At 38.3% G+C, this 144,179-nt stretch overlaps 3 protein-coding genes and 1 pseudogene across 4 annotated transcripts; 3 read left to right on the plus strand and 1 right to left on the minus strand.

Annotated features, from left to right (window-relative positions):
* The first annotated feature begins 2,701 nt into the window (after window positions 1-2,701).
* Window positions 2,702-83,670, plus strand: PPP3R1 (protein phosphatase 3 regulatory subunit B, alpha). The gene is made up of 6 exons (XM_036908224.2): window positions 2,702-3,163; window positions 42,843-42,882; window positions 68,807-68,983; window positions 70,015-70,074; window positions 77,390-77,574; window positions 81,615-83,670. The coding sequence occupies exons 1-6, from the start codon at window positions 3,161-3,163 to the stop codon at window positions 81,660-81,662; spliced, it is 513 nt and encodes a 170-aa protein (XP_036764119.1). The 5' UTR covers window positions 2,702-3,160; the 3' UTR covers window positions 81,663-83,670.
* Window positions 36,634-38,836, plus strand: LOC130682578 (translationally-controlled tumor protein-like; annotated as a pseudogene).
* A 4,071-nt stretch (window positions 83,671-87,741) lies between the features above and the next one.
* PNO1 (partner of NOB1 homolog) lies at window positions 87,742-97,296 on the minus strand. The gene is made up of 7 exons (XM_036908223.2): window positions 97,019-97,296; window positions 96,632-96,781; window positions 94,366-94,449; window positions 94,128-94,188; window positions 93,783-93,900; window positions 88,994-89,064; window positions 87,742-88,307 (listed from the first exon to the last, which is right to left on the minus strand). The coding sequence occupies exons 1-7, from the start codon at window positions 97,223-97,225 to the stop codon at window positions 88,240-88,242; spliced, it is 759 nt and encodes a 252-aa protein (XP_036764118.1). The 5' UTR covers window positions 97,226-97,296; the 3' UTR covers window positions 87,742-88,239.
* Window positions 97,297-97,499: 203 nt separating this feature from the next.
* Window positions 97,500-118,808, plus strand: DNAAF10 (dynein axonemal assembly factor 10). Of its 2 annotated transcripts, XM_036908220.2 has the most exons (8): window positions 97,510-97,909; window positions 105,735-105,835; window positions 107,609-107,739; window positions 109,927-110,028; window positions 112,206-112,321; window positions 113,016-113,150; window positions 115,303-115,400; window positions 117,866-118,808. In XM_036908220.2, the coding sequence occupies exons 1-8, from the start codon at window positions 97,571-97,573 to the stop codon at window positions 118,071-118,073; spliced, it is 1,230 nt and encodes a 409-aa protein (XP_036764115.2). In that variant the 5' UTR covers window positions 97,510-97,570; the 3' UTR covers window positions 118,074-118,808. The 2 variants fall into 2 exon arrangements, with proteins under 2 accessions (XP_036764116.2, XP_036764115.2); XM_036908221.2 differs by lacking the exon at window positions 113,016-113,150 and having other exon boundaries at window positions 97,500-97,909.
* Window positions 118,809-144,179: the final 25,371 nt, after the last annotated feature.

Consider the following 144,179-nt stretch of genomic DNA (forward strand, 5'->3'; position numbering starts at 1 on the left):
TTTTTCTTTCTACTTAGCAGCTTTATTACTATCTTTGGGTCCTTCCTTTTTCCTATCTCTAAATAAGAGAAAAGATTTCACTTTCAAACTGTGTTTTTAGGTTGATTCCCCCATTTCTACTCCTTTCTAACTAGTACTTCCAGCTTCTACTTGGGGGCTTCCACTGGGATATCTCATCAGTAACTCAAACTTAGCATTTCAAAAACCAAACTCATCTCTTTTCACTCAGCAAACAAACTTCTGATTTCTCTATTTCTCTCAACAGCATCACTATTTGCTGTCATCCAAACTAAAACTGGTCATCTTTTATTTCTCCTTCTCCTTGTTCTTTATATCCACCAAATTGCATAGTCAGTCCCTTTATGTTCTGTGTCTTTTGTGTTTACCACATCATTTCTTCTGCCATTAGTACTTCTCATTACCTCATGCTTAGCTGTAACTGTTCTTTTAAATGGCATCTCTGTCTTAAGTGTGTCTCCCTCCAACCTATCTGATCCAACTTCAAAATCATCTTTTGGTTGCTAAGAATAATCCACCTATTAGTTATGTCATTTGCCTTTTCACTTAACCTATTTAAAAACGTATACTTTTAGCAGGACTATTTGGTACCTGTTCCCTTTCATATCAAGTTCTACATCAAAGCTTGATGGAAAGAGACAAAAACAAGAATGACCATCATATGTCCTTTTCTGATCTTAGCGCAAAAACCTGGGTAGTAAGGGTGCATTTTAGATTTACCTCTCTCAGTGGATTCAGAATTGACCAATTAGTTTCAGTGTCAGAGATGCAACCTGCTATACTGCTGTATTTTATGTGTATATGCAAAGCTGAGAGAATGTAGGTGGTGAACTCGGGGAGATTTGTAGGATGAGAAAGAGCAAGTGGACTGGCCTTGTGTCTTTTACTTTGGTCAGTAACAGAGGCTAACCAATCTTTCACAGTGGCTGGCTCTTGAATTTCTGATTTAGGTTCACAGTAGATATTTGTTGAATGACTGTAGTCTAAATTGGCTCAAATCATGACAAAATTATAGGTTGCTCTAAGTCTGCATTCCATATAATTCAAATTCCTTTTTAGTATTTAATCCTCAGATGATTATTTGATTTTCACTGAGTATGTGCAAGGGGCACACACAAATGCAGTTACAGTGATTCTCTCTCAGAAGTGGAGTTGCGGGGAAGAGTTTTCTCATATATTTTTTAATGAGCATGTCAATTTTAACGATGAAAACCTAATGAAAAATAAAATACCTAAAAAATCATAAATAACACAAATATCTTAAGGACTTTTCTGAAACTGTTTTGGAACATAGTCTAAGTCAAGAAACTTGGATTAAATGTTGGAAGCTGTCATTTGGTGGCCTTTCCTTGGTAAATTTACTGTGCGATACACCGTTATCAGTCTTAGTTACTTTTTCTTATTCATCCTGACGAAGAAACAAAATACAGTAGTTCTTTAAAACCAAAGGTGTGGTGGGGACCCAGGCTTGTCATTGAGCCTCTATTAGAAAGGACGTGTACTTTAAATAAAGAAAAATAATTACCACAGAAAAAGAGTAACACTCTAACGTAAGGAGGCTTAACAGACTGCCACTAAAAGCACTACGGCTTTTTATAAAACTACTCAAAATATTTGTCATTAAGGAGTTTCTGACCGCTCAGGAGAAATTCTTTCACATCCATGGGCACACGAAATTATCAAGATTTGAAAAGGAATAAATTGTTAAAATCGTTGCAAAATGTTTTCTTCATTATCCTATCACACCTTTCCTATCAGCTCTCTTTTCCCCCATGAGCATAACTTTCCTCCCTGTGCTTTTTTGGACTCCATTTCCCATTATGGTCTAATTTTCTGGGAACGTAAATTATCACCAAAGTGGATACAGCCCTACTAAAGGGTTAAGTGGGCAATCTGTCTTCGAATGTTTTTCTGACACAAACAGTGCTGCACCCGTCAAACAGCAGCCTGGAGGGTTAAAGAATACAAAGCTGGGTGAGGAAGTCTTTGCGGAGGGAGTGGGAAGCAGCCCCTCTACTAGGTTGTCCTGTGGCTCCCTACACCTCAAACTGCGGCCAGCCTTGGCTCTCCGGTCTTTCTTAACGGGCTGCTGTCTCTGTCCACTCATACTGGAGTGTGGGCCTACGGGTGCTGCACCAAGCAATTTTGTAGGTGGTCCAAGTCAGTGCAGAGATACCTGTCTTCGAGTGAACTGATTCTCTCTAGCCTCAGGGCTTGAGTTTTCCTCTTTTTATGGTGCGGTGTCTGGGTGGCTCTGACAGCCTTGAGGCCGCTCGTCCGCTCCTCCTCTCCAACGAGGCTCCCACTCCGAGGGCCAAGTCCTTCTTTTCCCGTTCCATGCGCACCCCTCACCCCTCGTATTTCCTTCTTCTCAGGGAACCCTCGCATTTCCTCGGTCCCCTCCCCGCCCCGTTTTCCCCCGACCGCCTCCAGCCACATGACCGGAAGGGCTCCGCCACGCGACGTCACTGTCGTCTGCACCCCCGCCCTTGTTCTCCCCCCGCACCGCACGCAAGGGGCGGGCGGCGGAGGGCAGAACGTGGTCCGCGCGCTCCGCTCTCCCCAACCAGAAATCGCCAGAGCGCTGCAGCGGCCGCAGCCGAGGCGGCGCGCGGGTTCCCGGATGTGCGCCGTTCGCCGAAGCCCCGCCCCCGCCGCCGGCTCCTCGCGCGCCCCCGCCCTCCGCCCCCGCTGCGCCCCGCTTTCCCCTCCCTCTCCTGCCCTCCCCCGTTTTCGTGCCTTGAGGTTGCGGGTCAGCGCGAGCCACCGCAGTGAGTCCGTCACGGCACCGGCGCGAGCGCGAGGCTGCAGCCACCGGAGCCGCCTGGCTCCCTTTCCCCCTTCTCCCCTTCTTGTGCTTCTCTGTCTCTCGCCTTTCTTGCCGTGTCTTCTCCCGCTCTGTCTCTGAATCTCGACCTTAATTTCTCTTCTGCCAGCCCGCTCCCGCTTGCCCAGTCAACCGGCCGGCGCGGGCCCCGTGGCGCCGCCTCCCTTCCCCCAGCCTGCACCCCCTCCCCCGCGGGCGTCCCGAGGGCCGCAGCCGCCCCAGCCGAGCGCAGCTGGGCCGCCGCCGCTTCCTGCGGGACCCGTTTGAGCGCCGACACTCTCCTCCGCCCGTGCGAGCCGCCGACCGCCCAGCAAAATGGTGAGACCTTTGCTTCCCCGATATACCATCCCTCCCCCGCCCGCCGCCTCCAAGGGCGGCGGGCGGGGGCGAACCCCGACGCCCCCGGTCGGCTTCCCCCGGTGGAAGATTCGAGAGACCCGGCCCGGCTGGTGCCGCGGCGGGTCCATAAGAGCCCTCGGCAGCCGGAGTGCGCCCGCGGCGGGCGGGGGCGGTGGGCCGACTGCTGGACAGGGCAGCGGGGCCCCGCGGCGGTACCCCGAGCCTCTGCGGGGCGCCCCTCGCCCCCTCCATCCACGGCCGCCGCGATTCCGTCCCTGCCTGGTCCCCCCTCTCCCTGGGCCATCGGCCTCGTACTGTCTCCCTCCCTCCGCCGTCGCCCTGCATTACTTCTCTCCGGACCCTCCACGTGGAGCCCCCTCTTTCACCCCTAGACTCATTCTTTCAAGTCCAGGCATATTCCGAAATCCTGTGAAAATGCTATGTAGCCAAAGGCTTTTCATATAAGACCTACTTTCTCTCCAGAGCTGCCCTTCTTTCTCCCATACCCACTCCATTTTCAAGCCCGGAGTCTGGGCAGGAATCCTGCCACTTACTTCCCCCCTCATCTGTTAGTGTTTATTTCGCTGCTGTTTGCAAGCTTTTTGCTGCTGCTTTTCTCTCTGCACTGGCTAACCGGAAAGTCCAAGGTGTATGTTTTCGTAAACAATCTCACTCGGTCTTTGGTAAAGCAGGATACTTGTTTTTTAATGATTCCTTACTACCCAGGGTTTTTCGTTTTCTTTGTTACCTTTGTAAATCTCTCTTGTGGTGGTGGTTTTTTGAATCATGGCGATTAAAATTTGTCTTTCCTTACCCTCACATTAATCCCTAGGTAGAATTCACTGCTGTAGTGTTTCAAACCGACGCTAGGGGTGTGTCTCCCGCGTCAGTCACTGTGGCCAAGAAATCAACGACGCCCTTTTAGCCTGTTACCTTACCGGTTCTCTTGCTCCGGGTAGCCAGGGGAGTTTCCTGTTTGTAATCAAGAACTGTATTTATTCATAGTAGAAAAAATTAGCAGTTTTCCATAAGTGTCAGATATTTTAACATGTGATGTGGTTGTTAACGCTTTTTCTGAAAGTTTAAACAGTTGTCCAAAGATTTTTAGACTAAACGACGTGAGATAATTTCTTGCACTTTTTAATTGTATTGTATTTCACCTTGTATGTACATTTTACGTATTTAAAAATAGAATGGTGGATTGGAGAACAAAGAATTTCTGTTGATTGCAATTTAAAATCAGTTTGGTGTGAGTGTAGGGGAAGAACGTGAAAATAGGATTTTTCAAGTAAGTTAGCTTTAAAATACAGGAAAAACGATTAAGTGCACTTCAGATTAGGAGCAGATTTAATGAATGATTAGTGATTTTGATGTGTAGAGAAAGTGTTTCCCTGTTAACGTGGTAGGCAGCTCAGAGACAACTTTGGCTCCCAAAGGCAAAAAAACTCAGGCTTTTCGACTATTACAGAAAACAACTTAGATCAGAGGCATTCGTATAGTACAGTCTTTTTGTTGGCGTGGTCTTTGGAGTTATGAATTGCAATTTTAAAACTTCTTTATATATGTATTTTACTCGAAAGCCAGGATCTTGAAGGTATTTGTCCATTGCAGCGAATGTTTTTACTTGTATTTATAAAACAGTACATCTTGAGGAACAGTCATATAGCCTTTTGTTTGTTATTATGTAGTAGAGTGATCTGGTTCAAAATAGTTTTTTCCCCCTGTAGTGCATCTCCCCAAGCCTCACTTCTATTTTGAGCATCAGACTGAATTTTGGAAATTCTCTTTTAGCTCTTAAATTTGTTTTCCTATGGTGCTCATTGTTGCCTTATCTTTTAAAAATATGATTTACCATACAATATTGTTTTCTTCCAGGTCATTATTTCCCTCTTCTTTCCATTTGCCTTTTCAGTCTTTGTTTTCTGATTCATTTTTGGCTCTTTTTTCTACCATCCTCTCAATGACATTTCAGGATCTACATACTTTGCCATGACGGTGGCACCCCAAATTTAGCATTATTTTGGTCTGCTGAGTATAGTGCTGGTTTGAAACTATCAAGATGATACCTCTAGCTTAGCTCTGCCATATGGGATATTGAATAACTCAAATAAATTGGGCTTTGGAGTGATGTGATTCATTTTTCTAGTTAATTGAGCATACAGTTTGGAAAATTTTCACTCTCTTTGGAAAAGGTTTATTATAACTCTGATTATCATGAAAATATTTACATTTTTGTCAACAGATTTTAATTTATAAATAACACTGATTAATTCAGATAAGGGAAAAATAAAAAGGCTTATTGGATTGAACCTATCCACTCTTTTCTGACAGGCATTTTACTTGCTACTTTAATAGTAGGTTTTTTCTTTTTTTTCCCCTGAGAGTTAAGTCTTTCCTGCTCTTCACCTCTATTTGAGTTTTAAACTTGAGCATTCAGGTGGGATGAAGACTGTATGTGTATAAAAATCTCAGTGCTGAGCTCCTAGAAGTTTTCCCTGAATCATTAATGGTCAGTTATCTGTGATAAGTAAATAGATGCTAATTTATTGAAATAAATAGGTATCTTCACAATATTTTCTGTAGGTAGGCATGTATAGTTTTAGGTAGAGTACTTCAGTGTTAGTGACATGCAAAGGAATGGAAAAAATAAAATGATCAAGTAGAAGAATGTTTAGGTCAGTGTGATTGAAAATACTCATTTTTGAAGGAGTAAATTTTGTAGGGGCATTTTTTAAAACAGTTAATTTTCATGTATGAAAAACAGTGTTTTTATCTTGGACTTAGTATAATTTAGGAATATGGCCATATTTTTTGTACTTGTTTTTGTTGGAATAACTAATAAAGGATTTTGTTCTGGAAGCATATAGTAACACAGTGCGTAAGTAATTAGCTATTCTTCTAAATTTTGTTTCTTAGGGCAACCTTAAGTTTTAAAAGTGACCTTCTTTGTGCCTCTGTGTTTTTAAACTTTTTATTAAAATTACCTCCATACTTTGTAAATAAAAGTTAATGCACATTTATTGCTGTCTGTGATAACTGCATTTAGAGTTGTATACAACGTATCCTACTTCAGATTCTGTAGCAAAGAAAGGCTACTTAAAAAAAAAAGCAACCCGTTGTATGGCAGGATTAAAATTGGTGTCAGTCATAAGGAAAAAGTTTCTCGACTCATTATGTCCTGTAGTGCATGAGAAAATTAAAAAAGCTCAAAGTACAAGGTAAAGAAGCTAAGAGTCAGTCAGCAAGGGGAAGGGACAGACAAGTGTGGGAGGATCAGGCATCTATCATAGGTAGTAAGGCAAGCAAAGTACCAGGCAGTATAAGGAAGTCAGCTTGGTTGAGCCAGGAAGATTAAGTGAGTCAGACAGACAGTGGGCCCAGTCTGGGCAAGCAACAGGGATTCATTCATATCAACAAATACTTACCGATTTTGCCTGCTGTTCACTGGTTGCTGTGCTGGGTTGTGAAGGATGTTAAAATAATTAAGGCAGGTTTTCTACCTTCATTTAAGTATAGAACATAAGATAAATGCCAGTGGGTGTGAAAAAGTGTGAGTTAAATGAATAATATACACAAAGCTTGATAGAAATTAAGGATAGAGCAAGATCAGTTTTACCTGGGATTAGGGAAAATTTTAAGAAGGAAGTGACAATTGAGGGGGGGGTTCTAAAAAGATTATTAGGATTGCACTAGTCAGAGTTGAAGGCAGCTAGGAAAAGACAAAATCCTGGAGATAGGAAGAAACATGTATTTGAAACACTCAAAATGTGGTTCTTGGACCAGAACGAAAAGCATCATCTGGGAACTTACTTGGTCCCACTCTGGACCACTCTGGAGATGGACCCAAGCAGTGCAGATTTATAAGTTTTCCAGGTAATTCTGATACAGGCTAAATTTTGAGAGCCAGTGTTTAGAGAATAGCAAGTAATGTATTTATTTAAATTTTAGTTGAGTGTCTATTATTATCCCTAGCACTGACTTTACAAACAAAACATAATTGTGATTTCCAAGGAACTTAAGTGGGGTAGAGAAGACAATTATGCAGTGGGATACGTTAAAGACAGAAGTATGAGATATGCCTCTCAGCCAGGTCGTCATGACTGGAGGGTAGGGAGTTAGGGTGGAAGGGAGAAGAGGGTGGTCTGGTAAATAGAGGCAGGATCATAGGGAGGGTTGTGTATCATGGGAAAGAGTTCACATTTTTTTCCTAAGGAAGTTGTTATCTTAAGTAGGATGATGAAATTGTCTCATTTACTTTTTTGGAGAGATCAGTCTGATGACCATGTGGAAAATTAAATAGGATAGATGAATCTAGACTTGGGGACCAAGTAAGAAATTATTATAGTAATTCATGTGAGAAATGTGGACCTGAAAGGGTGTAGTAACAGTGCATGTGGAGAGGAGGGACCAGGTATGAGACAGCGTTTAGGAGGTAGAAGATTGCACTTAGTGACAGTTGGATTGTGGGGGAGGAAAGGAGTAAATCCTGCCATGGTTTCTGGCTCGAGTGACTGGATAGGTGATAATGCCATCCATTCAGTAAATATTTATCGAGTGCCTGCTTGAGTAAGATTTGATTCTAGGGATACATGGGAAATGCAGTCCTGTCCTTAAGAAACTTCAACTTTGCTGGAATGACTTTGTTTCATCTCTAGTCCTCTCATCATTTGGTAATTCATGCTTGGAATTCTGTGTTGCAAGATTCTAAGTTCAATAGGTTGGAGTGTTGTGAAATATTACAATGCCTGCTGTGTAGATATCATGGTCTAGGAGGCAGCAGAAGGAACTTTGTAGCCTGGAGGTAGGAAGAGGTAGTAAGTGTTTGAGCAGTGATTCTCAAAAAGTGGATCATGAACTAGGAGCATCAGATCAGCATCATCTGTATCCTTGTTAGAAATGTGTATTCTTTGTCTAGGAGATACAGAAGATTTGGGGGAGTGATGATGATTTCTATTCGGGGCATGCTGATTTTAAACTAGTGGGGTATCTAGTGGAAATGGCCAATAGGTAATTGGCTATGTATATTTGGAGCTCAGATGAGAAATCTGCGTCTGGATTAAACATTTGAGCACTATCAGTATTTGTATTACCTAGTAGTGGAAGCCATTAAACTGGATGAAATCCTATAGAGAATATAAAATGAGAAAAGAGGGCAAACCCTTAAGAACACTGAATTTAAGAGGTAGGTCGAGGATGAGGAACCTGTGGAGGTTGAGAATAAAAAGCTAGAGAGAGAGTTGGAAAGTTAGCAGAGTGATACCACATTTGAAGGAGTCAGCAGTGTGTAGATATTAGAGATAGGGAAGAGACACTTAAAAGTGTCTTTTGGAGGGATCAGGAGAGTTCTGGTGGCTTTGGCAACAAGGACCAAAAACCCACCATTTTATTACTGGTAACAGGGAAAGCCAGGATGCAGTGAGTTGAGGAATAAGTGGGTGACCAGACTGTTCTTTAATTCTCACTAGAAGGAAAGAAGATGAAAGCTGGGGAATTTAAGTTTGAGAAAGAATATATTTTGGGGTTAAGGGAATAAGCCAACAAAGAGCCATTGAAGTTTTAAAGGGAGAAGGTGGAGTTAATAGATGGCAGTCCCCAAGGAGGTAGGAGGGAATATGACTGACTATCCTTAAACAAGAAGAAAGGTTTTTCTCATCTGTTAAACATGAGAGGGAAGGAGGTAAAAATGAAAACTTACAAAGGTCATAGTCTTTAAGACAGTAACTTTAAATCCTAGGTAATGAAAATAACATTGCAAGTAAATAAAAGCTCTGAGAATGCAGACTTGTCTTTGTCTTTTCATTGTTATGTTCCAAATACTTGACATATAATAAATAGATCCCAAGTAGTGTTTGAAAAAGAAGTGTATGAATAATAAGTGGACTAAAGGAGTAAGAGCTGATGAGACAGTGGAGGTGATGAGTGTCAGTTCATTTTTTGAGACGTTTATGAAAGAAAGGACAAAGAAAGGATTAGTGTTTTTCAGTTTGAAGTTCTTTTTTTAGGGTAGATGTTACTGTTTAGAATTAGAAGAGAAGCCAGAAGAGGGCGCTGTAAGAAAGGATGATTAGTGGAACGACTCCTATGGTAAGAACGAAGAGGGATAAAAGGAAAGCAGAGACATCGAAAGAGGGGGGAAAAAAATCAGGGTGGAGAGAGGTGGCTATGGTAACAGATATGTTTTAATATAATGGAGTTCATGCTATTGGTCTAAATCATCTCAGTAACATGAGATAGTTTGAGGTAAGATCAGTTCCTGAAGTTGAGATTGAGGTTTTGGGTAAATGTAGTAAGATTGAGGGTAAGAAGGAGTATGGAAAAAGATTATCATAGTGGGGGGTTGATAAGGAGGTAAGAGGGTATTAAGTAAATATCATTAAATAGTGATAAATAGTAGGCAGACCCAGGATGGGGCAACTGTGGGTGAGTGGCCTAAGAAATTAATCTAGGACAACACGATGTTACACAAGAAAAGAGCTTAATACTGTCTTGGTCTTTGCTTTAGTAACTCCTGATCAAGTGATGAAAGTCTAAAAGGAACCATTTTTTGAGACCAGCTTTTATGTAAGGGACCACTGAATTGTAGATTGGTAAAAATTCTTAAGTTCTTGTTCTGTTTTTGTTTTGTTTTTAAGTTCTAAAGACACTATTTGTACATTTGCTTAAAAAGTGAAATCATTCTGAAAGGTATGAAGTAGAAAGTAAATCTCCTGTCCATCTCTTTGCCTTGTATTGATCTCTGTTGAGTTTCTTATGTATTCTTTCAGAGGAAGTTTTTTTTTGTGTGAGTTCTTTTCTTCTTCTTTTAAACCTGTGCCAGTGTGGATATACTAATTTTTTTATAATTTAGTTTTTATCAAAAAGATTGCAGAGGTCAGACTTGAGGTTTTAATGATACCATCCTCTAAGTTACTCATTATAGTCCGTTTTTTTTGCAGGGTTTTAAACCGTATTTTGATGTAACATTGAATGAAAAACAATTCATAATTTTTCTAATCAGGTAGCAATTTCATAATGATTAAGGTTGGTACTTTAACAAGGGTCTGAATTATGACAGTATTCTTGTGAAAATACTCTTAGGGAAGATAATACTATAACTTCTTTTGTATTTTTTCCACTTATTACCTTAAGTATTAGCTCTATGGATAACAATTTCTTAAAAAGAGAAAATGAACTCCAACGTATAATGGATAAAGGATCTATTTTATTTCAAGCTTGCCAGACTAAAATTTCTTCCTCACTTTTAGCCTTCCAAATAAACCTTTTCTTCAACAGCCCACATCCACACTCTCCCTTTCTGAATTTTCTCCTTGTATTCCTTTACCCTCCTTGTGGTTGTGAGTTCACAGTATAATTATAGCTAATGTATAGATCTGGTGCAGGAATAAAATTTTGAAATGAGATGTGATTAATACATGTTTTTGGGTTTGTCTTCGGTTTTTATGGTCTTGTACTTTAAAAATATTTAAAACACTTGAAGATTTCTGTAGGATATCCTTTAAAATTTAGCACTGACAAATCAAGAAGTTACAAGTTCTTACAGGTTTCTTCCTCAGACAGTTTTTTTTTTATTGTTAATGTACAGTTACTTGAACAACATTATGGTTACTAGACTCCCCCTATTATCAAGTCCCCCCCACATACCCCATTACAGTCACTGTCCATCAGCGTAGTAAGATGCTATGGAATCATTACTTGTCTTCTCTGTATATACTGCCTTTTCTGTGTACCTCCCCCGCTACATTATGTGTGCTAATCGTAATGCCCCTTTTTCCCTCTTATCCCTCCCTTCCCACCCATCCTCCTCAGTCTCTTTCCCTTTGGTAACTGTTAGTCCATTCTTGGGTTCTGCGAGTCTGCTGCTGTTTTGTTCCTTCAGTATTTTCTTTGTTCTTATACTCCACAGATGAGTGAAATCATTTGATACTTGTCTTTCTCTGCCTGGCTTATTTCACTGAGCATAATACCCTCTAGCTCCCTCCATGTTGTTGCAAATGGTAGGATTTGTTTTCTTCTTATGGCTGAATAGTATTCCATTGTGTATATGTACCACATCTTCTTTATCCATTCATCTACTGATGGACACTTAGGTTGCTTCCATTTCTTGGCTATTGTAAACAGTGCTGCGATAAACACAGGGGTGCATATGTCTTTTTGAAACTGAGCTGCTGCATTCTTAGGGTAAATTCCTAGGAGTCAAATGGTATTTCTATTTTGAGTTTTTTGAGGAACCTCAATACTGATTTCCGCAATGGCTGAACTAGTTTACATTCCCACCAGCAAGTCTAGGAGGGTTCCCCTTTCTCCACATCCTCACCAACATTTGTTGTTTGTCTTTTGGATGTTTGCCATCCTAACTGGTGTGAGGTGATATCTCATTGTGGTTTTAATTTGTATTTCTCTGATGATTAGCGATGTGGAGCATCTTTTCATGTGCCTGTTGGCCATCTGAATTTCTTCTTTGAAGAAGTGTCTGTTCAGCTCCTCTGCCCATTTTTTAATTGGCTTATTTGCTTTTTGTTTGTTGAGGTGTGTGAGCTCTTATATAATTTGGATGTCAACCTTTTACCGGATCTGTCATTTATGAATATATTCTCCCATACTGTAGGATGTCTTTTTGTTCTACTGATGGTGTCCTTTGCTGTACAGAAGCTTTTTAGTTTGATGTAGTCCCATGTGTTCATTTTTGCTTTCGTTTCCCTTGCTCGAGGAGATGCATTCAGAAAAATGTTGCTCATGTTTGTATTCAGGAGAGTTTTGCCTATGTTGTCTTCTGAGAATTTTATGGTTTCATGACTTACATTCAGGTCTTTGATCCATTTTGAGTTTACTTTTGTATATGGGGTTAGACAATAATCCAGTTTCATTCTTGTACATGTAGCTGTCCAGTTTTGCCAACACCAGTTGTTGAAGAGACTGTCATTTCCCCATTGTATGTCCATGGCTCCTTTGCCATATATTAATTGACCATACATGCTTGGGTTTATATCTGGGCTCTCTATTTTGTTCCACTGGTCTATGGGTCTGTTCTTGTGCCAGTACCAAATTGTCTTGATTACTGTGGCTTTGTAGTAGAGCTTGAAGTCGGGGAGCTTAATTCCCCCTACTTTATTCTTCCTTCTCAGGATTGTTTTGGCTATTCGGGGTCTTTTGTTGTTCCATGTGAATTTTAGAACTTTTTGCTCTAGTTTATTGAAGAATGATGTAGGTATTTTGATAGGGATTGTATTGAATGTGTAGATTGCTTTAGGCAGGATGACCATTTTGACAATACCAATTCTTCCTAGCCAAGAGCATGGGGTGAATTTCCATTTATTAGTGTCCTCTTTAATTTCTTTTAAGAGTGTCTTGCAGTTTTCAGAGTATAGGTCTTTCACTTCCTTGGTTAGGTTTATTCCTAGGTATTTTATTCTTTTTGATGCAATTTTGAATGGAATTGTTTTCCTGATTTCTCTTTCTGCTAGTTCATCATTAGTGTATAGGAATGCAACAGATTTCTGTGTATTAATTTTGTATCCTGCAACTTTGTTGAATTCAGATACTAGATCTAGTAGTTTTGGAGTGGATTCTTTCTCAGACAGTTTTAAGTCCTTTCTTGTGAGTATCATGAGGGCCATGTTGATAGCCCTGTTGCTATTCCAAGAAACATTTTTGTAAATAAGATGTTATTTTGACTTGTTTTTCTCATAGCATTATTAAATTCATTTGTTGTCTAGACAAGTCTTTGTCTTTTGTGTAAATAGAGTATTCATTTTTATTTGTATGTTAGAACTAAGTATGGATTTTAAAACCGAGGTATAAGAGAGTGAAGTATAGCAACCTACAAAAAGGGATCCAACTGTTACCATTTGTCTTACTAGAGCTATCTATTAGCACTTTTATTTTTCCTTAATCTGTCTAGTTCAGGGATCATTTTCTTTCAAATACTCAAAGTATGCTGTCACAAGCAATCTGTTACAGGCATGTGATAATCTGGTATCCTCTAGTATTATTTGGGTATAGGGCAATATTTAATGAAAACTGGAATGTCAGGAAAAATAAGTGCTAATTAGGTAGTAAGGGAAATCTGTGATTTTATGTGTTTCTGTTCCAACAACTTACCTAACAAATAGAATTTTAGGAGTTGTATGCTAACATAGTGTTTCTCAAGTACATAGTGAATTTGTGAACATAAAGGTATGCTTCAGCTCTGCCTTCCTGTATGGCTGTCACTCTGTCTTTACCTTTACTATCATGTTTCTAGACTCATCTCTATTGGCTCATTTTCTTGTTTTTTCAGTCTACTATAGTCTAGATTTGTGATGTCCAGTTCAGTAGCCACTAGCTAAATGTGGCTATTTAAATTTTAATTAAGGTGAATTAAAATTAGAAATTCAGTAACAGTGCTTAGTAGCTACTTGTGGCTAGTGGTCACGACATTAGTGTCTCAATATAGCACATTTCTGTCATTGCAGAAATTTCTATTAGCGTTGGTCTAGAGAGATTGTACATCTGCATTTCACTGAAACTTACTATTCTGGCATTAATCTTCCAATTTGCATCATGAGATTTGGAGTTGGAAAGATTTGAATTTAGATTTTGGTTCTGCCATTTATAAACTGTGTGACCCTAAGCAAATACCATAAACTCTCTAGACCCTATTTAGTACATGTATAAAATGGAAATAACAACACCTCTGATTATGGTAACAATAGAGAGTGTCTGGAAATCTAGTAGGTACTCACTAAATATATTTGGTTCTTCATTCTTTCTTCTTTGTAATGTTGGATGTTGTAGGGAACTCTAAGTTCTCTTTGGCTTCTGTGCCATTTTCTGCTAGTTGATATTCATCCTCTCCAACCATTTTAAAGCTTTGTTATTGACAGTCATCTAGGTTTGTTCCAAGTCCCTCTTAAATATGATTGTATCACTTTCCCATTTAAAATCCCATATATATGAGACTAAAATACATAACATAGCCCATAGATTCCATAGGTTCTACCTGTTGTTTCCTTTTCTTTTAAAATTCAGGTATCATTGATATAAATCGTACATTGGTTTCTAGTATACAACACAGTCGTTCAGCAGTTACTCGTATTATTAAATCCTTATCCCCACTAGTGCAGTCAGTATCTGTCAACATAGAAAGATGTTACGCAATCATTGGCTGTATTCTCCATGCTCGGTTACAATCCCTGTGACCAACTTCTGATTGAGAATTTTTGTGCCCCTTTATATTCCTCATTGACTCTACCGCCCACCCCAATTCCTCCCCCATGGTAACCATCAGTCACTTCTCAGTGTCTATGAGTCTGCTACTGTTTTGTTCATTTTGCTTTGAGGTTCCACAAATAAGTGAAATCATATGGTATTTGTCTTTCTCTGCCTGGCTTATTTCACTTAGCATAATACCCTCTAGGTTCATCTGTGTTGTTGCAAATGGCAGGATTTCTTTTCTATGGCTGAATAATATTCCATTGTTTATGTGTACCATGTCTTCTTTATTCATTCGTCTGTTGATGGACACTTTGGTTGCTTCCATAACTTGGCTACTGTAAATAATGTGGCAATAAATATAGAGGTGCATCTATCTTTTCAAATTAGGGTTTTTATTTTCTAAAGGTGTATTCGCAGAAATGGAATTACTGGGTTGTATAGTATTTCCATTTTTAGTTTTTTGAGGAACCCCTATACTGCTCTCCACAGTGGCTGCACCAATTTACATTCCCACCAACAGTGTAGGAGAGTCCTGCTTACTATTGCTTCTACTTTACCTCTGCCTTCTCTCTTTGCTGTAGCCACATGACATTGTTACATTTTATTCAGTATTGTGTGCTGTGTTTATTCTTCTATTTATTCTACCATCAGAGCCTTTTGCATAGGCTATGGTTTGGAATGCCTCATAAGTCCCTCAAGTTAGTGACTGAGCCTCCCACCCCTCTACCCGGTCAGTCCATGTTCCTGTGTTACACTGTTTTTTGTACATCTTACATCTTATTGCAGCACATGATTCATTAGTTCTATAGATTTTTAGTTGCTTTTTGTCTTCCCATGATTAAATGTGAGTTCTGTGAGAGTGAACATCATCACTGTCTTATATACCCTTGCTGCCAGCATAGGTCCCTACATACAGGATTTCAGTAAATACTTGTTGAAGGAGTTAATTGAGTGAATGCATAAATTCTTTTTTTATTTTCAAAGTTTCTTCATCTTTTAAGTACCAGTGATTCATATTTTCAGCCTATATTATTATCTCATGCTGCAGTCTGTGGTTCTAACTGCTTACTGCATATTTATCTAAATAAATATGTCTATAAGATACCTCAGACTCAACTAAAACCACATCATTATCTTCTTCCTATTCATGCTTAATTATTTCTTAATTTTTCTTAATGGAAATAGTGTCTGTCCATTCATTCATTCATGTCTGGTATACCTTGTGCTTTCTAATTGTTTATTCATTTTTCTTCATTTTACTACAACCTAAGTCTTAAGCAGTTATTAGTTAGTCTGTACTAAAGGAATATAACCTAGGAATACCGCCTGACCTGGTGTGGGTGTGGAGACTCAGTCACTTACTTGAGGGACTGTAAGGCTTTCCAGTCTGGTTCACATACTACTGTTAAATAGGAAAATGTATTTATGACATGCCCAACATATTAATGTGTTGTGCCATAAAGTAGTGGCAGCTGAATCCAAAATATGCTAACACAGCTGAAAAGAAGTGAGCTGCTAAAGAATACAGTACTGTGTACTGTCCACTGCGTTCTTCCTCTTGACTCAGTTTGGCCATTTATCTGGAAGAATTTATTGCACAGTTCCCCTAGATGTTTGTGCATTTTCCTTTGTTTTTATAATTTGGCTTCTAATACCCTTACGCTTTTTTTCTTTTTTTTTATATTTTCTTTAAGGTATGATTGCTATACACTCTAATGAAGGTTTCACATGAAAAAACAATGTTGTTACTACATTTACCCATAATGCTTTTTTTCTATCACTTTAAATGTGTACCTTTAAAAAGTCTCATACTTGTTATTTAGCACATCTTTTAGTGTTAATATCCTTATTAGGGTTTTTGTTGGCTAACTGTGGTTACAGAGTTGCATAGGTTTTGAATTTCCTCTTCCAACCCTATTTTGTTACTGAGAAGGTGAAGATTTTCAGGAACATAACTATCGTGTCATAGCCAACATGTCCACTCATTTAGATTCCTCCAGAAGACTCTTAAATCAACTTCTTCATCCCCATTGCCACTGGCGTTGTTGCAGGTCCATTTATTTCTCGTGTGGACTGTTTCTCTAGCCTATTTAATGCTTTGCTCTTTTTGCCTCCAATTTCTTCACTCTGTCTTCCTTATCGGCACCAGAGTTGTTCTTATGGGGAAATTTGTTGTCACTGCCTTATTTAAAAGCCACTGGTACATCTTCAAGAATTAAAAATCTGAACTCCTTTGCATGGCACTCATGTTCTGATCCTTATTTCTAGCCATCCTTATGTTATAACCAAGTCAGAGTACTTTGTTCTTAAATACCTCCTTTTTTGCTTGTTGGTGCCTTTGTATGTACATTTTCTTGTATCTGCAGTGTCCTTCCCCTTTTTTTCTTTGGCAAACATCAAGATCTTGTTCTAGTGGCATTCTCTGAAATCTTCCTAATTTCTCCAGGCAATTAATGGTCATTTGTATTGTACTTAGCTTAATTGCTTCCCCTCCTAAACTGTGGGCTCCTCTAGAGCAGTAGATCCATTTTTTAAAATCTTTCTAAAGCCAGTTCCCATTGTGGTATATCTCTCCTGTGGTGAAAACAGAAATGATAGATGAATAAGTAGGCACGTGTCCTGTTGGCTTGGGAAGTCAGCCAGGGTGCAGCTTAGGTGATACTTAGCATGTAGGGCTAAGGAGGTCTTTAGAAGTTCTGTGAATAAACAGGTAGAAAACACAAGTGGGTTGGGCACAATGGGAAAGCTACAGGAAAGGAAAATGCTGTTGATTCTATGATTTTATGCTTTAAGATTCTTATTACATATCTGACTAAAGTGTCAGGGTTATGTTTGAGAGTGTTAGTTAAAATGGTAAGTAAAGTTTTTCATAATTAAGTGAAAGTAAAAGTTTATAAATAATGCTTAATGTTGCTTATATGTGCTGATATATCTTAAATTTTTGTTCTAGATATATTCTAGAACAGCTGATAAGGTGAGACTGCAACTCTAAATCTTTAATTTCCTTATTTAGCAACTGTTTATGTTCACCTACTAATATATTAAACATAGTGTATAGGCACAAAGGTGAAACAAAGACCAGATGTAGACCCAAAGGCATCACAGAGTAGATTAAGTCATGCATGGGATGCATATATAATACAATATAGTAAGTGTTTCAGTAGAGCTATTATATAGTGCTAGATTTCTTTTGGTCACTCTGCTCACCCTGTTTGAACTTAACACGTAGCAGCTACATGGACATTTTATTCATTCTAGTCACATTACTCATGGAATAGAGTTGTATAATGCCAAGCAGTTATTTAAATGCTGAAGAATAATGCAATCATTTTGTTGTTTATGTTCCTTTCATTGAATTTTGTTTGATAATAAGAGCCATAATATGATGTGGTGGAACAAGTATGAGATTCACAATTGGAAGAACTATATTGGAATGACCTGTATTTAAAATATATATATATATGTATGTAATATACTGGTAAAATGTCCCCAGACTGCCGTATTCTGAGTTCTTGTGAGTATTGGGTAAGATAATTACCTATGATGCATTATAAAGGGCAAAACTGATGTTTAAAGTTTAAAAAATTGAACTACTAAAAACTACTGTATCTAGGTTTCATAATTGCTTCATTCTAATTTATTTCCAGCTCTCTGTCTAGTAATGTACTTACTAACAAAGTAGAAAATGTTACCAGAGTGTTCGGGGCTACAAGTAACAGAATACCTACTACCCAACTAAAAGTGGCCTAAATAACAAGGAATGTATTATTTCACAAAATAAGAAGCCCTGAGCCAGAGACTTATGGGTTGGTTCAGCAGTTGATCAGCTTCATCAAGGACTTAGGCCTGGTTTACTTGAAGGCTCTGCCTATTAAGAGATGTCCACCACAATTTCAGGCACTAATACTGGCTGAAAAAGAGTGGGAAGCACTTCCTCTTGTTTATCTATTTATTAGATTGCAAGTCTATACCAGGTTTTTCCTTAGGTCCCCCCTTGCATTTCCTGTGTTTCTTGCATGTTAGAAAAAGACCAAACTCCTTACTCTGGCAGTTAAGTCCCCCCACACCCCTGCACGTTGTATTGAGAAATAATCGACATACATCAGTGTAAGTTTAAGGTGTATAGTGTGATGGTTTTACATATGTTGTGAAATGATAACCACAGTTCGTTCATCATCTAATAAGGTAGAACAAAAAGAAAAAGCAGAAAAAAAAAGAATTTTCTTATGTGGAGAACTCAGGATTTTTTATTTTCTTAACTTTCCTATGTATCATACAGTGTTAAATATAGTCATCAGGTTGTACATTGCATCCCTAGTACGTACTTACTAATTGGAAGTTTGTACCTTTTGATCACCCTCCTTTAAGGCAGTTAAGTTCTTAAACTGGCCCTAGCTTACTTTCCATCACCAGAAACTAAGCCTTATGGTAGTAAAAACAATCTCATCAATATTTTATTTGGTACTCTGGACAAAAGTCAACAGATTACTGATGGGACTGTAGGCAGTGAAAATTATATCTGGCTTCCGATGTAATACTGTACCTTTTACCTCACTAGAACTAGCTATAACCCCATGTCGTCAGCCTCCTCCCCAAAATAATTTTTTTAACCAAAATTAATTAACCAAAATTCTGCCTCTTTCCAAAGGATATCCTCTGCCTTGCAGCCCCTTCAAGAGAACGAAAGCTGTTCATTTTAAGTTAGGGATTGGTTTGTAGTTGAAATTGTGTTAAATCAAGAGTTGGAAAATTTTTGTTAAGGATCGGACAGTAATTATTTTAAGCTTTGTGGGAGATAGTGTTTTGCAGCTATAGACAATACATAAATAAGCATAGCTGTGTTTAAATAAAGCTTCAGGTGGGAAATCGTTTCTGATAGCACAAACAACAGAAGGAAAGATTCAAAATTGAACATTATCAGAATTAACTTTTATGCTTCAAAGGACTCAAGAAAATGGAAAGACTTCCCACAGAATGGGAGAAAATTTTTGTGAATCATAGATCTGCTAAGAGACTTCTACTCAGGGTATATAAAGAATTCTTACAACTCAACAATAAAAAGAAAATCTAACTAAAAAATGTACAAATCTGAGTAGACATTTCCAGAGAAGATAAACAGATGTCCAGTAAGCACATGAAAAGAAGCTCAACATCATTAATTATTAGGGAAATGCAAATCAAAACTACAATGGGATATCACTTCACATTCTCCAGGGTGGCTATAATCAGAGACCAGATAAATGTTGATGAAGATGTGGAGAAATCTGGAATCCTCTTAACATTGCTGGTACAAATGTACATGTCGTAGCTGCTTTAGAAAACAGTTTCTGAAAATTGTTAAATGTAGTTGCTGTGTATGACCTTGTAACTTCATTCCTAAATATATACCCACAAGAAATGAAAAATTTGTATGTGCGTGTTTATAGCAGCATTATTCATAATAGCCCCCAAAAGGAGACAATCCAAATGTCCATTAACTGATAAACATAAATAAAATGTGGTATATCCATACAGTGGTATTATGCTAAATAATAAAATATTGATATTGATAATATTGTAATAAAGTATTGATTTTTGATACTGTATGGATGAACCTGAAAATATTCTAATAAAAGAGGCCAGTTACAAAGGAACACATACTATATGATGTAATATCCAGAATAGATAAATATGTCGAGACAGAAAGTAGATTAGTGGTTGTCTAGGGCTAGGGTGAGGCAGGGAGATGGAGTACTACCAGTGGATATGGGCTTTCCTTTTGGAGTGATAAAAATGCCCTCAATTTGATTATGGTAATAATGGCTGCCCAAGTCTGTATGACTGTACTAAAAACATGGAATTGTATACTTTAGATTGGTGAATTGTATGTAAATTATATCTCAAGAAAGCTTTTAAAACCCTTGCAAAGCTGTGATAATCAAAACAGTATGATGCTGTCATGAAAACACACATAGATCAATGAAACAATAGAAAGCCCAGAAATAAATCCACATATGACCACATATCTGGTCAATAAATTTACAACAAAGGAACCAAGAATATAGAATGGGAAAGGACAATCTCTCCAATAAAGGGTGTTGGGAAAATTGGACCAGAAGTATACATATCATACACAGAAATTACCAACTCAAAATGGATTAAAGATTTGAATATAAGGCCTGAAACTGTAAAACTCCTAGAAGAAAACATAGGCAGTAAGCTTTTTGCCATCAGTCTTGGTGATGAATTTTTGGATTTGACACCAAAAGCAAAAATAAACGGATAGGACTACATCAAACTAAAAAGCTTCTGCACAGCAAAAGAAACTATGAACAAAATGAAAAGGAAACCTGGATAGGAGAAAGTATTTGCAAATTATGTATCTGATAAGAGATTAATATCCAAAATATATAAAGAACTCATACAACTCAATAGCAAAAAACCCCAATTGAATTGTATTCAATTAAAGAATGGTCAGTGACTCAATAGACATTTTTCCAAAGAAGTCATGCAGATGGCCAACAGGTTACATGAAAAGACGTTCAACATCACTAATCATCAAGGAAATGCAAATCAAAATTGCAATTAGATTTTGCCTCACATCTGTTAGAATGACTGTTACCAAAGAGACAAAAAATAACAAGTGTTTGGTGAGGGTGTGGGACACTGTAAGTGGGTATGTAAATTGGTTCAGCCACAATGGAAAATATGGATGTTCCTCAAAAAATTAAAAATAGAACCTTATAACCCAGCAGTTCCACTTTTGGGTATTTATTGGAAAGAAATGAAAACACTAACTCAAAAAGATAGACATGCCCCCACGTTTGTTTTAGCATTGTTTACAATAGGCAAGACATAGAAGCAATTGAAGTGTCCCTGATGGATGGATGAAGAAAATGTGGCACATATATGTGCAGTGGACTACTATTGAGCCATAAAAAAAGAAGGAAAAAACAACCAAAAACAAAACTCATAGAAACAGAGAATAGGTGGGTGGTTGCCAGAGGTGCGAGATGGGGTAGGTGGGAGAAATGGGGAAGGTAGAAAAGGCATAAACTTATAGTTGCAAAAAAAAGTCAAGGGGCTATAATCTACAGCATGGTGACTATAGTTAATAATACTGTGTTGCGTATTTGAAAGTTGCTAAGAGTAGATCTTAAAAGTTATCACAAGAAAAGAAAATTCTAACTGTATAGTAACGGATGTTAACTAGACTTACTGTGGTGATGATTGTGCAATATCTACAAATACTGAATCATTAGGTTGTATACCTGAAACTAATGTTTATGTCAATTATATCTCAATTAAAAAAAAAAGATACTACTTTAAAAAAAAACAACCAAGTGTTGTAGGCCTAATTTGGCCGGGCTATAGTCTGCTTATCTTACTGTGACTGTACCTTCCTTTCTTCTCACTGCTGTCGTCTAACATCTTTCTGGATACTCAGCAGTTTTTCATTCAGAATTTAAGTACCTATATCACATTTTCCCTTCAGGTTTCCCTTCACACTCTCACTTTAAGTCTTTATATACATCCTTGCTTTAGTGTTCCTTGACCTTCTCCACTTTACTAACCTATACTTTCTTTCTACTTTTACTGTTTCCTGTGGCCATAGTCAAATGGTCTCTTACCGTCATCCAGAACTGTACCACTGCTAGAATGTTATTTCCTCTGTTTTGACATTATTTTCTCAGTTAATAATGAAAAGTGTTCTGCCTATAGAATTTTCTGTTTTATTTAAAAACTGTTTTCAAATTAAAACATGTACCAAATTAGTATTGCTTCTTACAAGTTGTTGGACATTTTCCATCTAACAGTATTAAATATTTTCCATCTTTTCACTCCTCTTTTCAGCTGTCTCCACCTATTTCACACCTTCTTACAGTCATGTTTCTATTACTGTGACTACTATATTAGATATATGAACAGCACATTTTCAGTTGCTATGCCAGTGTGTGTTAGCAGTGACAAGTCACTTGAAATTTAAGTGTTCCAAGATGAGAAGAAAATGACTTCAATAATTTACTGCTTCTTTTGTTTAATATAGAAAGGTATAACTTTATTATATATTGGTAAGAATATTCTGGGATTTATAAGTTGATCTGCCAGCTGTGTGACCTTGTGCAAGCTGCTTAACCTTGACACCATTACTTACCAGGATATTCTTTGGAGGATAAATGAGATAATGTATAAGTCTCTTAAGTAGAGTGCCTAGCACATAAATGTTATTTCTTCTGTGTGTGTGTGTATTCAGTAAACTTTTCTTCTTTTCTGTCCATGTTTACATTCACAAAGCTCACTTTAAAAGATTGCTTTCTAGATCCATCAGTTTTTACCTTCAAAAAAGTTCATTAGACATGACAAAATGACACTTATTGTATTGCATGTTTAGTTTAGTTTGAACTAAAGGAATTAGTGGAATTTAAATTAGTATATCTGAAGTGTCTGAAGGATTTTAAGACTTTATGTAAAGAATTGTCTTATTTGAAGAAAAGCAATTTAATTGAATAAAACCAGATGAAAAGAGCCAGTGGGACTTTTTGTTTGTTTTTGCAAACATAGACTTTAAAAAATATCTCTGCTTTAATAAAACTTTTGTTATGTGTCTGTTGCTACTTGAGAGATATCTTTTATCTTTAGGAATGAAATCTTATTCTTAGATCCTTCATTTTATTAATTGCTTACAGTGTATTAAGCAGTTTGTTAGGTAGCATTCTTACCTTCTTGAACAAATACTCAATCTTTTTGAGAGTTTGCAGTAAGAGAGTTTTGAGGGTTTGTTAGTAGCTTCATCCTGGAAGAATTGTGGGTTGGTGCAATGGGAAAGATTAATTGGCAATTCACCTGTGTTTAAAGTTAGTGTACCAGTTTGGATCTTCATACATTTTCCAAAGAAATAACAATAAGATTTAAATAAGAAAGATTTACAAAAGCATATTTCAGTGATAACTCAAAAAATAGAATTTTTTGTGTATCATGCACTGAAGAATAACTGTAGTGAAAAAAAGAAGGGCTTTGCTATTGGGAGCTTGCAGTGTAGTTTAATAATCATAATGGGAAACTGATTCTGTATGTGGAAACATCTCTTTGCATCTAACTTAGGTCTTAGTTAAGATAGAATCTTGTCCCATTCCACAGGGACAGTAGTTGTGTGACTACTCAAACTGTTTTTCTCTGAGAGAGAGACACACAGAATAATAACCATCAGTATGTGTCCATTAAATATGGAAGTATTTACAATTGTATGTTATAGTATTATCTGCAGATCATTTACAAAACTTGACTACTTAGGGTCATTTTTAAGGTAAACTTTTGTAATGCTAGTGTTATTAATTATTTTTAGCAGCAATTTGCATAGTGTAGAGTTGTTATTGATAAATTAAAGCTATACCTTGATTTTAATAATACGGCTTATATAAACTATGAAACGATGAAAAAAGGAGGGGAGTAATTACGGTTTGTTTCCTTTGCAACTCAACTCTTTCCTACTTAAGTACTTTCTCCTTACATGATTTCGAGAGCTATATTAGAATATGAATCATAATAGAACCAAAATAATATACATGTTCTATCAGGAAAACATTATAGGATAATAGATTATGGGAAAGATACAATAGAATATTAAACTGTTAAAACAGAACCATATTCTACTGATCCTTTTCCTGTATTTAATCATTTGCTTTGTTTTTGGTGAAGTTCTCTTCTAATTTTTTAAGTGTTAGTATTCTACTACCTTTTATTTCATTTTCCATTTTTCATGAACTCTTCCTTGAGTGGGGAAGATTACCATCTGTGTGCTGGCAATTACCAAATCGTATCTCTTGTCATGATCTCTCCCCTGAGCCCAGTTCTGTCCTTGCTGGGTATGTCTACCTGGATGTCCATAGACTCCTTACAATTTAAAAATTGTATGTTTGGGAGACCTGAGGATCTGCAGTGTTTGTCATGCCTAGCATATTGCATTGCCCATGGATGGCATTTCCTCCTCTCTTCCTCTCTACTGGTTCTGTAAAGGGTATAAATAGCAGGCTTTTGCCCTCTTTACATATGGGAAAATACTTCAGAATATTAGTAAAGCAATAGAATCAGATACAAATTCATATAGTAAAAGTTATATTCAGACAGCTCAGTAGAAGAATAAATCAGGTATGTTTGAAATTAATCATAGTATACAATAAGAGATGAATAAAATAGACTAAAATTTAAGAACTTTTCTTAACCACTGATACCATTGAAAGAACAAAGAGCTTCTTGGAGAAATACCTTATTTCAGGACTGGGGCAGGGAAAGTACAGTATATGCATGGAACATCTTATGCCAGAAGGTAAGGACAGCCCAGAAGATGATGGGGACATGTTAAAAAGATACAGGAATCAGCTTGAAGGGGAAGGACTCCCACTGACCAAATGTGGGACAATTTAACATCAAATTAAATAATGATGTTAAAAGGTTATAACCCATTGAAATACATACATACATGTGGAAATTGGAGGAAAAAAGGAAGCCTCTCCCAATTTGCATAACTTGGTGGTGGTGTTGATCACATTAAAGCTATACCTTGATTTTAATAATATGGCTTATATAAAGCCAAGTAATAAGCACTGAAGGAATGATGGAATTAGAAAATTGCCATATTGCCACTGCATCAGGTACTTATTGTTCTGTAACAAATTACCGCAAAGTGTAATGGTTTAAAATAACACACATTTATTATTACAGTTTCTGTAGGCTTACCAGGGTTTTCTGCTTCATGGTCTCTCAGGAGGCTGAAAATCAAGGTATTAGCTTGGGGTGTGTGGTCCTCATTTCAAAGTTTGATTGGCGAAGGATCCATTTCCACACTCAGTCACTAGTTGTTGGCAGCATTCAGGTCCTTGTGGGCTGTTGGCAGGTTGTTACCCTCAGTTTCTTGCTACATGAGCTTCATTAAAGCATTCAAGTTGAGAAAGCCATAGAAAGAAACTTGACAAGTTCCAGTCTTCTGCTACCTAGTCACAGAAACGCTATCCCCTTAATATTGTCATACTCTTTTGGTTAAAAGCGAGTTACACAAGGAATAGAGATTATACAAGGCTGTGAATCTAGGAGAGTGGGGATCATCTTAGAGGCTGGCTATCCCAACAGTCATAATATAATGGATTCAGGAATCATCAGTGGATTTTAAAATGAGTGGGTGAAAGTTTAGGAAGTACTTGGATACTTAGTCTTAAAACTCACTTCTCACAAAGAGCTTCTTAAATAACAGGGAAAAATGTAACTTTACGACGGAGAAACTTGGTGGACCTTAACTAAGTGATCAAAGTCAACATTTATATCAGCCAGGCGAAAAATCAACATTATGTATCTGGCTCCTGATACATGAGAAGAACACATTACCACCTTGATATTTTACCAGAGGGCATAATCTTAATCTAATCATGAGGAAGCGTGAGGCAAACCTGTTGAAGGATAGTCTATGAAATAAATGGCCAGTACTCTTTAAAAGTGTCAAAATAATGAAAGACTGAAGAATTCTTCCAATATAAAGTGCACTAAAGGACATGACAAGCGAATTCAATACATAATCCAGGATTTTTTCCCCCTATAAAGAATGTTATTGGAACATATTTATGTATTACAGAAAAATATAGAATATTATGGAACCATAATACTAGAACATGTAGAATAGATTCATAGTATATTGGTTCTGTTGCCATATTTTATTTTAATTGGTGAATTTCTTCAAATTCTTTAACAGTTGGTATTCCCTAATGGAAAAATTTAACTAAGATCCTCAGACTGGATCAGCAGTTTTCAGAGTGGTCCATAGATACCTGGGAATACCTATACCCTTTCAGGGTGCCCATTAAGTCAAAAATTTTCCTAATACTAAAACATTGTTTTATTCACTGTGTTTATATTTGCATGGATGGTACAGAAGCAATGCTTGGTAAAACTGCTGATACCTTAGCATGAATCAAAACAGTGGCACCATTCTGTATTAGTAATCACCATATTCTTCACTGGCATGCAGTTGGGAGTTTTAAAAAATAGCAGTTTCACTTAATATCATTGGTAAAACAACAGAAAGTACTAATTTTATTAAATCTAACCATTCATGTACATGTATCTTTAGTATTCTGTATGATGAAGTGATATATGTAAAAATCATCACTTCTGCATACTGAAGTTATAGTTCTGAGGAAAAACAAGTGCTTGTGTGTTTTGCAAGATGAGCTAGTTAATTGCCTTTTTCATAGAATACCAGAACTTGTTGAGAACAGCTGACAAAATCTGAGACAGTATTTGGGAGAGATTTTCTCAAAAATGAACAGCCTGACACACATGAAACATGAAAAAATAGAGTAACAGAGAAATAGAAGATACAAAGAAGTACCAAATGGTAATTTTAGAACTGAAATATATAACTGATAAAATAGCACAGTGAATTCAACAGTAGATGGGAACAGAGGAAAGACTCAGTAAACTGACAAAATAAAAGAAATACTCAACAGTAGAAACAAAACAGATTGAAAAAATAATTCACATAGCCTCAGGGAGCTGGAGAATTTAAAAAAAGATTTAGCCCTTGTATTGCTGGATTGCTAGGAGAGGAAGAAAGAAGAAGGGCTGAAAAATTACTTAAGGAAATAGTGGCTGAAAATCCCTCAAACTTGGCAAAAGATAAAAACCTACAGATTAAAGAAGTCCAGTGAACATTAAACAAAATAAACCGGTAGAGATCTATACCAAAACACCTCAAAGTCACACTTCTGAAAATTAAAGACAAATGTTGAAATCAGCACAAAAGAAATGACCCTTTATTTACATAGATGGGAAAAACAGTTAGAATGACAGATTTCTCATCAGAAACTATGGAAGCCAGAAGGAAATGACTCGTTTTTCAAGTGCTGAAAGACAAGAACTGCCAGCCCCAAAGCCTGCATCCAGAGAAAATATCCTTTGGAATGAAAGGGAAATCAATATTCTCAGATGAAAGAAAATTAGGAGACTGTGTTGCCAGCAAATTTGCCCTTAAAGAATGGCTAAAGGAAGTTCTAAAAAAAGAAGGGAAATGTTAAAAGAAGGAATTTTGTAAAATCAGGAAGGAAGAACAAAGTATAAAAGTAAGGGTAAATACAGTAGACTTTCCTTCTCCTTTTGAGTTTTCTAAATTATGTTTGACAGTTGAAGCAAAAATTATAACTAGGTTTGGGTCTGATAATGGTTATAAAGGTATGTAGAAAAAAATATTTTAAGACAGCTGTAAGTAAGGGAGGGTAAAATGATGACACCAGTATATTGTGAAAATTTATGTACATATAATGTAACATATACATTATGTATAAGAAAGGTATACAAAGAGGTATACTTAAAAACATAAGATAAATCAAAATGGATTTCCAGAAATGTTCAGGAAGGCATGGTAAAACAGAATGTACAGGAAACAAAAAGTAAAATGGCACATTAAGCCCCAACATAACCCATAATACCATGAAATGTACATGGCCTAAATACACCAATTATAAAACAGATACTGGCAGAGTAAAAACTTGACTCAGCTTTATCTACAAGAAACTCACTTCAAACAATAATGTAGGCAGATTGAAAGTAAAGGAAGGAATAAGATAAATAATGCAAACATTAATCCTAAGAAAGCACGAATGACTGTATTAGTAATATAAAGTGACCTCAGGGCAAAGACAATTACCAGACACTTAGTGGTTACTCCTAATGATAAAAGGGTAAATCCATCAGATAGCAATTTTAATGTGTTTGTATCATATAAAGCTACACAATACATGAAATAAAAAATGTATAGAATTGCATGAAGAAACAGACAAGTCTAAATTTATAGTTGTAGACTCCAAGACCTCTTTCTCAACAAGTGGTAGAACAACTAAGCAGAAAATCAGCAAGGATCTAGAAGCACTCAACAACACAGTAGTATCTAATTGACATTTACAAGCCACTCCGCCAAACAGCAGTGGAATACAGCTAGCTGCCTTTAAAGTGCCTGCAGAACACTTACCAAGGTAAGCTATAACCTGGGCCAAAACAAACCTCAACAAATGCAAAAGAATTGAAGTCATACAAAATGTGTTCTCTGACCACAATGAAGTTAAACCTGAAGTCTATAACAAAGATAACTGGAACATCACTGAACACTTGAAAACTACTAATAAGTATACCTCTAAATAATCCATAGGTCAAAGAGGAAATCTCAAGGGTGATAGAAATACTTCAAATGAAAACAGTACAACCTATTGAAATGTGTGGGGCATAGCTAAAGCAGTGGTGAGAAGGAAATTTATAGCACTAAATCCACACTTTGGAAAAGAGAAAACAAATCTCAAAACTAATAATATATAATTCTCTCTCTTTTTTTAAAGCAACATCTTCCCAAAGCAAGGGGAAGGAAGGACATAAAGATAAAAGTAAAAGTCAGTGAAACTGAAAACAGAAAAATAGAGAAAATCAATGAAAGACCTGGTGCTTCAAAAAGATCAATAAATTGACAAACCTCTAGACAGAGACTGAGAAGAATAAAAGAAGAAACAAAAGTATCAGGAATGAAATAGAGGTTATCGCCATAGACCCTGCAGACATGAAAAAGATAATGGAATACTATGAGAAAACTACACACACAAATTTGACAGCTTTGATGCCATGCAACAGTTGCTTGAAAAATACAAACTACCATACCTCACCCAGTATGAAATAGATAACTTTTTAATAGCCCCATTGCCTTAATACCAAAATCAAAGACAACTAAAATCAAAAGAAAACTAGTGAGCAATATTCCCATATTAATGTTAAGTGGAGAAATCCATAGCAAGTTAAGTAGTCTGTGAAAAAAAATTGTATACCATGACCAACTATGGTTCACTGCAGGGATGCAGGGCTGGTTCACTGTTTGAAACTCAATATAAATAACTCACTGTGTAAACATGTTAAAGAAGAAAAATCACATGATTACATTATTTAATGGAGAAACAAAGGTTTGATAAAATTCAGGACCCATTCTTGATTAAAAAAATATACAGGGGTAACTATAAGCTGGATAAGAAACATCTATTAAAAAACTTGTAGCATTAACGTTATACTTAATGGGGACTGACTGCTTTTCCTATGCGATCCAGTAACAAGGCAGAGATACCTGCTTTCACCACTCTTTCAGCATAGTTCTGAAAATTCTAGCCAGTGTGATAAGGCAAAGAAGGATATGAAAGGAAGAAAAACTGTCCCCATTTGCAGATGACATGATTGACTACATAGAAAATCCTGAGAATTCATCAAGATTGTAGGATAGTTAATATTGGATAGTGGAGAAAAACTGGTTAGGTTAGGTGTTACTCACAGGAGTTTTAAATTGTAGAATTGAGTAATAGGTACGATTATTTCACTCTCCATTATTCAGTAAGATCTTTAAAATAGTTAACATATATCATGTACTTTTAAACATTTGCTGTATGAATTCAAGCAAGTTGCTGAATATAATTTTGGCAGGATTTACCAGGCTAGTGAATTTTAGGGTTTTTTCCTCTTAAGTCATTTGACAAGTATAGATATGTTAATGACTTCTGTTGGAAAACTAGTCACTTTTTAACAATGCTGTATTGTCTTAACAAATATTCCTGCCATGTGATAGCACTATAATCTTTACTGAGTAGCCACAAAATCCGTAGTGCCAGATTTGTTGCTGTAACTAAGGTCATGTTTGATTTATATTGCTAACAACTTGTACTTCTGAGATTTACTGTCTTTTCCTTTCTTTGCACTTACTATTGTACTAGCCTCCAAAAGAGAGTAATAAAAATTAAGTAAACTCTATTTGGGAAACTTTGTCTCTTGGCACAAACAGGATGCTTTAAGGAGTTCCTTGACATTCTGTGTCTGTGTTCTTTCCCCCTTTCATCCTCCTTTCTTTCCCACTTTCCATATTTAAATACGCCTAGCATCTTAAATAGTAGTCAAAAAATTTAACACAGCCAGAAGGACCCCTTGAAATAATCTAACTTTCTTCTTCCATGGACAAGTCAGTACCTAGAAGGAAGGGTACTTGTGGCCTTAACAGCCTGATAAAGACTTGTCCCTGTAAGTCCACAGATAACAGGTTATCTCTTGCTTATGTCCTTTGATCTTTTCACTTTGTTCCCCCAAGTTCACCCACCCAGTTTCACACCTTTTTTATACTTCTGAGAATAAGGAATATCTGTTCTGTAAGTATTCAGATGGTCAGTGATTTTACTACAGAAAAAAATGGATTTTGTTAACAGTAATTACTTTAAGCAGTGGGAAGTTTGGCAGTCTCTGTCTTTCAGCAAAGACATTTGGATTGATTACACTTTTTCTTAAAGTCATATTATTCAGCATTGTTTTTGAAATTTCATATGATTATCAATTTTGGTACACATTAAATCAGTAGGAACATGGAAATATTTTCTGAAGAAATTTCTGGCAAATGAAATATTTTTGAATATCTCTTATCTCATTTTGTTTAGAGTTCATTTGATCTTAAAACAAGATGTGAGATAATAAAAATACATTTTATAGCAGAGGCAGAGACAGGATTACAGACCTGTGGACTGTTGGATGCAGACGTAATTCTAGTGCTCGACCTATCTCTGGAAGAACAAGCCAGTACATCTGTGGTAATTCAAGGAAGAAACAGTTGAGTACTTTTGAAGAAAGTCTTAATGAAGACCAATAGTCCAAGAGCATCAGTGTGTCAGAATTCCCACTCAGTCAACTACTTTGGCCCTCCTCAAGAATTGAACTAGCTCATTAAAAATTGTAAACTGCGATGTCATCCAGATTTGTGTCTTTTCCAGGAAGAAAAAATTGCCAGCTTGAGAATTTAAATCCTCAGTTGACGAGAATGTTATACTGTGGGGTCGTGTTGCTTGCTCCATTTCATATTAGGTATAATTTGAAGCAAGAGGTCTGACAGTAAAATATGTATCAATTGTATGTGATCTTTTCAGACCTCTTTGAAGCTAGTTGTGGATCTGGTACCTTCTTAAAGGATCCTGGGAAGGACATCTGTCTCTCTCTTCCAAATATTATTCCTATTTACATGACACAGTGAACTGTGTCACAAAATGTGATTCCTTTAAGTTAAACACTTGTTCTACAAGTGTGTCTCTCTTTCAGAACACAGATATTCCCAGAGAATGATGAGCTATAAGAAATTGAGAGTGATTCCAACTCCATGTATTTTTTTAAGAATTCTTTCCTTGTTTTCATTATTTCTAGAGAAGATTCATGGCAATGCAAACAATACTGGGTGCCTAAAATAGGGAAAGCAAAAATAACTTAGACCACCAAAGATAAATTTCTAGTTTAAAATAATACTCAGTGTCTGACTTGTCTTTTAAAGCAACTCTGTATTACTCCAAACCCTTGAGGAGCTTATGCTTCCTGAATATGAAGTATTTTAAATTTTATCATGGAGGCAGGCAGAAAACTCTTAGCCTCAAACTGCTGCAGCAGTCTTGAAGTCAATAAATCTTATGTGCCTCAAAACAACTTTCTATAAACTCTCTTTATAAAAGAAAATAGGAAGGATGCTTTTAAAGAATGTCTTGGTAAACACCAGATTTAGCATCTCAAGTAGTCATGTCCCATTGGATCATCTTATCTAACATATATTAAATTTGTGGTGACGGAGGTAAAAACTTAGACTTGAAACAAAGAATTTAGATAAATGAAGATATTTTCTGAAAACATTATGACAATAACAGCATTTAAGCATTTCAAAATGATTACCAGATAAGGTATAAATTCAAAAGTGAGATATTCACAATGAGGTATATTACTAAAACTTTTTAACCTTTTCCTCATAATTACAGGCTTTGGTTTGGAAGTCATTACAATCATAATGGTTCCAAAAAATGAAGTTATTAATAATTTTACATGAAATCATGGTAAAATAAATAAATCATACAGTTTTCATCACAAAGAAATGAATGCAAACTTTCAGAACTCCAGACAAAACTCTCAGTGACGAAGTGAAAATTTTGACTAGTTTAAGTATCAAAGATTAGATGTTGAAATGCCCCATTTGCCCTCTTTACCTCTTGTGACAGTTGAAAATCAGGCAGAAAATTCTTAAAGGCTCAAAACATCATACAAATTAAGATTTTCTTACTCCTGTTGGGACCATGCAAACTATTGAGTCATTACAGTGCATTCTCATTAGAACAAGTAATGAGGTGAGAAGCAGCTCCATTTCTGCTTCCTCCAAGTTGGAAAACATATGGAGCAAAAATTGGACAGGCACAAAGTGAATGAGCCACATACCACTGTCTGAACTCCGAGACAAGAAAGCATTCATTACACATGTGCACATCTGCACAAGCCCATATGCTTCCCAGTAAGAAAAGAAAAGAAAAAATAAATAAATAAAAATAAATTTTATAGATGCATACTGTGAAATTTGGACTACTTTCAAAAGGCTTGCTGTCAGAATATTACACAATTTAATAGACTTTTAAAAGGTGACATTATTATCTTGGTTATAGGCTTTCCTTGTGAACTAAAATATTACAAAAGTATTAGAAACTGCTTGTGTATTTAAAGTGTATGTAGGTCCAAATGCTTAATAGATACTCATTATGAAAAGTGAGCATCAAGGAAAGTGAAAATCTCAAGTTCTTTAATAACTGGACTTTGAAGAATTGGTTGAGTCTCCTAATTGCCCTTAATCTAACCATGTTCTCAACACACTATTGCTTAAAATGCTGCCTAAACCAAGTTTGTAAGGTTATCTAGATTTTTACATGCACCCATAAAATTCTTTCTTGAATAAACAGAATATCAAAATATATGTTGATAATCTGACAAGGGATAAAGAGATAAAAAGACAGTTGCTGCCTTCGTGAAGTTTAAAATCTGAGAAGGGGACTAAGTAAAGGATGAATTATAAGGGTCAAATTATTATAACTAAATAGTCTCTAGTTTCTCATGGTACTACAAGATTAATCTGAAAAATATGTAGTTTGCTCCCTTGAAATGCAGATGCATCTTACAAAAATAAATATCTGGATAGTTTCGAATAGTGAATAATTGTGTGACAGGAAACTTAAAAAGTGATGAGATGTTTATCTTTTTTAACTAGGCACTTAAATCTGTTATGAAACAATTCCATTATACTTGGGACTATTTACTAAATTGTAAGAATGATCTTTATTGAAGTATAACTTACACCTAATAAAGTAACCAGTTTTAAGCATACAGTTAATGTGTCTTGACAAATGTATGTAGTTTTGTAAGGACCACCACAGTCAAGATGCAGAACATTTCTTTCACTCTGTTACCTGATAACCCTTTGCATTCACCCCCCACTTGTGGCGTCCCCTGATCCTTCAGTAACTATAGTTTGCCTTTTCTAACATTTATAAATGGAATCATGAGCATGTAATGTTTTCTATCAGGATTCTTTTGCTTAGCATATTGCTTTTGAGATTCATTTGGGATAAACTCATGATGTATCAGTGTAGTCTTCCTATTCATTACTGAGTTATACTCCATTGTCTGGATATGCCACAGTTTATCCATTTGACAGTTGATGGACATTTAGATTGTTTCTTGTTTGGCCTATTAACAGTATAACTTCTGTGGATACATTTGGGCAGATCTTTGTATGCACGTGTTTTCATTTCTGAAAGTTATGCTAAATTTAATACTTAGAACCCACCAAACTGTTTTCCAAAATGGCTGTAATTTAGAATTCCCATCAGCAGTATACAAAAATTTCAATTCCTCCACATCTTTTCCAACACTTGGTATGTCAACATTTTTACTTTTAGCCACATATATATGTCTGGGTGTTAATTTTCTGTTGCTATGTAACAAATTACTATAAATGTAGTGGCTTCAAACAGCACTTATTATTCATAGCTCTGTAGATCAGGAGTTCAGCATGGGGTCTCTCTTCATTGTATCATAGTGTTGAAATCTAGGTGTCTGGATTTCAAACAAATCTTCTGGGGAATATTCTGTTTCCAAGGTTATTTAGATTCTTGGAAGAATTCATTTCCTTTCTGTTGGAGGTTTGAGGTCTCTGCTTGCTCACTGTCAGTCGAAGGCCACTCTGAGCTCCTAGAGAGGCTGCCTGCCTTCGATTGCACATGGCCCACTTCATCTTCCTTGTGTTGGATTCTTATGAGGCTTTGAATCTCTGATTTCCCCTCTCTACTTCTAAAATTTAGGCTCTTATGATTAGCACAGACTTATCTGAATAATCTTATCCTAAGGTCAATTGATTTGGAATCTTAATTATACATACAAAATCCCTTTGCAGCAGTACCTAAATTAGTGTTTGAATAACTGGGAGGAAAATGTTTGTATGCCAGAGGCTGGGAATTTCAGAGAGCCATCTTAGAATTCTGCATAGCACATAACCATTTGTTCTAGTTTTAATTTGCATTCTTTAATGTTTAATGGTATGAAATATCTCTTCATGTGCTTATTTGCTATGTATATAGCATTTGTTGTGAAATGTCTCTTCAAATGTTGTCTTTTTTCCCCATATTGAATTACCTGAATGCCTTTGTCAAAAATCACTTGACTGACTGTATATCTTTTTTATTCCATTTTATTCTGTTTCATTGATTTTTTTTTGATATCATTAATCTACAATTATGTGAGGAACATCTTGTTTACTAGACTCCCCCAGTCACCAAGTTCCCCCCACATACCCATTGCAGTCACTGACCATCAGCATAGGAAGATGCTGTAGAATCACTACTTGTCTTCTCTGTGTTGTACAGCCCTCCCTGTACCCCCCCCCCACATTATACTTGCCAATCATAATGCCCCCTTTCTTCCCCTCCCCCCCTTATCCCTCCCTTCCCACCCATCCTCCCCAGTCCCTTTCCTTTTGGTAACTCTTAGTCCATTCTTGGGTTCTGTGAGTCTGCTGCTGTTATGCTCCTTCAGTTTTTTCTTTGTTCTTATACTCCACAGATGAGTGAAATCATTTGATACTTGTTTTTCTCTGCCTGGCTTATTTCACTGAGCATAATACCCTCTAGCTCCATCCATGTTGTTGTAAATGGTAGGATTTGTTTTCTTCTTACGGCTGAATAATATTCCATTGTGTATATGTACCACATCTTCTTTATCCATTCATCTACTGATGGACACTTAGGTTGCTTCCATTTCTTGGCTACTGTAAACAGTGCTGCGATAAACATAGGGTTGCATATGTCTTTGAAACTGGGCTGCTGCATTCTTAGGGTAAATTCCTAGCAGTAGAATTCCTGGGTCAAATGGTGTTTCTATTTTGAGTTTTTTGAGGAACCTCCATACTGCTTTCCTGTTCCATTGATTTTTATGTTTTTTCTTAACATCAATATTACTCTGTTGATGACTCTACCTTTATAATAATTCTTTAAGTCAGATAGTGCAACTTCAACATTTTTCATATTGGTTGACTACTTAAATCCATTGCAATTCCCTGTTTTCTAATCAGTTTGTTGACTTCTATAAAATATTTTACTGGATTTTGATTGAGGTTGTTTTCTGTCAGTAGATCAGTATAGGGAGAGTTGCCATCTTAACAGTGAGCTGATCTGTGACTGTGATAAAGTTCTCTTTTTTTAGATCATCTTATAATTTCCCTAAGCTGTGTTTCAGTCTTCATTGTACAGTTCTTGCACATATTTTTATTAGCTTTACCAGGAAGTATTTTGTATTTCTGATGGTTTTCTAAGTGAAAATATTTTCTTAATTTCATTTTCCAGTTGTTAATGAAATAGAGAAATACATTTGATTTTCATACATTGAGCTTGTATCCTGTGACCTCCCTTTATTCATTTATTAGATCTGATAATTTTTTTTTGTAATTTGTTTAGGATTTGTGTACATATACATACATGTCATCTGTGAGTAAAGGCAGTTTAACTTCCTCTTCCCAGTCTGTTTACCTTTTATTTCTTCTGCCTTGCCTTATTTCCCTGGTGCAGATATTTTTATCTTGTTCCTGATCTTAGGGAAGAGGCATTTAGTCTTTTACCATATTAAGTATGATATTAACTGTAGGCTTCTTGTAGATACAGGAAGATCTTTAGTTTGCTGAATTGGTCTTAGTATCATGAGTGGGTGTTGAAATTGGTCAGATGCTTTTATCTGTTGAGATAATTATGGTGTTTTTTTTCTTTTTCGTTTGTTATTGTAGTGAATGAGATTGATTTTGGGTATTAAACCAACCTGGCATTGCTGGGGTATAATTCTCAGTTGGTGATGGCGTTTTAGTCTTTTAAACATTTTTCTGGCTTTACCCTCTGCTCTGGCTGCATCGTGCTCACTGGGAACTTAGGGATCCTGCTAAACTAGTGTTGCTGTTGTCTCCCTCCAGCCACCATCATGATCATTTACCAGGACCTTGTCAGCTATGATGAGGTATTCTCCCACATCTACAGTGTCAGGGAGGTCACTGATGGGCTCTGCCTGAAGGTTAAGGGGAAGATGGTCAGTAGGACAGAGGGTAACATTGATGACTCTCTCATTGGGTGGAAGTGCCTCCGTTGAAGGCCCTGAGGGCAGTTACCAAAAGTACCTTTGATAATACCATGAACCATCTCTTGCAGGAAATTAGCTTCACAAAAGAAGCCTATGAGAAATACATCAAAAGATTATATGAAATCAAAGGCAAACTTGAAGAACAGAGACCAGAAAGAGTAAAACCTTTTATGACTGGGGCCACAGAACAAATAAAGCACATCATTGCTGGTTTCAAAAACTACCAGTTTTTTATTGGTGAAACATGAGTCCAGGTGGCATGGTTGCTCTGCTGGATGCTGTGAGGATGGTGTGACCCCATATATGATTTTCTTTAAGGATGGTTTAGAAGTGGAAATATGTTAACAAACTTAGCTCTCTGGATCTGTCACCTGCTGTCGTAACTGGATGCTGCTTTTCATCCATACAACACCAGGACTTAGACAAATGGGACTGATGTCATCTTGAGCTCTTAAAATTTTAACTTTGATATATTTGGAGTAGAGGCATTGTTTCAAAGAAAAAAACATGTCATGTACGTTGTCTAAAAATAAAATGCATTTAAGCTCATTTGAGAGAATGCCTCTTAGTTTAATATGTATTTAAATCCATCCTGTATAGTGTTCCCAGAGACACTAGAGCCTGGTCATAGACTACTGCTAGAAAGCATGAAACTGTCTTCAGGTAACTCTATAGTGAAAACTACTTCTGAGACTGAAATATAAAAACCAGGAATCAAAAGCCTTAATAGTGAGGTAAAGGGAAAGACCATGCTCATAGCAGTGCCAACATTTGAAGTGGGGAAACACATCTCATCACCTACAAATGGAAAGTGATGAATCTGTTATCTACAAATCTCTCCACCTCTGGAAGAGATTACCAAAAGAATAATATTTTTTTTCTGTTTTGCTCAAATATTGTTAAGGATTTTTTGCATCCATGGTCATGAAGAAATACTGTAGTATAGTTTTATATTTTGTAATGTCATTGTCTGATTTTGGTATCAGGGTAATACTGGCTTCATAAAATGAGCTAAGAACTGTTCCCTCTCCTGTTTTCTGAAGGAATTTGTGTAGGATTGATATGTTTTTGAATTTCAGATACATGATAATTGACCAGTGAAGCCATCTGGGTCTTGTAGTTTCCTTTGTAGGAAGATTTTTAACTCAAATTCAGTTTACCAGCTATAGAACCATTTAGCTTTTCTTTTTTTTTCTCGAGTCAGTTTTGGAAAGTCTTTCTTTCAAGAAACTTGGCCATTTTCCTTTTAATATCTAGAATTTGTAGTATTTTGTTTCAGGGTTCATTTATTGGCCTTTTCCAAAACATGAGTTTTTGGTTTTACTTACTTTTTGTATACTTTCTCTTTCATTGATTCTGCTTTTTTCCCCTTCTGCCTTCTTTTCTTCAGGATTAATTTTTCTTTTTCTAGCTTTTTTAGGTGGGAACAGATCACTGTGTTTTAGTCTCTTGTAAGAACATTTTCCTCAAAACACTGCTTAACCTGCATCCCGTAAAGTCTGACATCCCATGAAGTTCTGTTTTCACTCTATTCAAGTATTTCCTGATTTCTCTTGTCATTTCCTCTGTGACTCATGAGTTATTTAGAATCGTGTTGTTTCATTTCCAAATACTTGGATATTTGCAAATATCTTTCCAGTTTAATTCCATCGTAATGAGAGATGATATTCTATATGATTTCAAACCTTTTAAGTTACTGAGACATTTTTTGAGGCTCAGGATAATGTCTCTTCATGAATGTTTGATATGCACTGGAAAAGAATAATCTGTTATAGGACATGTTAGTTGATAGTGTGCTTCTGAAATCTAATATAACTACTGGGCTGGTTGGTTGGTTGGTTTTTGGTCTACTTGTGTTTTGGCAGTTATGGTGAGAGAAATGTTAGAATCTTCAAACAAGATTGTTTTCCTTTCAGTTCTCTGTTTGCTTTCATTTATTTTGAAGCATTATTATTAAGCATATATGTGTGTGTGTGTGTGTGTGTGTGTGTGTGTGTGTGTGTGTGTGTATGTAACCTTAAATATATTGTGATATTATGACTTATAATAAACATGTATATAAGGGTTCTGGGACCAAATTACAATGTGTATGGGTTTTTTCCCCACCTATCCACACAAAGTTGAACAGTTGGGTGTCCTACAATTTAACTGAATTCTGACACTGGTCTACCCAGAGATAGTATCAGATTCCACAGGTTAAGGCTCAGTCCTGCAAGACTGCCCCTTCTCTGTCCCCTTCAGATATCAATTGCAAGTCCAGGTCCGTCACCTGGGGTTCTGACCAACTAGCTATAGAGTGGACGTTCCAGTAACCCCTTCTTGTGGGTTGGTTGATTTGCTGGAGAGACTCACAGAAATCAAAAATGTTTTACTTACTAGATAACCAATTTATTATAAAAGAATATAACTTAAGAATAGACAGATGGATGAGATGCACAGAGCTATGTATGGAGGAAAGACAAGAAACTTCATGTCCTTTCAGGCACTCCATTCTCCTGCATTTCTGCATGTTCACCAAACCAGAAGCTCTTCAAGCCCTGTCCCTCCTGTTGAGTTTTTATGGAGCCTTGATTACATAGGCATGCTTGATTAAATCATTGACCAGTGGTAATTGATTCAACTCAGCCCTTCTTTCTTCCCTGGAGTGGGGCTTAAAAGTTCTAACCCTCTAATCATGTCCTTGGTTCTTCTGGCAATCAGCTCCTATCTTCAGGTGCTTTCTCAAAAGTCACCTCATTAACTACAAAAGACTTATTTGTCACTCTCCTCACTTAAACTCCAAAGGTTTTAGGAGCTCTGCACTAGAAATAATGAAGTCTGTATACTTTGTGTTATAAATCATAATATCATAATTATTTAGGATTGTTACATTTTTCTGATGAATTGACTCTAAACATTATGAAATGGCCCTCTTTTTCCCTGGTGTAAATATTCCTCGTTCTGAATCATATGCTTTCCAGATACTAGCTACTGTATTTTTCTTATGACTAGTGTATGTGCGGTATGTCTTTTTATATCTTTAGTTTTGACTTACCTGTAACCTATTTTGAGGGTAGGCTTGTAGATAGTTTGTAGTTCCATCTTTTTTTAATTGGAGTTACTAGGCTGTTTATACTTAACATAATCCTCTAGATGTTTGGATTTAAATCTGCCATCTTCGTATTTCTATTTTTTTCTCATTTGGTTTTGTTCTTTCTTTCTGATTATCTGCCTTCCTTTGGGTTAAATATTCTTTAAAATATTTATCTTTTTATTATAAAGTGGTTGTTGTAGGGTTTACAGTACACATCTTTAACATCATGCTCTACTTTCAAATAGTTGTAATTTTCTTTCATAGTGGAAGATCTTGATAATATACATTCATTTTTCTGTCTCACACTTGTGCTGCTGTTGTCACACATTTTACTTGTATGTATTATATACACTATAATATCTTGTTATGTTTTTGTTTAGTTATGTTTTAAAGACACTTAAAAATGAGAAAAAAATTTATTCTGTATCTACCTACATATTTACCATTTCTAGTAATCTTCATTCCTTGGCCTAGATCCAAATTTCTATCGAATACCATTTTTCTAATGCTGATTTTCTTGTGATGTTTCTTGTGGTGCATGTGTATGGAGCCTCTTTTTTCTTTTTTTGGTATCATTAATATACAGTTACATGAGCAACATTGTGGTTACTAGATACCCCCCATTATCAAGTCCCCACCACATACCCCATTACAGTCACTGTCCATCAGCGTAGTAAGATGCTATAGCATCACTACTTGTCATCTCTGTGCCATACTGCCTTCCCTGTGCACCCCCCCCCTACATCATATGTGCTAATCGTAATGTCCCTTACTCCCCTTCTTCTTCCCTTCCCACACCCCTCCACCTACCCAGTCCCTTTCCCTTTGGCAACTGTTAGTCCATTCTTGGGTTCTGTGAGTCTGCTTCTGTTTCGTTCCTTCAGTTTTTGCTTTGTTCTTTTGTGGAGCCTAATTCTTTTAGTTTTTGGCTACCTGGAAAAAGCATTTTGCCTTAACATTTGAAAGATATTTTTGCTGGGTACAAAATTAAACAGGTTGAGGTTGAAATAACCATTTGGGCATATGGATTCTATGTTTAGGAAAGAGATGAGGCCTTCAGTGTTGTTGGAAAAGCCTTGACGAATCCTAGTTTGAGCTGGTCCTTGTGTCTTGTGCATGCTGACTAGCAGGGAGTGATTAACAGGTAAAGGATGGATGCTATCATTACAGAGAATTGATAACACTAGTTAGTGGGTTGGAGAAATAAGGACCTGCTTTCAAAGTCCTTTCTGAAAGTACTACAACTACTGCCCTTCTATATAACATTAGAATATTTGAATATACTTTTATATCCTGAGAAGTTACTGAATAGAGCCTGAAAAACCATTTAGTATGGCACGATATATAGAAAATTCTATTTCAGTGCAGGCAAAAAAAAGTTTTTAGCTTAAAAAACAGTTGTTAATTGGTAAAAAATTCCTCACCAATGACAATCCAAAGTGCCCTTAATACTCTTTTGAGCCTCAGAAGAGACATATTTCATTTTAAGGTAGTGTGGAACAAGACTTTTTTTAAATGTACTTTTTAAATTTAGGCACGTTAAGAATATGTGAGGCCATTAAAGGAATCATTGTAAGAATCTTAAGATGAAGTAATGTGCAAAATAAGCAAAACTCCATCTTTGCTCATTAATAATGTCAAGTTTTATTAATGTTTACTAATTCTTCTGTCTTTTATATATATTTGATATTTAAAGTGACCTGGAGTTAAATTAACCAGTTCTGGAAAATTGCTATAGTTTGAGTAAAAGAGAGTAATTATTGCTGACATGATAAGAATTGAAGATGCTAATTTACTTTGACTTTAAGTTTATGTAGAATAAGAAATGCTTTTAGGAGTTCAAAATCCAGCCAGCCATACAAAATGGTTTTTCAGGCTCTATTCAATAACTTCTCAGAATATAAAAGTATATTCAAATATTCTAATGTTAATCCTGTTATACACGTATTGGTAGATTAGGTAATGGAAAGGTCAAGATTAGGTAAATGGAAAACAGGATGTATGATACTCAATTTTATTGCCAAACTTTAAAAACTCAGTTTACATTTCTTTGTATGTTGTAAACTTTTTAAAAGATCTTCATGAGTTTTAGCTCATGTGAATCTGTTACTTGGAATTTTTTAGTGTCTTAGATTTAGAACTACTTCTAGTTCCACTACTAGTCAAGTGGTATGATCTTCACCAGTTATTTGACTTCCCTGGGCTCAGTCATCAAGAATTACTAACTGTAGGTATCGGGCCAGGTCTGTAGGTTTTTTAAAGCAATTTTTTCTCTAAATAAATTTCTTAGGGAATCCTAGTGTTGGTATTATATTTTTATAAATTAGGAGTTGAGGTAAAGTATATTTATTTAGTCTGTCCATGAGATAAGGTTTCTCATGAAAACTTTGAATTGTTTGTCATACATTTGATCCACCTTCCTATTAATACTTTTATTTTCATTGCATGATATATAGAAAATTCTGTTTCAGTGCAGGCAAAAAAAAGTTTTTAACATTTTGTAGTCTCAGGAAACTCTTCAATTAAAATAGAGATGGCAAGAGAAGATTTATTCTGGTCTCTACCTCAAAATATGTTTACCCAGCAGGACACGTTAGAGCATTGACAGTCCCTGGTGTATTAAAATTTGGTATACAACATATTTAGGGTATTGAAAATGCTTAAATTAAATTTTAATAAAATATTTGATAAGTCTTAAGTGGCAGAGCCACAGTTTAGGCCTGTTTGATTCAAGAGCTCATTCTATCATACTGTATATTTTTCTTATCAAAATACATTATTTAGTAGATGTAGACATACTAGCTTTTGGCTTATTTCCCTATTTTTTGTGACTCAAAATACTTGTTTAACTTTCTAAGGAAGTTGGTGCCAATTTTGTGACTAATTTTTTTTCTCTCTCTCCAGGGAAATGAGGCAAGTTATCCTTTGGAAATGTGCTCACACTGTAAGTCGGATACTCTTGTTATCAAGAATTTCTTTTATTTACACATCTCTATATATGTATGTATATATATCATACACCTCTATAAATTGGGATAACAAAGTTGCCCTTAGCTATTTAAAATGGATAGTGAATTCGACTTAGTTTTTTTAAGTTATCAGAGAAGGGAAATATTTTGTATTTATTTAATATTAGTATAGTTATTTATACTTTTACTGCACTATTCTGTAGTTAAAAATCAACCCTCAGATCTCAGTGGCTTAACCAAACAGAAGTTTTCCAGATTAACAAAGTTTCAAGTATATAGTTAACTTATTTGTATTGTGATTACATAAAATAAAGTGCTTATTGAAGGCAAAACTAGACCAAGTAGCCATTGCAGAAGATCTTTCTAGGGAGGTGGAGAGTGTAAGAAGTGTGGTTCTTTCTGACTGTATTGGAGAAATAAAGAAAATGACAACATTAGAGATTGTTGGTTCAAAGCTCAGTCAGAAGGCCAAGGAGCTTAAATAAAAATGGTAAAGTCTCTTGTGTGGAAGGAAGGACAGTAATTGAGAAAGAGGGAGATTCTGAGAATCTGAATGGAGACCTTTGGTGAATGTAGATACCATTATGAGGTTCCCAGGCTCCCAAACCATTCTGAACCTTCCTTGCCCTCTCCATCCCTGTTTCATGAAGCTGGTCCTGCCTTGTTTGGAGACTTCCTAGGTTGCAATGAGGTGTTATTTTTGTCCAGTTAAAACCACTTCCCTAGTTGCTCATTATGTTTCATTAGTCTCCTTTCTTTAAAATACTTGTCAGTTTCTTTCATTCACTAACTTACAAATGAGCTCTGGATAGAATGCTCTTCTATCAGCTCTTGACTGCTGTCTTTTCTCTCAGTGTAAATGTTACCTCTTTAAAGATGTCCTCTCTCTCTCTCTCTGTGTTCTCAGATTCTCTGTCATGGGTTGTACCCTGTTAATTTTGTTCATAGCAATTACCGTTAAGCAGAAATTCCTTGTTTATTATTTCGTTTACCTTCCATTTTTTAACTCACGTAGTTTTTTAAGCTTTTAGAAAACAGTGATACTCTTACCCATGGTTCTGTCATCCCAACTACTATTTAAATTTTCTTTCATTGTTTCCTCTCAGCGTTCCTTTTATGAATTTTTTATATAATTATGATCATAGGTAGATATGCTTCTCTTTTAAACATGAAGATAAAATGTTTCAATCAGCATATTGTTAGAATTGACTAAAACCAAACCTAGTTATGACTCTTGAGGGGTTGGTATTAATAGTTTTATTGGAAGAGCCAAGCCCATTTATTTACATATTGTCTATGGCTGTTTCATGCTACAGTGGCAGAATTGGGTAGTTGCAACAGTGACCATATGGTCCACAAAACCTGAAATATTTACTGTATGGCCTTTTCCAGAAAAAGTTGTGAACCCTGTTATAGACTGTAGCAGTCTTCTGGATTTGAGAACTGTCACTCCTGCTACTGTCTAACCTATGTGAAATATGGTCAAGATAGAGTACTTGCAGACTGTTGTTCTGGGCTATCTAAATCTGTAATTCTTGTCTATGGCAAAATTAATGTGTTAGTTTTATAGTTTTTTTAGAATTGAAAGGATTTCACTCAAAATTGTGCCTTGCCACTTACTGTTCAGTTTGAACATGTGACAAAATTATTCATCCATTCGCTAGTGGGAGGAAGGAGGTGTGGAAGTCTGTAATTAGCTAGGCCTCAGGTCACAAATAGAGTTGGGATTGGCTGTTGGGAGTACAATTGGTAGGTATAAGGTACTAGGAAGTCAGGAACAAGAGGTCTTGAGGGAGTACTTTCCAAGTTCTTCTACTCTCCTATTAAATCTGGGACCAAGAGTCATTTACTTGGTTGTAAAGAAAAATGTACCAGGGCAAAAGGTGAGATGGATGTTCCCTTCTGTACATCCAGAATGGAAAAAGCCCAAGCTTTTATAAATGTGTGGTGAATATTTGAAATATATTTCATGCACTGTTAAAGCTGTCCCTTTCAATTTTATTTTCAGCATTTAGTAAGTCGTCTTTGCTATGATTTCATCTATGCTTTGATGAATCTGTTGAACCTTGCCACTAAAGATCTGTACTTGTCAGTGACCAACCAGCTGTGAATCTATCTGAATTCTTCTGTTACCCAGTGTATGTTTTTTCTCTGTTCCCTACTTGGTTGACTAAAATATAATATACTTTTGTCAGATTTTATATGTGATTTGGTTGAATTTTCCCAAACTGAACTTAAATCAAAACTGTCACTTCTTTCCCCACCCACATAGTATAGTAATTTTTTTTCTCATCTACAAAACCTCCTAATTGGAGGAGCATTAGTATTATGTAAACAGCTGTCATCATATTTATACTTCACTATTTATACTTCTCTGTTCAAGTTAAAATCCTGGCATTGCTTCTCATCTTTTCAAGGCCCAGCCTGATACTGTGTTCTTGGTGAGGCCTTACACAAATTGTCTCAGCCTTTACTGGTCCCCTTAATTCTTTAAGTAGTCATTCTGTTCTTTTAGTATTTAAATTGTGCTGCTATTTAAAAAGGTAATAAGATACTAAATTATATGTTGTATGGTTTTGTCTTATGCCCTGTGAAAGATAAGTATGCACCCACAAAGTGCTTACAGTCTAGCTAATGGAAAAAAGAGAAATGCATAAATTATTACAGTGGAAGTAAATCATTACAAGAAATAAGAACAAAGGTTCCATGGAGGGAAATTTACCTTTGGTTAAGGAAATTAAGGAAAGGTTCATGGAAGGGGTGATATTTGAAATTGTTTTTGAAAGCTGTGTAAAATTTGAGTGCTGATTAATTCTTTCTCTTGTCTGGTCATTTGTGTCTTTCAGTCTCCTTAAATTCCATCCAGATCTTCAACATTCTATCCAAACGCCCTGCATAATCCTTCCCAATACCCTGCTTTTAATCAGTGGTTTTGTCTCCTAATTCTTAAGAAAACAGAGAACATTTTAAGTATTAACATCATTACCTCTTTACTGCCTTCCATCTTCCATCTCTGCCTGCCACACACACACTTTTCAATTCCCATACTCATGCTTAACTAACTCCTTCCCTTCATCCTCAGAGCTTGGATGTTACACCTTCCATATACAAGGCCAGCCTCTTCACTTGCACTTTTATCTCATCTCTAGGACTTTATTTGGTTAGTTTTTCCTGACTTCAGCTTCTCCATACCTCTTCAGTCTACAAACCTAATCAACTCCCCTCTGATCCTGATCCTGCAAGTACCTCCCAATTTTTCTCTGCTCTTTCTCATATTGAGCTTCTCAAAGCATATACAATCTGTTTCCTTATTTCTGCTAATTTCTTGGCCTGCAAGCATCTGTCTTTCATTTCCCATTACTCTACTTGAAACTTTTTTTTTTTTTTTTTTTTTTTTTTTTTTACATGCTAATCATTTATTTGTGCATATGATACAATGATGCTTCCTGCTTTTATGAGATAATTACAATAGTAATTCCTGTTTGTGTGGGGCTGAATCATTCATGAAGCAAGTACTTTGATACACATGACCTCATATTCATCTCCATTGTGGGTAGAATCTGTCTTTGTGCTGTTGGCTTTTTTTTTTTTTTTTTTTTTTTTTTAATAATTATTTTTTATTGAAGGGTAGTTGACACACAGTATTACATTACATGAGTTTCAAGTGTACAACAGAGTGGTAGAACATTTATATACATAATTCTAGGTTCCAGCTATCACCCTACCAGGCTGTTACAATATCTTGACTATATTCCTTATGCTATACATTACATCCCGGTTACTAATTTATTTTACCATTGGAAGTCTGTCCTTTTTTTTTTTTTTTTTTTTTTTTTTTGTGAGGGCATCTCTCTTATTTATTGATCAAATGGTTGTTAACGACAATAAAATTCTGTATAGGGGAGTCAATGCTCAATGCACAATCATTATTCTACCCCAAGCCTAATTTTTGTCAGTCTCCAATCTTCTGAGGCATAACAAACAAGTTTTTACATGTAGAACAAATTCTTACATAATGAATAAGTTACATAGTGAACAGTACAAGGGCAGTCATCACAGAAACTTTCGGTTTTGCTCATACATTATGAACTATAAACAGTCAGTTCAAATATGAATACTGATTTGGTTTTTATACTTGATTTATATGTGGATACCACATTTCTCTCTTTATTATTATTATTTTTAATAAAATGCTGAAGTGGTAGGTAGATACAAGATAAAGGTAGAAAACATAGTTTAGTGTTGTAAGAGAGCACATGTAGATGATCAGGTGTGTGCCTGTAGACTATGTGTTAATCCAAGCTAGACCAGGGCAATAAAACATCCACGTATGCAGAAGATTTCTCTCAGAACGGGGGGGTGAGGTTCTAAGCCTCACCTCTGTTGATCCCCAATTTCTCACCTGATGGCCCCCCTGCGACTGTGCCTGTCTTAGGTTGTTCCTCCCTTGAGGAATCTTACCCGTCTCTGGCTAACCAGTCATCTTCCGGGGCCATACAGGGAAATGTGAAGTTGGTAAGTGAGAGAGAAGCCTTATTGTTTGAAAAAGTTAGCTTTTTACTTCTTTGCATATTTATGCCCTGTGGCTTCTATGCCCAGCATTTGTCTTGAGGTATCTTTACCACTTGGAAGAATTATGATACTCGGTAAATTTGATATGAGGCACGAATTCTATTTAAGGGTTGTAATTAGGAAGGAAGAAGAAAAGCTATAGAAGTAGCAGGCGGAAGAAAACATGGGAAGATTGATTATTTCTTTGATATATCTTCTTGTAGAGTAACTTCAGCATGTATAGGTTTTAAGCTACTACTTAAATTGCACACACACATTAACATAATAGGAGTATAGTTACATAACCAAAGCATATCTGTAATTACCAGCCATCTGCAGTGAAACCAAGAAAACCATTTAGGCACCTTAGGCATTTGTGAAAACTTATCTATGATATGGTGGATATTGTCCAAATGAACTTGAACAGTCTGAGAGAAATCAGACAAATTAAAACAACCCATTCCTGGGGACTGTTCACATGCCATATGTTCTTTTAACAATAAACAGTTTGTAGTTGTAAGACTTTGGAGCGCTACAATTTGCACTTCTCCAAATTCTTGGTTGAGTTCAAACAGTATAGATCCAGTCCAATTTTGTTGTTTTACTGTATGCACAGGCCAGCTTAGATATCTCCTTCCTCATTCCCATGGCAGGTCCAGGAACTGGTGGGATGAGTGCATCTACAGCTGTAGCAGTGCGTGGATCTTTGTTGGGGTTTTTTGATGATCATCTTCTGGCATGAGTCTTCCAGAGGGTGCAGATGTTGGAAGTTCTTTTTCATATCATATCTTAGTTCATTTTCGGGGTAGCCCAATTAGGCTTTGATCCTCTGTATAAACACAAACAGACCCTTTGCCTACACTTTTATATGCCCTTTATACCCTTGTGTAGAACTCGTTGGAGGTTACCACACAGGAACTGCCCTTTTTTTTTTTTTTTTTTTTTTTTTTTGCTATCACTAATCTTCACTTACATGACGAATATTATGTTTACTAGGCTCTCCCCTATACCAGGTCTCCCCTATAAACCCCTTTACAGTCACTGTCCATCAGCATAGCAAAATGTTGTAGAATCACTACTTGCCTTCTCTGTGTTGTACAGCCCTCCCTTTTCTCCTACCCCCCCATGCATGTTAATCTTAATACCCCCCTACTTCTCCCCCCCTTATCCCTCCCTACCCACCCATCCTCCCCAGTCCCTTTCCCTTTGGTACCTGTTAGTCCATTCTTGAGTTCTGTGATTCTGCTGCTGTTTTGTTCCTTCAGTTTTTCCTTTGTTCTTATATTCCACAGATAAGTGAAATCATTTGGTATTTCTCTTTCTCCGCTTGGCTTGTTTCACTGAGCATAATACCCTCCAGCTCCATCCATGTTGCTGCAAATGATTGGATTTGCCCTTTTCTTATAGCTGAGTAGTATTCCATTGTGTATATGTACCACATCTTCTTTATCCATTCATCTATTGATGGACATTTAGGTTGCTTCCAATTCTTGGCTATTGTAAATAGTGCTGCAATAAACATAGGGGTGCATCTGTCTTTCTCAAACTTGATTGCTGCATTCTTAGGGTAAATTCCTAGGAGTGCAATTCCTGGGTCAAATGGTAAGTCTGTTTTGAGCATTTTGATGTACCTCCATACTGCTTTCCACAATGGTTGAACTAACTTACATTCCCACCAGCAGTGTAGGAGGGTTCCCCTTTCTCCACAGCCTCGCCAACATTTGTTGTTGTTTGTCTTTTGGATGGCAGCCATCCTTACTGGTGTGAGGTGATACCTCATTGTAGTTTTAATTTGCATTTCTCTGATAATTAGCGATGTGGAGCATCTTTTCATGTGTCTGTTGGCCATCTGTATTTCTTTTTTGGAGAACTGTCTGTTCAGTTCCTCTGCCCATTTTTTAATTGGGTTATTTGTTTTTTGTTTGTTGAGGCGTGTGAGCTCCTTATATATTCTGGACGTCAAGCCTTTATCGGATGTGTCATTTTCAAATATATTCTCCCATACTGTAGGGATCCTTCTTGTTCTATTGATGGTGTCTTTTGCTGTACAGAAGCTTTTCAGCTTAATATAGTCCCACTTACTCATTTTTGCTGTTGTTTTCCTTGCCCGGGGAGATATGTTCAAGAAGAGGTCACTCATGTTTATGTCTAAGAGGTTTTCGCCTATGTTTTCTTCCAGGATTTTAATGGTTTCATGGCTTACATTCAGGTCTTTGATCCATTTTGAGTTTACTTTTGTATATGGGGTTAGACAATGGTCCAGTTTCATTCTCCTACATGTAGCTGTCCAGTTTTGCCAGCACCACCTGTTGAAGAGACTGTCATTTCGCCATTGTATGTCCATGGCTCCTTTATCAAATATTAATTGACCATATATGTCTGGGTTAATGTCTGGATTCTCTAGTCTGTTCCATTGGTCTGTGGCTCTGCTCTTGTGCCAGTACCAAATTGTCTTGATTACTATGGCTTTATAGTAGAGCTTGAAGTTGGGGAGTGAGATCCCCCCTACTTTATTCTTCTTTCTCAGGATTGCTTTGGCTATTCGGGGTCTTTGGTGTTTCCATATGAATTTTTGAATTATTTGTTCCAGTTCATTGAAGAATGTTGCTGGTAGTTTCATAGGGATTGCATCAAATCTGTATATTGCTTTGGGCAGGATGGCCATTTTAACGATATTAATTCTTCCTAGCCACGAGCATGGGATGAGTTTCCATCTGTTAGTGTCCCCTTTAATTTCTCTTAAGAGTGACTTGTAGTTTTCAGAGTATAAGTCTTTCACTTCTTTGGTTAGGTTTATTCCTAGGTATTTTATTTTTTTTGATGCAATTGTGAATGGAGTTGTTTTCCTGATTTCTCTCTCTGTTGGTTCATTGTTAGTATATAGGAAAGCCACAGATTTCTGTGTGTTGATTTTGTATCCTGCAACTTTGCTGTATTCCGATATCAGTTCTAGTAGTTTTGGGGTGGAGTCTTTAGGGTTTTTTATGTACAGTATCATGTCATCTGCAAATAGTGACAGTTTAACTTCTTCTTTACCAATCTGGATTCCTTGTATTTCTTTATTTTGTCTGATTGCCGTGGCTAGGACCTCCAGTACTATGTTAAATAACAGTGGAGAGAGTGGGCATCCCTGTCTAGTTCCCGATCTCAGAGGAAATGCTTTCAGCTTCTCGCTGTTCAATATAATGTTGGCTGTGGGTTTATCATAGATGGCCTTTATTATGTTGAGGTAGTTGCCCTCTATTCCCATTTTGCTGAGAGTTTTTAACATGAATGGATGTTGAACTTTGTCAAATGCTTTTTCAGCATCTATGGAGATGATCATGTGGTTTTTGTCTTTCTTTTTGTTGATGTGGTGGATGATGTTGATGGACTTTCGAATGTTGTACCATCCTTGCATCCCTGGAATGAATCCCACTTGGTCATGGTGTATGATCCTTTTGATGTATTTTTGAATTCGGTTTGCTAATATTTTGTTGAGTATTTTTGCATCTACGTTCATCAGGGATATTGGTCTGTAGTTTTCTTTTTTGGTGGGGTCTTTGCCTGGTTTTGGTATTAGGGTGATGTTAGCTTCATAGAATGAGTTTGGGAGTATCCCCTCCTCCTCTATTTTTTGGAAAACTTTAAGGAGAATGGGTATTATGTCTTCCCTGTATGTCTGATAAAATTCCGAGGTAAATCCATCTGGCCCGGGGGTTTTGTTCTTTGGTAGTTTTTTGATTACCTCTTCAATTTCGTTGCTGGTAATTGGTCTGTTTAGATTTTCTGTTTCTTCCTGGGTCAATCTTGGAAGGTTATATTTTTCTAGGAAGTTGTCCATTTCTCCTAGGTTTCCCAGCTTGTTAGCATATAGGTTTTCATAGTATTCTCCAATAATTCTTTGCATTTCCGTGGGGTCCGTCGTGATTTTTCCTTTCTCGTTTCTGATACTGTTGATTTGTGTTGACTCTCTTTTCTTCTTAATAAGTCTGGCTAGAGGCTTATCTATTTTGTTTATTTTCTCGAAGAACCAGCTCTTGGTTTCATTGATTTTTGCTATTGTTTTATTCTTCTCAATTTTATTTATTTCTTCTCTGATCTTTATTATGTCCCTCCTTCTGCTGACCTTAGGCCTCATCTGTTCTTCTTTTTCCAATTTCGATAATTGTGACATTAGACCATTCATTTGGGATTGCTCTTCCTTTTTTAAATATGCTTGGATTGCTATATACTTTCCTCTTAAGACTGCTTTTGCTGTGTCCCACAGAAGTTGGGGCTTAGTGTTGTTGTTGTCATTTGTTTCCATATATTGCTGGATCTCCATTTTGATTTGGTCATTGATCCATTGATTATTTAGGAGCGTGTTGTTGAGCCTCCATGTGTTTGTGAGCCTCTTTGCTTTCTTTGTACAGTTTATTTCTAGTTTTATGCCTTTGTGGTCTGAAAAGTTGGTTGGTAGGATTTCAATCTTTTGGAATTTTCTGAGGCTCTTTTTGTGGCCTAGTATGTGGTCTATTCTGGAGAATGTTCCATGTGCACTTGAGAAGAATGTATATCCCGCTGCTTTTGGATGTAGAGTTCTATAGATGTCTATTAGGTCCATCTGCTCTACTGTGTTGTTCAGTGCTTCCGTGTCCTTACTTATTTTCTGCCCAGTGGATCTATCCTTTGGGGTGAGTGGTGTGTTGAAGTCTCCTAGAATGAATGCATTGCAGTCTATATCCCCCTTTAGTTCTGTTAGTATTTGTTTCACATATGCTGGTGCTCCTGTGTTGGGTGCATATATATTTAGAATGGTTATATCCTCTTGTTTGACTGAGCCCTTTATCATTATGTAGTGTCCTTCTTTATCTCTTGTTACTTTCTTTGTTTTGAAGTCTATTTTGTCTGATATTAGTACTGCAACCCCTGCTTTCTTCTCACTGTTGTTTGCTTGAAATATGTTTTTCCATCCCTTGACTTTTAGTCTGTACATGTCTTTGGGTTTGAGGTGAGTTTCTTGTAAGCAGCATATAGATGGGTCTTGCTTTTTTATCCATTCTGTTACTCTGTGTCTTTTGATTGGTGCATTCAACCCATTAACATTTAGGGTGACTATTGAAAGATATGTACTTATTGCCATTGCAGGCTTTAAATTCGTGGTTACCAAAGGTTCAAGGTTAGCCTCTTTAGTATCTTACTGCCTAACTTAGCTCGCTTATTGAGCTGTTATATACACTGTCTGGAGATTCTTTTCTTCTCTCCCTTCTTGTTCCTCCTCCTCGATTCTTCATATGTTGGGTGTTTTGTGCTGTGCTCTTTCTAGGAGTGCTCCCATCTAGAGCAGTCCCTGTAAGATGTTCTGTAGAGGTGGTTTGTGGAAAGCAAATTCCCTCAGCTTTTGTTTGTCTGGGAATTGTTTAATCCCACCGTCATATTTGAATGATAGTCGTGCTGGATACAGTATCCTTGGTTCAAGGCCCTTCTGTTTCATTGTATTAAATATATCATGCCATTCTCTTCTGGCCTGTAGGGTTTCTGTTGAGAAATCTGACGTTAGCCTGATGGGTTTCCCTTTATAGGTGACCTTTTTCTCTCTAGCTGCCTTTAACACTCTTTCCTTGTCCTTGATCTTTGCCATTTTAATTATTATGTGTCTTGGTGTTGCCCTTCTTGGATCCTTTCTGTTCGGGGTTCTGTGTATTTCCGTGGTCTGTTTGATTACTTCCTCCCCCAGTGTGGGGAAGTTTTCAGCAATTATTTCTTCTAAGATACTTTCCATCTCTTTGCCTCTCTCTTCTTCTTCTGGGACCCCTATAATACGGATATTGCTCCTTTTAGATTGGTCACACAGTTCTCTTAATATTGTTTCATTCCTGGAGATCCTTTTGTCTCTCTCTATGTCAGCTTCTATGCGTTCCTGTTCTCTGATTTCAATTCCATCAATGGCCTCTTGCATTCTATCCATTCTGCTTATAAACCCTTCCAGAGTTTGTTTCATTTCTGCGATCTCCTTTCTGGCATCTGTGATCTCTTTCCGGACTTCATCCCATTTTTCTTGCGTATTTCTCTGCATCTCTGTCAGCATGTTTATGATTCTTATTTTGAATTCTTTGTCAGGAAGACTGGTTAGGTCTGTCTCCTTCTCTGGTGTTGTCTCTGTGATCTTTGTCTGCCTGTAGCTTTGCCTTTTCATGGTGATAGGAATAGTCTGCAGAACTGGGACGAGTGACGGCTGGAAGGACTTCCTTTCTTGTTGGTTTGTGGCCCTCCTCTCCTGGGAGAACAGCGGCCTCTAGTGGCTTGTGCTGCGCAGCTGCGCGCAGACAGGGTTTCTGCTTCCTGCCCGGCTGCTATGGAGTTAATCTCCGCTGTTGCTGTGGGCGTGGCCTGGCTCGGGCAGCTACTCCAAAATGGTGGAGTCGCGTTGGAGCAGGAGCTGCTGGGAGGCTATTTATCTCCGTAAGGGGCCTCCCTGCTCCCTGCAGCCCAGGGGTTAGGGTGCCCAGAGATCCCGGATTCCCTACCTCTGGATTAAGTGGCCCGCCCTGCCCCTTTAAGACTTCCAAAAAGCACCCGCCAAAACAAAACAACGACCACAAAAAAAAACAAGAAAAAAAATTTTTTTAATTAAAAAAAAAAAAAAATTTTTTTAATTAAAAAAAAAAGGTGGTCGTTCGTTTTTCTTTATTCTCCGGTGCCAGCCTCAGGCCTCTGCTCACCGGTCTTTCTGCCCTGTTTCCCTAATATTGGGGTCCCTGTCCCTTTAAGACTTCCAAAAAGCGCTCGCCAAAACAAAGCAGCAAAAAAGCAAAAAAAAAAAATGGTCGCGCGCTTTTCTTATGTCCTCTGTCGCCCAGCCTCCAGTGCCTGCTCACTGTTCTTGCTGCCCTGTTTTCCCAGTATCGAGGGCCCTGCACTCTGGCCCGGATGGCTGGGGCTGGGTGTTCGGCAGCCCTGGGCTCCGTCTCCCTTCCGCTCTGCCTGCTCTTCTCCCGCCGGGAGCTGGGGGGAGGGGCGCTCGGCTCCCGCGGGGCCGGGGCTTGTATCTTACCCCCTTCGCGAGGCGCTGGGTTCTCTCAGGTGTGGATGTGGTCTGGATATTGTCCTGTGTCCTCTGGTCTTTATTCTAGGAAGGGTTGTCTTTGTTATATTTTCATAGATATATGTTGTTTTGGGAGGAGATTTCCGCTGCTCTACTCACGCCGCCATCTTCCGCCCCACCTACTTGAAACTTTTTATTAAGGTTTATTTATTGTATTGGTATATTGCTTAATTTAATAAATATGATGCATTCAAAGTTGTGACATTTGGGGAACCTTGAGTACTTATCTGATAGGAGAGAATTAGTAATTATCAATTTTTAGGTGTAATAATGTGATTTTTAAAAAGTATCTTAGATACTGGGATTTGTTCTAAGATAATCAAAGTGGATATATAAATAAAATAAGATTCCTCATATGTTAATGATTAAAGCTGGACGATAGGTATATGAGATTCATTATACTAGTCTCTCAAATTTTGTATGTATTTGAAATTTTCCTTCATAAGTTTTAATTTTTTTTTAATGAATGGAAAAATGGAGAGGGAAGTGACTTAGAGCAATATCAAGGAGAAATAACTATTTAATTATAGTCAAGTATGGCATGCATCCCAGCAAGCTTTTAATAATAATAAGAGGCTGTTTAAGCTAATTTTCACCAATAAAAGAGTTGAGGCATTGACATTAGAAGCCTAAGTATAATGTCTGGCATAAAGCAGGTGTTGAATAAGTATCTGTTGACTGAATAAGCTAGTAAGAACTCAGAGCTGAACTATATAGACAGTTAATTGGGTAATTTTACAGGCTGCACCTTTAGGAAAACCCAGTAGTTAACCAGTCACCCCATCTGTTTCCATAAATAAAAACAATAAATAACTCTCATGGCATGTAACACATGCCAGGCAGTATTCTAAGCACTTCACATATATTAACCTTTTTAATCCTCACAATAGCCTCTTGAAAGAGGTATTACTATTTTCCTCATTGTATAAATGGGAAAACAGAGACACAGAGACCTTTATAGTAACAAGTTTAAGGTCACACAACAGCAGATAAAATAACAAAGCCATATATAATTTGATCTCAGGTAGTCATGCTCCAGAGTCATATCCAGAGTCACAACAGTATAATCTTCTCTTACAGTAAATACAGGATTAATATTATGTTTGCATGAATGATTTTAGGCAAAACTGGGTTTATCTAAGACATAGTTATTCTCTGATTTTTCTTGTCTCTCAATTCAGTATTCACTTTTTACTGACTTAAATTTTTTTAGGCTGTTGTGACTTTGTTTCTGTCTGTTAAGCCAGCCTCTCTGGACTAGGAAATGTATACTCTGTTGGGGTAATTTGCTCAGATTTGAGACCTTTCATATATCTTGTCATGATAACTTGGAAAAGTGGCTGTGAGTACAAGGTACTACTTTAGAAAGTTGAAAGTATGAGTGGAAAACCAGATTTGATTAATTTTTACTGTTGATAAAACCCGTATAATTCTGAATGGTTCTGATAAAGTTGGTAAACACAGTCCACTTTGTATATTGGATGTAGATGAAAGACTAGTAAGTCTTTTATCAAAAAAGATTTCTCAATTTTCTTTCTGTAAAAGGTGACCTAAGAAGAGTTTAGCAGACTCTGAAGGAGTGTTTACTTTTGCATAATGAGCTATCTATAGACAACATCTTAAGCCATTTTTTAGGACCCTGCTCTAATTTTGAGTGAACAGTCATATTCTAGCAATTTTGTTCCTTGTTTGAAAATTTATAGGTGACTTGAAAATACAGTGATACTGTCTTTGTGCTAGTAATTTCTGCCCTCAATCAGGTTGTCTCAGGGAGGTTTACATATTCTTCTTCTTCTTAAAGTAGGGTTTCTCTTTGTTGTGAGAAAAGAAAACTTTTTAAGAGAAAAGTTAATCCAAAGTTAATTTGATTTCCTCCATTTCTGCATTCCTTTGTTTCTTATATGGCTAGCTTAATTTACTTCCAATTTTAAGTAGTAATGTGTGTTCTAAAGATTAATTTCTGGTTTAACTCCCAAACCTTTATTCATCATCTCAGAAAACTTTGGAGGAAACCTTTCTAATATCAATAAAAATTCAGAATGTGAAGAAGTATAAATATTTTAAAACATTTTATTACTAAAATGTCCTTTATTATAAAAAATAATAAATTTGTCATTGGCTTTGAAATTGACTTTTGTATTTCTTACTTTAGATTAAAATCTTCATAAATATATATCATCGTTCATACTTCTAAAATAATCTACCAGCCATGATTTATCATTTACTTAATAATTTAGTGAGACTGAAGTCTAATTTATTTCACCTAGTCCATTGAGAATTACCTATGTTCTGCTTTTTTTCAGTAAAGCTTTAGAGCTGAGTAATGAATAGAGGGATGAAACATTGTCTTAAGATATAGTGCATGAACTTGAACATCTAAGCTGAGTTGTTACCTTGTTCTACTGTTATGGTATTTATGTTTATTTATTTATTTTTAATCCCTGGGTTGTCTACTATATCCTGATATTTTAGGTTTTTAGGCAAGTAGTCTTAAGAAAAGTGAAGTGCTAGCTTTGTTTTCTTCATCCATACTGTCAAATTTTGGTATCATGGCAGCACTTACAAATTTGTATGTTTTAGAAGACTTATAAAACTTATAAAACAGTTTCACCAATGAGGTCTATGACATGTAGTAATATGGTAGTCTATCACAAATTTGAATAATTTGTAGCTGGTATGTAGACATCAATTAGTTCAGCTGGTTTAAAAAGCCTAGCTAAACATTTAGCAAAAGTATAAATTCTTGGACCTCCCTCAGAATTTTAGAGCAAGAGATAAAAAGGAAAAATATGCAAGAAAAGAAGGAATTGAGGAACAAATACAGGAGATGTATTAGATAAAATAGAAGTGAACATACTAGGAGATTTCCTTCACTTGAAAAAATGAGTCTCCTGATTGGAAGAGCATTCTGATTGCCAAGAAGGTTAGGTGAAAAAAGATCTACATTTAGTGTTAACTTGTTTTGTAATTTTAAAATTCCAAGAATTAATAACAAAACCCTAAAAGCTGTTATACAGGGGGAAATGTTGCCTAAACAGAATAGAAGTCTGCTGGCATTAGATTTCTTAGCAGCAACAGTAGGCATTAGAAAGTAGTGGAACAATTGATTCAAAGTTTGGAGTTCCTAAATCGATAACTTGATACCAGCTAAAATGATTATTCAGGTATGAGATCAAATTAAAGACATTTCCAGAAATTTAAGGACTTGGGAAATTTACCTTTCACAAGTTCTTGAATATGTGTCCAAAAAAACGAAATAGAAGTTAAAGAAAGATGAAATGAGATCCAAGAAACTAAATCTCTGAGACACCAGTGAAAATCCCAGGGTAACAACTATGCCATGCACCTAGAAAGCAGTTGTGTGGAATTAGAACAAGAAGTCAGAATTGTCTCTGAAGAATGTCAAGAAGAAATTTTCGTAAAAGCTGTTAAACATAAATTGTGTGCTGGAATTTCTTAATGTTAAGATATAAGGCAAATCAGTAAAAAAAAAAGTGGAGAGACTGGGAATGCATTTGACATTGTTGATGATAACTAGATTGACCTCTGGAACAACCGTGAATATATTTTAAATAATTGGTGCTGTGAAGATGGAAGAAGATTCTTGAATAGTTCATTCTTTTGTGAAAATACCATATTTTGGGGAAGTGGTACAAAGCTAAAGTGCAACTAATGTATTTAAATGTAACATAATGCAGGGACAGAAAATAAGAGAAAAACTTGGAGAATGTGATAATAATGGGTTGGGGTTGGATTTGACTTATAAATAATGGAAATCTTTGAGAGTCATGTCTGTTGAGTAAGATGTTATTGACCTATACAGTATACACTTAGGTTTAAAAAACAAAAAAGTACAACTTTAAGCTAGGGTAGTTAATAACAGAAAACTTGGAGGTATTTTCATGCTTTTATAAATACATGCTTTTTCAATAACTTATTGTCCAGAATTTGAATTGCAATATTGATAAACCAAAAGGAGAAAACTAGCAGCAATAAAAATACTTTCAGCAGGAAAACCAGTAATTGACAGGTTGGAGAACATTTTAGAAACATATGTAGCTTGATTTTTATTTTATCTATCCAGAGTTGGGGAAATTATTATTATTCCCTTTCTACACACATAGCCCAAAAATGCAGGTTGAGAAACAACAGTGTTTAGTGTCTCTTAGCCTAAGCTTCTGTGTTAACTCTTCAGGTGGAACTAATACTGGACAATAAATTAGATCACAAAGTATTTCAAGAAATCTTGTCACCCAGCTTAGTCATCAAGCTTTATAGTACTGAGCAACTTAGCTCTCAGGGTCTGTTCCCTCATGTTGACTTTGTCTCAAAGATTTCTTCCAGTCATTTACATCACATGGATTTTTTATGACATTTTCTTTTGAAGCTTGATGAGTTCTGAAAGCAATTCTAAGAATGTATTTTTAGGATTGTTATAATGGTGTAGGTTTTTTTTGTGTGACATTTTTGGGTAACATTTGCCTGAGTGAGTTCTGATGTGATGGATCACTTTTAAGCCATATATTTTATGTAAGCTAGGAAGACAGGGAACATAGCTTTCACATTTTGAAGGAGTATTCTAGAAGAAACAAAGAAAACACAGTTACCAACATACAGTAACAAAAGAATGAAATCACTACAGATTCTAGAGATGTTAAAAGGAGAAAAAGGGAACGTGAACAATTTTATATCAGTAAGTTTTACAACTTAGATTAAATGGGTAATTCCTTGAACAACAAATATCTAAAACCAACAAATGGAAATAGGGAATCTTAGTAGCATTATATCTGTTAATCAAATTGAATTCATACTTAAAAATCTTCCTGGAAAGAAAACTGTAAGGCCAGATAACCTTACTAGTAAGTTCTAGAAAACAATTAATAAAAAAAGTATCAGTCATAATCCAGATTCCTTCAGAAAGCAGAAGCTGATACTACACCAATAACAATACCAAAGACTTTAGAGAAAACTGTAGACTAATACTCACCATGAACATGTGTGCAAAATCCTTAAGTATTTCTAAGTCAAGTTCAGTAGTACATAAAATGGACAATAAAGCACGACCAAGTAGAGTTTATTTCAGGAGTAAGATTTTAACTAAAAAATATTTTAATGTAATTCAGTGTATTGACAGAGTAAAAGAGAAGAAAAAATCTCAGTAGATGAGGCAAAGTCTTTGACAAAGTTTAGTACTCATTCATAATAATTACTTTTAGCAAATTAGGAATAAAAGGGAACTTCCTCAACCTGATAAAGGGCAACTACAAAAACCCTACAGCTAACATAATACTTAACTATAAAAGATTGAATGCTATCCCTAAAATTGTGGGAAAAAGTTTTTCACTCTGACCAATTGTAGTCAGAATTGTCCTAGAAGTCCTAGACAATATATTAAATCCAGAAAGAGAAATTAAATACATGTTGTTTATTTTATGGGTCTAGCTACATGCAGATTTTTTCAAAAAGTATACTGGAAAAATTTTTGGAGATCTGTGACAATTTGAAAAATCATTTCCTTTTCTCTAGGTTACTTACTGTAAGAATACAGTATACAGTAAAAACAACCTGCAAAATATGGGTTACTTGACTGTTAATCAGTAAGGCTACCAGTCGACAGTAGGCTATTGGTAGTTAAGTTCTTGGGGAGTCAAAAGTTATACACAGATTTTCGACTGCGCAGGTCAGTACCCTTAATCCACTGCATTGTTCACGACCCAACTGTACATTCATATTGGAAAGGAAAGAGAAAAATTGTCTTTACTCTCAGATGACATGTTTGTGTATATAGTAAATCCTAAGTTATTAGAAATAAGTGAAAGTATCAAGATTATAGGCTACAAGGACAATATGCAAAAACCAGTAGAATTTGTATATAATTGCAATGAACAACTGAAAAGTGAAATTAACAAAATACCATTTATAGTAGGATAAAAGCATATGAAATATTTAGGTATCACTGAACTTTCATAAAGCATCACTGAGAGAAACTTAAGACTAAAATAAGTGGAAAGTGATAACACATTCATAGATAGGAAGACTTGGTATTGTTAAGGTATTAGTTCTACTCGGATTCATCTACAGATTCAAGACAATTCCAGTCAGATTCTCAGCAGGCGTTTTATAAAAACTAGCGAACTGATTTAATTCCATATGGAAATGTGCAAGTCTTAGAAGAGGCAGAACAATTTTGAAAAAAGAATAATGAGACCAGTGCCCCCCAGTTTAAGTATTTATTATAAAACAAAAAGAACAGTATTGGCATGTGATAGACAAATCAGTGGAACAGAGTAGAGGTTCTAGACCCACATATATATTGTCTATTTTGACTGAAATATATTTGACATTAACATTGTATAATTTTAAAGTGTGCAACATATTAAAATTTTGACAAAAGCATCAAAAGTACCATGGTAAGGGGAGCTTTTTCAACAAAATAGCTATATTTCTATAGTGAATAAAAATTTACCTCTACCTTTAATTTTACCATATATAAAAAAATAACATTGGTCATAGATTTAAACATAAAAGCTAAAGCTATGGAACTTCTAGATGAAAACAGGAGAAAATCTTCACCATCAAGATAGGCACATATGAAACATGAATCATAAAAGGAAAAAAGTGTGAACTGTTCAGTCTTTAAAAGACAACACCTATGAAAAGGCAGCCTATAGACTGGGAGAAAACACTTGAAATTACCTACAACTGACAAAAAGATTTGCATTACTCAACAGAGAATCTTAGAACTCTTTAAGACAACCTAGTTTTAAAGATGATAAAGGATTTGAATAGTCATTTCACAAATGAAGGTATTTTAATCTCAAGTAATCACATAAAAATGCTCAAGATTATTAGTTCTTAGAGATGCAGATTAAAACTATAATCACACTGCTATCATCGACTTGAATGGCTGAGCTTAAAAAGACTGACAATACCACACATTGACAAGGATGTGGAACTCCTGGAATTCTCATACATTGCTGATGGGAGTTAAAATGGCACACCGCTTGGGAAGACTTTTTGACAGTTTGTGAAAGTTTAATGTATGCTTACCCTATAATCCAGCAATTCCATGAAAACATTAGATTACAAATGGTTATTCTTAGCAGCTTTATTCGTAAATAGTCCCAAACAGATAACAGGAATGTCTGTGAACAGATGAATGCATACACAAATTTTGGTATATCCATACAGTGGACTGTGTTACTCTTGCAATAAAAAGGACTGAACTACTGGCATATCAAACAACTTGGATTAATATAAAAAACTTGATAAGTAGAGAAGTACATACTGTATGATCCTACTTAAATGAAATTCTAGACAGAATTTAGCTGTACAAAGCATACAGTGCTTGCCTGGAGCCCCTGTGTGAAAGGGAGTTGTGATTGCTTGCGAAGTGTCCAAGGGAACATTTTGGGATGATGGAAATAAATGTGCTTTTATCTTGATTGTAGTGATGCTTACAAAGGTGTATATACATTTGTCAACACCTGTAGAACGACCTATTTAATTATGTGGTTTTGGATGTCAGTCACTTTTTGAAGTTGATATAAAATTTCTTTTTAGCATTTTTTATTACAACTTAAGATTCTTTTATTGGTGTTGTTTTCTAGCTTTTGCATATTTTATAATTAATTTTTAAAGGGTTTGAGAATTACAGTCCAAACACACAGAAGCATGCATTGCCTCTTGGACTTGAAAATTATGATGTACTGCTAAAATCTAGACCTAAATGGATGACAGTTTTTCATTTGTAAGAAAAGACACAGCACAAATGTATACGATGACTCAGTGTCCATAGTTCATAAATACGTTTTTTCAATTCTCTCAATAATAGTAGGGTGCTTTGTTCTGTTGGTAAACTGATCTGTGTAGAATATAAATATTAAACTGCTAGCCTATACACAAGGTAATTTTTACAAAATTTGGGGCTTTCCGTAACTGTTCTGAAGGTTTTACCTGTGACCATCTCTACTGCTCCCCCTGGTGGTTTTTTTTTTTACTCTTATTTGGGGTACCATGAAAATACAGCCATTACCTTTGTCAGATGAATCTTACAAAATTTTAGTTTTTATGTCGCAAAACTACCCAATAACTTCTGTTGACAGCACTATAAGGCTTTATTTTTGTGATAGTCTTTACAAGAGTTATTCAGTATATTTTCCTCCACAGGTAGTTTTGTCATGACTCTTTGAAGAGTATCTCTTAGAGATGCTCAGATCCCTTATTAAGGTACTCTATTCTAATAGTTCTCATTTTGTAGTATAGTTTTAAATATCCTGCCATGCAAAAGAGGTTAGAGAAATCTCTTAGAAATATTATGCATAGTCAGGATGAGGTAGGAACATTTTATGTGCCAGAAATTCAGGAAGTACTCAGAATGGGTTGTTGCAAGGTCACATAGGAGCCAGCCTGAGTTAGTACCAAAAGATCAAAGTGGAAAAAATTTGGCTAACAAATAATGGCCTTATTGGACTTCAACCCATAGAATAAATATCTATGAATCCTTGCTGATATGAATAACTGAGTGAAGAAATGAATGGGAAGGGACAGTTTTGTAGTTTTTAATAGCATTCCAATTAACGTAGAAGGAGAGGGAAAAAAGTCATTATTAAGTAAATACCACAGTAATAAAACGTCACAGATAGGACCTACTGATGAATGCTAAAGTTAGGTCAGAATTTTAGAAGTAGGATGTTTGCAGTCTCAAAGTATCCTCCCATCTCAGCAGGCCCCCACCACACATTTTTTAATACAAAGGGAAAGAGTAGATTTATAGTGGAGAAATCTGGCAGACATTACCTGGCCAAGTGCTAAAAGTTAACATCACTAGTAAAAAGATATATCGATATCATGAACCTCTTGATATGATACACTGAGTACACACAATCATTTCTGTGGTATTTTTCTTCCAAATGTCTGAATTCATTCTAATCATGAGAAAACATCAGCAAGCTCAAACTGAGGGGTGTTCTACAAAATAGTGGATCGAAAGTTTCAAGGTCATAAAAGACAAGAATTAAGATCTGTCACAAATTGAAGGACTAAGGAGAAATTTTTTGTAACAAAAAGTTACAAAATAACAGTTTTCAAATATCCCTCACCCAGCTTCTAATATTGTGCAATTATCAAAGTCAAGAAATTAACATGGCTATAATACTATTAAGCTGCGTATTTTAGTGAAAAAACTGGTGACCTTTGATGTTTTCTTTTCCAGGATTCTAAACAGGATCCCACATTTTATTTAGTTGTTTCTTTCAGAATAGTATTAGAAGGATTTGAAGAAAAGATTTCCTCTATTTTTTTTGTTGTTGTTGTTACTGGAGTAACAGGTAATAAGTTATTTATAAAACGGCTATTAATTTCCTGTGGGAGCAAAAGTCTTACTGCTATTTACTACTACTATGCAGTTGTTGGGAATTGGCTAAAATTTGAGGAAAGTTAATTTTTCTGCCATTCTGTTTCTTTCCCTTTTTCTGAGAAACCTCAAAATAAGCTAAAAGAGCTTAAGACTTAAGTCATTTTTACTTTTAACACTAACAGGGGAAGTAGCAGCTTGGTGTGTATGTAGTGATAAATGATAGCTTAAGAGCCGGAGAACCTAGGTCTCTTCTGTTCTCTTTTGGAGTCTCTCATACTCCTTTTTTCTAAACGAGAAAAAAATACAATAAAGGAAGATGGTTATATTTCTTCACCTGAGAGGGTGATGAATGAATGAATATACAACCTTCTATGCCTATGAATATTACTTTGCCCTAGTATTAATATGTCCTGTTGGAAATATTTATTAAAACTTACTGTAGTAGCATTAGCTCTCTAAAAACAGATTATTTTATGGGGCAACATTAATAAGATTCCTGAAACCACTTGTTAAAATGAGTAACCATCTAGATTTCAGTTATCCCTGAGTGTACCCATAGTGAGTGCATCAATCAGCATGAAGTTTCAACAGTTAAATTTGGTGTTTTCTGTGTAAGCAGTCCATCAATTCCTTATTAATAACTAATTATATTTCATAAACTCTGACTAAATGATGTTTTTAATGCCTTGCTTAAATTTTAGAGAATGATATATTTGTATATGTCATTCTAATACATGACTTTATAAGATTATCTATTTTAATACTTACCATAATGTAAATTGAGTATGTAGGCATTTCCAACTATTAAAAAAGATACTCCTCCCAAAGGTAACCTTACAAAAAGTGGAAAAATAACATGAGTTTCAACTTGGCAAAACATATGAAAAAGTATTTCTGAGTCACAAGATGAGTCAAGAGGGTGAGGTTTGTTTTGTTTTGTTTTGTTTTTTCCTCTTCCATCTGTTCTAAAGGGAGTCTGATCCCAGGCAGTAGGAAAAAAATCTTTGATGAAAGTTGGTGCAAAAAGTTAGAATTTGTTCTTTAATATTTTAACTTGTACTAAGTACAGATTTAAAGTGTTTAATGGCACTTCTAGCATAAGTTTGGGCTATTTCCGAGATCTGTGCTGAGATTGGTAAATGGTGATATTTCAAGAATTGAGACCCTGTTTCATAGTTGAGGATATGTTTAATCCTGCAGCACAGCTAGTCTACAGTGCTGACCAGTGGAAGTGCTGTATAACTCCTTCTCTGGTGACAGTAACCACCAAATAAGTCACTTTGTTCCATACCTAAAAGAACGATTTTTACCATATGTTTTTTGAAAGGTAGCTTTCTTAGATCTGGACCTTAAAAAATACTCATGGCATGGCCTTCCAGGCTAGCCTTTTAAAAGTATTATAATTATGTAGGTACAGATTCTTCCAGTTGTTATCTAGCCTCACCTAGAAAGTTAAGTACGGAGTAATGTACTTTGTGTCTTACTCATCACTGTAATCCAAGCAGGAAGGAAGGGACGAAAGGGAGGAAGTAAATGGGTGGTTGAAGAATAGATAACCAACTACCTTCTTTCAGATTAAACTGCCTTTTTAAAGAAGCTCAAGGTAAATTTCAGCTTCATGGGGTATGTGAGAGTGGTGATGAAAAGATTAGATGGAGCTTGTTCCCTCCAAGTCATACTGTAGGGGCTTTTTAAAAAGCTGGTTACTGTTAACTGAAAGTGTGATCACTGGCACATTGCTTTGCCTCTGAGGAAAGTGTTAACTACTCATACAGAACAGGTATCAACTATTTGGTAATATTTCATAAGACATTTAAAGCAAAAGAGAGTGAGTGGATTTTAAATGTTGCTTAAGGGCTTTTGCCAGAGTTGAGTTAATGGTATTCATAACTATAAGATACACAGTTAATAATCCCTTTTTTAATTACAGAAAGATTTTTTTTATTACAGAAAAAAACTACAGATAGTGGTTTCATAAATGGAGAGTTGAGGAAAGAACATTTCAGCAGAGGATTTATAGGGAAATGGAGGCATGAAATTGATAGTGTAGAAGAATTGTGCCCAGGGCATTGGTAGCTAAAGTACAGGTAATGGGGGAAGAGAAAGATGGAAATTTAAATTGAGGATGAATCTTGTTAAGGGCTTTAGACTTAACTATCTTATTTGCATTAGGAAGCCACTAGAAATTATTTAGCACAAGAACTAGCAATTTGGTTGATTGTGCCTTTTATAAAGATTACTGTTGGCATTGTAAAGAAGGATGGATTGAATCAAGTATACTTATTTGATGATTTATGGTTCATCTTTATTATTCTTAATATTCTTAATATTCCTTATTCATTCATCAAGACTGTGGAATGCTGTCTTCTAAATTAGTGGGATTTTCCAGATAATTGAAACATAATTTTTCAAGCACCTTGGTGTCAATTTTATAATGTAACTTTCTAAACTATTACTCATGGCCTAGTCTCAGTAAACAGAGCCTAAGTTTCTGTAACTGTTCCAGCACTACATTTCTTCCTTTCATCTTCTCTTTTGAGATATACTCATAGCTGTTGGTAAATGAAATGATCCCCATTTGTCTGTGCTTGCATGTGGGGACATTTGTCTCTTTCCACTTGTAATCTACATTAGTTATCCATCATATTCAACTTCCTCATCACTTTTTCTGGCGTGTGGTTAAGACAAAACTGAAGATTTCTGAAGAAAAATAGTTTAAGCTAATACTTGGTATATATGTGAGATTATTAAGGCAAGCATGGAGAGGTGATCTTTAAGCAAAATCTGTGAACTCTGAGAAACTGTTCTGAAAAGTTTCCTGATTGGTATCTGGTTATATAAGTAGAGTTTTACTTTATATACTGAAGGCATTTGGATCAATACATTTTATTTATTCTCTTTAAATACAATACTCTTTAAAACATTTATTGAGCATCTGGTATATGCAGTATACAGAACACCAATGAAAAAGCAATGGACTCTGCCCTGATATGGGAGAAACAAGTCAAGATAAATGAAAAGCATTTGTGGGACTTAATTTTTTTTCCCCCACAAGCAGCAAGAGTACCTAATTTCATCATGGAAAATTGGAAAATACGGTTTATTTGAACAGTTTGCTTTTATCATCTATTTCACTAAAGATGGAATACTCTTTAAATAGAGGGATAAAATGCTCTCTGCACTTGATGTGTTCATGAAGTGTGTATTTGAATTTTTGATTAGATTTTTGTAAATATATTGTATGTTTTGCTATTTGAAGCAGTGTTTAAAGGAATCATTAAATGTGTTTCTGCTGTTGTACAATATGTGCATCCCTGAAAAACCTCACGTGTTGCAAAATCACATGTCTTGGAAAAATATGGAGAGGAGGGTAGGCCACTCATGGACTTCTGTAACAGAGTACTAACAAAAACAGTAATGATCTTAAAAATACTAGCACAAATTATGTCTGTATTTGTATTAAGCACCATAGCCAGACTTACCCTTCATACTGGCCAGGGCTCCTGCTGCCTGTTTTGAGTTGTAAGTACTTGAGGCCACGTGCTTCAGCAGAAACTAATTTTGTAATAAGTAAATAATAAGCCAGGGTATAGGCACCTTTATTGATTGCATTTTGGAGAAGCAGTAGACAAGAGAAATTGTCTTTGCATGTTGTTCATATGCACCCTTCCTTTTTACCAAATAACAATGTGGAAAGCCTCAAGGTTCTGAAGCCCACTGAACTTGTCATTTTTCTCTGAAGGAGGAAGGTGTTTGTTGTTTTCTGAAGTTTTCATATTTAATTAATACTGTCTCTTTAATTTGAGAAAGTTCCCCCCTTTCCTGTCAAAAACCCCTGTGAACCAGTAACATTTCTTTGCTCTCCTGACATCACTCCCTTCTTTATCAATTGCATATGAACTGATTTATATAAGAGCAACACCCTGTAGTTTTACAGTCTATACTTCAGTAATGCAGGTAAACTATAGTTTCTATTACATTTTAACATAATATTTTTATATTTTAAAAATAACATTCTTTAACTTTTACCTTTTTATAATGAGGATATCATATATTTGAACTCTGAAAACAGTTTGCAATCTCAGTCTCCAATATTGTGGGCTATAGTATGTGTGTACTCACAGAGAGTATATGACTTGTCAATTTTCTTTTTAATAATAGGTGACTGTGTGTAGTTTTTAAAATATATAAGTATTGTGATCAAAATTATTTTTATGAGTCTGATTTTTTAAAGGAATGAAAACAATATAATTTAGAAAAAAATGAGGATTTTTCAAGAATGCATATGGAAAAGAGACCTGATACTAAATTTTTATAATGTAATTAAACATTAAGTTGTTTGGTAATTTTTGTCCTCCTTTTAAAGCACCGAAAGTGAATTTTGTTAGCTTGTGGTTCCTTTGGTTAAAGAAGTAAAGCTATGTTTATTTCCTCATGCTTGCAAAGAGTATCCCTGGAAGAATAGCCAAGAATCTGGCAACTTTTTGCCTCTAAGGAGGGAAATTGGGTGTCTACAGGGTGGGATGGGAGGGAATCTCTGAATTTTGAACCATGAACTATTAGAAATAAAATAAGTTAACACTTTAAAAAGATAATTGAATCAAGGGGCTTTGGTTCATAACAAGAGATTGACTTAGCCTCCTAATACGAACCACCTGACTTCCATGATCAGCTTAGCATTGTCATCCTGTAGTATCTTGGTACTCAGCATAGAGCTGGTTTTATGTTATGGCAGGTGCAGACAAACAAAAGGGTAACAAAATAAAATTATTTATGGTGTACTTTTTCTGTTACAGGGAAATTACTAGTATGTATAATAACTCTTATAATTGGAAATTAAACTGTTGGTTAACTGCTGAATTTTTTCTCCATAATTATCATAAAATCATTTGAAACTCTTACTACCTCTTTTGTTTCCTTTTAGTTGATGCTGATGAAATTAAAAGGCTAGGAAAGAGATTTAAAAAGCTTGATTTGGACAATTCTGGCTCTTTGAGTGTGGAAGAGTTCATGTCTCTGCCTGAGTTACAACAGAATCCTTTAGTTCAGCGAGTAATAGACATATTCGACACAGATGGGAATGGAGAAGTAGACTTTAAAGGTAAGACAGTACTTAATATCATGTTTGATAATCTATGAGTATACTTACAGTTCTTGTTTGAAAATGTCTGAAATTTTAATTTTGCTTAAATGTCTTTATATTGTTGGTGATCTTAGAACAGTAGGTTATGTTAAAATCTCAAAGTCTGGGATATGAACCTTAAACTTAAAATCTTTCACTTCTTGGTTCATAAATGATAAAATTGTCTAAGGTAATTTTAAAAAATGGGATTTAGTATTTCCTTTGTTTTTAGTAAATTTAGTCTCACTGTAGGGAAACAAGATATTAGAAGCTATATTTTTTTAAACCTTTTTTAAAGAATGGGACTAAGCAATAAAAAATAAACTATAGTAATAAGGGTATGAGTATTATAGAAAGGATTTGTTTCAGTTAATCTAGATTTTATAAAGATACTCAATAGTGCTTTTGCTAGTATTAACATGATACGTAATTTTATGTTTGAAATCTGTCCTTTCAAGTAGATAGACATTTCATTTCACTGCGGGATCATCAACAGATTTTATTATTTCAGTTTCAGGAGCTGAATTATAAGTGAAAGGATCTAAAACTATAATTTAGTGTTTAGCAGACAGTGGGAAAAAAAGAATCATTTTCACAAAATTTTCGGCAGTTTAAGTTCTGAGTTTTAGAACCAGAAGTTTAAGATTACTTTTGTTCTGGCAAAACAACATAGAATCTGTTGGCAAAGCTCCTTTTTATAATCGTTTCCAAAAAGAAAAGAGTTAAATAGCTTATAGAATGTTTTTGAGTGTTATTCTTTATGGTACTTAATAAATATTTGTTCAAATTGATTTAATCTTGGAGGATTCCAAGTTCAAAGTTAAAGTTACTCAAAATCGTGTTTGTTGAAGATTCAGATTTGGCATTTTCAATTTTAAACACTGCTAGTAATTTTTTCTTTTACAAAAAGAAAATATCCTTTGGTGGAAATGTAAATTTTGTGTGGGTGTGTATTGCTTTTCTATAAATAAAAGTGGAAACTTCTGATTTATAAACATTTTTCTATTCAGAATTCATTGAGGGAGTCTCTCAGTTCAGTGTCAAAGGAGATAAGGAGCAGAAGTTGAGGTGTAAGTATTTTTCTTCATTGAGCTCATTCTTCCTCTTACAACACTACTATTCTATACTGCATTATAACCTCCTTTTAAAATACTCTAAAGAAGTCTTCTATTCTAGGTCCTTTAGTAGACATAGCAAATTTTACATTCTGGAGAAAATCCTTTTAGGTAAATTTTTTTCTTTTTTTAAGTCAGGGGGAATATCACACATCCGTTTCATTCATTCATTCATTCATTCATTCATTTATTTTGGTATCATTAATCTACAATTACATGAAGAACATTATGTTTACTAGGCTCCCCCCTTCACCAACACAGTCACTGACCATCAGCGTAGTGAGATGCTGTAAAATCACTACTTGTCTTCTCTGTGTTGCACAGCCCTCCCCATGCCCCCCACGCACTATACATGCTAATAGTAATGCCCTCTTTCTTTTTCCCCGCCCTTATCCCTCCCTTCCCACCCGTCCTCCCCAGTCCCTTTCCCTTTGGTAACTATTAGTCCATTCTTGGGTTCTGTGATTCTGCTGCTGTTTTGTTCCTTCAGTTTTCCTTTGTTCTTACACTCCACATAAGAGTGAAATTACTGGTACTTGTCTTTCTCCGCCTGGCTTATTTCACTGAGCATAATACCCTCTAGCTCCATCCATGTTGTTGCGAATGGTAGGATCTGTTTTTTTCTTACAGCTGAGTAATATTCCATTGTGTATATGTACCACATCTTCTTTATCCATTCATCTACTGATGGACATTTAGGTTGCTTCCATATCTTGCCTATTTTAAGTAGTGCAGCAAGAAACAGGGGTGCATCTGTCTTTTTCAAACTGGAGTGCTGCATTCTTAGAATAAATTCCTAGAAGTGGAATTCCTGTGTCAAATGGTATTTCTATTTTGAGCATTTTGGGGAACCTCCATACTGCTTTCCACAATGGTTGAACTAATTTACATTTACACCAGCCGTGTAGGAGGGTTCCCTTTCTCCACAACCTCGCCAACATTTGTTGTTGTTTGTCTTTTTGATGATGGTGATCCTTACTGGTGTGAGGTGATATCTCATTGTGGTTTTAATTTGCACTTCTCTGATGATTAGTGATATGGAGCATCTTTTCATGTGCCTGTTGGCTATCTGGATTTCTTCTTTAGAGAACTGTCTATTCAGCTCCTCTGCCCATTTTGTAATTGGATTGTTTGCTTTTTGTTTGTTGAGGCATGTGAGCTCTTTATATATTTTGGATGTCAATCCTTTATCGGATCTGTCATTTATGAATATGTTCTCCCATACTGTAGGATACCTTTTTGTTCTATTAATGTTGTCCTTTGCTGTACAGAAGCTTTTCTGCTTGATATAGTCCCACTTGTTCATTTTTGCCTTTGTTTCCCTTGCCTGGGGAGATAATGTTCATGAACAAGTCACTCATGTTAATGTCCATGAGATTTTTGCCTATGTTTTTTTTCTAAGTGTTTTATGGTTTCATGACTTACATTCAGGTCTTTGATCCATTTTGAATTTACTTTCGTGTATGGGGTTAGACAGTGATCCAGTTTCATTCTCTTACATGTAGCTGTCCAGTTTTGCCAGCACCATCTGTTGAAGAGACTGTCATTTCCCCATTGTATGTCCATGGCTCCTTTATCGTATATTAATTGGCCATATATGTTTGGGTTAATGTCTGGAGTCTCTAGTCTGTTCCACTGGTCTGTGGCTCTGTTCTTGTGCCAGTACCAAATTGTCTTGATTACTGTGGCTTGTAGTAGAGCTTGAAGTTGGGGAGTGAGATCCCCCCCACTGTATTCTTCCTTCTCAGGATCGCTTTGGCTATTTGGGGTCTTTGGCGGTTCCATATGAATTTTTGAACTATTTGTTCCAGTTCATTGAAGAATGCTGTTGGTAATTTGATAGGGATTGCATCAAATCTGTATATTGCTTTGGGCAGGATGGCCATTTTGACAATATTAATTCTTCCTAGCCAGGAGCATGGGATGAGCTTCCATTTGTTAGTGACCTCTTTAATTTCTCTTGAGTGTCTTGTAGTTTTTAGGGTATAGGTCTTTCACTTCCTTGGTTAGTTTTATTCCTAGGTATTTTATTCTTTTGGATGCTTTTGTGAATGGAATTGTTTTCCTGATTTATCTTTCTGTTAGTTCATTGTTAGTGTATAGGAAAGCTACAGATTTCTGTGTGTTAATTTTGTATCCTGCAACTTTGCTGAATTCCGATATTAGTTCTAGTAGTTTTGCAGTGGAGTCTTTAGGGCTTTTTATGTACAATATCATGTCATCTGCAAATAGTGACAGTTTAACTTCTTCTTTACCAATCTGGATTCCTTGTATTTTTTTGTTTTGTCTGATTGCCGTGGCTAGGACCTCCAGTACTATGTTTAATAACAGTGGGGAGAGTGGGCATCCCTGTCTTGTTCCGGATCTCAGAGGAAAAGCTTTCAGCCTCTCACTGTTCAGTATGATGTTAGCTGTGGGTTTATCATATATGGCCTTTATTATGTTGAGGTACTTGCCCTCTATGCCCATTTTGTTGAGGTTTTTTATCATGAATGGATGTTGAATTTTGTCAAATGCTTCTTCAGCATCTATGGAGATGATCATGTGGTTTTTGTCCTTCTTTTTGTTGATGTGGTGGATGATGTTGATGGATTTTCGAATGTTGTACCATCCTTGCATCCCTTGGATGTATCCCACTTGGTCATGGTGTATGATCCTTTTGATATACTTTTGAATTCGGTTTGCTAATATTTTGTTGAGTATTTTTGCATCTATGTTCATCAGGGATATTGGTCTGTAGTTTTCTTTTTTGGTGGGGTCTTTGCCTGGTTTTGGTATTAGGGTGATGTTGGCTTCATAGAATGAGTTTGGGAGTATTCCCTCCTCTTCTATTTTTTGGAAAACTTTAAGGAGAATGGGTGTTATGTCTTCTCTGTATGTCTGATAAAATTCTGACGTAAATCCATCTGGCCCAGGAGTTTTGTTCTTGGGTAGTTTTTTTATTACCGATTCAATTTCGTTGCTGGTAATTGGTCTGTTTAGATTTTCTGTTTCTTTCTGGGTCAATCTTGGAAAGTTTTCCAACTTGTGAGCATATAGGTTTTCATAGTATTCACTAATAATTCTCTGTATTTCTGTGGGGTCCATCATGATTTTTCCTTTCTCGTTTCTGATTCTGTTGATGTGTGTTGATTCTCTTTTTCTCTTAATAAGTCTGGCTAGAGGCTTATTTATTTTGTTTATTTTCTCGAAGAACCAGCTCTTGGTTTCATTGATCTTTCCTGTTGTTTTAGTCTTCTCAATTTTATTTATTTCTTCTCTGATCTTTATTATGTCCCTCCGTCTGCTGACCTTAGGCCTCATTTGTTCTTCTTTTTCCAATTTCGATAATTGTGACATTAGACTATTCATTTGGGATTGTTCTTCCTTCTTTAAATATGCCTGGATTGCTATATACTTTCCTCTTAAGACTGCTTTTGCTGTGTCCCACAGAAGTTGGGGCATTGTGTTGTTGTTGTCATTTGTTTCCATATACTGCTGGATCTCTATTTTAATTTGGTCGTTGAATCCATTGATTATTTAGGAGCATGTTGTTAAGGCTCCTTGTATTTGTGAGCCTTTTTGCTTTCTTTGTACAATTTATTTCTAGTTTTATACCTTTGTGGTCTGAAAAGTTGGTTGGTAGGATTTCAGTCTTTTTGAATTTACTGGGGCTCTTTTTGTGGCCTAGTATGTGGTCTATTCTGGAGAATGTTCCATGTGCACTTGAGAAGAATGTGTATCCTGTTGCTTTTGGATGTAGAGTTCTATAGATGTCTATTAGGTCCATCTGCTCTACTGTGTTGTTCAGTGCCTCTGTGTCCTTACTTATTTTCTGTCTGGTGGATCTGTCCTTTGGAGTGAGTGGTGTGTTGAAGTCTCCCAAAATGAATGCATTGCATTATATTTCCTCCTTTAATTCTGTTAGTATTTGTTTGACGTATATTAGTGCTCCTGTATGGGGTGCATATATGTTTATAATGGTTATATCCTCTTGTTGGACTGAGCCCTTTATCATTATATAATGTCCTTCTTCCTTTATCTCTTGTTACTTTCTTTATTTTGAAGTCTATTTTGTCTTATAGTAGTATTGCAACACCTGCTTTTTTCTCTCTGTTGTTTGCATGAAATATCTTTCTCCATCCCTTGACTTTTAATCTGTGCATGTCTTTGGGTTTGAGGTGTCTCTTGTAAGCTGCATATAGATGGGTCTTGCTTTTTTATCCATTCTATTACTTTGTGTCTTGTGATTGGTGCATTCAGTCCATTTACATTTAGGGTGATTATTGAAAGATATGTACTTATTGCCATTGCAGGCTTTAGATTCGTGGTTACCAAAGGTTCAAGGTTAGCTTGTTTACTACCTTACTGTCTGACTTAACTCGCTTATTGAGCTGTTATAAACACAGTTTGGTGATTATTTCTTTCCTTTCTTTTTCCTCCTCCTCCATTCTCCATATGTTGGGTGTTTTGTTCTGTGCTCTTTTTAGGAGTGCTCCCATCTAGAGCAGTCCCTCTAAGATACGCTGTAGAGGTGGTTTGTGGGAGGCAAATTCCCTCAACTTTTGCTTCTCTGGGAATTGTTTAATTCCTCCTTCATATTTAAATGATAATCATGCTGGATACAGTATCCTTGGTTCAGGGCCCTTCTGTTTCATTGCATTAAATATATCATGCCATTCTCTTCTGGCCTGTAAGGTTTCTGTTGAGAAGTCTGATGTTAGCCTGATGGGTTTTCCTTTGTAGGTGACCTTTTTTGTCTCTCTGGCTGCCTTTAATACTCTGTCCTTGTCCTTGATCTTTGCCATTTTAATTATTATGTGTCTTAGTGTTGTCCTCCTTGGGTCCCTTGTGTTGGGAGTTCTGTGGGCCTCCATGGTCTGATCGACTATTTTCTCCCCCAGTTTGGGGAACTTTTCAGCAATTATTTCTTCAAAGACAGTTTCTATCCCTTTTTCTCTCTCTTATTCCTCTGGTACCCCTATAATGCAGATATTGTTCCTTATGGATTGGTCACACAGTTCTCTTACTATTGTTTCATTCCTGGAGAGCCTTTTATCTCTCTCTGCGTCAGCTTCTATGCGTTCCTGTACTTTGGTTTCTGTTCCATCAATGGCTTCTTGCATCTTATCCATTCTGCTTATAAATCCTTCCAGAGTTTGTTTCACTTCTGTAATCTCCCTCTGGACATCTGTAATCTCCCTCCGGACTTCATCCCTTAGCTCTTGCATATTTCTCTGCAGTCAGCATGTTTATGATTTTTATTTTGAATTCTTTTTCAGGGAGACTGGTTAGGTCTGCCTCTTCAGATCCTTTCTCAGGTGTTGTTTGAACTATCTTGGACTGGACTAAATTTTTTGCCTTTTCATGGTGATAGCGGTGGCTGTAGGCAGGTTGCAGGTGTGTCAGCTGGGAGAAGAAAGTCCTTTCCTGCTTGCTGGATGCCTTGCCCTTCTCCGCCGCCTTTGACGGTTACCTGCACTCCTGGAGCAGCCACCGGGTTAGTCCCCTAAGCTGCTGTGGGCGGGGTGTCCGTCAGAGCAGCACGGAGCCCTTCAGGGAGTGGCAGGCACACCAGGTGTGCTCCTCTGTGCTAGCAGCGGCCCTGCCAGGCAGCTGTGTGCCAGCAGTGGCCTTTGGGTCTGGCCTGGGCGGTTATGCGTTGGGCTGGGATTCCGGTTGGCTGCTGGGAGTGTGCCTGCTCCCTCTGGCTCTGCTGCAAGTGTGCACGGGGCTCTCCTGCACAGGCCTCTACCGGGCTCCTCTGGCTCCACTGCCGCCGGTTTGTGCAAGCCGTGCCCGGGCTGTTCGGTCGTGCTGCTGTGGGCTCACACAAGCCTCTCCCTCGTACCCTCTGGCGCCGTTGGTGCACGGATCTGCTCCTGGTCCCTTCTGGTGCCGCTGTCCCTGGCATGTGCTGCCAGTCTCCCGCTACTGGGTCGGTGTGTTGGGGTCTGCGCCAGTTGGAGGAACGACTGGCCGGCTGCTTAGTGCCGTGAGGGGCTTCAGAACTGCACTGCCTCCCTGGGGTTTAGGGTGCCTAAGTTTCCCTGGGATTCCCAGCTGCTTGCTAAGTGTGCCAGGACAACTTGGTCCAGCCATGGGGTCCCTGTCTCTTTAAGACTTGCAGAAAGTACTTGCTTTTCTTTGTCTCAGGGGCGCCGGTTGCGGGGACCTGCCCACAGGTTTTGCTTTTCCGTTTCTCTAATATCCAGCACCCCGTGCATCTTGTGTCTGCGGTCTGGGTGGGGATTTCTAGAGTTGGTTGTTTAGCAGTCCTGGGCTTTCATTCCCTCCCCGTTCCGACCCCTTTCTTCCTGCCGAGTTTTGGGGTGGGGGAGCATTCGGGTCTTGCCTGGCCGCGGCTTGTATCTTACCCCCTTCGTGTGATGCTGAGTTCTCACAGATGTGGATGTATCCTGGCTGTTGTACTGCATCCATTGGTGTCTCTTTTAGGAATAGTTGTATTTTTTGTATTTTCATAAATATATATGTTTTGGGGAGGAGATTTCCTCTGAACTACTCATGCCGCCATCTTCCCGTGATCCCTTTTAGGTAATTTGCAATTAGTTTTTTTTTTTTTTTTAACAATGTGTCGTCGTTGCTTTTTAGTTGGATAGAAAGAAAACATAATTTCCTTCTACTGAAAACAGCTATATAAAATGTATGTCTTGGCTGAAGGTTTTTTGATAAAAGTGGGAAGAAATGTTCTAACATAATTAGGTTAACTCAAACACATTGTATTCAGAAATATTAGCCAGAAGTCCAAGATTTTAATTTATGCAGACAGCCTCTATTATAGTGAACATCTGATACTTTTTAAAATTATGTCTCTACTAGAGAGACATTTTATTCACAGTTCTTTAGATACTGGGTATATGCAAACATGCTTTGCAAATGAACTCAATATAAATGAGAATTAACAGTAATAGCAATTGCTCTTCTGTTGAGCTTTTGCTGTGGATCAATATTCTAAGCAGTTCACATGTGTCAGCTCATGAGTACACTAAATAACCCGAGAGATTGGAACTTATTAGCCCCAGTTTTATATGTGCAGAAATTGAAGCTTGGTGAGGTTACTAGGCCACACTAAATGGTCCAAGCAGTCTTGACTGCATCCCTGTAATCTTAACCAACTATGTTAAACTGTACCTGAAAGGCAGCATCAGTATAAAGGAAGGAGCCTTCCTGTAGTTATAATTCTTGGTGTTTGGCAACTGTCTTTCTCACTGAAAGTATTCGCTTGTGATTGCCTTACAATTTCCATTGATTTTCCTTACTCTTTTTTTAGTTGCTTTCCGTATCTATGACATGGATAAAGATGGCTATATTTCCAATGGGGAACTCTTCCAGGTGCTGAAGATGATGGTGGGGAACAATCTGAAAGATACACAATTACAGCAAATTGTAGACAAAACCATAATAAATGCAGATAAAGATGGAGATGGAAGAATATCCTTTGAAGAATTCTGTGCTGTAAGTACAAAGGAGCTGGTTCTTTATTCGTTTATGTTTTAAAAAGCACTTAACAGAGAATTCCTTGTTTTATTACCATAGAAATTTACATTTATATATTTAATTTTGCCCAGTTGCTCCACATTTTAAGTTTTACAGTGTTCTTATAATTGTTAATAATAAACAGTTCTCAAAAATTAGTATTTTCAGTGATTGATATAATTCCAAAAGAGTAGAACTAATAACTTTTACTTATTGTTGGCAGTCTCCCAAATTCCAGCTAGGTTATATTCTTCAGGTTCATTTAAAAATGAATGTGCTTGAAAATACTTGTGTGGGAAATGTGTGTTCATGAATTTCAGCTATGAATCCGGAAGCATGGCTTCATGAGGACAACAGAAATGGAGAGCCTGCCCACCTTAAACTCACCAGCTAGGCAATGTAAATGATTATTTTCCCCGCTTCTTTTTCCAAGTTCATGTGTTCTGAGGCAAGGCTCTACAGAGATGGGGACTACAGTTATGGTGAGCCTTGGAAAATTAGGTAGAAATTGGAGCAACAGCTTAGCTTCCAGTTGAGTAGGTATGAGGATTTCCTACCAGTGTTGCTTCCCAGTAGGAGCACTACTCAGCTGCTCTTCTCTACTCTGTCCCTAAAGCAAAAATACTAGCTTTTTGATGTGTTCGGAGTTTTAACTACAAGCTAGTGATACTAGAGAATCCAAAGGAGAGGCAAAGATATCAGAGAAAAAGGTTTGTAGTTTTTCAGTTACGACTAGAGGCTTCTATAGGATGATTTCCCACACAAGATATAAAACAAATGATTTTGGTTGTGTGTTATGTAAGGTCCGAAGTGTAGCTACTTTGGCATTTAAATAGAAGTTCACATTATCCTTTATCTTCCTTCATTTCAAGGCAATACTGTCTTTGCATTTTGTTTCAGAAAGTAGGGTGGTACTCTAGCTTAAAGAACAGGCCAGGTCTTTTTGGAAGAGAGTTAGGCCTGAGACTCGAGACCTGAAACTGTTGCAGGTGTACTGCTGCAAGTGTTTGTTATCCCTTCTGTGTCTCCTTCACCATTGCCAGAGAACCCTGATGGAGTCCTGTGGGCTGGCATCAGATTTGAGTGTGACAAGACCAGGCTGGTGGCGGCAGCACAGAGAGCAGCCAGTTTTCAAAAGAAGGAAAGAAAAAGGCTGGAGTGATAGGAAGATATATATATAAATGATGACTACTTGAATTAAGTAAATATAAAATATAACTTAAAATTACATGTTAATCACCTGATAGTGGAAGGAAATTAAATGCATCCTTTGGTATAGAAGTGATGCTATTTACATTGAAGACATTAACTAAGCTTTGAGTTTGTTTTCCAGTGTTTGAGATAAATTGCTTTTACTTATATATTTCCCTATAGTCCCAGAATGGAGAAATATGTTTGTGTTTCAGAGCAACTTTTCTAAACATTGATCAAGCCCCTAATTTTGTCTTTAATTGACCAAGTTCTTTTTTTTCTGCTTTCTGAAGCTATAATAGTGAGAGAGGAAAAGTTATTATAAAAGATCATGTACTATATACCTACTTTAAAATTTTCAGAATATTTAACATATATAAGTAAAACTTAAAAACAATTAGTGACAGATTAAATTTTGTTTCCAAAATTCCAGTGAAATTACATGGATAAAAAAGTAAAAAGTTTATTAACCCACAGGGACAAAGCAAATAGCAGAGAGGACAGCAGTTAAATCTGGCAACTTATAAGTCAGTAAACTGACTTCGCAGACAGGAGAAAAAAATGAATTTTAAGCTATGAACTTGGAAAGCTGAGAAGCAACCTCGTTTATAATGCAGAGTCCCTGAAGGGCTCAGAAATTGGTGGCACAAGATAACAAATTGGGGGTGAAGATGAGACTAAAAACAGAAGAATTGCTTAAAGTCTGTTTAAGAAACAATTAAGACACCAGATCTCCTTCCATGGTATTTTCTTCAGACAGTCTTGTACTTTAGCGTGGGAGTTTGGAGAGGGCAAAATAGAATCTCTAGGCTGGGAAACAGGAGGCATACATGTGTGTGTGTGATGTTGGGGAATAAGATAAGCATATATGCATTTTGATACCTCGAGTCTTCTTCCCTGACCTAGATTCCCTGGCAGTTAGACTCAAATGCCCTCCAGGTAAGAGATGGGAAAAGCCCGTGTTTGGGGAGTGTGATCTCCCCAAAGCAGTGGTCCCACCAAACCACTCAAATAGAACCCACAGACAGTAGCCCCACCATGTATGTGGAGGTCCCAGTGCCCTTTCCACAGAAGCAGAGCGCCAAGTATCACAAGACATTAGAAGAAAACCTCTAATGTGGAATATAAAGATGAAGCCAAACCCAAAAAAGGAAACTTGGAGAAGGTTATGCAAGACCAGTAAAATCTTTACAAGTTAAAAAAAATACCATTTGTTATTATCCTGAGGGATATGAGACAGTGAATCCTTGAAACAAAGATCGGATGACATATAAAAGAACTCTTGGAAAGTTTAATTTAGAAAGCACCCATTCTAGGAGGTCTAACACCTGAATGCTAAGGGTTTTAGGAAGAAAATGGAAGAAGGAAATCATCAAAAATGGATCAAAAGTGATGAGTTTTCTGACTGAAAGGACTTAGTAAAGTCAGCATGATATATAAAAATAACCTAAACCTAGGCACATTGCCATGAAATTTCAAAACACTAGGAACAAAGAGATGTTTCTACAAACTTCCAAAGAGCTGGGTTAGAGGAGTGGGGGAAGGGCGGCATACAAAGACTCAAGAATCATGGCACCAAATTTCTCAGTAGCAAAGTTGAAAACTAGAAGACAATGGAGCATTGTCTTTCCAGTTGTGAGAGTTATTTCCAAACTTGGAATTTTCTACAAACTCAAACTTGATGGAGGAGTGGAGACATTTTCAAGTATGCAAGGCCTGCCTTTTTTGGAAACTACTAGAGGATGTGCTCCCACTGTAATAAGATTGTGAATCAAAAGAAGATAATGTAGGATCTAAAAAACAGAGGGTCCACCATGAGAGAAGAGATCCCTGGGAGTCTGGTGAAGGAAGATCCAGAGATGACCTGTCAAGGTTGGAGCAGGTTAAGAAGCTTGGGGTGATTTGAAGACAATAAAACTGATACAATTATGTAATATACTTGCAGGTATTTAGAACAAAAGTTTGGGGTTGAATTAATGGCAAATACATAGAACACCCAGCAAAGGAAAAGAGATAATTATTAACTGTAGCAAAACAAATATGCAGAAAAGAAAAAGTAATCATAGTATGTGATTCTGTTCTGTAAGTAGTTTATGTAGTCATAATTAGAATGTTAAATTTCTGTCTAATCAGAATGAAGTTATTTGGGAGGGTGGTAGGAGTAGGAAGTAGATGGGGTAGGAGATAAGCAGGGGGATGTGTGTGAAAGAGCTAAGTCAGTGGAGAATGCCTACAACTTTAAATGCAAGAAAAGGCAGTGTAGGAATGTTATTTGGAAGTCCATACTGAAAACCAGCTGACCATTCTAAATGCCTCTAGGTAAAAGGAAATAGAAAATGAGGGCAGGGTTTCATACTGGGCAGCAGTTTAAAAACTGCTTTTTTCTGTATAGTAGAAGTCATAGAAATAATTGGCTGTTTAAGCTATATTTTTAAAATTAAATTTCAAAAATAAGTTTAAATTTTAAAATGTAGTGCAACTAAACTATACACAACAGCATGTGGATTAATCTTTTTTTTTAATAAAATGGAAGAAAATGCAAGAGAAATTATGTGCGGCCTACAAAGCCTATAAGGTATCTACACTCTGGCCTGTTACAGAATAAATTTGCCAACCCTTTTCCTAGAACACAAGAAAAATGCTTACTGTCCTGAGAGAAGCCATGAAAATTCTCCCTAGAGGCAACACAAGTTTAAAAACAAAAACTCAGCTTCTGAAAATGGTTAAAGTACTATGTTTTTAAAATTATACTTTTGATAAGGAGCTTAGACCTGTAAAAAGGAGTTTCTTCTGCATGATTAAGCTTGATTTCTTCCTATCTCTTGCAGGTTGTAGGTGGCCTAGATATCCACAAAAAGATGGTGGTAGATGTGTGACTCTTTTTCAAAGAGTACCACCCAACACTTTTGCTTTCTTCTCCATCTCTGAAGATCTGCTCAAGACGTCCAGCAATGCTCTCTGTGTATTTAAATGGAAGTATTTTTCTCTGTGAAGCCACATTTTCCAACATGAGCCTCATGAAGCCAACTAAGTGTTATTGAACTCTTTATTCTCTCAATAACTCAGTGTAGCACTTTAAAGTCTGAAGGACAGCAACATGACAAGAGCATATCAATGGTGAAGAAAGGGAAGGGGTTGGCTTTTTAATTTATTTTTCTTCATCTTTTATAATAAGAAAGTATCTATATATACATATGTAAATATTTATATATAGATATATGTAGCTTTCTATGTGTGTAGTAGGTTGGCTTTAATTTAATATACTTGATTCCAAAACAAAATGATAGAGTACAAAAGTGCCAAGCAGAACATCAGACATCCTTACTTTTATTTCACACAGTTTTATAAATAGAGAAGATTGTACAATGTGAGCAGGGTGTTAGGCCAGCTGTTTTCCTTTTCCTGTGCTTTCTCCTTTGAGAGATTGACAAAGCATTTGTTAACCTCCTATTATTTTCCCTTAATTACATTTTTGTAACAAAGAAGTTTGTAACTTTATTTATACCTGTGAATATATTTCCAGGGACTAGTCTCAATGTTGAGCAGCTTTGACTACATCTCTGCCTGAGGAGAAAGTACAGTGCAGTGCTACTGCTGAGAGCTTGTTCTTGTTCACACAGTAACTGCACGAAGCCCGTGGCTGCCTCATTCTGTTACTTCAGAGTTAGAGTCATTGCGTTTATTAACGAGTAGATGTAAATTACCAGTTGTGGTTTTACACATAAAGGCCAGAAGCAATCAAGGCAGACATGGTTTATCTTAGAGTACTGAAGAGCACCTGAAATAATCATTAACTGCTTAGAATGTTTGATTCATTACATGGGTAAATAAATTTGTCATAAAACTTAATGTTTGAAGCATAAATTTCCTTTGTTTCAAGACTCGCAGCTAATCTAAAAAACCTGGTGATACTTAATGTGCATGTATCTGAAAACCCACATATGTGATTTAAATGGGATAAATGTTAATCTTTATGCCACAGAAGAGCAAAATTTTATCTGAACTTAATCACAAGGCATAGAGAGTGCATGATGGTTTTCTTCTTGATTTGCCCATATTTGTAATGGATGATAACAATATTTGTGTGATTTAAAAGTAGTGTATCACGTTCCGTCATTTGATATTATCCCTTCCCTTTTCTGCAAGGTACTGTTGGCTGGAAGAAAACATTTTGGTTAGCTTTCTAGGACAGTAGTCTTTCCCTATATGGTTTTTCTGTAAAAACTGGTTTTATAATCATAGAGAAGAGCAGGTTGAATCAAGGTGAATGAATCTTAAATTGGGCACACCTGCCTGCCATGGCTGTTCCTTCAGCTGAGTGCTGCACATCAGGGGCTCTGTCTGTGAGAGAAAAATCCCGGTGCTTGGTGTCCTTGCATGACATGGAGTTTTGCATGTAGATCAATTTAAAATGTACCTCTTGTTTACATAATTTGCATAATTTAAAAAGATAATGTTGCCAAACTTTGGAAATGTTAATGTTCAAACTGAAAATCTCCACTACATGTAACTTTCTTCCTCTGGATCAGTACGTGGTTTATAATCCCAGCCAGTGGTTTGATCTGTTCCAGTGTCAACTGCCATGTGCTCTGCTTCAAGGGGAAACTAGTCTTTTGTGAATTTTTTGTACATAAGTATTTGTTACAAATATTTTAGCAAATGCTTTCTATTTCTCTTGCTTGTGCATATCTTGGCTGGCGTTACAGAAAAATAGTGCAAACATCATTTCCTTACTGGGGAGTAAAGGTTTTTCTTTTTTTTAGAGTGGGTGGGGGAGGGGTCGTTTATGTTGAATGTTTAGTTTTTCTTCTGCATGAAACATCTTGTGGGATCTTTAGAAAACTTCATACTGTATGAATAAGAAAATAAACTATTTGAAACTTGCTTGAGTATATTCACAGTAATCTTTGTTGGATTTCCATAGCCATTAGGTAGTCTTTTTTTTCATTCTTTTGGATTTTTAAAAAACTCTGATAAATTGACATTGGATATTTGACCTGTAAACCGTAAATAAAAATATGTTTTATTGCTGGGTAAATACACAGATAATTAAAATGACCTACAAAGCCCCATCGCCTTTTTTTTTAACTACTCATCCTTCTACTTCCAGCTGTCTTGGCCTCCTGGAACCTTGGGCTGGCTTCTACTGTGGCCAACTGTACTGTCTCTTCCCCAGCCACATGTCCACAGCTGTGCTCCTAGTCTTTGTTCAGTTATGCCCTGGCTCATCAGGAACTTGTCTGGCCACATTTAAACGTAGTAATACACCTGGGTCTCCTTTACTGTTTTTTTCCTAGCACTTAACCTCTTCTGGCATAATTTACTTACATATTTTATGTATTTGTCTTTCCTGGTTATTGAAATAAAGTTAATGAAAGCTCCCCAAGGGCAGTGATTTCCATCCCTGTTCAATGATCGTCTTCAATTGTCTTATAGATTGAAACAGCAACCCTCAGAATGGGAGATTATTTGTAAATCATATTTGATAAGAAATTGGTACCCAGATTATATGAAGAACTACAACATAAAAAAACCTGATTAAAAAATGGGCAAAAAGGACTTTTGTACATTTCTCAAAGATAGACAAATGGCCAACAGCACATGAAAAGATGCTCAACATCATCAGTCATTATGGAAATGCAGATCTAAACCATGAGCTACCACTTTATACCCATCAGCATTGCTATTACCAAAGGGGAAAAGGACATGGTGGAGATGTGGAGAAAATGGAATGCTAGTGCATTACTGGTGCATTAAGAAGAAACACTAAAGTCTCCTTTACCAGTCACTGAGTATATCTAAGAAAATAAGTGAAGGACCAATACACTGGAAACTACAGGACACTCATGAGAGAAATTAAAGAAGATAGATACTAATCAATGGAAACACATCCATGCTCATGGATAGGAAGAATTAATACTGTCAAAATAGCCATCCTGCCTATTTGAAATCTACACATTCAATGCAATCCCTATCAAAATACCAACAGCATTCTTCAACGAACTAGAACAAATAGTTCTAAAATTCATATGGAACCACAAAAGACCCCGAATAGCCAAAGCAATCCTGAGAAGGAAGAATGAAGCTGGGGGGATTATGCTGCCCAACTTAAAGCTCTACTACAAAGACACAATAAGACAATTTGGTACTGGCACAAGAATAGAGCTACAGACCAGTGGAACAGACTAAGCCCAGATATAAACCCAAGCATATATGGTCAGTTAATATACAATAAAGGAGCCATGGACATACAATGGGGAAATGACAGCCTCTTCAACAACTGGTGTTGGCAAAACTGGACAGCTACATGTAAGAGAATGAAACTGGATTGTCTATTCCCATATACAAAAGTAAACTCAAAATGGATCAAAGACCTGAATGTAAGTCATGAAACCATAAAACTCTTAGAAGATAACATAGGCAAAACTCTCCTGAATATAAACATGAACAACTTTTTTCTGAATGCAGCTCCTCGAGCAGGGGAAACAAAAGCAAAAATGAACACATGGGACTACATTAAACTAAAAAGCTTCTGTATAGCAAAGGACACCATCAACAGAACAAAAAGGCATCCAACAGTATGGGAGAATAGGTTTGTAAATGACATATCTGATAAGGGGTTGAAACCCAAAATATATAAAGAGCTCACCCACCTCAACATCCAAAAAGCAAATAACCCAATTAAATGGGTGGAGGATATGAACAGTCAATTCTCCAAAGAAGAAATTCAGATGGCCAACAGGCACATGAAAAGATGCTCCACATCACTAATTATCAGGGAAATGCAAATTAAAACCACAATGAGAGAACACCTCACACCACTTAGGATGGCCAGTATCAAAAAGACTTAAACAACAAATGCAAGGATGTGGAGAAAGGGGAACCCTTCTACAGTGCTGGTGGGAATGTAAGCTAGTTCAACAATTGTGGAAAGCAGTATGGAGGTTCCTCAAAAAACTAAAAATAGTAATACCATTGGACCCAGGAATTCCACTCCTAGGAATTTACTCAAAGAATATAATTTCTCAGATTCAAAAAGACATATGCACCCCTATGTTTACTGCAGCACTATTTACAATAACTAAGATATGGAAGCAACCTAAGTGTCCATCAGTAGATGAATGGATAAAGATGTGGTACATACACACAATGGAATATTATTCAGCCATAAGAAACATCCTACCATTTGCAACAAGATGGATGGAGTTGGAGGATATTATGCTCAGTGAAATAAGCCAGGTGAAGAAATAAAAGTACCAAATGATTTCCCTTATTTATGGAGTGTAACAACAAAGCAAAACTGAAGGAACAAAACAGCAACAGACTTACAGACTCCCAAGAAGGGACTAGTGGTTACCAAAGGAGAGGGGTGGGGGAGGGAGGGAGAAGGTATTGAGGGGTATTATGATTGGCACACATGGTGTGGGGGTGGTCATGGGGAAGACAGTGTAGCACAGAAGGCAAATAGTGACTCTGGCATCTTACTACACTGATGGGCAGTGACTGTAATGGGGTATGGTGGGGATACGAAAACATGGATGAATGTAGTAACCACACTTTTTTCATGTGAAACCTTCGTAAGAGTGTGTATCAATACCTTAATAAAAAATAAAAAGTCTAAGAAAAAAAAAACCCTCCCAGGCCCATCCCACAGCCAATGTGTTGAAACATAAGCTGTTATGTGTCAGAAATTGTACTCAGTACCGAATATCCGAAAATCAGAGGCAGACACTATAACTTAGGTAAGACAAATAACATAGAAACATAGGTAGGCATGACTAAGGTTTGAGATATTAGATGGAGTTCAGGCCTTAGAGAACAGGGCTTTCAGGAGGGGATTTGAACCAGTTTGTTGAGATCAGCTACCACTGTGGTATGTCAGATTTTTTTTACCTCTGTTCCTCCTTCACCCCCAAGAGTTAAGTTGGGTTTCCTCTTAACATTTTGTTTCCCTTTCAAGCCTCAAGTAGTACTATTACTCCCCAAGGGGGAGAGGTGCTTGATCAGGGAAAGGCCCAAAACTTCCAAGTTGCTAAATCAATGAATGGTTCAGCATTCTAAATTTTAACCACTGCCAGAGAAATATATTTGTTATGTTATATTACTGGTAGTTCTAACTACATAAGAAATTGTGAGCAGGAAGTCAATTCAAATAATACCTAAACATTACTGCATTTAACATAGAAAACCTATGTTTTCCCAATCAAAAGTATGCTCTTTCCTTACTAACCCAAAACATTTGTGGTTACCTAGCAATGGTTTGCTCCAGTCCCAGTGTGTGAAAACCTGCTTTAAATGTGGGCCCATTCCCCAGAAAAGTTCACTAAGCAGTCAGTTTTGAATATAACTTTAGGCAAAGCAAGGGGGTGGGCAAGTACTTCCTGAAGCCTGTGCCAACTACACATTGTAAATCCCTACCAACTCTTCTTCAAAATGAAACATGTACCCAGACATAATACCATCATCATTCTCTCCAAGTTGCCAAATGATTAAAGTTACTGCTAGGACATTCCCAGCAACTTCCCACTGAATTCCCACTGTAGTATGTACGCATAGCCAATCCCATGCAATGTACTGACTAGTCTGGGACAGTGCACGTGTCTCTGATACAAAGGAAACCGAAGCTTAATAAGAATACTTTATCTGGTTCTTAAACTTCCTAATGCTCCCATCATTCAAGTCAAAAAGTTCTGGTCAAAGGTTTTAGAGATGTATAAGAGAATGCAGTATTACAACCAACAGGTTTAATGACATGAGTTCATTTAAAAGAATACATAAAATGAATCATTTAAACAGGCAGACACCAGTTAATCTATCAAACTGGCAAAACCAGTTTTCTTAGGTGTAAAAATATATTTCACCATTACTACTTAGAAGAAATATATCCAACATTGGTACAGTCTGACTACTTTCATTAAATACTTATTTGAAATAATAAAACTCTTGTCACATTAACCTTGTGTAGTCTTTTTATTTTCCAAACTACAAAACAGGTACAAAGATTAGCCTTTCGTGATTCACACAGTATATCCCAAACTGTTGCTTATGAGCTAATTCTACAATAGTCACCCACCACTCAGTATTAAGAGTCATAGAGAGGCTCTCTGAGTCTTTTAATTACAACTCATAGAGAAGAAATGTTTATAAACTTATAAAAAGCTAAAAATCTATAAACTGAAAATCTACATAATTTAAAATGGAAAAAAAATTGTAATTAATATGTAAGCAAAATAACGGTACTGAATTTTGATATTTAAATATCCTCAAAGCTGTTGAGTTGTGAATACTGTCAAACCTTTCCTTGTGTTTATGCTTCTGGTTGAGAATGGAAGAAGGGACCAATACTTAAAGTGGCTGAAAAATTCTTCCACATGGTTTCTTCTGACCACTTGGCAAAGGGTAAGGTCTTTTTCTCTACAGTCCAAGACAAGATAAATAGTCTCTGATTTAAAATCAGAATCGATCTGTTGCTCTGCTAGCCACGGCTCGAATATTGCCATAAACCTTTGATGGGGGATTTCCTGCAGAGGAAAATGAAAAAAACTTACCTATACAAATATACTCACACATATAATACAAGCTACATGGGAAATGACCTACAGCTCTTAGGAAGAACAGGGGCATTTTCCATTAGACCTACCTTAAATCAACAAAGAAGCAGAAAGGGAACCACACCCAAATATTCTCCAAAAATATTTAAATCCTAAGCCAAATGCACCAAGTTGTCAAAATACTTTGAAAAGAAACTGGAGTGTCAGACCTGGTCACCATAGAAGAACCTAAAATGTTTTCTGAGCAGAACGCTACCATCCAGTAACCAGAAGTTACTGACTTTGATGCCATGTTTGAACATGGGACTAAGTGGATCAATTAAATTGATGTTGAGCAGCAGCTCCTTTTTGTTGAACCTGAAACAATGTTGCCTTCTATTCTGGAATGGATTTTTTGTGTACCTCTCATCAGGGGAAAGCAGCAAAGATTTAAATAATATAACCCAAAAAACCCTCTCTCTGCTGTAGCAGACGGATGGAGCACAAGCAAAAATATTTCTACTTTTTTCTCTGGGCCCACATTTGCCAACCCCCAAGAATTTCTTCTTGCTGTCTTAATATTAATTATCCTTATCCTAAACTGATCTGCAAATGTGGTTTGGGTTCTTCCCTATTCTTTTCTTTCCAGAAAAAACACCAAAGGAATCAACTATTACCTAGGATGAGGTTGCAAATGGCAGTTCTTGCCATCTTAATGTTTTGGAAAGAGCCAAGGATGTGAACTTTCCTGCAAGATAGAAAGTGAAACATGTTAGCACCAAAAATCATTTCTTTAACTTAAAGTCCTATAATCCTGGAAAATCATGACAGATATAGAGCCCTAAATAAAGGTGGTGGTGATGGTTGCACAATTCTGTAATATACTAAAAACCACTTTAAAAGGGGGAATTTTATGGCATGTGAATTACATCCCAATAAAAAATTATCAGAAAAGACAAAAATTAACAAAACCAGGAAGTTCTTTAAGAGTCTTGCTTAATGATGGCTACCACCCAGTGGGTGCTCTCTGTGTGGTAGGGCTTTATATGTATATTCTCATTTAATCCTCTCATGCACTTCAATGTTATTCCCATTTTACAGATGAGGAAAAAGTGTTACAAGAAATAAGAAAACCTGTCCACAGGCAGAGCTGGGATTATTAAACACCCAGAAATGCAAGTAATACTGTACTTACTTAAAACATACTAGGATTTCAACTGCAAAGCTTTCTAAAGATTACCTACTTTTCTTCAGACTTCAGTGACAATCATCCAGACCCTTTTGATGGGAATTGCTGGCTGAGTGACTCAAGTCTTAAAAGACTGACAATATAGCATTTTGCTTTTTAAGCCCATCTTCCAAAGTGTCGGTAAACTGACACCAAAATTAGCAGTGGGAACATCAAGCAGAGGGCTTTCTACCCACAGGCCCAGGCGTTTCTGAAATGGGTGAAAGTGATGCTAAAAACAAGAGAAATCAGTTAAAGTCTGTTCGAGATGAGCCCAGATTTTCTTCACTCTGCCCAACCATGCAACCACCCCTCTATAACTGTGGCAAAATTATGGGCAGGGGAAATTGCTCAGATGTTGGATGCATCTCAGTACACCAAGAGGAGCCATGGACAACAAATTGCTTGTTACTGAATTAGGATACTGAAAATTAGGAAAGCAAATTAGAAGGCAAAGGACACTGGGCCAGGGCCAGGCACAGCTGAAGTAGGAGTACCATGTTAAAGGCAGGCAACGTAGACATACACTGAAAGATGGGGCCTCCTGCTGTCTTCTGTTACCAAAAGTCATGCTGCAAAGAGACTGGAGAATATTCCTCTGGGGAACCTAAGCTACTCAAAGAGAAAGACTAAACATACTGACTTCAGGGTTCGCTAAAGAAATAGCCTGGCAGTCACCCTAAGTGAAGCCTACAGTCAACCAGCCACCCCCACCCATGCAGCCCTGAGGTTGAGGTTTCTCTTCTGCTCTTGACGTCCCTGCTCTTATGTATGGCACAAGCACTGAGATTCAACAGAATCTGAGGAAAGTGTCTAATACCAAAGAATAGAAGCTATAACCAGCAGGATGAAGAGAGCATTACAGAAACGGCAGGAGAGAAGAAGGCTGCAAAAATACAACCACTAAACCAATTAGAAAAGCTAATTCATGCACCTATTAATCAAATACAGGATGTTAAGAAAACGAAATAGAAGGATTAGAAGATACAGTTACAGAAAGGAGTTCCAGATAGGATGGGGAAAAAGGAGAATCAGAGAAGTAATTCAACACTTCTAAACTGCAGAAAATGCCTACCTTCTTTGAACAGGCCCAATGAGATGAAGAGAAATACATCCACACCAACACACACCACTATGCAATTTCAGAACACAGGAGACAAAGAAGATAGTCCAACTGCAGACAGGAACCAGAAGAATCAGGAAATCAAAATGGCTTTGACTTCTCAAAAGCAACACTAGCAGGCAACATAGTGGTGCCTTCCAAATTTTGAATGCAAACAACTTGTAACAGAATTGTATACCCAACCAGCAAAGAAGACATCTTCAGAACCAGGTGATCTCAAAACACGTACTTTCTATGCTAAGCTAGCTCCTGGACAACATACACCTCTAAGTCAAGGAGTACTCAGGGAGGTGGGTGAAATGCATGAAGAGGGTCAAAAGGCACAAACTTCCAGTTGTCCAGTTGTAAAATAAATGCACTGCGAGGATGTAATATACAGCATGGTGACTGACTAGTTTACAATACTGTATTGCACATTAGAAAGTTAAGAGGGATCTTAAAAATGCTCATCACAAGAAAAACACATCTGTAACAGTGTGTAGTGACAGATGTTATCTAGACTTACTGTGGGGATCATTTCACAATATATACAAATACTGAATCCAAAAAGACAAACCAAACAAAAAACCAAGGAGTACTCAGGAAAAAGAATGGAGAACCAAGGAATTCAGACAAGAAAGGGCCAACAGGGAGGACAGACCCGGATGACAGCTGCGCACCGGACAGGGAAGGCAGCAGCACTTCTGGAACAGGAGGCCTTGGGGCGTTCCATAGTGTTGGATGCATCTCAGTACACCAAGAGGAGACGTGGACAACAAAATGCTTGTTACTGAATTAGGATACTGAAAATTAGGAAAGCACAGACACTTAAGAATTATTTCTTCAAGTGAAAATAAAGTTGCAAAGGACAGAGAAAGTAACCACAGTGCATCAACTGGCTTAGCTGTTAATGTACTGAGCCCTGAATATATACTGAGGCAACAGTGAATACTGGTCTAAGAAAAACACATGTACAGGGAGGAGAAATAGTAGTAAGTAAATTAGATTGCTAGAAAGACTGAGTGTATGGAGTGAAGATAGGAAGAGGGGTGAAAGAGAGCTCAATTTTCAGCTTTCTGGGAGATGACAACAGTGAAACTAAAAAAAAATCAGGAAGCTGATTTTAAATAAGATACTTGGAAATACGGAGCTAAGTAATTTTTAAAAATTAGTTAAAGGAGCTGGAATTGGTTCTTCTGAGGACAGGGAAATAGAGGAAGACAGTAGAAATTTTTGGCTTTTTAAAATTCAGATGTCTAACTTTGCTACAAAATTTAAAATTGAGCATGAAAGATGAGGAAATAGACAGCAAGAATACACAGAGCAGGTATAGTTCTGCTACTGCAACAAGCAAAGCAAAGGGGAAGGCAGTAGCTAGAAGGGAATGTGGGTCTCAGGAGTGCAGGCCATGTTATTTCCCGTCTCTTACACTGACTGTCTCTGTAACAAATAGTTTTTAGTTTATCTTGCTCACATTATACTGTGTTTTGCCAGATTAGCAACGCATCAAAACTAACACAGGTGCATCATAGTCCATCTTATCGCTCTATCATAATTAATATAAATTGAATATATGAATTTCCAATTAGCATATTTATAGCAAAACTACCAAGACAGTACATTTCTTTAATTTTGAGTACCATGTAATTCAGTTTTAAGAAAAATATAAAAGATACAAAAAGTAATTCAAAAGCAGTATTATTCGTAATAGCCCAAACTGCAGCTAACCCAAATGTCCATCAAATGTGAATGGATAAATAAAATGGAATATAATGACCTAGTATTCATCCATAAAAAGGAACTACTGATACAACCAACAAAATGGAGAAACTCAAACACGCTAATTAAGAGAAACCAAACACTAAAGACTACATACTGTGTATTTCCATTTATATCAGTTCCTAGAAAATGCAAAACCATAGTGGTAAAAAGTAGATCAGTGACTGCAGGCCCAAGGAGCTCTGAGGTGATGGAACTGGGTGAGAGGGGGGGTATGACAGGACGACAGAGCACTGCCCATAGCTCACTCAGCTGGATACTTAAAACAAGTCAGTTTTATTGTATCTAGAGCATACTGCAATAAAGTTGTTTTAAACAAAATTAGTTCACCTAGTAAATTTTAAACACTTAAATATATACTTATCAATTATAAATACATATACTTATCAATACAAGCTACCCTTAATTTGATTAGCAAATCATTTTTAGATTTCTAAGTTATCAAAAGTTTTTAAGGCTATATTTGATATTTTAAAATGTGGCATACATTCCAAAATTTTTGAAATTTCCAGTTCAAAAAGGCTCTTCCCATGAATCCATATTCCCAACTCCAGGCTCAATCCATAAAAGATCAAAATTATAATACACATGTCTTCAAGAGGCCGACTAACAGGTTATTAAGGTTATCCTTAAAGTATAAAATAGAGCCTAAAATTTAGATTCTAAGTGAGTCCCTCAGTTTAGAACAAAGATAGTATGATTTTAAAATTATCTCTGGGTTTAGTAGCAGGCAGACAGCTCCTCTTCTCAGTCAACTGTTCCATTTTCCAACTTCGTGGCATTATATAATCTCTGAGCCATCTGCCAGTAATCCCGACCTGGCAACAGAGCAGCTTCAACTTCAGACAGGGCTAATCCCAGCTTGACTTCCTGTACCCTTATTTTAAGCCCGTATCATCTTATTTATGTTTGCATATAATTGTTCTCTAGATTTTCATCCAATGTGCAGTACTCACCTTCCTTTTATGAAAGGCCTTTATATATGCGTGTGTGTGTGTGTGTCTGTGTATTTTTATTTTTTAGGAAAGCCTCACGATGGCATTTAAACACCTACTCCTTGCTTTCCCCTACTGATTTAAGATTCCCCAGAGATACTATTTAAATCTTTACCTGTCATGTAATTTCTTTTAATAGTGACTCTGAACATTTACTTTATTGTTAACTGAGAAAAAAGCTACAATTTCTAAGATTTTCTCAACTAACCTAATCTGTTTTCAAAGTAACTTTCCTGCAAGCCATATACTGACAAACATTTTGTGGCAATTTATGGATGAAATACAATCTTTGTGACTTTCTGAAACCAGCAAAATACCAAATATAAATTATGACAATAACTTTCTCAAGATCAGATACTCACACATCAGCCAAAACTATTCGTGTCCGTGTCACATTCTCTATGGTAAATTTGGTTTTTCCTCCTTTGCCAGCTATTCTTCCTATTGCCCTCGACAGGTGGTCTCCCTTTAGGGGCTTAACTAAATGAGAAAAGCACAAGGTCAGGAGGCAAGCCAATGCACCAGCCGCTTGCATGTAAAGCTTAATTGCTAACTAAATTTCCCTACTAAAAGACCCGAAATACACAGTTTTTAAAAACTTGTTAAGAATACAGCTCAGCTGATGCTATTAGTAAGCTGAGAGTTACACACCGTACAAAGTCAGCAAAACAAAGTACAGTATTTCATAGAAGACTACATATACTCACCATCTGTAATTTCAAAAGACTCCAGAAAGAGATCATCCAACCTAATGAGAGCAAGGGCATCCTACAATATAAAAAGGAATACTGTGGGGCCCATCCGTTTAGAACCCTGAGAAAGTGTTAAGCTAAAAATCAAACTGTAGAACTGAAAAACTAAAAAAAATTTTTTGAATGCCCAAATTCATCAAAACATTCAGACTATATTTTAAGCCCCCATTTCAGATGTCATGACATCACTCACCTCCACCTGAAACCCAAGAATAAAGGCTTTCACAAAATCAGCAGCTTTTGTCAGGGCACTGACATCCTTGGTTTCTTTACAAGTCTGTTGAAAAAAAAAAAAAGCACAAATTAAAGTTGGGGATGAAAAAAGAATATTCTAACAAAATACTAGGACTGACCTTTCTGATAGATTATAATTTCCTTCACTCACCACATTTCCCCAGTAAAATCTCTATAACTCAGTTTTTGGTGTGGTAAGTACTGTGTTTAATTTGCAAAACAAAATGTTCCCAGTTCCAGATTTGGGCAGATCCACCCTGACTGTCAAATGAAGGACTTCACTCCATAGCTGCTCTCTCTGGGGCAAACAAGATTCCCCTGGCACAGCCCAATCGCTCACTCTGAAGGACCTCCACTCCTGGTCCATCCCGTCAATGCCCAAGCGGGTCCTCTCTTCTTCTCCCTCACTGCAGTCTCCCTGGGAGGCCTGATCTAATTTGCCGACTTCAATCGTCCTTTATATGCTGGTGCTTCCCAAGGCAATAACTTTAGTACTAAGAATGGATTAAGACCATGCTCTCAGCTTACTCAATTGTGGAAATAACTACCATTTATAAAACGCCTGCCACTGAAAGTGACATACACTACAAAGGGGCTTTACACACGAAAGCTCTTACCTTCATGTCAACCCTGAACGTTAAGAGATTACAGACACTTTTATGACTGAGGAAACTGAAGTACTAAAATATGAAAAGGATAAGACTCCAACACACTTCTGATTCCAAAACTGTTATTTCCATTCTCCCACACGGTTTCACAATCTAGTTGAGGAAACCACAAAACTACACACAGCTGTGTAAAGGCACATTTAAAACTAGATCTAGTTCCAATCCCATTTGTGACCTTGGGCAATTCTCACAGATACCCTAGGCCTTAAGTTTTCTCATCTGTAAAATAAGGTCAGAGTTCGAGGTCCTGAAATGTCCCTACTAGCATGGAATTCACTTATTAGCTTGATGTTGGCCTTCAGTTCCCTGACATCTGTAAGATAGGGATACATCAACCACCTCATTGGATTGTCCTACAGACCAAGAAGATGTAGTGCATGCCGAAGCACCACTATGTGTGTGTCCAGCATACAGCAGTATCAACGTATGTTAGTGGAATCCAAATTGGTAATGCTGCAATACCGCTCAAAATGCTGATAAGACTGCCCAACAAAATAAAAGTTTAAGCACTTAAGAAATGACTGAAAAGTGGAAAAATCATAAAGGGGAAAGAACTTGAGCCGGACCCTGAAAGATGACTGGAATTGAGGTAGAAAGAGAAAGAGAGTAGGGAAGGGAGGGTCTTCTTCAAGAGAGAAAAGCCACCAATAGGTTTGAATATAAAAGCCTTCAAAGAGATAGTGAGATGAACCCGGGACTGAGACTCCTACTTGAAATCAGGCCAAGTACGGTCAAGAACTTTCACCCTTCAGAGGCACTGAAGAAACCAGATGTCATAAAAAAAGCAATGTGGTCTGAGAAATTAATCTGCATGGAGTAGTGAAAGGAGATTTAAAGCAATAAAGAGAAACCTCTAAGGAAACAGTAAGTTTTGGCATGAAACCACAAAAACCTGAATCAAAGTGGCCACTGGGAGCAAAGAGGGATTCTGTCAAGTTTTATATGTTAAAATTTACCGACTATTTACATTAGTGCTTTTATTCCAATATTCTAGTACATCAACAGAGGTGAGTCTATACCAGTCATGGTAATAGTGTAAGATTCTTCAAAAAGGAAGATATAATTAACTTTGGCCATTGATTCTGATATGAAACTGGCACCCAGAAAAAGAAGCCCAAAGTCAATTAATCTTAATTGTCTAACTCTTGGATTGACACCCTGGGATAAATGGACAAACACCCTGGGATGAATGGACATACCATGCACAATTTATATTTTTTCTCAAAATAATATTTTTTTTTTCAAAAAAACACCATTGAAATATATAGTGCAACAAGTTCTTCTGTTGCTTAGTTACTTCTGTTTATAACCTCTTTACTCCGCTTTTCTCATTTCAACATAGAACACTGTAAAATATACGCACAGGCAGAACCAATAATTTAGTATGATCTCAGGCCTAATTTATGAATTCAACTAATAAATATAATCAGATTTTGAAGGAATTCGAGAGGTTCAAACTCCATCTGAAAATAAGTCCCATTAAGCAGTCTATTCAGGCCTTTTCATCCCTGTGGGAGAAACTTTAGTGTATTTGGAAAGGGTTGACATTCTCCTTACCCTGATTTCTACATTCCTCGATTTCAAGTTAAAGCGTATCTGAAGGCTCAAATGTTCTACAACAGGAGTAAATATTTTCATCCAGTTCTCTTTTAATGGCGTGTATCTGTTGGCTGGGACTGGAATTTTCCTTGTTTCTCCTTTCCCACCCTACAATAAAAGAACACACAACTCAGGAGACGTTCGAGGGATGGCGGCGGTGTTAAATGACAGCTGGTCCACGAAAAGCCTCGTTTACTTAAACGAATTAACCTTCGTTCACGAGAATCACTTTTCTACAACGTTCACTAAATAAGAACCCCCGCAGCCTCAACATCACCCAAAGGCCATCGGCTAAATCTGCCTCTGGTCCCTGCCCTGCTCTTGTCCCGTGGTCTCCGCCATTACCAGGAAACCGTCTCCGGAGAGGGGCGGGAAGACGGGCCTCTTCGCGGGCGGTACGCCCTCCGTGCCCATGCTGTCCGCGTCACCGCCCTCCCCCGCCGCGGACAGCTGCTCAGCCTGCCGTTTCTTCGCCCGCCGGCCACCCTTGCCGGTGACTTGGGTGAAGTCATCCTCGGCTCCCGCGCTCTGCGACTCCATGACGGTTTCCATCCCTAGGAAACTCGAGCTCCAGCGGGCATTTCCGGCTCGAACACGTGCGCTTCGGCAGTGCGCAGGCGCACCTCGCAGGACCCAACGTCCGCCAACCCACCCCAGGGCTCCGCCCCCTTTCCTGAGAAGTCCCAAGCGGTGGACCTGAAGCAAGATTTTGTGTTTTTTGAAGAGGAAGGTGGGCTGTCCTAAAATATGCCTGTCCTTGTGGTCTGCTTCTCTTCCGCCACTCACAGCCTTTTGCACTCTCTACTATGTGCATATGCGAAAGCATAGGTAAAGGTGATTAACAAATTCGCGTTGTAGAAGAAGAAAAATCTTGGTGACTTCAGTACCGCATCTGGCATGTTCTGGACAACTCAATCCAACTCGCTAGGGCGTCAGGGGGAGAACGGCAAGCGGGAGGGACTAACTGTCGTTACTGTTTGGAGTTTGGTTTACCGGTTAGTGTTTTGTCAATATTTTGGTGTGCCTGTTCCTGGAGGCGAAATCCGCTGGACCATGTCGGCCTTCGAGAAGCCTCAGATCATCGCTCATATCCAGAAGGGCCTCAACTACACGGTGTTTGACTGCAAGTGGGTGCCCTGCAGCGCCAAATTTGTGACCATGGGCAACTTCGCACGGGGCACTGGCGTCATTCAACTGTACGAGATCCAGCACGGTGACCTAAAGCTGCTTCGGGAGGTGGGTGCCGGGTCGAAACTGCCCAGTTCCAGGATGTGGGACTGCCTTTGGGGGGCGAGTGCTGATTCCGGTGGGGAATGGAGGTGGGAGGGCTCTGCATTTCTTTTGCTAAAGCTTTCGTTCAGCATACCCTCAAAACACAGTTCAAGCTGCGCAGGACAAACGAAGCTGATCGCAGATTGAAGAATACTTCGACGTAAAACGCTATTTTGTCCGAGTCCTGAATTCTCTGCGAACTAGTTCATCCGCGCCCCGCTGGCCCCTTCCTGCAGCCAGTCCTGTGCGAGGTCCTTGGGAAGTGACGTTAAGACTTCGTGTCTAAATTCGAAGCCCTTCTGGGCAGTGCCCAGTTGTTTGTGGAGAATCTTTTAATAGGCCCGTGTTAATAAAATGCTTTTCATACAAGCAGAGCCAAAGCGGCCACCAGGATGCTTGCGGTGTGATTGGTGGAGACAACCTAACACATTTATTCCTTCAGCAAGTATCGACTGATTACCTGGTATTCCCAGGCATGTGAATCACGATCTCCCCGATTTCGTGAGTTTATTTTTCTAGTAGGAGAGGGAATCAGCTAAATAATCAAATCGAGAATGTATAAATACAAACCGAGGTGAATTATCTAATATAAAGGAACACGGTTCTATGAGAGTAAAAACAGATTTAGGATGAGTAGAAAAGCTCACTAGGCCAAACGAGGAGTAGAGGAGGTTTCCAGAGGAAACAGCATACTTTTAGCTCATCAATGGGAGTTTATCGCGTTCAGAAACAGGTAATAATAAGGAGGGACCAGAGGTCGCAAGATCTGTATGTCATTTAAAAGATTTATACCTTTTTTCCAAGAAAAACAGGACATTATTGGAGGACTTTACACAGGGAATGACAAGATTCGGTTTACAAGTTTTGTAAAGTTTGCTAGTGAAAGAATTAGAGAATAATAATGTTAACATTTTTATACCTGTTTACAGTTTTAAAAATACCCTGATGGGTCAAGTCATACTGACGTGTTTAGGGTTGTGATAGACTGCAGGGAAGGTTGAGAACTCCAGGGATCAAATGCCACCGAGACAATCTGCTTGAAGGAGATTGGGGTTAAACTGGTAGATAATGAATCAATACATTTTGGATAGGCAAGCTTAGATCAGAAGGTATGTAAAGCCCCATCCCACTTGAAATTTCTATGAGTGCCAGTTTCCTGTTCAGTTTGTATTTTTTAACCAGGCACCTCAGCAGAGTTCCTAAACATGACTTGTTTTTTTCCACCTTTCCTTAAATTGTTCAGCACTTAGCTCCCGGTCACCTGGTGCTCTTTGAAGGTTCAGTTCAGATTGACTTAGGAAGTTCCCTCCTGACCCCCACACAAATTAACTGTCCTTTACATTGCATTCCTAGGGTACTTTTCTGTGCCACACGTAGATCATTCTGTCCCATTTATCTGTAATTAGATTGTAAGCTCCTGGAGAGCAAGGACAGTGTCTTTCTTTAGTGGTTTGTAAGGAGCAGCCATTCAATAAATTACGTGTTAAAAGAATGAGTGAATGTATATCTGTAAAAGGCTATAACTTGGGAACTTTAAATATTGTTTTAGTCATCCTTAATTGGGGGCAAGGGTTTGAACAAATGGGAAAAATTGGAATAGTGTACAGGAACTGAAAGGGGAAGTATTAGGAATAAAACAATCAGAGCCCAACTAGAGAGCATCTACAGACTTGTGACTTAAATAATTTGTGTATACTTCAAAAATAACACTTATTTTGTAAAGTGAAGTAGTTCTATTTGTCAATTTTACTTTTTAAGCAATATGTGTTCATGATAGAACACTTAAAAATGCAGATGGGAAAAAGAAGAAAATAAGTATCACCCATTATCTTAATCCTAGGTATAACTACTTTTCCTATTTTTACCTCTGGGTCTTCTTTATATCATAAACGTCTATTGAGAATCTACTATTTCAAGGTATGATGCTAAGGAAGGATCAAAGGTATTTGAAAGATGAGTCCCTTCTAAAGAGTCTACTGTCTGAAGAGGATGAAACAAATGCAAAAGCATATTTAAGAACTTATATTGCATCTAGTTATGACAAATACAAGGTATCTGGGGCAAGGCCCCATTCGCATCATTTTAGAAAGAAAGGAGGTAGATACTGTAATTAAGAAAGAAGCTAAATAGGTAGCAATTTGGGGTTCACTTCAGATTGGAGGTACAGTGGAAAAGAACACAGGTTAAATGTAGGCTCAGTGATTCTTAGCCCTCACCATGCCTTGATCTGTTGTGTGTTGTGTTGCTGCTGTTTTTCTGTGTGTGTGTGTTAAAATACTCATGTCTTGGTCCCACCTCTAGAAATTCTGATGCTGTCAGACTCTTGCATCTAAACTAGAGTGAGTCCTGAACACAGTATTGTTTAAACCTCAACCAGATGATTCTAATGACTACCAGGGTTCACTACCTGGTAGATGAACTGTTTACTAAAATATTAGGAAACACACTTGATTTTATCATTGTGGAAACACCTCATGCTGTGTGCTCCAAAGCCCATGCATCCAAGTTAAAGAAATGGGTGAAGGAAGCAAGTGGGTCTTTGTTGACACCATCCTTATCTTCTTACTGAGGATGGATAGGGAATGAGAACAGGGCCTCCAGGAACAGTTGAGCAGTTTGCTGCACCAAAACAGGTGTGACCAAAGGTGCACGTGGAAGCTGAAATCCATGTCTTTTCTCATCAAGCCTTAGAAGTGTGACACTCCATTAGCCTATAAAGGGCAACTTTTTCTAATTGGCACAGAGGACTAGGGGTGGCCCTGAGAAATAGAGTCATAGTTGTGAATGTTTAAACATTACTAATAAGCTAATAAAGTTCTGCTTTTTTAGCCCTATGCCACTGAATTCACTGCTTGTTAGCATTTGGTTGACTAAACCTTTTAATGTTAATTAAGTAGTGCCAGGATGTGGAGGAGGAAATACTGACAAGATGTACTAGACCCACCCACAGACAGAACAAAAATAGCTCATGGGAATTATTGATCATGGGCTTCTGGAATCACATTCACTTACTGTAACAAAGAACCAACAGGCTAAATATGACCATTATTGATGGTCATTTCAGTACCATGTAATAGAAGTTACCATACTGATTTTCTTTGTGAAACAAATTTCCCAAAATCTTCATTTTTTTTAAACCAATCAGTTTTCTAGCAAGAAAAAATTTAAGTAACCACTGCATTTTTTCCCATCTTTTCTGTTCCAAAGGTAAAATATTTAACTGGGGCTTGGAGGGAGCCTTATTATGAACTATAAAAAATTACCTTCATTCCAGTGTGCCTCTTCATTTAGCTACAATTGTAATTGCTGTGAATCTGAGGAAAGGGAAAACAAGCCTGCTTCTCTTAAGTCCATTCTCCAGCATAGCTCAGCCCTTCTCAGCAAAGCACAATCTTCACCACTGTGCAGATGTTTAAATATGCTTTTATATTTTAGTTTGACTCTTGTACAAGACCACTAGTGTCTATAAATTTGTTTATGTTTCTTTGATATAAGGAGAAAGTGAACATGAAGCATAAATATTATATATGTTATAGCTTGTAAAGATAGGAATGAAGGTAAAAACCCAAGGACAGAAATCTAAAAGCGGGTTTGCTTCAGGCCTATACCATTTACCTCACCATTTTAGGATTGGAACATTTCTTTGGTACTTAATATAACTTGCAGGTTTACAGAATAGGGGCTACATAATAAAATGTTTATTTAATTGATTTACATGTAGGCCTGGGAGCAGACTTGTTTAGTAGAAAGAGCTTGGAGTCTACCTGGCACAGAGACGTTGAGCAAGTCTTAGTCCTCTGAACCTGTTTCCTCATCTGGAAAGGGGTGCTCATATACTTAACTGGCAGTTGTGTGTGTTAGAAAGAGAAGGGGTGGTCTAGTTTAGAAGAACATCTGAAATAGTATCCGATACGTGTGTTCAACATATGGATACTGGTTTCATTATTGCATATAAATGACACCAGAAACTGGTGTGTCACGTGAAAACATGGGAGCAGTGGGAGTGTGCACTCCATCGGGGGCTTCTCTCTCCCTGGCACTAGGTCAGACAGATTAACAGATATTTATATTTCCATTCAACAAGTGTTGGGCACTTACCAGGTATTGAACAAATTGGACAAGGCCCCATTTGCATCATTCTAGAAATGATCTATCTAGAGGGAGATAGACACTGTAATTGAATGAATAAAATAAGTTTATTACTAAGTTCAAGAAAGCAGATAAAACAGTGATTTGGGTGTTCCACTTCAGATTGGAGGAGCAGGGAAGTCCTCTTAAAGAAGGTGACATTTAAATGGAAATATGAATTGACAGAAAAAAGAAGATATGATGATCTGATGGAAGAGCAGTCTAGGTAGTGGGGACAGTAGATGCAAATGCCCTGAGGTAGAAATGACTTCGGTGTATCTGAAGGGAAAAAGAGTGTAGTAGAGAGAAGGAAGGTGCCGGAAATGAGGTCAGAGAGACAGGCAACGCTGGATTTCAAAGGGCTTTATCACATTTTGTATACCTTAGGCCCTGTGCCACTTTTGTGAGTCTATGCCTTCTATGTACATACATTTTATTTCATTCCATTATATTTGTAATAAAGACCCTTTTAGCATTTGTGCAATGACAGACGTGAAAATACCTATGTACATACATTTTATTTCATTCCATTATATTTGTAATAAAGAGCATTTTTAGCATTTGTGCAATGACAGACGTGAAAATACCTAGTATAGGGTCTTTCATGATGGAGTGTGCTCAGTTTGGTTTCCTTCTAAGGTGGGGATTCTTAGATGTGTTCAGGTGTCAGAACGTCTGGAAATGGTTGTGCTGTTTCTGAAGCACCATGAAATAATTGGAATAGTCTGTTCCATCTCTGCACAAGGAAGGGTTTTTCTGGTAGAAAAACGACTGTATTCTGATCTTTACATCACAAGAAGTAACCATGCATAAATTTTTTTATCCTCATTTCTAGGTTTTCTTATTGGTATTCATTTGCTAGTATTTTCTAGCAGACAAGTTTTAAAAACTTGAAAAAAACTTAAACTTGAGAAAAGCATCCATTAGCTCTTTTGTTTGTTTGGGAGAATTTATGTGGTTACCAGAAGATCAGTGTGTTCTGGGAGCACAGTCTGGTATTCTCTGTTCGAAAGGGTCTAAAGGTGAAAGTTAGGTAAAGAAATAACACAGGGAGGGAAGTTTTTGCTTCCCAACTTTTTATTACCAGCAACAATAAAATCTTAACTGTGTGCTTACTGTAGGGACTGAGCAGTAGAGGTTAGCTCTTACCTCTTCTGTGGCCTGGGAAGAAGAGAAGCCCCATCCGAGGCTCCAGGTGATAGCAGTGAGATTACACGAAGCAGAATGCTACAGCTGGTGGAAGAGAAGGAAGTGGATGACCTGTCTTCCCAGGTCTTCTCTGAGAATTTCCCCAGAGAGTTATATCAATATATGATGCAAACTCCCCACAGGTCCTAATCCCCTTGAGTCCCTAGAACCACGTTCCTGTCCATCATGGCCCACCTGCTGCTGACCTCAGAGGCTTGCCTTCTCCCTGTGCCTCAGCCTGTGGGGGCCATTAGCAGTGACTTAGAGCTTGGGCCCAGTGGGAGACAAATGGGAGGAAGGAGTGGGTAGCTCTTCCATCAGTTGGCCTAAGTTGAAACTGAATTCCTTTAACCATAGAAATTGTGTTAGTAGTGATTAGGTGCTATACCACTGTCTATATTAATTTCAGGCACTTTTATCTGGGGGATGGTGGTGAGAGCAGAAGTGATTTGGAGTTGGGAACTACATTGTTAAGTTGAGAAAATCTTGATTCCCTATGTTGCCACGTTGTAAGATACTCTTACAGAAGTTGGAAAAATAACTGAAATAACTGAATATCAATTTTCTGATACTGTAGGTAACTGATGCTATCTCGAACCACCTATGCATTTAAAGGAAAAATAATTATTGTTTGGTTCTGTGTTTTTCATCAGTACAGCCTTTTGTAACCATGTTACTGTGGATGACTGACTTTGTTTACAAGGGGGCTTTATTTTAGACCTGGCTACATAGTAACTGCTAATTTATCCAGACCGAAACAGTGAGAAAGCTCAACAAAGCTGCTAGTTTCCAAAGCCCTATACCATATAGTGGTATCTTTTCAACCATGAAGGAAAAGTTCAGTTATAGTTTAAGTGAATTTTATTTTCTTCTTCTTTAAAAATTGCTGTGTGATGTATCCTCTGTGGAAGTGCTCAGCCACACCCTGAAAGTGGCAGGGAAATTATTTGTTAAATTGTATGAAACAAGCCAACCTAGTGGGAAGGATGAAGATTCGCCCAGGAACTGAAGGGTTACAAGGGGAGATGCCCTAGAAACTGGAGAAGTCTGTGGAGGGAAAAGTTTATTCTGATATATTGTTAAGTGAAGAAAATTAAGCAAAAGGGAAATATATTATGATCCTATATTAAAACAAACCTACGTGTGTTTGTAAATGTGTAGAAAAGGTCGAGAAGAACAGGGATCAGTTCTGGGGAGCATCAAAGGGAGACTTTGTTCTTACCCTTCAGTTTTTGATTGTGTTTGATTTTTTTATAGGGAATGTGTGTTGCTTTTGTAAACATTCAGAATAAAAACATTTAAATATTGTAAGCAGCTGAATATGAGGAGCAGTTTTGCCCCATGAAGGCTGACAGTAAATGGGAGGTGATACAGGGGCCACAGTGTGGCGTGGGGCAGGCAGCGAGTAGTGGCCTCTTTTAATTCCAGATTATCCAGAGTTCCTAAGGACCAACCAAGGCAGCAGGAAAAGCAGGCGCCAGTGACCTGTGCATGTGGAGTTAGGTGGGTGGGGGCATCAGAGAAATGGGAAGCATCTGGCAGTAAAAGAAGGTCACTGGAAGACCCACAGAAGTATGGGGGTAGCTGAAAACAGCATAGTGCGTGTGTGTAAGTAGAGGAGTCAGGTAGGAACTGGGTTGTAAACTCCTTGAAGGATGGCCGGTCTCATTCATTTTCATATCCTCTTCTGCCTACTTCATTGACCTGCTTTTAGTGGGAACTCATTAAATGTTGAACACCTGAGTTGGGTAAATCTGTAAAGCTGGAGGCCTGAGCTCTTCGTCTGTGACAAGAGGGTGTTAAATTAGATTGTTTCCAGGGACCCTTTTCGTGATAGGTTCTTCACGTGATGTCCATAAGCCACATCCTTTAAATAGTGCGTCAATATATGGTGACTTTATAACATGATTATATGCAGTACTTGGAGCAGTAGCCATTTAAAGAAACCTCAGAAGACTGGCTAATCCATACTAATAGCAGAGCCTTTGGTACACACAGGTATACACAGATCTCTATGGTCTCAGAGTGAGCAGGACATAAACATTCTCAGTTTATAGGGTTCTTCAGGGAAAGCTACAAGAGACACATAAGTTTTGTTCCTGTAGCCATCTGGAGAGAATAATATCTTCACTATGTTCTCATTTCTATCGAGGATCTTAAAGAAGAATACCTTATTACATGCTGAAATTTTCATATTTGCAAACCAATGGAGATGATAGACTTGTCAGCATTTGAATGTCTCATTAGAAGAGAGGAAAGGCAAAATTAAATCTCATTCTTTTTGATGATCATGTACTTTTAAACTATAGAAAAATAACTAAAGGAAAAGCATGATTATCTTTATCAGAAAACATTTTAATTGCTTTTTATATTGTGTGCTTTATTTAAATTCCATAATAGAGCTATACATATTGTGGATTATAAATATCTGCTTACATAAATAGTGTATCCTCTCTCCCTCCCTTTTATCAAGATTGAAAAGGCCAAACCCATTAAATGTGGAACATTTGGTGCAGCGTCTTTACAGCAGAGAAATTTAGCTACTGGAGATTTTGCTGGAAACCTACATATATGGTAAGATTATTTAATCAGTATTAAGATGTGAGACAAGCAATTTCTTTCTTCTTACTCTTTCTCTGAAAGAATTCTAATTTTTAAATGTTTCCTTGCTCGGTTTTAATTATTTAAAAATGCAAAAACTATCTTTTATTATACATTTCTAGATTCACAATTCAAAATCCACTTTAAAATGCTAACCTATTTTCTAGATATTTTGAATAATGTTATCAATATTTATTTCCACAAATGTTGTTTGGTACTAGCATCTAATACCCTGTATTTGTAAATAAAGGCTATTCCCCTCCACCTTGAAGGATGCAATATATAAAAGTACACGTACATGACAAGAACAATTAGATATTTACATTTCAGCAAGACATTAGGCATTACAGAATGATACAGAGTTATTGTTTAATGTTTTTAATATAGAACTCCCAATTTATTTAAAAAAACGTTTTTAAATGCGTTACCTAACATCTAAGCACAACTTTTTAGGAACATATCTGTTGATTAAATAAAGATAAACCTGTTTTGAGTGAGCAAAATTACAATTGTGCCAAATGCCTCTAATTTTTCATACTTTACCTAGAATTATTTCCTCATATTTAAATTAGTTATTTGAAGTTCCTCCAGGAATATATTTTATTGTAATTATTTAAAGTATACAGTAATGTTCTAGAAAGAAACTATCTTCTCTACCTCATGTTTTCTAATGTGACCTTCCTTGATTCTAAGTAATGTTTTAAAGCTGTCTGTAAAATGTTTTGCTATCTGTAAAAATAGCAAAACAGTTCTTTTAAGTAGAGCCTCAGTGCTAACAAGTCTCTCGATTCTCTCACAATGACACTACAAAGAGGAACATCGTCTCTAGGTTGAGCTATCTCAAATTTTGATTAGTGAGTTTTTACTAATAAATCTTGACCTAGTATTAAGTTGGGATTACATTTCATGAATAACTACATTCATTTTTTTTTTAAGTATGTCATTGAAAACTCAGTAGTTAAAGAGCAAGGTGGATAGAAGCTCTAATAGCAAAACAAAAGAAGGGGGACTGGAAGGAGGCAAGAAAAGGGATGTGTTCATGTAACCTGCTTGAGCCATTCATCACCCAGCCAGACACACCTAGAAAGAGGTACTTTCCTACGTTCCTCTCTTAACTAATCTGAACTAGACAAACTTAAGCCAGTTTGACTGATATTTATTGTGACCAGAATGATGATATGCTGAATATAGATGATGGTCAGTATGGAAAATAGTACGTCATAAAGAAAGAAATGTAGACCGAGTAAACGCTACTCATGTTATCCTTCCCAAAAATCTCAAGATCAAACTACTAAGGCCTGCTTTGGAAACATTCTAGATCACTTTGAATTTACTCTATATTTAAAATAGTGATGATCAGACTTGTCCCAGAGCATCAGCAGATTTGGTACCTCGTCCCAGAGATGCTCATCCGATGTGTCTTGGGAGGAGGCCATGTATCTGCGTTAATTGGTAAGCACACTTGGTAACCCCTGTGCTGAGGTTCTACGCAGATCATCTTTGAGGACCACAAAGTAAATGGGGCTCAGGAGTTAGGATCCCAAGTTGAACCATGACAGTTCTCATTGAGGGCTTGAAAGAAGCAAAGGTGGAGAGAAAAAATTGGAAGTAAATGTATAAATTACCTTCATAGCAAAACCCTTATTTTAAAACAAAAATCTAAGTATTGTATGCATTGTTAAATTTTAGTAGTGGACAAATGTTTGGACATGTGGAGTAAGTCAGAAGCTGTGTTCTGTTGTTTAGGAATTTGGAAGCTCCAGATATCCCAGTATATTCTGTAAAGGGCCACAAAGAAATTATAAATACTATAGATGGTGTAGGTGGACTAGGAATCGGGGAAGGAGCACCTGAAATTGTGACTGGCAGCCGAGATGGTAAGTCAAAGTATTCTATGTGCTTAAATTTTCTTTGTAGATAAATCTCTATGCAGCGGTATATCCTCTGTATGTGAAAACCCTCATCAGTAAACCCCGACTCACTAAATCTCATAGCCTACCTTTTTAATAGGAAGGTTTGATTTCATAGCCCTCAGTTGTTTCAGACTTTAGGGTATTTTGAGAGAGAGGCAAGCACTTACTATTTTAGTTCTGAGCAAGTGTAACAAATAACCATAATTTCCTATGAACCTTGAAGGACTTAAAATCTCTTTACAGGTTTCTGAGGCGGCTGATGATATAATGTAGGTGGCATCTTTTCATTTTCTTTTTTTAAAAAGCAGAATTAGTACTTGTGAAAATTGTCATTTGACGGCTGGTTGAACACTGACGTTCTGTGATCCTTCCGCCGAGCCTTGTAGAAAGCGCCAGGGGCACCAGCTCTGCCTCTCCAGCCCGGCGTGACTCCCGAGAAGCAGGCCTTCTGATGTCCAGAGCTGTTCTGAGAACTGGAAAGGAGTCACAACTGTTGCCTCTTCACCAGGGGCACATAGAAATTTGGTACCTAGGTGGGCTTGGCTAATTTCTTAATGGATGTCTGAGGCCATGAGGAAATTGTTTTACAAAGAAAAGTGAGATGCAATTTTCTAAGAGTTACTTAAGAGTGATTGTGCTTTAGACATCAGTTTTTTACATCATGAAAGCAATATGGAAAAAAAAAAAAGCAATATGGAATATGGAAGGAAAAATAACATTCAATCTACCATACTAGCATACCCATTAGATTTGTTTTCCTTACTAGTCTTATATACAATTTTATGTAGTTAACAGTGTGAATGTGATTTTTATCTTAACATTTTTCATTTAATGTTTTGTCATACACAAATGTTGCTGTTTCCATATACTTTTCAAAAGTATTGTTTCAATAGCTAAATGTATAATGTTCTATCCAGTGATGTGTCACAGTGAACCATGCCCCTGTTAGTAAGCATTCAATTTGCTTCAAGTGTTTTATTTTTGGGGGAGAGTGACTTACAAAGAGTAAAAAAATGCGTATCATCATACATATAGCTCTTTTGGAATAAAAGTATTTTATGATTTAAAAAATTTATTGTCAAACTTTCCAAAGTACCCTTTACATTATCAGCTCCAGTAGATGAGGTAGAGCTCCAGACTACTCTGCCAGCACTGATCTTTCCCCCCGATATTTTTTAGGTAAAAATGGTACTTTCTTTCCAACTTATGTTAATGTCTTCCTGTATCTCTTTAGTAGCTAATTTTGCTGTGTGAATTGTGCACATTGTTAGCTCACTTAACTGTTATAAGCTTAATATGAATCATCAATTTGTATGAACCCTGTAATTTAATAATCTTGTCACATTTGTGAGAAATTTTTTTCTCCTTAAAGCTGCCTTTTTAATGACCAACTTAATTTCATCCTTGGAGATAAATCTAGTGGGATAGTTCCTCTTTTTCTGAGTTCATTACCCCTTTTAAGGATATTTTGCCCTTTTCCTGTTCTTTCAGGTACTTGCCTTTTAGCCACCTTATTAAGTGCCTTTGTGTTTCTCATAGGCAATGATGCCATTTAGTTAGTAGTCCTGTAATTTGCATTAAAATAACTGGGTTGAAATTAAAATAAGAATTATTTGTTAATTTTATTTACTATTTTGCTTTTCTCTATTGCCACAGGAAAATTAAGTTTAATTGTACATGAGATAGTATTCTAAAATCCATATAAAAATCATAAATAGAAAAATGAGAGTTTATTCATCTGTATAAGAAAAAAATGCCATTGCTTATGTGAGTAGTAAGGAAAAAAATAAAAATTAAGATGACACTGGTATTCCAAATAAACAGCACATTAGTTTTAGGCTCAAAGAAAATAAGGCATGGTTTGAATTATATATGTACATTTGTGTTTTCCTTGCCTACCATACCTTCTTGATAATTTAGGAACCAGCTGTTGGCTTTTCTGTGTAGCTATTCAGACAGTAGCATATGGATTATAGTATCTCTGATATTATATATAATTTGCCCAATTAGAAGTCAGAAAAATGTATTTTTCAGATGTAATAACATCTATAATTCTGCCATGTACACCACAGGAAGCCATAGAAAGAGATGCAGAAGAGAAATGTCATCATTTACTATTGAATTTTGCCAACTCACTTTTACTCGTGGCAGGAACTGTGAAGGTGTGGGACCCAAGACAAAAAGATGATCCTGTTGCTAATATGGAACCTGTACAAGGAGAAAACAAGAGAGACTGTTGGACTGTGGCATTTGGTAAATTATTCAAGACCCCTTGCATTTGAAGGATTAGATAGTAAAAAAGCACAGTGCTTCAAGGAGGCCCTGATGGTCTTTTTATGGTCTATTTTGTGGATTATTGTGATAGCTTATTGAGGCAAATAGACATGGTAGTTAATGTCAGCTTCTGGGGCCAAGGTTTGAATACTCACTGTGCTACTGTTTGGCTCTGTGACTGGCTTTGGTATCTTGGGACAAGAATCCAAACTTCTCTGTTCCTTGGTTGCTTCATTTATAAAATGGAACTAATAATAGAATTTACCCAATAGTGCTGTTATGGGGGTTCAATCAGTTAAAACATATAAAGTGTGTAGAATTGTGCTTAGATTATGAAGTGCTCAAAATATTTGCTATTGCTATGTACTTCTGTTTAACTAGATCATATTGACCTAATTTATAACCAGATGCCATTAATGGAGCTAAGAAGAGCTTCAGGTGCAAATGGTAACCCAGCAAATCTTACATTATACCCTACACAGGTTATATTTATTATAGTTATGCTATTACAACATATTTCTTATAATTGGATATCTGTGTTACTCTACTAATACTTAAAACGAATATTGATTTTGTAGGATTAATTGATGTGTGCCATTGTGTCTCTTTCTGAGCCCCAAAATTAGAATAATTTTTGCCACTAAAGGATATAGGCCACACTTAGTTTAAAACCTCTATTTTCTTTCCCCTTTTCCTATTATAATCCTGTGTAGATAACAGACATTAAAAATGGGATTTAACAATATATGTGAACTGCTTAACTTTCTATGTTATTTTGAGATTGCACCATTATTAAGAGGAAAGTTTTAGATTTCCAATTCCAAAAATAAATTATTGTATGGAAATTCTAAAAGATTAAATGTACAAGCACAACATTCTTATATTATGAGCAATAATATATAAACTTAAGACATGTACACTTTGGGGAGAAATTTCAGGATAAATATTTAGAATTATCACCTAAACATTAATATAACAATTACAAAATGATTATCTTTGGGTCTTTTAAAGCCTTTCATCATTGATCTGCAGGAAATAAGTGCAGTTTTAAATATGGGATATTAAGTTAAAAAAACATTTACCCATTGATTTGACAATATCTTATGAATGCCCAGTATGTGCCAAGTATTGTGGGCTTGCAAAGGTGAAAAGACTCACATCCTAGCCTCAAGAAGCTTACAGTTTAGTAAAGAGGGGATGATATCTATATTAATTATACTACCAGGTTGGAGTGAAAAATGTCACAAGAGTCATGGATGGATGAATGCAGGAATCCCCAGGGAGAAATGGCTGGGGAGGAAGAACATTTTGACCTCAGACCAAGGATACATAGGACTTGAACCACTGAAATTGGGAGGAAATTTCAGGCATAAGGAATAGCTTAAAAAGTGCCCAAGAAATATGTAGAAGTGGTAGGAAAAGCTTTAAGGATGGCTCAGGGCCACAGCCAGAAGTGTTTAGATGGTGCCAACATGGTAGTAAATCCTTGAAGGTTTCTGCAAGGATGAGATGTGATCAGAGCTTTAGGAAGACCAAGCTAGCGCTGTGTAGTGGGGACAGATGAGTAGCAGGGGTACTCCAGAAAAAAAATCCCTGGGTCCAAGCAGCATGAATTTACAGATTGTAAACTTATTTCATGTGTGATCAGCCCTACAACCAAAACTATATCAAAGTGTGTTACAGCTTTGTTGTATTACAGGTTTCCTTGAAAAGACAACACCAGAACAGCATTTTGCAAAATAAATTTAAAGTAGTTTCTGTGTGTATCCAAATATAGTTACTGCCAAAGAAACAATAGATGCATAGCTGTATTTATTCTACCAAACCCTACTGTACTTGAACTGCAGTTGGCCTGTTAGTCTTTGCTGATGTAATAGAGAGAGAACATTTGCTTTCAACTTAGGATCTAATAAATACTTTCATGTATCCCCTCAGTACAGAATCTCAATGAATGAACTTTTAAAAAAAATTATTAGATACCAAATGAATAATCATGATGTCTTGTCATTAGTAAATTATTAGGAAAATGAGATTCTGCCTAATGTTATTTTTTTATCTGATTTGGTACAAAGTGTATATGTAGTTTCGTAAGATTATATTAGCAGCCTTCAAATTAGCATTTATAAAGATCTGAAATGTTGTATCTTGACTTGCAGGCAATGCTTATAATCAAGAGGAACGTGTTGTTTGTGCTGGCTACGACAATGGGGATATCAAACTGTTTGATCTCAGAAATATGTCATTGCGGTGGGAGACGAACATAAAAAATGGGGTAATGTACATTGGGATTATTTTTACTTTCTCTGAGCATGTTTTCATCTACCTCTGAACTGCTTACAAAAGGAAACCACCTCTAATAACTTATCTCAGTACAGCCCCTCTACCAGTGGTTCTGACCTTTTGGGGCTGCTAAGCCCTTTGAGAATCTTACAGAAATCATGGGTCCTTTCTTCAGAAGGTGAACACACTCCTAGATATGGTATGACAATGCTGGGTGGGTTAGCAGCCCTTGCCGCCTGTCTGTGGACCCCTGTGGGCCGTACAGTGTGCTACTAAAATAAGCTGGTAAGAGGCCTTTTTTCTAATACTGGAAAGCCTGAAATTGTAACAGCCTCCCCAAGTACTTTCAGAGTTCTGGGTCCTGAGCTGTACACTTTTAGTGAAGATTGTGGTTCCCTCCTGTTTTTCAGTCAGCCCAGACTTGGCTGTATAAAATAATTATGTAATAACTATTAACAATTAAATTATGGCTTTCCAAATTAATCTACTGAACAGAGTATCTAGGAATGCCTTGTTAATCCTATTAACAAGAAAAAATTTTTTTGCCTAAAAGTATTTGATGTATTGATTCCAATGATAAAAATGATTGTTAAAATGCTTTATGAGCATATAATTTTTAAGTTGTTTTACTTAAAAGAAACTCTTGTATAATTAGACCATCAATAGTAAATATTCTCTATTTTCAGGTATGTAGCTTGGAGTTTGACAGAAAGGACATAAGTATGAATAAGTTAGTAGCTACATCTCTGGAAGGGAAGTTTCACGTTTTTGACATGAGAACACAGCATCCCACCAAAGGTTTTGCCTCTGTTTCAGAAAAGGTAAATATGAGGGAAATATCTTTCTATGAAGAGGAATGTTCATAGCTTGTTTGACTAATAAATAGAAGTCACCAAGGTTCCTTCCAGGTCTTTCTATGAAGGGACCTATTTTTTTGTATTGTCTTGTGGGATTGTGACAAAAGTTGTTCTGTACAAAGAGTACTTTCCTAAAGTTTATCAATTTTAGACTTCTTGATTATAGTAAAGGCCTCAGTTGGCTAGGAGTCTTATTTTAGAGCTTAAGAGCAATCACAAAAAACTAGCTGATGTTAAAGATTTGACCAATGAAATAGTCTGGTGTTTTCTAATGAGTAAATAACATTTGTATTAATAGTCAATTACACACTTTTCAAAATATATCAACATATATACATTATATCCTATCATCACATTTTATATTCCCGCTTGCTATATTAAATGCAATTATTTAAAGTACTAATTGCTATGATTGCTACATAGTAGTTATAAAAATATTCATTTATACATATACATACATACATACTTGGCCTTATTCCAAAGGAAACATACAGTATTACAACATCAGAAAAATAGATGAAGAAAGTAGGGCAAAGGGAAAATACTGGCTAAAAGTAAAAAAAAAGTGATGCCTGGAGTAGGGGATTACATAAAATTCATGCTGAAACATCCTGTCATTTGCAAGAGATAGGTTGGAAATGGGACTCAGCTTCCTCAAGTATAAAAATAAAGAGCAGTTACAGATTGCTAATTTCCATAAGATTAAAATATATTTAAGTTGCTCAGGAAAGAAAAATTCACTCCTCTCCCTCCATTGTGGATTTACTAGTACTTCTCAAACCTTTCTATTTTGTCTTATTTTATTGTTACAATAATTATTATTATTGCATGTAAATTACTATCACTGCCTGATGAACTAAACTCTTAGCAAGGTAGCTATAAAGTATAATATTGTTTTGCTTTGTCATTTCAGAATATATTAAATATCTGTCAACAACATAAAGCACTTTACTAAATTGTTCCATATACAATTGTAACACGTCTTTCATTTTTTGTAAATCATGGTGTTGTCTCCAAAATTTTTTGTTATAGTTAATGAATCCAGTACTTGCTAAATCTTTCAATGACTGTGGTGTATTTTAAGTGGTCATTTCCCAAACTCTCTCTTTTTGGTTTTGAATCAACTTCCAGAAGAAAGAGAGAAGTTTAAACTACAAAAAGAAAGTTTAGTTTAACAGCATGAACCTAATCATTTGAGGACTCTCACACACTTTGTGCATTTTGAGAAATATGTTTTTATCTGCTAATGGTAATTCTTTTAAAAGACTATTAGTGTCAGATGTCAAGACTAATCACACACTAAACTGTGAAGTGTCTAAGTGTGGTTTAGATCAAGTCGGCCAGTCTCACTCCTACAAAGCAGTCTTTCATGTCTCGTCCTCCCTGCCTCTCCTCAGGGTCCTCACAGTGAATATTGCGCTCTTAATACTGATTTTACTTCCTGTTATTGAGGTGCTTACAAACTGTTAACCTTCTTCCAGTTGCCATTTGTCTTTTAGTTTAATATGACTGAGTAAGGCTTTGGCTTATTATGACCATAAACACTATCTGTAAGTCCTCATGGTCCTGATTTTGAAGACTAGACAAGTCAAGTGATATCAATTGAAGATAAGGCTCTGGGAGTTTTTAAGTTAAAATTCATTCTGTATATGGGAACTCTGTACTTCTCACTCAATTTTGCTATTACCTAAAACTGCTCTAAAACATAGTTTGTTTAAAAAAAACTCAGTCTATTCTTTTTTCCTTTAGGAGAAACTATATGCTTTGTTTTTGAGGGTCCCCCCACCCTTAGAATGAGCTAGAAAAATATGTAAAATCTATTTGCATAACTCATGGTATTATAAACTTAAATGCCCATTTAATTGATAACATCTTTTTTTAATCATGTAGAACTTAGTTTCTTAAAGCAATGAAGAAAAATGATGCTTTTCATAATTTCTGATGGACTCTTACAAATCTCCAGCCATTAGAAAGACATGCCTGAAAATAACTGTAATTACTTTTGTAACAGTTGAAATTATAGTAGAAAAACTATTTGCAGAGTTTCCTTTCTAGGGCAGTCTTTGTTTATCGTATAAACTTATAAACTAGTTGTGCTGCCTCTTCTCTTGTTTAGGCTCACAAATCTACAGTGTGGCAGGTCCGACACCTGCCGCAGAACAGAGAGCTCTTTCTGACAGCTGGGGGTGCCGGCAGCCTGCACTTCTGGAAGTAGTAAGTCTCTCCCAGTGCACATCGCTCCTTTTTAAGCTACTTGTGGGTGGAAGTAGGATTAGGTTGAACTTCATTATCTTCTGTTCCTCTTTTTACTGAGCTCATTTTGATATGACTTTAAATTTTATGATATTACGTAAGTGTTTTCTCAGCATTTTTATTATTATAGTTATTTATACTTAGTAAATAATATCTTCTTGACATTAAATCTATTTGTCATTTTAGTTGTGTCTTCCAATATATGTGAATAGCTTCAGAATAGTTCTTTTCATAGATTTGAAATCATTGTTTTGGCTAGTTTTTTTGTTTTTTTTTAATATGACAAATTTGACCAAAAGCTTTTGTGAAATATTGCCATCTGGTCCTTAGAACACTACCTCTAGAAAACAGGAAAAGGGTTGGAGTTCTGAGTTTTAATCCTGATAATTCAGTTGCCCAAGTTCAGGTAACATCACCAAAAAAGAACCAACACAGAGTCCAGGCCTCTGATTAGTCTCCAGGAAAAGTCTTGTCGTTGGGTTGCTTTCTGCATACTGTGAGCCGGGGGAGTGCCAGTGACGGCTGTGTTAAGGGGCTCTGAATTCCAAGTGCCCTAAGGTGACAGATCCTAGGTCAGCTGCTTAGTTAAAAGGCCTGATAAAATTGGGAGTTAATGGTGTATATGTATCTTTTCTAAACATCCCTCAACGCAAAAAACCATACAACACATGCACATAAATGAACGGTAAGGTGAATGCTTTAGATCAAGACTACATAGTTTCTGTGAGTAAAAAGCATAGGGAAAGTTTCAAGAGTTCTGAGAGAATGTCTGGCAGATAAGTCATCTGGTAATTTCCCATTTCCTAGCACCTTGCCTCTTGTCCTCCTCTGATTCTTCCAGCCCGGTCTCCACTCCCTCCTCGTTTGTTAGCCTCTGCCAACGCCCTTAGTTAAACCAAGCGGCTGCACATCACTTTGTACTTGACCAAACTCTTGCTTGAGGAACGAGTCCCAAGTTTCTTTGTAGTCCACATTGGGAGTTGTATTCCATGTGACGTACAAATGCGTTTACAGCTAGAATTTTTGCTATAGTGTAAAGTTGGATCTCAATACCGTTAGAAATTTGGAGTTTATCTCAATATGAGTCTTACTCCTTACCTTAACAGCTATTTAGTCTAATCTTCAGTTGGTTTGGAGCTTTGCTGTCAAGTATTCTATCAGCAAAGGAGAAAGTAAAATGGTATTTAGCTTTATTTTCACTTGTCTCCTTTGACAGCAAAGCAACTAACTTACAGATATTTACAGAGAACCTAACCAGAAATTCCTAGAGGAAGTCATCTAGTTATTCAGAAATTGTTTTTTTTAAATAAATGGACCCCCATATGCTGATTTTTTTTGCATATTTGAAACATACACATATATTCCTAAAATTTTAATAGACAATATGGAGGGTTTAAAAAACATGTTGTCTTTTAAATACTGAAGAACTGCATCCTTCACCAAGAGACATATGAAAAGTTATGCAAACTGTTTATTTATCTGAATATTTTATTCCTTTTAATCAAAAGAAGTGGTAGGGTCTGAAGGGAAGAAAGACAAGTAGGTTACTATCTGTCATTTCTTCCATTTCTGCTCTGCTTCTGAGTTGCTTTGTGCCCCTTAGACTCTTAGCCCTTTATGAGAACTTCAGAAATAAAAATGGTGTCATGGTTGATATGTAACAGGCTTTAAAAGGTTTTATGAGGAGAGGGACCCCTGTATTTCACTAGGAATACATCTCTGTGAAGAGAGGGATGTTTCTTCCCCACCCATTCTGGAATCTAAACCAAATAGTATTTAAGAGTTAACCTTTAGTTCTTCTTAGTTTATAAATTATGTTTTCTGCTGAAGGAAAACCAGTGTTCTTGGAATTGCTTTTTTCTTTTTTGAAACAATGGTGTTTGTCTTAAATCTCATCCCTGCAGTGCCTTCCCATAGGAATGGGACCCAGAGGGTCCTTAGGCTTGGATCTGTCTGGTGGAGCTCTGGGGTTAGAAACCAGGGTCTGTTCTAGAAGTGTGTGGGTGAGGTTCTGCAAATGTTACTTACAGCTTTTGCACATGTGGTTTGCCCATGGCATCTAGTCAGCTGATTCTAGAGAATTACAACTGAAGATTATCAAGAGCACCAAGTAAATTCATTAAAGAATGCTAGGTCAACCTAGAACTTTCACGTTAAAAGAGAAGATACGGATTCACACTGAACAGAATGATATTCAAGTTTTTAGAAGAACCAGCCCTTCATAGGATTTTTTGGGGGTTGAGATTAAAGTTGAAATAGTGTCACTTTATTTGCATACAGTTCTACATTAGCAAGATTCTTTAAGTATTTATTAGTTCCAGTAATCAACTGAGAAACAAAAATAGAGATATTGGAGTACATGTATAAAAATAACAGGGAGAATACTAAGGTTTATCTCCTCTCATCACTTTGATCTTTGTTTCCAGCGAATATCCTATTCAGCGGTCAAAGAAAGATTCTGAGGGAGTAGAGATGGGAGTAGCAGGTTCTGTCAGCCTTCTCCAGAACGTCACCTTGTCAACGCAGCCCATTTCCAGTTTGGACTGGAGTCCAGATAAAAGGGGTCTCTGCATCTGTAGTTCATTTGATCAAATGGTGAGAGTACTGATTGTTACAAAACTCCATAAAATTTGATCTGAAGACTGAACTTGAAACCTTCCAGAGGAGCACTTGTAGAATTCAGAGTGCGCTCTGGGACTCTCTGACTGTCTTGGAACAAAGGGGGATTTGACTGATGAAAAAGTCCCCTGAAGAAACCTCTGGGCTGGCCTGTCTCCAGGTGTATGATGTCGAGCGGTTGTTCTGGGACCAGCCTGGCCACTGCTTGCTGCTGCCCACAGGCCACCGCTCTCTCCAGAGCCAGCTCTGTTCCTTCCCCTCCAGGTCTAAGAAAGAGTAAATACTTGTATGTATTTAAGCATATTTTGAATTTGTTCTGCATCCCTAAGACTACTTATTTTATCATAACACTTGTGTTTTAGTGTTCACAGTATTGTGGTAGGGATCACTTAATTTGGTTTAAAATAATTTGCTTTGGTAAACTACTGTGAACTAAGCTTTGTAAACACACTTTGAGAGATTTCATTGTCTGTAAGTTTCTGTAAAGAATATTACTTTATAAAACTACCAAAGTAGCACAGTCAGACTAGATTTGGGTAAGTGTTTCCAGCAGTATAACTCATACAGTAAATACTTGATTTACAAAGACCTCTTTTTTTACTCAAAAAAAAAGGAGTTGAATCAGTGAGACTTTGGGTTGTTGATGGTAGTGATGTTGAGATGCACACAAGATTGTGAGGGTTTTGTAGCCTTATTTTTTGTCAAACCTTTTTATATATTTTATGAATAAATTTCTGTTCTAGCAATCTATAGATGACTTGATTCTTTTAGCTTCACAGCAGTAATAAAGCCAACACCATCACTTCTTTTGCTTTATAAATGCTTAATAAGGACTCCTTCATTCACTTTGTTTCTTTAATGTTCACCATATATTGAAGCTCAGTGGTATTAACTTTAGTCACACTTTCATTAAGCCTCTCCTCCTTCCTCCCCGTTCACAGGACAGAGCTGCCTGAAACATTTGTAATACGGAAAATTCAGGTGATTTCAGGGGTTCTTGGAAAGCCACTTGTTTAGAATATTAAATTCAGAAACTTAACTTTTTAAAAAAATCCTGAAATGTTTTGTAGCACAATGCTATAGATAAAATTATGGAGGTAAAAATTAAATTGAACTTAAAAAAAGCTGTTTCCTGCTGGGTTTGGGGGAGTTTTTTTGTTTGTCTTTTTTCCACTTTCAAAGAACAAGTGAAAACCTTGTGAAATTCTTTTGTAGAACACCTGTGTTTGGTAGCATGATTGGAGAGGTTCACGTCAAAAAACAATAAATACTTGTATTTCATTAAATCTAAGATGTCATTGTATGATTATCATACACCACTGAAAAAGGAAAATGCTGCTAGTGAACAGATAGACTGCTTTTTTGTCACTCAGCATTTCTCTAATATTCACTGAATGTTCTTTTAGTCTTATTTAGATCAGGTTTTTTTCAGTATGTATCACTCTTGTGCATCCTTATAAAGGCAAGATATATACAAAATAAATTTGGTATTCCTCTATTTTTTCCTATTCAGTCTGATTTCTCTAAATCAGTTTTTGAATTGAGTCATTAATGCTCCTGTTTTCCCTTACAATATTGTCCTTCCACCATAAAAAGTGGTGGTGGTACATTTCTTTATAATATGCTTCTTTACTGTCTTGAGGGTTTTCTTTCAATTAACTCTGTAAGTTTGGGTGCACACATGCAGGCTGTGAGAACTGTCCTGGTTGCTGCCTGCTTTACCTGGATTGTTTCAGTTGTTGGTTGTTATGTAACAAACCACTGCAAAACTTAGTATCTTAAACTAGTAATGGTCATTTACTTTCTTAGGAATCTCTGATTTGGGCAGGACTCAGCCGGGAAGGTCAATCTGTGCTCCATGCAGCATCATTTGTCATTCGGGCAGCCCTGTTTAGGGCTGGAGGATCTGCTTCCATAGTGGCTCTCACATACCTTGCTGGCCGTCCGCTGGGACCTCAGCCGGGCCTGAGCACCAGGGGCCTCGTCACATAGCATGGGCTTCCTCAGAGCATGGTGGTTGGGTTCCAAGGATGGGCATCCCAAAGGAAAAGGCCAGGTAGAGAAGCAATATCATTTTTTAATGGCCTAGCTTCATAATTTACTTAGTGTCATTTTTGCCACCCTCTTTCAGCTGAGGCACTCACAAAACACTCTCCACCCCCAGTTTGAGGGAAGGGGACATAAATTCCACTTCTTAATGGGGGCTTGGCTCGTTTCTGGAAGAGTGTGTGTGACTTGAAATACTGTGTCTATTTTCGGAAAATATAACCTGGCATAGTGATTATAAGATGTATCTTAGTTTCAAGGATATAAAAATGGAATGAGTAGGTGATGGGTTTGTTAGAATTGATGAAGTATGTTACTTGGAATGCAGATCTCCTATCCTGCTTATCTGCCTACACCACTCCTGCCCCTAAGCTAATGCAGACATGACTAGTCAGTCATGACATTCATTTTGTCTGAGCCTCATGAGCTTTATCACACTGTTAGGAGCTACTAGCAGTTGTTGGTGATGCCCTGTGAAGGCCAGCTGGCCCCCTGGACCAGGCATCAATACCTCAGTGTGGACCCCATTGATCCTTGGCTTTGTCAGTATCTGAAGAAATGATGAGGCTCTCCTGCCCCAGACCATATTCACCAAATATACAAAAACCAAACAGCGCTTCATGTGAATCCATGAGGGAGGAGACTCCTAGGAGCCACAGCGCTCCAGTTGCCAGCTGGGGAACCTCTTCTTCATGTCAGCTTACCTGAGGCTGTGTTGTTCCGAAGGCTTCCTGTGAGTGCGGACTCACACACAGACGTGGGCAATGTTGAGAGTATTCACCCAGGCCTCGGGGAGGCCTAAGAATACCCACCTGGGGTGGTGGGGGCCTTGGGGACTGTGTGTGCCGCGCAGCTACCGCACTCGTTGCCATCCTCCTTCCGCAGGGCACGGAGCCCTTGCGGGAATCCCTGCAGTAATTACGGGGCCTAGGCACTTCCAGGCAAGTGCTGCTATGTAAGATGTGGGTTTTTTTTTCTGGTCACTAGACTTCCTAAAGTAGGTGAAGTAGGCCTTGGATATAAAGCTGATTTGTACATCTTGAATGTAATACCACAGTCTGCATCCAGTTGCTATGGCTAGTTTGAAAGATGAGTGGGCAGCTGGCTTTTAGCCATTTCTAAAAAGGACTGGTTGGTTATTTTTGCCCAGGAAGCCCCCTCCCTGAGTGTCTGGCCACCCTGGTTGTGTTGTGCAGCCTTCCCCTATTACTCTGGATGGGATTAGGCTGCCAGGCCCCTATTTGCACAGAGCTCTCCCCTAGAGCTGGGCTGTGTGCAGCGGTCCTTACAAACTGGGGGGCCTGACCCTGCCTCCTCAGAGAGCTGGGGGCACTGGGCTCATGCTGTTCGCAGACCTGTTGGCACCTGCTGACAGGAGTCCTGCCCATCACCCAACCGCTGAGGACTCAGGGCTGTTCGGACAGTGCACCCTACCCCACTCCAGCCCATTGCTCCTGAGTGCTGCCTGCAGTGGTGAGAGATTCTTAGGCCAGTGGACTCCCCCTTATCTTTCCTGAGAAGGTCCAGGTGGACAAGTGGCCTCACACAAACTATATTTTATCCAGACCCTGCGAGTCTCTGCCACACATCCTTACAGCTTAAATCTGTAAGGATTTAGAGGGAAAAGAATGCCTATTCTTAATCTTGAACCAGAAAAGTAGGTGGTTCTTAACCAGAACAACACAGAGGAAACAGATGCAGACTGGCTCCACAATGCCATGGCCATTAGCTCTGCTGTCCACAGGGTTTGCGTATTTTGAATCAAACATCAAGTGTGAATGCAGGAAGAGATTTTGACTTTCTGGTCTTAAGTCATAAAGGGAGATTCAGGATAAACTACCAGGGAAAACACAGATGTCAGAAAAGCTATGGTTGTGACCAAATACAGCTGCATTGATTCAGTAATGCTGGAGCGATTTTCATGAAAGATTTTTTTAACCAATGAGCTTTGCTTATTGTGTCCTGATCCAACTCTCTCCTTAAGCCAACTTAAAACTAGATCACCCAGCAGTGCCCTTCATACAACATTCAATAAATGTTGATTGGTGATCAACGAAATAATGACAAAATGAGTAACTAGGGAAAACGTTTGTCTTATCTCTGACCTGTTTTCTCAAGGTATTTCTATTGATGAGGACTAGGTTCAGCTGCAGGTAACTGAAAACCCCAAAATATATATTTCTCTTTCTTTTATAAAAATCTAGGTGGGCAGTCCAGGCTGCTACGGTGGCTCCCAGTTACAAGAGACCTGACTCTACCTTATTTTTTCACCAACCTTGTTATGGCCTTTCACCTCATCTTCTAATGTGGCTGCTCCAGCTCCAAACATCACATTCAGTCATCAGCAAAGTAGGAAATGTTAGAAAAAGGATACCCTGCCACTTTACAGAACACCATTTCTGGTTTCATTCCATTGACCATGGTTTGCTCGTGTGGTCCCACCTACTGTAACAAGGCTGAGAGACAGACTTTATTCTGGGCAGTGATACTCACAACTCACATCCAGGAGTCCTGGTATGGAGGGAGACAGAAAAATGGTATTGGGAGAAGCCACATATACATGGCTTCTGCCATAGTGTAACAGGAAGCCAAGCATAAAGTCTCCCTGGCTTTAAGTTCTCCCACAGGTGAAAACTAGGGACTTATAAATTCATGCTTCTTTAAGCCATATCTTGGTTTTGGCATCCAGTATGTACTTTTTCTGACAGTATCTTCTCCCTAAGATGGTGGAGACAATGGCACAGGGGAATCACTTGCTTTCCTGACCTGTTGAATCACTGTTGTTATTCTTTACATGCATTAAGTGGAAGCCCCACCAGTACAAAAATATGAAGGAGAAATACCTCCTAAAAACTCAAACGGATCTTCTATCCTAAATTTCTTTTCCTGGGAATTTATTTTTACTTAATAATACTTTGTGTCAAACCCTAAGCACTAGGTCCATTTGCTGGCAGTCCAAAGACATGCTCAGTAGAACATGAACTGAACATTTTACCTCCTGCGTTTCTATAAACTCGCAAAAGACAGTTTCAGGGAAAAAATGTATTTATGACTTAATGTGTATTGGTACCTGCCTAAAATGACTTTAGTTGGTGATCGAGGTGGATATATTTTTGTATTGGTATAGAAAAAATAATTTGTTTCTGTTATTGTCTAAGGGCAAAACAATTTTGTCCGTTTTCTGCATGGGAACAGCCAAGAAGTTTCTGGCAGATACTTAGAGCTCTCAGTTATGCCGAGGCACTATGAGATCTGCCTTTTTTTTAGGGAATTGTCTTCCTCCTGGGAAGAAGGCACTCCAGGGCCCTGCATTCTGATCTCAGGCCTTTGTGGTAACGCAAGACCCTGGGGTACGCTGCCCCCTTGTGGGGAAGTGTGGGCATTGACGGCCGCAAGAAAATGGATTTTGCCTTTGAAGTGCAGCCGGAAAAAATCCATAGTAGTGTACACACAAGTCAAATTGGACCTCAAGAACGACATTACCTTATGAAAATTTCTTCCCCAAATGCGAATGTATTTATGAAAAGAAACGGCCTAGCATGGCCAAGTTTGTTTTACCCAATGGATTTATTAGCCAAAAGTTAGGAACTTAGCTTTATTAGAGATCCAATTTTATTTTTAGTGCACCATGAGAGCTAACTTCTAAGAGGAAACATTGGCGTTTTATAAAGTGAGGGATTGCTTTGTAACTACTATATGCTTCCAACTACCACTGCCACTTCTTTCTGTAACTTCTGATTGTGACATGAAGGATTTCTCAAAGTAAGGATTTCATATGGACTAGAGCCCCTGCAGAACTCCCAGACTGTCTCCCCACCTTCCTTGCTTGGATTTTGCATGGGAGATGGTCGTCGCTTTCAAAGGCTATTTCTGCATGAACAAGTCAGTGAGCAGGAGCTTCCCCTGCTCAGTCTGGCTGTGGAGCGAGTGCACAGCTGAAACAGGCAACATGGAGGAAACCGCGTGGTCAGAGGGACTCCGTTCTCCCTCACAGCAGGCTGGGACTCTCATGCCTCCTGCTCCTCATTTTAAGTCTTTAATTTTTCTTCCTTATCCATAAGAATACTCACACTAGGCCTTTCGTAGCAAAACAGAATGTGGGCTTTGAAGAGGCCTCAGACTTGGCTGAGGCCAGACCTTCTATCTGGAGACACCCAGGTGCTTGGCTGCAGAACCCTTGTGCAGTGCTCTCCTCCCTGCACAGCCGGAGGCCATTCTACACTCCCTTCCCTCTGAGAAGCAGGGCACCTCTCAGTCCACCAAGCCAGATCAGGTGCACAAACAGCACCACAGAGAGAGGCAATAAGGGTAAGCAAATAAATAAAAGAGCAGGGAGGAACAAGCTGTGGTCTGGCACTCACCACCCAGCAGATAAACAAGTGTTTGATCTGGGCTGAGCACCTCCGTTACGTGGTGAGAGAGAGCGTTCGCATTCAGAGGCAGTCTGTGTTTACTGTGCACACGGGTGCAGCCCTGTTAGTGCCAGCCAGGCCCTCACAGGGGAGCCAGGGCTCATGAACACTGGGCCAGGGGCCCCTCTTACCACCCACTCAGAGGCCCTGAACTCCTGGGAGGTCACAGGAGGGGAGTCCTGGTGGCCCCAGTCACTGCTCATCCACCAAGAACCATTGGGAGCTATAGGTTTTTCCAGTCTGCTCAGTAAAGCTGCTTACACAGGAGAAGCAACAGAAGCTGTGTTCTCCTTCTCACTGTTCAGGTTAATGAAGCTGAAGAATGCAGCGAAGAGTGAACCCAGAGGGAAAACCATTAGTATGTCTCTAGGGAGACTTACATACCTAGGTAACCATATATAACCAAGGTAACTTAAATAAAGATAATACCAACAATAATAGCAGCTACTATTTACTGAGCACTGACCACATGTCAGTCACTGTACTAAGAGCTACCCTGCGTTATAGTCTTCAATCTTCACCCCAAACGTTGACATCAGTGCTACTGTTGACATTTGCAACTGAGACACAGTCTTCCAGAGAAGTATGTATATTCCACATACACATGTGGGTAATATGTTGCTATTAATTCTGTGTAAAGAGCTCCACCCAGTGCTCTGGGCGACATGGTGTCATGGCCACACAACTGCTGCACAGCTGCGGGAGAGCAGAGACTGGAGTGGTGGCAGCACCGAGGACAGACACTGAGACGGCTGTGGGGGCAGAGAGGCCCAGAGGATGGATGTGTGGGTAGAGAGGCCCAGGGCAGAGACCGGCTTGCTGCGTGCAGACTCACTCTGAGTGGACGGGATTCTAGTGACTGACCTACCACTGTGGTATAACCCTTTCACCCCAAGAGCGTCCCACTGTCATTTTTGGTCTCACTGAATTCATAGTGAACTTGCCCGGGGCTGAAACCCCTTGGCAAGACCCTGAGACTTGCCCCAAGTCCCACAGCCAGTAAGGTAGGAGATCCAGCAGCAGAAATATGGTGAGTCCATCTCTAGAACCCTTAACTCTTATTCTCCTTGTTTTTATAGATAGGTGGAAGTGATAGAGATATTACTGTGAATGGAGGCTCTAGGAGGGATTGCTGATGATGAGGTCTGGCAGCAGCACTAAAAGAGGAGGAAGGGAGGGAGAGCGAGTTCCCCTTGGTGGCCTGGTACTGGCTGGGCACTGGTCCCCATCACCCCCTCAGCACTGCCTGTTACTGAAGGCTGTGGTGGCCACTTGATGTATGTATATATTACTTGATGATGTAACTGGACTCCTGCTAGGCTAATGCTCCCACACCTGTAGGCAATAAGCTGTTAATGACTGAGTCACTATGTAAACAGCTCTGCCCAGTGCTTTGGGCGGAGGCAGAGATGGAACTTGCAGACTGCTGGATGCAGACATGATTATAGTGCTCGACCTATCACAGGACGAATAAAGTCAGGTATGAACCCTTTTGCCTCAAGGATGTTCTCACAGAATCCACAGTGAGCTTGCCTGGGGCTGAAACCCTCAGGCAAAACAGTGCCACAGGGCAGCAGTTTACTGCTTCCCCTGCTTGCCCTGTTCCCTCCCTCCTCAATAATAGGAGCCCAATTTTTATTAGAGCACAGAAGAGGGATCACATTGGCCAGCCTCCTTCTCAGCCAGGTGTGGCCACCACGGACGGTGAGGAGGGGCCTCCAGGACTGAGAGAGCCTAGAGTGGGTGCCTGGCGCCTGATGACCAGGGAGCTAGCAGACCTGCCTGAGGCTGTCCACCCTGACTGCTTCCACGTGACACACCAATGAACTTGTTCTTGTTTAAGCTCCCAGCTTGGGATTTTCTCTTCTGTGCATGGATACCTAGTTTTAACTGCTAACATTTTCTTTTTTTTTTTCAGAAGCGGAAACAGGCTCAGAATAAGTAACTTTATCCAAAGTCATGCAAGTTTTACATGGCAGTGTTTCAGATTTGAATCAGTCTGACTCCAGAGTTCTTCATCTTTCCAGTGCAGTCTATACTGGTAAAAGTAGTCAGAACATGTACGTATTTGGTGTTTGTAATTTGAAAACATTTTCTTATGCATTATGCAATGTATATGGTTTGGGGTTTGGGGGCTGCAAGCAACAGAAATAGATTCTAGATAACTTTATACTAAAGAGGATTCCATTAGGACGATTTGGGATGGTGTATTAGCATTTCGAGGAGCAGAACCACTAGAGAAACAAAATCACTAGGGATTTATTAGAGGAAGCTGGCCTTACACAATCATCAATCATGGAAGCTGGTTAAGTAGTTTCTGTAGGGCTGCCATCCTCAGATCTTACCGGAGTTTGCAATCCACAGGGCAGAAACAGCTGGCAGGGGGAGACAGATGTAAGGTGAGGAGAGCCCATAGGAGCTGGAACCCGCATGCACCAGATGGGGACCACGAGGGTGGACTGGGGCCTGTGCCTCTGACCCTGATGGCATGGATATCCTGCAGAAATCAGGAACCCTTCCTTATGTTGCTCAACACACAAGTCTGGCCCAGAACTCAACAAAGCTGACCGAGGATCCTGGGAAAGGATCTGGCCACAGCCTCATGCAAACAAGGTGAGTTGGCAGATAAATGACAACAGGTGGGAGCTACAAAAATAGCCTCTTCACTTCCAGAATCTCCAAATCTCACCTAGAATCTTTCTCATGGCCCATCTCCTAACCAAAAACACACAGTAAGGGAATCCTGGGAAGTGTAGTTCAGCCTAGCCAGGCTGGCATATTATAAAGCCACCTCAGATAGCTCATGGAAGAGCTAAAGAATCAGTCTGTGGACAGGAAAGAGAGAGAGGTAGATTGGAGATCTCGGTGGCAGATGGTACTCATGCTCCCTTTTAGTTTCCGACTTGCCTCCAACCGCCTTCCCCCCCCAGTGCCAATCGAACTCCATGACAGAGTCTCACTGACTGGTGTGGCTCATGGGCTCACCCCTCGGCCAGAGATGATCAGGCACCTTGGTTGACTGTCCAACTAACACTGCATGCACTGGGAGAATGGTGGTGCCCCACAGGGACATCTAAGTGCTGTTACTAGATAGGGGTGTGCATGCTGGAGAGGCAGTCACAGAGGGGGCCCCCAGAATTTGGGAATGCCAAGGAAGGAGGAGGAGAGAGGCACTGGAAACAAACCTCTCCTGTCAGGTCAGCTTTGGGAGCAGAGACATCTTTCTCATACTCTGTGACCTCCCTTCCCAATATCCAGCCATAGCAAAGGACTGAAGGGTAGAGGGAAGCTGTCAAATTGCCCCCAGGATCAGGGCTCAGGGTTACGATCTTTCTTTCAGGGGTTTTTATGTATGTGTATTTTTGAGGAGGGTTCAAAATTCTCAGATTATCAGAGGATTATATGACCCCTCCCAAAGACAACAACTGCTGCTTTAGGTTTGGTAAAACTGCAATTCCACATATTCCAGAAATTGATATTTATCAAGGGCCCACTAACAGGGAGTGTGGTGATCAAACCTGTGAGCTCTGAGCCCAGAACGCCTGGGAGGAAATCCTAATTCCACAATTTCCAAGTCAGTTAACCGTAGGTAAATTCCTTACCCTTTCTGAGCCTTGCTTCCGAATCTGTAAAATAGGGGCACCAATAATAGTTACCTTGTAGGTTTGTGGTGACACCATACAAATGAGTGCTCACACAAATTTAGTCATTTAGTTTTCTTTTTTTTCAACACTGCTTCGGGATTTGTGAAAGTCTGTGACATAATCCCAGAACTGGAAGAACTTAAAATTTAGGTGAAGAGAGAAAATCAGTGTATGGAAATGAGCGCCAACAACCTTGGCCTCGGTCATTAAACTGTGCGGTGTCGGCTGTGTGGGCATCACGACGAGGGGCAGAGCCAGGAAGAAAGGTGAGGAGAGGCACGGCTTCGCAGAAGGGGGAGCAGTCCGGGCCTGGCATGAAGGCTGGCGGGACAGGCGGGGAGGTTGCCTGGAGTGAAGGTGCAGACGATGGGAACGTGAGTGGCGTGCTGGGGAGACGGGGCAGAGTGCGGGGCAGAACAACTGGTCACAGCAGCAGAAAGCTGCCAGCGTCTGTCATGCCTTTTGGGTTCAAAATGCAGGAGCTCAGCTTGCACTGGGTTAATAAAGAGGGGAGGTGTGTAACTGTGAAGTCAGGGGTTAAATTACCTTCGGGTGTGGCTGAACCAAAGCGGCAAAGCCCCCCCCTGTGCTGGCGGGAAAGCGTGTCGGGTCTTGGCCCTCTTTCCTCGGGGCTGACTGCATTTCAGGCAGGCTCTCCTGAGGTAGTGGCCAAAGTGACGGGGTGTTAGGTCAGCCCAGCTGAGCGACCCCAGTGGGCAGAGTGCCTGTTCCCCCGAAAGCTCCACAGAGTCCTGGGATTCAACCTCCTTGGCCTGGTGGGAGCCAGGCCTCCGCGAGATGATCATGACATCAGGGAGAATGTGTGGTCTCATTACTCAGGCCCAGTCATGTGCCCCCAAATTCCAAACAACGTGGGGGAGATCGGGGAGGGTCCCACCACAATATCAAGTTGCCATCCTTACGAGAAGCAGGGCCAGGGCTGCTGGGCAGCCCAAACAACACGCTTGTGAAAGGCTCAGTCCCACCCTGCTCTTCATGAGCTCCAGGTCTAGCTCAAGGCCAGTACCTGTAAAACAACCCATAAAATGGGGATAAAGTATGCATTAGCCCTCTGGGAACTGAGATGGTCTCCCTCAAATCTAAAGGGACATCATTAAGAAGAGACCAGCCTGGTCAGACAAGAAGACATCTAGAGCAAGGATATGGAAAACAGTTGCCAGAATGGGTGTGGGCAGAACCCTGAAGAAGATAAAGAAACAGAGACAGTAAGTTCCCTAAGGCAGGGAGGGCACCGGCCCCACCTCCCCTCCACCCCCACCCCAGTGCCATGAGTCTCCCTGCTGAGTAACTGTTTGATGTTGGATACAAGTGCGTGCATCACCAAAGCATAAATAACTTGCCGAAGACTTAACACAGTAGCAGGTGGAGGCCTCTGCCCATGGAGATGCTCATTAGTAACCAGCAGGGGAGACCAGGCTGTGCAGTCTGGGCCCACGGCCTCCCCTCCTCATGGCTCTGGCAGGAGCAACCTGGGAAAGCCAGGAGAAAAAGGGGACCTGTTAATTAGTGCAGCTCGTGCCTAATTGCCTGCCTGCCTGCCACGGGGAAAGGACACCCTGAGAGGGGCCGATCCCCTGGGCTGGGCTGTGCTGTTACTTACCTGGCCCAGCAGGGCTCCCGGCAGGAGTGCTCCAGTGCCCTTGGTGCTGGTCCCCGAGGAGGACTGACGTCCAAAGTCAAGATGGAAGGCAATGCAAGCCCAGTGAGTCAGGCTCTACACACAACAAGCCACGGCCTCCAAGAGGAGCCATTTGAATCCACACACTTGTGCTGCCCTCCACCTCAGGTGGGATACCACTGGGCTTTTAGTGTGAACACTGGAAAAGTCCCACATCGACCAGGATGAGTTTGTCACCCTACCCCACCTTGTATTGTCTTCTGACCTCTGAGTAGCTGGCAGGAGGGGCAGAGTATGTGTGAGGGAAGGAGAGGCAAGCAGGGCTTATTTGGACCCTGCTTGCTCATCCTTTGGGGGCCTTAAAACTGGGAGAGAAGCCAGGTTATCTACCCTCTGGTGGCCTGTCATTTGCTTCAAGGCAGGTGACACCATCTTTGCCATCAAATACAGAAGACTTGCAAGCTAGGAGAGATATCCTACAGAAAATTCACAGGGGAAGCAAAAATGCTGCTCCCCGATCATTCATGGCCCCAAAATGCAGGTACTCCCAGTCAAATAAGCAATAACAAATGTTGTCTGGAAGAACTGGAGCTCCTGCCCCTTCCTTGAGGCGCAGGGCTTGTCCTATCAATAGATCTAGTAAATGGAGAGTCAACCAGCCTTTTCTGAGCATCTGCTGGGTGCCAGAGCAATTCACATACACTTTTCTTATGTAGTTATTCCAACTCAAGAAAAGAGAGATTATTATCCCCACTCTACTGATGAGAAAACAGAGACTTACAGCAGTTCAGGGAATTGCCTAAAGTAATGCTGCTAGAATGTGGGAGAGCCAGGGTTTCCCTTTTCCTTCCATTCTTCTGGCTCCAGATCTGGTGCTCCCCTACAGCAGGCTAAGGAGCTCAGGGGTATCCGTGACTCATAACAGAAATCCCTTGGACTTGATCAAATTGACTGTGACCTTTTGCCACACTTAATTCCCATTTGACAAGTTCTACAGGACCTCATATAGATGCAGAAGGAATTTTATTTGCTGTCCTTCCCAGGAAAAGTGGAATTTGGCTTGGGACTGAGAACTTACTTGACAGTCACCATCTCTGTCACCTGTCACCAGCAGGGTGGGTGTTCCTGACATGGAGTTCCAGGGGAGTTTGGTGATAGACCATAGCAACTGTCAAGAAGGATCTTAGAGGGAGGTGTGAGGCAAGTCAGTCCCACCCCATCCTCACCAGGGACAGGAGCAGCTCAGCTCTCAGTCAAGGCCCATGAATCTTTGGAGAGCTACAGCCATCACAGTTACTTAGCAAACATGAATTGTTAGGCTAAACTGACTATAACTTAGAAGAGTAGTCTCTAGTTTGTGCTGATGTTATTCATCATTGTAATAAAACTGTCTAATTGAAAAAGTCCATATTGACAAACCAACGGGAATTACACTGATTTAATAATACCTCTGAATGATTAATTCTACAGTTTTTAATTCCATAGAGCTGTTATATTTTTCATCAGATAGGCCTTTGCTTAAAGAAGGCCAAAGGGTTATTCTGGTAAATTCCTAAGACTGAAGAAAGGATGTTTTGCGAATGCTGTAAGAAGCTGTTGGATTTTCTGTATGTATTGGTGTGTGTGTGTGTGTGTGTGTGTGTGTGTGTGTGTGTGTGTGTCCATAGACAGATTTACTTTGGTGATCTGAACTAAAGATGAGAATGTAAAGTTTGCTCCATTAACCCTGTGGACTGAGACCTCCATCTGAGGAAGAAAGGATGGGAGTCAACATATAAGGTCACATACCTCATTGTACTGAGCCCTTGCAAGGACGGCCTGGCTTGGGCCTGGTCAGGGGCACGGTAGTGACAATCCACAGCACATGACCGAGCTCATATAGCAAGGCAAAGACTGACTTCTTGGTGAAATTGAAAGGAACACTGTGTCATTTAGGAATTGCACTCAGCTGAATGTAACAAAGACCCAGAAGACAGTGGGTCTTATTCTCTCCTATAATGCAAGACAAGATGTAGGCAGGCTAAAGTTCAACAGTGGCTTTCCATGATTCAGCCTCCTTCCTTTCTTTGCAACCATTTTGTCAACCATCCCCAGGGCCTAGTTTCAATCCTCAAGTTCACCTGTAATAGTATCGGCTACTAGAATACTAGCAGTCCAGACCACTATGCGTGTTTGAAATAGGAATAGACACAGAAGGGCTGAAAGTGGCATGACTTCCAATAAGCAGTATTCCATGATGTTCCACACAGCACATTCTTTCAGTTTAGTGACCGGCAGGTAGTCATGTGGCCATGCTTAGCTGAAGGTGAGGCTATGAAATGTAGTCTTTACACCACCACTGAAACAAAATAAGGACTCCTCACTAAGGAATTAGGAAAATGGACATTGAGTTGGTGTTAGTAGTTTCTGTCACAAATACCATTACATTATCATGGCTTTTGGGGGAGACACTGGCAACATCTCTCAAAAGGTTAAATATTCATATCCTCAGAACCAAAACATTTATGTTTAGAAATCCTTTCTATATAATTATTCTCCCTTATGTATATACACACACACACATTTTTATATATGTGCTTATAACACAGCACTATTTATAATATAAGAAATAGGAAGCCACCTAAATGTCCATCAGTGGTCAGACTGTCACACAAACCTGTGCTGTGTACCAGGGGTTCGGGTGCTATGCAGCCACGAAAGGAGGCAGTGACCAGAAGCACTGAGCTGGGTGTGATGTATTATTCAATTAAAAAGCACGTTGCAGAATATTGTACATATTAAGTATAATTTGATCCCATTAGGATAATTTTATTATATCTATTCCTGGAGATGTATCAGAATCTTAGCAGACTGAGGAATGCACCTGTGAAATCTGAAAAATCTACCAGAAACTCTAAATGAGAAAATCATAGTTAGTGACTGTGAGCTGAACCCCTGATACAAATAAGTGAGTAGAGTCTATGGTCAGAGAAAGTGGTAGCAGTCTGGTTTCTAGGAAAGTTCTGCTTGTACCAAATTTGCACCAAAATGTTGGAAGGGCTGATTGTATGTAAAGCCTTTGTAGTGCATCTTAATGCTGAAACTGGGGTGCTTCTGGCAGAAGGAAGATCCCATATTCCCCAACAATGGCATTAGATCCAGATATAACATGTTTTGTCATACACTGAGCTCTCACAGGAAATAAAGGGACCTTTATAATGCTAAAACCAAAACAAAACAACATACAAACACAGTGAGCTAACACTGTCATCAAGAGAGTATGGAAAACTGCAAGACTTGGAGGGGAAATGCCAAAGCCAGCCACAAATGCAGGGGTTGGAAGCTAAACTGAGAGCTTGCTGCTGGGGCCCTGTGCGTTTGTTAAGGTTAAAGCTGTTCCCTGTTGGTAGCACATGCACTCCAGGAATAAGGAAATGCTAATCTCTCGTGGAGGAAGGTATCATTAATTCAGGTTTTCAAGATTCCCACAGTTTATGTAAAACCAAGCAAAAGGTCACAATAAGAAAAATTACGAAACGCAGAAGGAAAAAAATGACAAAATGATTATATTGCTTAGGACTAAATTTAACCTCATATAGCAGAAAAAACAAGTAATCGTGGCTTAAACATGCATTTATTTGTTTTCATGTAAAAGAACTCAGGAAGTAGACATCCAGGGCAGGTTCATCACAAATTCTTCAGGGACCTGATCCTCACTGGCAGCCAGCAGTCTCTAATACCATGAGTGTGTGCTGTGTGGTCGGCTAAATAATAGGATCCACATCACAATCCCTGGATCCTGTGAATGTTACCTTACATGGCAAAAGGACATTGCAGATGTGATTAAGGATCCTGAGGTGGGAAGATGATGCTGGATAATCCAGGTGGAACTTAAATGTGATCACAAGTATCCATATAACAGGAAGGAAGAGGGAGATTGGCCATAGAAATAGGAGGTGTGATGATGGAAGCATGAGGCTGGGGGGAGGCACGGAAGGGGCCCTGAGCCGAGGAGTAAGGGCAGCTTCTAGAAGCTATGGCCCTGCAGCCAGCCTCCAGAAGCAGCAGCCTTCCAACACCGTGGCTGTAACCAAGTGATTATGGACTTCTGACTTCCAAGAAACAATTAAATCTGTGTTGTTTTAAATCACCAATTTTGTGGTAATTTGTTACAGCAGTCATAGGAACTAATAAAGAGTGAAAGTCAGAAGAAACAAAAACAAATATTCAAATGTTGTAAAAACCAAATAGATACTGAACATTTTAAAGAAAATTTAAAGGCAAAAAATATTCACTTTCAAAATGTGCATGGAATTGACTATCAAAGATGACCTGGAAAACAGTAATGGAATCCATTTTCAGAAATGAAAAATTATAATCTTGATATTAATAGCACAACAGATGGGTTAAGCAGAAGATTCGAATCAACTGAAAAGAGAATTGGTAGATTATGGAAAAGAGCTGAAGAAATTATAATACGGAACACAAGCATGGGGGTTGAAAGGGATGCCAGGCTAATTAAATAATATGGAAGAGAAAATTTTCCAAATATGAGGAAAGCCACAAAACCCCAGCTAGAGGAAGACTGACATACATCAAGCAGAGGGAAAAAAATTCCATGCCGGGACGCATCTTCATATGATACTGCAAGACACCAAAGACCAAGAGATCTTAAGAGTAACCAGAGAGAGAGGATCACCTCCAGAGGAAAAGCAATTTGGGTGACAGATTCTCAATAACAGCCAGAGAAAACAGAAAACGATAGAATATCTTCAGGCTGAGAAACATACTGTCTAAAGAAGACCATACTCCAGGAAAGGTATTTTTTTAAGAACAAGAGCTGAGTAAAGACATCTTCAGAGTCGCAAAGAATGGGAGAATTTACAACCAATGGCTCTTAAGTAAATGAACTTCTGAAGGATTTTATTCAGGAAAAAGATAAGTTATCCCAGGAGGAAGTTTAGAAGTCGAAACAGGAATGATGGGTGAAAATACCTGGTAAACATGAAGGTTAATGAGGTAAATGTAAGCAAACATTGTCTGGATATGATTTATAATAATATGATAAGAACAGTGTACAAATACAAGTTGAAAGCAAATGAGATATCATTTCACACACCCACTAATTCAGCAAATACTGAGAAGCCTGACAGTACCTAGGGTTGGTGAGAATGTGGAATGTCAGGGACTCCGACACACGGCTGGAGAGTATAAGTTGGTGCAAACACTTTGGAAAATAATTTGAACCTGTAATGCCCTAGAGGAATTATTGTGTGTATGCACCTGGTGACAAGTTCAAAAATGTGCATACCAGAGCTGTGTGTAACAGGAAGAACTGGAAACAACCCAAATGCCCCCAGTACAATAGGAGAATGTATAAATTGTGGTCTATTTACACAAATGGAGCCCAACAGTGCAAGTGATGTTTGGATGAATTTTTTAAATATAATGACTTAAGAAAAAGGAAAGTCAAAAAAGATGGTATACAATATAGCCCCAATTTTCTGAAAGCTCAAGAACCAGACACTATTATTTTAAGGATATTTACTTAGGTGGCAATAGCTACTTAATACCCACCAGAAAATGATAAACACAGAATGGGGGTTTCTGCTGGGGAGTGTGGTAGACAGGAGATGGGTGAGTAGAAGCATATCAGTCATTTCAACGATATTGGTGGTGACGGAGCTTTTAAGTTGCATGGTGGGGCCGTAAGTGCTTCTGTTATTATGCTTTATAACATACATGCCTTATATATACATTGTAGACATCAAATATTATATAATAAAATAGAAAATAGAGTCTGGCTCAAAGCCAGATTGTTGGAGTTTCAGTCCTGGCACTTGATAAGGAAAAATTCTGAAATGTCCTAAATTAAGAGAGACCAGGGAAGGTAATCAGAGCAAGCCAGAAACTCCACATACATGGATGAAGGCATTTCGACAAGCACCTAGAAAGTCCCCAGAACCACCACATCCCCTTGCACATGACCAGTGTCTGACCATCATCAACAGCCAATCCACAAGTCTTCTCTCTGGACTAACCTGTCCTGGAGTTTCCCCTCCTCGCATTAGCCCATCCTGCTTATCTGCAGCCAGGTTTAAAGAACTTTCTTTCCTTGAGACCCCTCATAAATGCTCCCTGTTTCTTGAGTCTGGCAGATAAGTTGTTTCTGTTAACTGGCCTTGCTGCTGGTGAAGCAGAAACTTCCTGTCCCAGGACAAGGCCCTCTTTCGACTAACATCTATAAAGCTTCAACAAACCCTTATATTTCAGAGGTCTTTGGGTCGCTAGGGTTTTTAGTTTGTCACACTACTACCCAACTGGCTGTGCCACCTTGGGTAAATCACTTAAGCCCTTTGAGCCTCAGAATTGACTCCCTTAAAAGGGGGGCAATAATAGATTCTATCTCAGAGAGTTGTTATGAGGCTTATATACTTGTAGAGCACTTACTAGTGCTCAGTTATTGTAAGGAGCAATAACTGTGATTATCTTTATTTTAGGATTTACCTTCCTTCTGGCCCCTGTGTGCAATCAAGGTCATTGATTATCAACTGTCAGGGTGCAGTCACCCATTTTCACCTCTGCTTCCCCAGCACACCTTAGCTTTGATGCCCAAACCCTTACCCTCTCCTCTCTACTCCCACCTCACAAACATGAGCATAAACAGCATCCAGGCTTGTTGGCAAAGCACTATAAAGCATGGATATGGGTGCCAAGAAGGGAATCCTAAGCATGAAGAACACTAGACTCTTCTCTGTGGTAAGGGCCAGCACATGTGGCTTTTGCTTCAGAACATTTGGGTGGTTCTCTCTGGCCCTTTCTAAGTTTGAGTAATGGCCAAGCAATACATCCTTAGAACGGCAACCAGGACATTCAATCTTGACAAAAATAACACACAAAGACGTCCCTCTAGGAAGATTTGGATTCTGATGAGAAGTCTGAATGGGTTGTGGAAAATGCCTCTGGCTCTGGGATTCCCAAGGAATAAGGAATGCATAGTTGGTTAGTGCATTTGGACAAACTCCTAGAATCCTGGCAGCAAATTCTCAAGCTGAAAGTGTTTGTTTTTATTGTGCCCTTGAGGCTGAAGAAAAATTCAAGTACAACGCCACCCACCTCCCCCACTTCCTTCTTTTTTTAGCACCAGTACAGCACAGGCCGTTTGCATCTGGCTCAGGAACTAGGCGTTTTTTAGCATGTTTTGGAGCACTTCCCTTTTGTGTTCTCTGGAATTACAGTTGGTTTCCTTGGCTGGGAATAGAGACAGAAAGAGAAGCTCCTATCTAGCTGCCTTCACTGTCCTCTAAACCCCTGACTCTCAGTAAATACAATCCACCGCATGATGCCTAATGTGCTGCTTCTGTCCGTGGCTGCCAGTTCCCACCCCTTTCCAGACTTCTGTCTTCGCTGGCTGCTGCCATTGTATCATATGTTAGGTTGATTTGTGTCCCATAAAAGATATGTTGAAGTATGTTAGGCAGGATCCAATTAGGTATTAACGTTGTGTCTCTTTAGCTTTCATGAGAATAGCTGTAATTTTTAATATTTAAATTCAAGCCTATCTATGATTTATACTCTAGTGTCAGACTGTGCAGGGGGTCAACACAAACAATCTGACTTGAACCTGATAGCTGACCAGCAGGCAAGGGAATAGAAGAGGAGTGGCAGAAAGGAAGGGAGAGGTGGAAGCCGGTAACCTTTTTAGGTGTGTTTACACCCACTCTGCCTGAAACCAGAAGTAAGACAGGGCTGAGAAATCCCCAATGATGCCTGCATAAACGACACCCAGACATGGGACATATCTGAGAGACCGTGGCCCATTCACATGATCCTTAGATTAAATTAGCACTGAGTCCCCAGAGCTAATGCCTGCACAGAGGACACCAAGGAACGACTGTGGTCCATTCACATGATCATTAAAATATCCCCCACCCCTTGGGTTTTTCTGTATGCATTGTGAGTAAGAGCACACACAGAGCCAGAACAATTATATGATCTGAACCTGTTAACTCCCGTCCCACCTTCCTATTAATACCAACAAGTATTCAGATAAACGGCTGGTTCTGACCTCTCAGGCCGCCTGCTCTCTCTTTGAGAGTGTAGAGTGTACTTTCTTCTTGCTAAATAAAGCTGTTTTCTGGCCTTCTCATCTTGCTCCATATTCTTTGTTCGTGTGCACGAGCTGGACGAGGGATGAGAAAGGTCCCTCCCAGTAACAGTAAGAATTAATCTCCCCATCTCCTATCCCTTAGGCACCTTCTCCCAGAAGCTGTTCACCATTATCAGTCTTTTTTTTTTAAACTTCTGGAAGTGTTCCATGCATTTGCAACATGTGGGTGTAAATTCTCTTCTCCTCACACATGATATATGCACTGTACTGGATCTAGCTTTTTTTTTACTTTACAGTATTTTGTGGGGATCTTTCCATTTTAGTCATTTTTTAAATAGTTGCCTTTGGCTGGACTTTTCATTTGTTTCCAATATTGTGCTATAATGAAAAATGCTGCAATGAATATCCTTGTGAGTTTGTTTGTATTTGTGTGGATATATAATTAAATTTCACAAATATGTGGGTAAAGCTCATTGCTTTTAAACGAAATTTAAGAATGGTTTTTAAATTAATTTAATGATGTTTAGTCAAGAAACAAACAATTCTCTTTTCATGGGCTGGTCTTATTTTCTAATTTGCAGATGAACTGTGCCATCTGAAAATGGGCTGACTCTTGCACACAGCCCCACACAAAGAAATGGATAGCTCAGTAACTCAGATCTTGCTGGGCTGAGAGGTGGCAGATTAGACTGGTGGGATCAGCTGGAAGAGATTTTAGAACTAGAAATCACAGAGCTTAAGAATTTTAGAGTTTGAAGGGTTTTTAGAAGTCAAGTAGTTCTAGATGACGCCCCAGATGACAAGCTTATTGGTCCATGTTCACAGAATTAACCCCTGGTATATTGACCAATGGGGAGCTTTTAAGTTAAGGCAGTGGATGGAACTGCACTACCCAATGCGGGGACCACGACCCCATGAAATGTGACTAGTCCCAGCTGAGATAAATTGTAAGTGTAAGCCATACACTGGATTTTGAAGACTTACTATGAAAAAAAGAACATTACATGTCTCAATAATTTTTTGTTTTGATTGCAAATTGAAATAATATTTTGGATATATTGGGTTAAATAAAATCCACTATTAAAGTTAAATTTACCTGTTTATTTCCTAAAGATGCAGCTACCAAAAAAATTTAAATTTCATATGTGGCTTGCTTTGTATTTCTACTGGACAGATCTGTGTTGAAATATTCAGGAAGAGGAAACCACTCATTTGAAGACTCACAGGAAAGACTTAGGGGAAGGAAGTGGACACAAAGGTGCTTGCTATGTGATGCTGAGCGAGCTCCCAGTAAAGAACAGGGAATGAACTGATTTGCTCCATTTAACATTTAGTTCCTGTTAAGGATAGGAAAGTTCCCGTTGTGACTATGGCTTGTCTTCTACCATCAGTCAGATGTTCTACTTGCACACCCATGGCACTTACTGTTCAGCTATACTAGCACCCTTCAGCTAGGGGCCTTCTCACCTACCCTCCATCCCCCAAAATCTGGGCATTGCATGCCTCTTGCAGAGACTTAAATGCCTCAGTCACAATCCTGGGGGATTTAAGACTACTTCATTTTGTTCCCAGAACAGTTTACCTTTTATACCTGGCCCATTGATCCTATGAGTCTATCTTTTAGAAGCAAGCATACATGAGCATCTGTTAGGGTAAAGGAATCTAAGCCTTCTATGTGCAAATGTTTAATTGTTGGTTTATTAACTGCCCAGAACCGAAAGCAACTAGATGGTATCTTGGATAGAATTCCCCAGAAGCAGAACTAGATACAGGGATTCAGGGGCATCTGATTTTTGAGGGGGTGTGCTTCAGAAAAATAAATAAATAAAAGAGATAGGGAAGTAAAATAGGGAAGCAGGGCAGGGAAGAGGAAAATGCTGAGCATGGGCACTGCCTCAGGTGAAACCTAGCCGTGGTGGTGGACTCTGCAACAGCTGGACTCTGGAGCAGCACGGTCCAACAGGACTCACAGCAATGATGCAACTACTCTGTGTAACTGGCACTACTAAGTAGTCATCACTGGCCACATATGGCCACCGAGCATTTGAAATATAGCTAGCAAAACTGACAAACTAATTTCTAATTTGATTAAATTTAAATAGCTACATATGGCTAATGGTTACTCCAACCAATAACACAGTTTTGGAGTACAAACCTCAGAACAGAATTGAGACAAGGGGGCTGGTCTCTAGGGCTCTCATTGGCTGTGGGCTGCCCTGACTGGGTGGGTGGTGGGTGGTGGGCGGGCATAACTTCCCAGGCTGAAGTGTTAGCAGTGGACGTTCCCATTTCTGAGCTGCCTAGTATTACCGACCAAGTAAAGGGGGTAAGGGGCACCACAGCGCCCCCTACAGGTTATTTCTCAACTGAATCATCCTGACCTAGTTTCATCCCACCTCTTTGATTCTCTAATTAAGTTGTAGCCGTAGAGTAACCCGAAGCCTACAACTGGCCATGTTCTTCACGCAGCAGAACAACCTTCCATACCCCGAGAGCTGTTGGTTCCCCTCCCACTCTGCTCTCAAATCTTCCCACAATTCTACTAGTTTGCTGGTTCCCGAGGAGGGTCATGGTGTTTTACGTAAGCATGCAGAGGGAATTTTTCTGTGGGCTTCTGATTTTTCGCTTTTTCAGCCATAGAGATGAAATTATTTGATTTTACAATATCTATTACAATCTTTGAGATGGCTAGCTTAAAGCTTTGAAAAAGAAAAAAAAACAAAAAACAACTTTGCCCTTTCCATACTGAACTGCCATAGATATGAAGTTATAAATGAGGAAGCCAGGGTTCATGTTTTATTTATACCTATTACACTTGATTTATGGTGTTGAAAAACACATTCAACTTAATCTATGCAGGAATTAACTTTCGTAGAGATTAATTTTGGATCTATGGCCCCTTTGTAAAGTATATCATCTCTATTCATAGTCTTGGCTTTAAGACAGAGATGGTAATAAAAAAGAAAGAAAGAAAGAAAAACAAAACCATAAACAAAACCAAAGAACTTCCAAAGGGAAATACTTTAAGTCCTTAAAATGAGGATAACAAGATGTTTTCAAAATCAAGAGATCTTTGGAGTTTGCTGATAAAATCAGAATTTAGAATTAATCTAACAGTCCTTTCCACTGAGTTTGGACACTCACTAGAGAGTTTTATATGAAAATATTCAATAGAAGAAAATAAAAAAACAGGACCCTGGCACATAGTAATATCTAATAATAAGAATTTGATAACTCTGAAATATTTAACTAGTATTACACTTATGTTGTCTATGTCACATCTTTATAGGCTACCAGGCAAATGTGTGTGTGCACGTGTGTGTGTGTGTGTGTGTGTGTGTGGAGTGGGGAAAAGGAATGGGAAAGAGAGGAAGATAGCTGTGTCAAAAAATCAAACAGAAGCACAACGTAGAGCTTTGAGCCTATTGACAGCCAAGGGAAAAAGGGAACACAGATGTCATGCCTAATACAAGAAAGAATATTTTTGTTTGCCAGAAGGAACAAATTTTGTTTTTGTTTCAGAACAAAAAAGCTGTCTTTATCAAAAACAAACAAAACAATAACCTGGAAGTTGCCCTCTTATTTCTCTTCTTTCCCACCCATTTTTGTTGCCTTGCCCTTGGCCCGTTTCACTCATGAGCACTACCTGCCTGGCCCTGGCAGACACCTGTACCTGTGACCCCTGGTCCTGAGGATGCTGTTCAGGGCTTGCTATGCCTCCCTCTCCATGTTTTTAAGCCCTGACCCAGCGAGCCAGCAGGTGGGTAGAGAAGGAGACAAAGTGAGTAGCCCCATCCTTGCCATGGCAGGCAGCACCGTCTCTCCACAGCCCTTGTGGATTCCATGATTCTTCTTTCCCAGTCCCTGGCACCGTCTTCACCCCAGCAGCAGCCAGTCAGGACCCAGGACTCCAGCCATCTCTGGGGAGAGGGCACCAAACAGCCCTCCCTCATAGATGGGGTCTTTCCTGTTACTTTTTACTTGAAAAAAACCCAGGGGCATTCTACCTGGACAGAAGCAGAGAGGAGATAATATTAAGTCATCGTTCTGTAGCTGACCAAGTGAGGGATTCCGGTTTGCTTCTAGACTGTGTCCTTGGCAGTTGTGTGATTTAGTTCTGACAGGGAGAACAAATCTCTCTCCCTCACCAGCGCTCCACAAAAGGCTATGCAGGAAGCTTAGCCGAGGGTGCAGGTCTCTACCATGAACTTTTCTGCCACATGTGGGGGAATGACTGGCCCTTGAAAGCTGTCACAGTAGAAAGTAGTAAGGCTATAGCATGATTTGACACGGAGTTTTGAAGGGCCACACTCAGAAATGTGGAGAGTGTGGCTTTAAAGGCACCATTTCAGGAGATTAAGATTTGAAATTGTGTTGCTTTATCTTGCCGTTTTCTTTTCACATGCTTTTCCTTAGGCCTTGCTGTGGAGTTTTTTTTTCCTTCCTTTCTTTCCCCAGCGTACATTCGAAGGTTTGCAACACTTCACGCTTGAAGACTTGAGAAGAGCTGAGTAAATTCAATAGGAGCAGCTTGATAGTCACTGGCTCCACATGCATTTGCTTGCTGTGAAGAGAAATGCATATGAGGAAAATATATTGCTACTGAACGAACGAATCTGTCTCAAGTATAATTGCTCATTTTTACCTATCCCTTGTGTGTTACGGGTGTAGATTACTAAAGAGGCTGGCCCTGCAGCCCAAAGGCCTCTCAGCTTCAGCCCCGCGGGATGCATGCCTCCAGGCCTCCTTGCTGTCTCTCCCGGTCGCACCACCAACAGCTCTGCCGGTGCCAACTCCCTGGGTCTCTTCTTAATTCCCTGAGCTCCTCACAAGGCTTGAGCCCCTGGGCTCTTGGCGGCCCAAACAAAACCTGAAGGAAATCCCCTTTGCTCTGCAGTCAGTGCTAAAACCCTCCACAGCAAGGAGACAGCCCCTTCCGTTTCCAGTCATGAGGATGCTGGAGCCGCTGTGCTCAGGTCCCTGCTTAATATCTTGGAGAGGCTGAGACCAAATTCCAGGTCCAGAAGGAAAGGACAGATTCAGACTCCAGCCCAAAGCCACTTCTATTTTCTGAGAAGAAATGAGGAAGCAACCTCTCACCTCAGACTTTGAGGAACGATCCTGTTTTGAGCATTCTTATTTTGTTGTCTATGAAAATGTCTTCTATCCTTATTAGAGCACGTGTTTTAAATGTGGCAGGGGTTGGGGAGTGGGGAGACTGGGAAAAATGTAGATCCAGGAGCTAACAGAAATCAAGGTTGGATAACCATTCATGTTGTGTCTGGGGAGTCCACTGCAGCTACTGGGGCGATGTGTTACCATACAGGGCCGCAGTCAAGGCTGGTTTCTCTGTTTAGCCCTTTCTCAGTCTTGTCAATCAAATGGAAATTGGGGCTCTCATGAGTGGAGGAGGAAGAATAGCAGGGTGTGGACTGGGAGGGCAGCATCGCACAGGCTGTGATACACAGGCAGGCGCTTTGGCCCAGGATGGGAGGTCGGGAGGGGAAGGGAGACAACAAAAGAAGGACTGGGCCAAGCTCTGCCTGCTCCACAGTTTTGCTTAAACCAACCGTAATCCCTGGGGGTGAACTTCTAAATGATGAATTAAAAATCCTACCAGGAATCAGTAATGATGAAAGATACTGATAGCTGTGACGTGACACATTGACAGGGCCATCAGTCAGTTCTTTACAGCATTATTGGCTGTGTGGTGTGACCCCAGAGGCTCTTGGCAATCTGGCTGTGGTCTGTTTCCCAGTTCATCTCTTCCCGGCTTCCCCATTAGTCCTTTGTTCTCATCCTTGACGTCTCCCCAGTGCCAGGCACACCCTGCCTGCCACAGGGGTGAGACGGTTCTCCCTGCCTGCCAGGGCTCCTCCTCGCCGCTCTCCAGAAGAGTCCTATTACATGTCCTTCATGCTCCCTGTCAAGCTCCTTCTACACTGATTTTTCTAGCTATAATGATTTTTTTGTCTAACCACAGACAAAATTAATCCTGCCCTTCTTTGAACTTCCATTTTTATGTTACTATAGCATATGTTGAATTATAATTATTTCTTCATTTGTGTTACTCTGCTAGATCATGTATGCTTTAAGGTGGGGGGACCAAAGTTAAATTGACTTGCCTTGTTTTGCATTAAGCTAAACGAAAAATCTGAGATAGGCAAGTACAGTCTCAGTATTTGGCAGGTGTTTATGAAGGGGAAAGAGACTGGGATAGAGAAGCTCTCTATTGTACTGCATGCTGGCACACACAAATACTCAGTAATATATACATATGTGTGTATATAT

Source organism: Manis pentadactyla, chromosome 2, assembly GCF_030020395.1.
Source record: "Manis pentadactyla isolate mManPen7 chromosome 2, mManPen7.hap1, whole genome shotgun sequence".
NCBI lineage: Eukaryota > Metazoa > Chordata > Mammalia > Pholidota > Manidae > Manis > Manis pentadactyla.

Bases quoted from the DNA above. Each gene is read 5' to 3' on its own strand.
- PPP3R1 (XM_036908224.2), top strand. The intron at 68,984-70,014 runs GTAAGACAGTAC...TTTTCTATTCAG, and splicing joins TGGAGAAGTAGACTTTAAAG to AATTCATTGAGGGAGTCTCT. The intron at 77,575-81,614 runs GTAAGTACAAAG...TATCTCTTGCAG, and splicing joins CCTTTGAAGAATTCTGTGCT to GTTGTAGGTGGCCTAGATAT.
- PNO1 (XM_036908223.2), bottom strand. From the start codon at position 97,225: ATGGAAACCGTCATGGAGTCGCAGAGCGCGGGAGCCGAGGATGACTTC. The intron at 94,450-96,631 runs GTAAGGAGAATG...TTTTTTCAACAG, and splicing joins CGAGGAATGTAGAAATCAGG to ACTTGTAAAGAAACCAAGGA. The intron at 88,308-88,993 runs GTAATAGTTGAT...TTTCCTCTGCAG, and splicing joins CATTTGCAACCTCATCCTAG to GAAATCCCCCATCAAAGGTT.
- DNAAF10 (XM_036908220.2), top strand. From the start codon at position 97,571: ATGTTCTGGACAACTCAATCCAACTCGCTAGGGCGTCAGGGGGAGAAC. The intron at 97,910-105,734 runs GTGGGTGCCGGG...CCTTTTATCAAG, and splicing joins ACCTAAAGCTGCTTCGGGAG to ATTGAAAAGGCCAAACCCAT. The intron at 115,401-117,865 runs GTAAGTCTCTCC...CTTTGTTTCCAG, and splicing joins AGCCTGCACTTCTGGAAGTA to CGAATATCCTATTCAGCGGT.